This window comes from Triplophysa dalaica, chromosome 6, assembly GCF_015846415.1.
Source record: "Triplophysa dalaica isolate WHDGS20190420 chromosome 6, ASM1584641v1, whole genome shotgun sequence".
Lineage (NCBI taxonomy): Eukaryota > Metazoa > Chordata > Actinopteri > Cypriniformes > Nemacheilidae > Triplophysa > Triplophysa dalaica.
The window spans coordinates 53434-170000 of NC_079547.1; the positions used below are offsets into that span (position 1 = coordinate 53434).

A 116567-nucleotide genomic window follows, 5' to 3' on the forward strand; every position below is an offset into this window, starting at 1 on the left:
GTGTACACTTTCTTCTGCACTAAGCTCCTGTCGCCAAGTCTAATTGCTTGTGTGTGTAAACATACTCGACAATAAAAGCTCCTGATAAAGATAAAGCACATGTACCGCTTATCCATTCAGCGCCATTTACTTAAGTAACGACCCAATGGCTAATTAAGACAGTTGTGAATTCGGCCATTAAGAGGCTGTGACGGCTGTCAATCAAACTTTAGGTAGAACACTTCCCTTTGTCTTGTACCAATTTGCCAGCAAAGTGAATGCCAATTTAATGGTGAAACAAAATATAAATAAAAAACAACTTCTCTAAAACAATTATGATTGCTTACAATATAAAGTAGATTTGAAGGAAAGAGCTACTTGATTAAGATCCTTTCTGACAATACAGTGTTGTTTTGGTTTTATATGAATGGCATTAGCCTTTTTATGTGATATAATATTTTATTTTTGCCTTATTTATGCCGGAATGATAAGGTGGAATGGACTAAATATCAAATTATTTTTTCAAGCTAAAGGTAAAAAATAACAAAAAAATGTTTTCACAGCGTTAGATAGACATTTTTTTACAGTTTTGTCGTGTTTCCAAACATTTGGTTTGGCAAAGATCACCGAATCAAACCATCACACATGCACTGTTTCTTTATTTATATTGAGAAAAAAATGTGCTTTCCATAATGTAAATAGGTTAAATGTTAAATTTACGCTGGTAAAGGGTCACATTTCTAGAATGTTTTTTTCAGCATGTTGTTGCTCCTCCTCGGCGTCAAAAGTATTGCGTCCTTGTGCTTGATGTGTACACTGAGCCAATCATAATCAAAGGATCATTAGACACAATATAACATCTTAACTCTCACAGTTAAAACATGTGGCACCGTATTTAAAGTGTTTGTAGATGATTCCTGAAATGCATTCCCTCGTGAGATGTTTGTGGTCTGTGGGTTCCGTGACAGAAGACTAAACCTCCAGAAATGGATTACTACTTCAGCTTCACCTCTCCAGAGGACATTCTCCAGGAATCTCTGCCAAGACGGGCGTCCTCTGGAAAGGTATGTAAAGGACTTCCTGGACATTTTCCATTGTGTGAGTTGGAATAACCGTGCTATCGATACACACTTACTGATGGGATTGGATGATGTTGAGTTTAATAGCCTCATCCTGGAAATGAATGGCTCTCGCTTCAGCGTGAGCAAGGCCATTCCGGATGCGACTGATCATCATCGTATCCTATCAGGAAGCCTGTTGTTTCAATTCAATTCAATTCAAAAAATGTTGTAAGCCCCAATTTACCCCAACACCATGGCAAAGTCCTCCACAAAGCTTGCCGCTGTAATAAACGGCGTGGACGCAGAGGCTCACCAGGGCCAGCACTCCGCGGCTCTCCCTGACCGGAACACCGCGGCTCCCCTGAACCGTCGCCCAAGCAGGCATCAAGAAGCTTTCCCGGAACTGACGCCTCTATGCGAATCTCCCACATCTGAACTCCCCAAGCTGCATCAGGCATTGCTGCAGTTCGATCCACTATATCAGGGTAAGTCAACTGGTGGCCCGACAATCATCTTTACCTTTCCCACCTTAACATTTCAAATAAGTGAAGAAGCTTTAAGAAAGGTGTGCTTAAAAGCAGCCCTAACACATGGGGTTTCTGCCAATCTCATATTAATCTTGAGTACCTATAGAGTAGTATTTCATACGTCGTATCTTTGAAGAGTATTTAGTTTGATCACATTTATAAAAGATAGATACAGCTGTACGATTTTTTCCGAAATCATATGGCGCGTGCAGGGGGGTGAGTGATAGGCTGAACTGAAGCACATTGTCATCAAAACACAGACATCAGTTTCACTCATCGCATGCTGTTCATGTCCGGCATATTTTAGCGCTGGGACGGCTCCATATATCAGTATCAAACCATCTCTAAATCCAGCATTTTATCCACCGTTTATATAACATTCATCATCCAAATGCAGTGAACAAACAAACACCTGAACTTCAGGATGCTCGTATGCTCTCTCTCTATCCTCTCTCTCTCTCTCTCTCTCTCTCTCTCTCTCTCTCCTGCACACAAGTGAAAGTGACGTCTGCCTGCTCTGGGAGTGCCGCATGCTTTTCCGGGAGAATTGTCCAATAAGGGACTAAGAACAATTGTTAGAAAACAGGTTAATATTTTCGAATAAAAAAATCCGAAACCTGTATTATTGCAGGGGGAGTGTATCTAGCACAGAAATACTACATCATACGGCCAACTCATTTTTTTACAAGTTGACCATGTTAAGCATGAGAAGACAGCACTGTAACAAATCTCAATAAAAGGGAAGGAAGGAGCCACAGACCTGTCTGTGGTCTGTGGGTTCCATGACATAAACCTGGATGAGATGGAAACTAGTAGCCGGAAAGCTTGAAAAATCTTAGCTTTGGGACCTGATGGCCTGTCAGTATAGCATGGGTTTCGCAAAAAAAAAAATTCTCAAGGGTGGATCAGTACCAGCTGTTCATGATCAAGCTTCATCGCCGGAATAAGTAAGTATAACACATCGTTTTTAAATTTCCTTTCTTAAATAATGTGTTTATCACGTTAACGGCTGTTATTAGGCAGGAGCTTCAACGTGTCCGCGCACGTGTGCAGCTTAAAGTGAACATTGGTTGTAATATTTCTGTACCCATGCTTTACATTTTTAACAAAAACTTGCCTGTGAGTAAACAGTAATTAGCGGACCCATTGCAGTTCCACCGAGGACCCCCGGTTGAAGACCCATGCATGTTGACAAAATGTCTATAGCTATCCTACTTTTAAGTGGCTTTGAATCAACTGCCAAATAAATAAATGTAAATGTTGTGCATTTTTTAACAGCACTTTAGATAGAAATAGGCCCATGTATTTACATATTTGTTGAGAGCTAGGCAGAGCATAGAAAAGAAGAAATATATCACAGAAAACAGGTAATAATTTCTGTGATACCCGTTTAAACTGGAGTTCCTATAACATGTCTTGTCAAACAGGTTGCGGCCAGGGTGAGAGGGCTCTGTAATGATGTTACCTGCCCTTTTCTTCATTCATCTTGACTCCGGTTGTCAACTTCAATTCCTGGAGGGCCACAGCTCTGCTGAGTTTTGCTCCAACCCTAATCAAGGTCTTCAGGATCACTAGAAACTTCAAGGCCGGTGTTGTTGGATCTAAACTCTCTGCTGGACACCGGAGCTTGACACCACAGTTTCCTGTAGCTCAGTGGTTAGAGGGTGGCGCAAGCAACGGCATAGGTTATGGGTTGGATCCTAGTGATTGCACATACTCAGATACAAATGTATAGTATCAATGCAATGTAAGTCACGTCTGCCAGATGCATAAATTTGGCCGACTGTGGTCTGGACATTGCTGGTGCATGTCTGAAAGCCGGGGTTACCAAAGCTGTTCTGTCTGAGCCTTATACTCAGTGGGGTTAGAGCGTGCCGCTAGCAATGCCAAGGTCATGGGTTTGATCCCAGGGATTACAAATGTACAGTATAATGGAATGTCATATTTATATATTTTAAACATGATATTAATTTGTCACACAGTATCATTAACAGAGTGCATGCTGTCATGTTATTACCTTATTACTAAAAACATGTATCATACAGTAGAGGTGCACAATCTGGGGTCTGTAGAGTTCAAATCCAGCTCTTATCACACACACTTGTCTGTTCTTTTTCAACTAACCTAAAGTCCTTTATTAGATGCATCAGATGCGCTCGATTGCAAGACTGGGCACCAATGTTATAAACAAAATAAAACGTCAGACTTGCTTTGGTTGTTACACGACTTACAAGACCAATACACTGCACTAAAGAAATAAAAACATGTATCTATCCTACCCTGCACTAACCCTAATACTTGAAAACAAAATGTGTTAACAAATATATGTACCCTAACCCTAATCTAGCCTAACATTAACAAGTTTTAAATTAATAAAACAAGATTTTGTCACTTTTACGGATTAGAAAATTTAATGGCTTGAATATTTGAAATGGTTTACTCTCATTTTAATGATGAATGACAGTTCATTGGACCAGTTTGTTTCTGCGCATGCGCTCTGCATCCCTCATCCCGGTGACGTCGCATAGATTCATTCCGTTAAAATCATGTTTATCTCCTACAGATGAGCACAAATCCGCGTGATCACAACAACGAGACCGCCATCAGACTCACAGAAATCAGACATCTGACACATTCACGTTTATAATGGAATTAAAGAAGGTGGTCTGTGAGAGCGAGCGGACGATGAAAAGCTATGGCGCGCTGCGCGAGACCAAGAGGAACGCCGACAAAGGTGATCGATCTCACATTCCTCTCTTATCAGACACGATATTACTGTTAGATCAGATATTGTTTCAAACTTATTTTCGGACATATTGTAAGCGTTGTTATCAGATTTGACATCAGATATGATTTTATTAATAGACGGCCTTCATACGGTTCAGTGTAAAAGAGTTTGCATGTAACCAATGAGAGCACAGAGCTGAACGTGTCGTTTGAGCTCAAAAACTGCTGACAACCTCTTCACTAAAGTTGTCATTTCCATGATATCTCACGACACGACAGAGCGTCGCGGTTGGGTTTGGTTGAACATTGTGTTTTCATGGGTTGGACATCTGATGGAACACACACACACGCGGAGAAAATACACGTTAGATAAAAGCGTCTCGTGCTCATGCTAAATGCATAAATAATGCAAAATGTGTAATTTTTTAATATGTTAAGTGTGCTAATGCTGCCCAGAATGGATCTCATTGAGACATTGGAAGTAATTAAAAACTTATGAATTAAAAGAAATAACAAGCTTCAGTAATTTATAGGCTAAGACATAATACGGTATCATCAGGGATGGATTTCTGACCGGGCCAATGGGGCCAGTGCCCAGGGACCCATGAGCCAGAGGGGGGCCTGGGCTTCAAGGTTGTGCCATCCAGTTAGGTACAGAAAACCAGACAACAATGAAAATATACCTTTATTTATGTTTAATATATGGGTTCAACAAATCATGCCAACATATGTTTTTATGGTACTTTAACTTATTAAATTAAATGTAACTTATGAAAAATTAAATTAATAATTAAATTACAGCACATTTAAATTGTGTTTTCTGAATGTTTTGCTTGGAAATTTGATGTTTACAGACATGTGTCAAAATCCTTTTTTATTTATGTGATGCAATAAATACGGGCATATTTGACAGTTAATTAAAGATATGTGTTTCATACCCCTTCATTTGGTCCATTGTTGATTTTTCGTTGTGTAGATAATATTAGCCTTCTATAAACCCTGTAAGATTATTTTTAGCGTAGTAACGCAGGCATTTGACGCAGAGCAAGAATGATTTTAATATTCATTATCATCTTAACTTTCACTTTCTATAACTGTGAATGCGAAGCTAAGGGAAAGACCAGAAAAATTGTGGGTGGGGGGCCCTTGGAGGTATCCGGCCCCGGGGCCCTTTGAAGTCATAATCCGTCCCTGGGTATCATATATTGACATGTTCTAGATTCATTGATCATTTTTGAACCAGAACCTTGTGCTTAAATCGAGAAAAGGACTAAACACACTATATCATCTCTATTTGTCATGCTTATTCAATAAATGTTAGACTCCGTCATATATGAAATACTGTAATTCCGGCACATGACAGATTAAGTCAAATCATTTTAAACAAATGCAATTCCAAAAATTAGAATATCATGAACATGTTCTTTTTCTTGTGTACTTTAATTTAAATAAACAAACTTGCTTATATTTTAGATTCCTTACGCACAAAGTGAAATATGTCAAGAGTTTTTGCTTGTAAAAAGAAAATTGGTTCTAGGAATGTAACAGTTGTAACCCATTTCCTCAAAACGTCAGATTTTTTGAGCTGTAAATCGTAGGCCATCAGAATTAAAACAAAAAACCCTGTCACTTTGTGCGTAATGAATCTAGAATATAAGAAAGTTTACTTTTTGAAATTCAATAAAAAGAAATTGTTCCCGATATTCTAGCTTGGCAGCTACCACATCATTTATTTATTTGGATAATAACTTGTGTTAAGGTTGTATGTAATAAATCTGTTTAGCTGCTATTTTTCTTTTTTGTTAGTTTGTTTGTTAGGTTTTAGTTCAGATAAAAATGATTGGCTGGTGTTCACAGTTACTGTGATGACCGGTGTGAAATGTATTGTGAGGAAAACAGCATTGACATTTATTGAGCAACTTCACAAGCATAATACGCTCACTCGCCTTCTGTTTGTCCCCAAGGCCAGATGGACGTGTCCATGGCAGAGAGCTCCTTGTCTCCTGATGAGATTGAGGCAGAAATGGCTCGGATTCAGCGCCTTAGGGAGGTGCTGGTGAGACGGGAATCTGAACTGCGCTTCATGTGAGTAACTGCATGTGCTCAGTGATTCAAGCAGGACATACATCAGCGGATGACTCATCCTCAGCAAACTGATGTCACTTCCTTCTTTTCTATTGACAATGTCTGTGTGTTCCTTTTATTTGAGAGGTTCCAACTCAGTAACCCAGCAAATTTGTCAGAAAAATCTCACTGGATTAGTGCAATCAATGGCAAAATAAATGTTTGGAAATATAAACTGATATTCACCACTGACACACTACAGCAAAAGATGGAAATAACTGACAATTGTTTAGCTGGTAAAAATACACGTGTTGGGACCACTTTGGCCACCACTGTCTATCACATTGCACACATGCACATAGCATCTGGAGACTGTACATTTTAAGACACAATTGGTTAAACCTGTAAATAGCGCTTCTGTACACTCTTTTCAAAAATGATGTTGTCTTTTGTCTATATTTTTTCACTTTTTGAATATAGTGCATTGTTGTTTTTATTTCATTCTAATTTTACGTGCGTTAACATACTTTAACTCCTTATGATTCTGATTTGGATAGCTCAAATGTTGTTCAATAATTCTTATAGTTCTAATCATTCTTAAAATTTATTCAGTTAAATATCATTTGTAATTGTTGTGCCAGGTTAGCCACAGGACATACACTCCTGCAAACAAACTGACATTGAAATATTGACTATATGACTATTATTAAAAATCAATCAGTATCAGTACAGTATATCATGATTATTGACAATACACCCCTAACAGAGCCTTTTTGTGCTGCTGATGCAAAGCTCGGACTGTTCAACTATTCAAGCTCAATTTAGTTTATGTCTCTGCTTGATGTGTTTTTTTCTATGGGTGTCAAGCGATTAATCGTGATTAATCGCATCCAGAATAAAAGTTTATGTTTACGTAATATATGTCAGTGTACTGTGCATATTTATTTTGTATTTATGAACACATACACATAAATGCATATATTTAAGAAAATTAATAAATGTTGAATGTAGAATTAAAATGATTAGTAAATATAAATAAATATATTTCAATATTTCCTAAATATATATACAAGTATGTGTATGTTTTTGTGTTTATAAATACAAAATTAATATGAACAGTACACAGACATAAATAAGGTAAACACAAAATTTTATTCTGGATGCGATTAATCGTTTGACAGCCCTAGTGTTTTCATTTCACATTTTAATGACACGTTTGCACATTCCTATTATAAAAAAAAAATGCTCTTATAAGACTTGGGAGAACGTTACAGTGTTTTTATACATGTGATTTTAAGATATCTTTTATTTTTCATGAACCTTTAACTGAGCTGATGTTTTTCATTTTTGCTTCAGGATGGATGATATTCAGCTCTGTAGAGAGATTATGAGTCTGAAACAAGAGCTGAGAACGATTGTTACAATGTCAGGTGAGCACACGCACATTCATACGGTTTGAGGAATAAACTGTTGTAAATTATTTGAACGGTGTGTCTGTTTCCATCACACAGACGCAGAGAAGACAAAGAAATATCGTCAGAGAGAAGAGAAATTAATCCAAGAGATTCATCAACTGGTGCAGAAGAGAGATTTTCTGGTGGATGACGCAGAGGTCGAGCGACTGAGGTCAGATGCTTTTACACACAAATCACAACTTTCCAGTCACGTGTCTGTCATTGGAGGCAGTTGTGAGTCGGTCACATCTGCGGTTGTTCATCTCGCTTTTCAGGAGTGACTTTTCTTGATTTAACGAACAGGGTCGACCTGACTATCTTTTCTGTGAGAGCATCAATGTGTTGCTGGAAAAATAAAATCTGCTCAGTCACAGTGGTGTTAGACTGAGAACCCTAACTTCGTACTTCGCGTACACAATATCTTCAATTATCTAGGTCTCTTTAAAACATTTTCATGCGTCTGTTTCTCTGACAGGGAGCAAGAGGAAGACAAAGAGATGACAGAGTTTCTGCGACAGAAGCTCAGTGTTATACAGAGTAAGACTTCTCGCAGTCACACACAGAAATATTTCTCAGGATCAAACCTCAGTCACGGTCTCTCTTTCCACAACAGGAGCTCCCAGAAAGACAGACCCTCCACCCTACAAACCTTCCATCACCAAGACCAGCGTGGCCATCATTAAAGACTGCTGTGGAGCTACTCTGTGTGCCATCATGTGATGATGTGAGACCAGCCGAAGTATCACAGCACTTATTCTTAAGATTTCACAAGTAATATTAAATGATTTTTTTTCTTCATTGGCTTAATTTACTGCATCACCAAAGCCACTCAGGTTAATCTAGCACCAACTCCATCACAAACTATCTAGAGGGATCCGGAGGAACAGCAGAGGATTATGGGTAATTTCCTGTTATAATAGTGTAGGGTAGTAGAGATGTTCCGATACACTTTTTCCCTTCCCTATACCTGTCGGCCGATACGGAGCAATGATCCGATCTCTGGGTGTGTATCTGTATACAGCTCATCTATTACCAGCCCTGGGTGAATTGATAAGAATGATTTTATGGTGTTCTTCAGACTCATCCCTTAATAAAACATGAACAAAGACAAACAGTGAACTAGAGTATTTAGATTGATTTCTCTTGAGTTTTCATTTCTTCTGCGTTGCTCTAAACATTGTATTATTGCTCCTGTATGACATATCGCTTATTGAACTCTCTGTAAGTGGACTTGGATAAAGGCGTCTGCTAAATTACTAAATGTAAACAGTGGTTGTTTGTGACGACAGTGTTTGCATTCAGAGCAGCGAAGAAGAATTGATTTCCCATTGGCAGCGTTAAGCAAATCTAGCGGGCATAACTGGATGGTGTTTAAGAAAATGGTATGGGACCGGTACATGGATTCAAGTACTCGCCGATACTAAAATTTGATGTGGTTTCGGTGGCATTTCTGTTACTAGTATCCGAAACGGAACAACCCTACAGGGTAGAAATAGTATAGTAAAAGTACCCCTTGTAAAACCATAACTAGTAGTTAAACATAGTTTAACCTGTAGAGTTACTTAATGTAAACAGCTGGAAAATGATTCAGGATTTTTCTCTTTTGCTCACATCCATCATGATTTTGCCTTTGAAATAGGAGGTCCAGGAATATGTATTCAGGTCAATTATGATTTCATACTGATTTAGTTTACATTCAGACACAGAATACAAACATATGAAGTCTATGATTGTCTCTAGCCTTCAATTTCCTGCATCCATATGTCTTAGACCAGTGGTTACCAAATGGAGGTACGGAGAAAATGAAATTTAGGAATAAATAATGAAAATCAATAAATTATGATAATAGTATTGTTATATAAAATAAGGACTACACAAATATGCATAAAAAATGTATTCATAAATGTAAACGCATTTCAATTTATAAGAGTTATTTTCTGAGACCCTGACTCAGGAGCAGTGTCTGAGCACAAAATAATGTAAGTTAGGAGAGGTTGGGTTAAATGTAAAAAAATTATCAAAATTAACTTTTCCTGAACTGAAAAACACTGATTTACCTTCAAATGTTATGCCTCTTAAGAGATTTGCATAATTGCGCAAAGCTACGTACAGAAATGTTTATGAGCAATAAACCTGCTTGTAGGCATCAGATATAAAAACTGTGTGACTGTCATTTCACTGTATTTAAATGCAAAATGTTGCGGTTTGGTCAAGGGGTACTTGGCTTGAAAAATCCTAAAAAGGGGTACTTAGGCAAAAAATGTTTGAGAACCACTGTCTTAGACCAATTATCAAAATGAGACCGTCATCTGAAACCACGCCCAACCCAACCCTCTCCATTGACTTCTATTGCGGGAAGCTGCCTCCTTATCATTTCTGACTTTTAACAAAAAAACAGAACGATGTTTAAAAACTGCCATGCGACAATGTGAACTGTAAATAAGCTCAAAAAAACAAAACTACTTTTATATAAACTGTCGACCCAAAAAAACAAGCGTTTAGGGACTCAAAAGTGGAGCGCAACGTGTCATATTGTCATTTTTTACTAGAATGATGGTGACAAGCTGTTAGCTACATTAGCACTCACAAACATAACATTACTGCATGGCTTTCTGCTTTATCCACATTCCAACAAGTGGCATACTGTCAAAATGCTACATCTCATAGTTTAGCTTACATTAATATAACACATAAAATTGACATTTGGATATTTGACTTACAGTACGTTACGTGTGCTGTAAACACTTTATCAAAGTTATCGTTAGGCATTCTGAGTGTGTCATGAACCCACAGTTCACTCGTTCTACCTGCTGCTGCTGAACACTTTAAGAGCTGTGTCCACCGAGGCGCATTTACGCGGGTTAAAACGGCAGGAGCTCGGCTGAAAACACCCGCTGCAGGCACAGCGTTCTGCTCAAAGCGGAGCATTTTTTAACTCTGGGCGATCGGTTGAACGAAAAGCACCAGCGCTGAGCGGAAAAAAAACGTCAACTGGTCGATTCTTTTAATAACACGCCGACCGCAGGGGTAAGCGCCTCGGTGGACACACGGCGTTATTGCCTGCGTCCACTTTTGTCTCCGCGGTTACAGTAGCAAATAAAAACTTGGTTCGTTTTTTTTATTTTGTTTTGCTGTACATCTTGTCACACAGCAGCTTTTAGACATCGTTCTGTCTTTTGTTGTAAGTCAGAAATGACTAGGAGGCACCTTCTCACAATAGAAAGTCAAAGGATTGTCCCCCTATGTGTGCGTGGCCAAAAAGTAATCATTACACATATATTGATTGAATTCATCATGTGTCTGATAAAGGATCCACCCGTATTAAAGAGCATATAAAGCAGGACACCAGATGATGCTCGTGATATTTATTACATATAACAGAAATCATTTGGTCATTCCACAAACATAAAAGTCCTAAAAGGATTATATAGTGGAGACTAAAACCATAAACCAAGACCTCCATGGTCTTGATCGCTTGACTTCATTTCATTTTCACATAAATGGAAATTCAACCAAAGTGTAAATCAGGTTTCATCTGAACTCATTGGGGTCGTGTAAGGGCCGCTTAAGAGAATTACAGACACAAAGACTGTAAAACTGTTGATAAATGGAGAAACAAAACACACACAAGAACAAAAATGGCTAGATGCACAGATCTAGTGACACACATCACATTTCTGCCGTGGTTTCAACACCTGATGAATGTTCTGTAAACAAATCTAACATCCGTCCAACACCACGAGAGGTAAGAGTTATGCAAACATGCATAGAAAAACAACACTTCATCGTCTAAAGACAAACTTCCTTCACCCGAGTTAATTGGTACCATACAAAAACTTTTAAACTGAAAGGTTATCATCTGGAGCCAATAAAACCCTCAACCTCTTCAACAGCACTTGCTCAGAATGATGTGACCAACTCTTTTGCGTTCAGACGTTTGTTTCTCTAAGCGTTTGCTCATGACGTATGCAGTTCTTTGGGTCCAAACGCACATTTAACGCTGACGTCTCTCAGTCGCGCCGCCAAGACTAATACAAGCTATTGTAAAGCTTGGCTCAGGTAAACAGAACCTCAGAGAGTCACCACGGGTCTAACATGATCGGCAGTTTGTAGACATCAAGAACAACGATCAAAAAAAAAGAGACAAACTCAAGGTTAGAGAGAAAAACCTTGGAAGAGGGGCAGCTCGGCTGAATCCATACCATACTTCCAGATAACACAAAAAAGAATAAACGCACGCTTGTCAAACATGGGTTTATGCACAACCTGCATAGAACTGTTAACGCAACTTCTGGCACTGAGAAACATCTGGAAAACTTGCTGCCGAAGTCACTCTTCAGACTGCTGGACTTCTCAAAAGGTTTTAACTGCGTGTGGACGATACCCCGCAAAAAAGAACTCAACCTTTCAGACTTTAAGTGTGGACATCCTCTAATATCCAGCCCAGACCTTTTAAATGAAACATTCCTGTTTGAGATTCAAAAAACATGATTCAGAACTTAATGGATTTCAGACCGCTTCCAGTGAACAGAGGAACTATCACGTATGATCAGATTAAAAAAGCCTCCTGTTCAGAGTAAAAAAAAAACAAGAACATGCGAGACCCGATCATCTAAAGACGCCTACAAACATCAGACCTGAAGACCACCTTCATCAACATAACGCCCATGTGCCGCACGCAACAAATAATGTCTCCGTAAAACAGAGAAGCTCAAGGGTGATGAAGAAACCTCAAACATCAGGAGGAGCAGCCATGAGTTTCCAGAGAGAACATAATTCCAGCTAACTCAAAGTCTGACAACAGAACATTTACTCATGAAAACTCTTTTAACCCTCTTCTTTAACACACGAGTACAGCTCGAGGGACAGCAGTGCCATGTTAATCACTGCACACTTTTTCTCATGTATGTGGCGGCGTGCAGAAGCTTTAGACTGGCCGGGCGGCTGTGAATGAGAAATTAGCTGCCAGTTTGACTTTGTTGCGTGCCGCTCTGCGACCGGGACTGTCCGTGGACGATGTTTGGGACTCCGGCAGTTCATAATGATCTCTGATCGACTGCGGCTGACGATCGTAAACCGGCTCTTGTTCGGAGTGACTGTGTAAATGGGTCTCAAAGAGGATGAGATCCACAAGCTGCAACTGCACCAGGTCGGGGCGCAGCTGAGGAGACGGAAGACATGACGGAACAGGACCGCACAACAGATCCACAGGAGAAGTGGGACCCAAACACAGTAGCTCCATTTCACCTAGAACAGAGAGGGACAATTTTGGATTAGCACACTCAACACAGTGCAAACGTTTAACGTGTGAAAAAAGAAGAGTCGTACTGGTGGTCGGACTGTCGGCAGCTCGGTTCTTCTCCTCAGGAGAGGGATTCTTCTCTCCAGTAAGCACAGGACTACCACGAGCTTAAGGACAAAACACAAGATCATTGCCAAAACACAACATGCAGACATCTTAGCGTGTCTAATAATGAGCAAACAATACACAATTCTGACACAAGCCAGACACAGAATACACGGCTCTGTTACCTTTCATGTCATTCTTCAGAACGATGATCTTTTTATGCCCGTGACCTTTGATCCAGATCACCTGTGCAAAACAAATACAAAAGAAATCTGGTGAGGCGACAGCAGCGGAGTAAGGTGACGGGATGGAGAGTAGTGGTTGTGTACCTGCGGTATGGCAGCCAGCAGTTCGTCTAGAGTCTTGTAGCCGTAGGTCTGAGGATTGAACTCTCTGCCGGTGTATTTACAGAACGCCCCCCAGAACTCAGACAGGAAGATCTGATTATAATGGTAAGTGTGCAGCAGCTCACGAACGCTACGGGCAAATTGATAAAGTCTGGTCAACCTCACACGCTCTCCGCCGTCACCGTCCTCATCCTCAGACAGCTGGAGGGGAGGAGACACAGACATGAGGAGGTGACAACATCAGCACAGAGAGCGCACGCATGCCCACGCACCCTAACCTCATACCTGCAGCAGGTAAGGAAGACTCTTCAGCAGCTCGCTAAGGGAGATGAAGCCATACTCGCAGGGGTTTAGCGGAGCATCGTAAATGAGCTCGTACCTCTTGCTCAGCTCCTCTACCCCGAGATAATCGCGTTCCTCAGGAAGTGACATCATCAGTGCCAGCAGCTGCGACGTCAAGGCACGCAGTGACTTCCTGTTAATCAGCTGAACCTCTTTCCCGTGGTGATCATCTGCTAGCTAAACAGAGAGAGAGTGTCACAACCTTCAAGAGTCTCTTCCACTTACATGAAGACCCATGAAGTTTACACTACCTTCACCACATGGCAGAGTTTGTTGAGCAGTTCAGGCAGAGTGCTGGCATCATAGTCCTGCAGGCGGAGAGCGTATCCAAACGTCTTACTGTACTCACTCAGCAGCTGACTGACAGGTAGTGCCGAGTCTCTCTGAGCTCGAAGTAACTTCACCAGCTGAGCGGCTAACGCTTTGACACGCTCCATCTCTGTCAGGGTCAGCAGCCTCTCCTCCCCGCACTCCAACACCTGAGACACAAAGCACACAAGAGACTGAAGACTTTGGCGCCTCGAGCATCTCGGCCGTGTGGCAGTAAGCATGATGTGCTCACCGTCAGAACATCTGGAATTGCCTCGAAGAGCTCCATGAGTTTGGTGAAGCCGTAGTAGGACAGCTTGCACTGACGACCGAAGTGGTGGTGATAGGTGGGGATGAATTTGCTGAAGGCCATGCGGAAGTGAGGCTGATGTCTCAGAAGATCTACCACCTCCTTTCCGAACTGCCGCGTACGTTCCACTTCTTCTGCCGTGCGCTCTGGAGAAAAGAGAGCGGACAACACGATCACTAGACTGCGTCAGGAAGGTGTGGGGATCACCTGGAAGCGGTAGGGTTCCTCACCTCTCTTGGGTACAGAGATGAGCGTGTCGGACTCCTGCGGAGAGATGGTGATGGTGGTGTCTGGGATCTCGGCCAGCAGGTCCATCAGATCGCACATGCCGTAATCCACCACCTGCCAGTTCCTGGAGAAACACCTGACACAGACACATAGATGAGAACGAGGAGGAGGTGGAGCTGTGGCGGACAGAGAAGACAGCCAGATTCTCACCAATGATAGGCCTGAGAGAAGTCGCTGATCAGCACCTGCTTACTGGCCTGAAACTTCAACAACTTCAGCAGATCCTGAGTTAAGCGTTTGACCTGAGCACGATGTGTCAACGTCAACAAGCGTTTGGAGCCCAAACCCAGGATCTACACACACAAACACACACAGCATCAGACAAACGGCTAACAGAGCATCACTCATGATTGGTTATCCATCTTAAAACAAGTTTGGCCTACAAAACAGCAAAGAATGGGTTCTGACTTTCTGCATTTAATGCATCTGAGCACTGGGGCTAACATCACTAACATTGGGCTGGCAGTGAAAAGTGTGAGATGAGATTGAAGTGACCTGCAGCACGTGAGGAACGGCCTCAAGCAGCTCTAGAAGTTTTGCGTAACCATAGTCGGACACTCGACACTGCTTGGCAAAATGATGATGATACACTGGAATGAACTTAGTGATGGGCATCAAACAGGCCGGCTGATTCTTCATCAGATCCACCATCTCTCTACTGAACTGAATCAGCTGAGGATTCCCAACCGGACTCTTACTGCGCTGCTGTAGCCATGGATCTACACACACACACACACATTACTGTCATCTTCACAACATATGGGTTAGCATTAAAACACAACTACAGGCAGTAAAGTTTATTCACCATAGCACAGTCAGTCATTCAACACCGGAAAATGACACAGACTCCATGACATGCGCAGGTCATCATCATTAAGCAGGTGAGGTGACACACAAACACACACACACACACACACCTGCATTGGGTGGGGGGGGTTTGTTATGAATCCATTTGATGATTTTAAAGCCGTTCTGAGCCGTTACTATGGTGACTCCAGGGATGCATGTGATGAGATGCTCCAATGGGACACTGCCATCCACCTTCCCCTCCTCCACAACAGTCAGAGGACTGAACTCTGCTGCATAGCATTCTGGGAAACTGAGTCCACAGAGACAAACAGTCAGAGAGCCTGTGTGTTTGTCTGTTCTATTAACCTCACAGTGTGTGAACCAAATCTCCTTTCAAAAATAGTAATAGCATTTTTGACAAAGACATTTTCTTTTTCCGTCATGAAGAAAACAGCTTCTAAATCAAAGTTCATGATGTTTATATGAAAAGGTAAAAAACACTGTAATGCTTGTGTGACGGTTGGGTGTGTATGTGTGTGCTACCTGAGCAGTGGTATAGTCCCCTCATGAGTCTGCAGTAAAGTGTGCACATGAGCAGCCAGAACTTTCAGAGACAACTGAACAAACGGGATGTTGTAGGAGTCAGGATCAAAGTCAGATTCACTGAAAGTAGAGGAACATTACAGAGGATCAGAAACACAAAGAGAGAGAAAGAGAGATTAAATGATCTTTCTCTTTGTTCCTTTTAAAGTCTCAACCATCATCTCTAACCTCTAGTTTATCATGTCAGGACTTCTTAGATTTGACCATATATAGTAGAGTCATACACGTTTGTTTATTAGTCTCTATTTCTTTCTGTTTGTACAATTATTTGCACTGTTTGTATGCTGCCCAGCTGCAAATGCTTTGGCAATACAATGTAGCATTTTTGTCATGCCAATAAAGCACACTTACATGAATTACATGCATCAAGCAAATAATTCCTGTATTTGGAAGGAAACAGGATGGACTAACTTACAGAAATCATTTCACATGCAACACGGGCTAGCAAATCATAAGAGAGATAGATCATATACATACTGATGTCACAGCAGATCTGAAAAGTGATCATTAAGAAACAGGAGACCTGAAGTCCTGTTGAGTCCAGTGTTGTTTGCAGACGGGCTCGTGGTACTCCAGCTCCTCAAACTGAACCGGACTGGTGTTGTTGGATCCGTCGTGAGAGTGTGCCGATCCTAACGGACTCTGTCGAGCGTGCGTGCTGGACAGTAGACAGACGAGTCGCCCGCCAGCCTGCTCCCGCACGCACAACAGCTCCGGCAGACGGTATAAATCACTCACCGCCAGCTTACGACCAAACCTGCAACAAACACAAACGAGCACAACTTCAGCTTCTACACAAGTCTAAAGTTAGGGTTTGGATTTACACTTTAATAAAGTCAATCATCATTCATTCATCATCATCATCACACACACACACAACCCATAAGTGTGTGATACGGTGCGTGTGTGTGATACGTTGAGCGTGTGTGTGATACGTTGAGCGTGTGTGTGATACGTTGAGCGTGTGTGTGATACGTTGAGCGTGCGTGTGATACGTTGAGCGTGCGTGTGATACGTTGAGCGTGCGTGTGATACGTTGAGCGTGCGTGTGATACGTTGAGCGTGCGTGTGATACGTTGAGCGTGCGTGTGATACAGTGTGCATGCGTGCGTGTGATACAGTGTGCGTGCGTGCGTGTGATACAGTGTGCGTGCGTGCGTGTGATACAGTGTGCGTGCGTGCGTGTGATACAGTGTGCGTGCGTGCGTGTGATACAGTGTGCATGCGTGCGTGTGATACAGTGTGCGTGCGTGCGTGTGATACAGTGTGCGTGCGTGCGTGTGATACAGTGTGCGTGCGTGCGTGTGATACAGTGTGCGTGCGTGCGTGTGTGTGTGATACAGTGTGCGTGCGTGTGTGTGATATGATACAGTGTGCGTGCGTGTGTGTGATATGATACAGTGTGCGTGCGTGTGTGTAATATGATACAGTGTGCGTGCGTGTGTGTGATACAGTGCGCGTGCGTGTGTGTGATACAGTGCGCGTGCGTGTGTGTGATACAGTGTGTGGGTTAAAGTCTCACTTTCTCTCAAAGGTCTCAGTGAGTTTGTAGAGCGGGAGGCACTTGGCAGGTGCGTCCTGCAGGACACTGGTGATCTGCGAGCTAACACAAAAACAATATCAGACAAAAACAATCTATCTCACACACAGGAAGTAGATTGGTTTGATCATGTGATGACGGCAGCACAGATGCGGTACCTCAGGCAGGTGAGCGGTTTGTTATTGACTCCGGTGACGAGCGACACATGAATCCTCTTGCTACCAATTTTGTAGCGATGGAGAAGACTGACGGCGCCGATGGCCTGCTGCAGCGAACTCATGTGTACACACGCCTTCAGCTGATAGTCAGTGTGTGGACTGAGATCCACGCTCTTCACCTGCTCACACAAACATCATTTCACAGGTGTTTATTTGACCAGCTGGTGCTCACACCAGTCCACTTACTCTGCCATGTTTAGCGAAGGCGTCTCGCAGTATGTGCTGCAGGTCTTTGCGAGACATTCTGTAGTCCAGGTTGGTGACCTGCACATCGGCCCCATCAGAGAACGGCTCGGACGGGCCCTCGCCGCAGCTGCTAGAGGACGGACCACTGAGCGGAGACGAGCGATTGGACAGGCACGGGGAAACACTCCTGCAGAGATGAAGGGAGAATCCAATCAGATACAAGTGACAGAAAGAGAGAGAGAGAGACAATGGAGCGCTTGAATTATTGTGCCATGATCTCACCGAGACGACCACGAGCTCTGAGAGAGAAGCGCGGGACTGAAGCTACGGTGCAAACTGAGTTTACTGAACGCTGAAGGAGTGCTGACTTGAAACGACTGACCGGGAGAATCTCGCCTTAAACACACAAGGAAAAGAAAGACTTGAGATATATATATATATATATAATATATATAAAGAATAACCCTTTCTCTATCAAACAAGAAAATATGTACGGTTCAATCCTTGAAAGGGCTTTCAGTGAATGTTGGACACAATCTTAAAAGAGGTTGAACATTTACTCATTTGCAACACACTTTTATAAAAAGCGACTCACAGTGCATTACAAGGTATACATTTTTATCATGAAGTGTTCAAACCCATGACCTCTGACACTTCACCTTATGAACATTTGACTACACCATACCTCCGGGAGCGCTGAAGCAGGTCCGAGGGTTTGCCGGGCGCAGACGGAAGGCTGTGAGTCTGAGGCGAGGCGGACGCAGGTCGGACCACACCACACATCGCCTGCAAACGAACAAACAAAAACGCTAACGTCACGAGACACAGCTGGCCACGCCCCCACGGCTGACGGCCGATTCCCGCCGACACTTATTAAGTAGAGAGGGGTATGATTGGGGACAGATGAAGACAGAGGAGGAAGATACTCAGAAGAGTCACCTCCAAGCGCATGCCAGGCGTTACAAACAGCAGCTAGCGTCACGAGCAGCACAAGCCAGCAGCACACAGCGCTAAATGAGAACAGCGTGAGAATATGAAGCGTGCGATTGGAGGATGATGGGAGGAGGCGGGCAGAGGCAGGTACACAGCTGACCTGGGGGAGGGGTTTCATCACAGGGCTGCACGAGGAGGCGTGGCCTGCTTTCCCGGGGCTCGACAGGCGGTCCGGGACACGGCCCCCCTGCCGTGGTGCCCGGCGCTGCCGACGGGGCAACCGCGGCTTCTCCACAGGAAGGAAGACTGATGAGGAGGACGAGGCGATAGGGCGGCACACCTCCTCCCCGGGCCCGCCAGGGGAGAATGACACCGTGATGCGGTGGCCTAGGACGTCTTCGTTGTCCATGCGCTTGCGGGCACGCTCGGCAGCATCGGCGCTGGCAAACCGCAGCACGGCGCAGCCGCCGGACACGCCCAGCACTTTTCCGCCGCAGTTATTGGACAGCCGCTGCAGGCGGTTGGTGACAGCTTTGGCATCACGATGAGCGGGGAGGTGATGCACAAACAGAAGGCTGAAACTGGGCTGAGGAGCAGAGACACAAACAGCACTCTGGGATGTCTGATGGTGTCGTTGCAGTTCAAACGGAGGGGCTGACTGGTGCCCAAGAAGCTGCCGCGGCTTTTCACAGGAGGAGGCATTAAAAAGAAGCTCTTGGTGTTCAAAGGAACCCAACAAACGTGCTTAAGAATAAATAACAAACCCTGGGCTGACCTGAGATTTCACAACCAAGCCAGGCGGAAGGTCCGATACGAACTCCTCGAAGAGAACGCACAGGTGGGCGTGCTGCAGCAGAGCGGAGGAGGCCTGACTCTTGTGAACCAGAATCACCTGGAAGCCATGCCGATGCCGCAGGTCACTCAGCTCGCTGGCAAAGTTCACATCAGCTGCACACAAAAGCACACACACACGCTTCTTTCAAAGCTATTGGTGTTCGGTCGATCACTTCTCTCACAACATTTAAAAAACTACTTAAAACCCATCTCTTCTGTGAATACTTGACAAACAAATGAGAAAAAAAAAAACACACTAACCCTTTCTCTCAACAGGTAGTGGTCTAGCTTTTGTTGAAACCAGTAACTTTGTATTGGCACCTAATGTATTATGGCTCCTGTATGAACTATCGCTTATTGCTTCCTCACTCTTTGTAAGTCGCTTTGGATAAAAGCGTCTGCTAAATGTAAATGTACGTGTACGTGTGGGTTTGAGCTCATGCTCCTGTTCAGGGACGTGATGTTACAAAACTTAGAATACGCACAAGAGACAACGATGACGGTGGCGGGGGCCGTGTGTGTTTCGGCAAACCGCCGCAGACTCTGTCGCAGTTTGTCATCCGCTGCGTTTTTGGCCGTAGCGTTAATGTGAGCGACTGTCACCTGGAGGGAAAAAAAATAACCCACCGGAATGTTACAAACACAGCAGAATAAACAATAGTGATCGAGAAATATCGGCTGCTTGTTCACCTGGCAGTTGTTTAGCTCCTGGATGACGGCTTTGTTCTCTTTGTTGATGTCACATACACAGATGAACTCGGCCTCGCGATGCCCGTGAAAGAAACGCTCCCGTAGTCTCTGCACCACAGTCGCCGCAGACCGTCCGCTGGGAACCGCGCAGTTCTCGATGTCCCAGAAAACTCCAACTGGAGGAAGCGCTTCCTGACCGCAGCTCTCTGGGGCACCTACAGTTTCACATAAAGACAAGGTGAGTGCCTTGTGTAACAGAAGTGTGTTGATGGTGTGTGTGTCACTGACCATATTTCTGGGTGGGTTTGTTGAGGTGGGCACCCAGCGGGGCCTCAGGCGTTCCTGCTACGCCACAGCCGTTACACATTGGCACAGGAACGGGCGGTGGAATGTTCGGCCAAACCTTCCCAGACTCTATATTAACATTCTGAAAGTAGCAGAGATGTGTTAGATTTGACTCTGAAGCTTCACTAGAGACATCAAAGCTTTTACCACACTCAGACATCTCTTCCAGTTTAACGTGTGCTCGCAGGATTACGAGAGACCGTGACCGTCCGTGCTGCACCAACCTTTCTCCAGCAGTCGTGAAAACCCTGAGCACCCTTTGTACAAAGCAGAGCGCGTTCGACACCGGCATGGAACATGTGGTGTGTGGGTGGGTCACCGAGTGAAAATGGGTGCTGCTGCCCTCTGGGGTCACGGCAACAGCAACAGACGCCCGGAACTTTAGACAGGGAAGGACAGACGTGCAGCGGTCTCGGAGCTGCAGTGCAGCAGTGTACGTGGCAGCAGGGCACCGCAGAGGGCTGCTCGAAGCTCCCGGGCGTCTGCAGCAGAGTACCAGTGCCCTGCGGTGGAGCGAGAGACAAGGGGTGAGGGGCGGTGCGAGTGTTTGATTGTGAGTGAGAGAGATAGCGAGGAAACCCTCCACCCGTGCCGCTGCTGGAGTCCTGCTGCTGATGGACGGCGGCTTCACACCGGGAACACACGCTTACTTTGAGGCTGCCTGGCTGCAGATCTTGCAAAGGGCGGAGACATGGGTGGGGCAATGGGAGGGGCTGTGGTGGGGCAGTGCTGTGAAGAGGAGGGGGAGGAACATCCTTCAGCTCCAGGATCGGCTTATGAACCGCCATGAAATCTATCTGCAGAAACAATACACAAACCAGTGAACATCATGGCAACAAATCTGGATGTAAAAACCTCAGTAACTCATCTAACACATCAGTGTGAAACAAAACACGCCTGTGAGGTGTAAACCTGTTAATCTCTTCATTTACTTAACATTTTTAATGCAAAAGAGACGGTTAATACTGTCAAGCGATCCCAAAAACACGTCAACATCTGCTTGTCTGACATCACCACTTGCAGAAGAATAAACAAACATGATCTCAAACAATGTGTGTGTGTTAAACTAACCTATGATCTGTGTGTGTGTGTGTGTGTGTGTGTGTGTGTGTGTGTGTGTGTGTTAAACTAACCTCTGATCTGTGTGTGAGTGTGTGTGTGTTAAACTAACCTCTGGGGCCCGTTTCAATAAGGAAGTTCAACCAACACTGAGTTAAAATCTGAACCCTGAGTTGATTTACTCAGAGAATCGTTACTCTGAGTTTTCAGTTTCAGAACAGCTGATTTGAGTTAGTTTAATCAACCCTGAGTAAGTTCACTCTAGGTTACGCGCGTGCAGCATGGCGATGAAAAGCCATCATCAATTGAGTGAAGATAGCACGATTCACCATGGCAACGGCACGTGACAAAAAGCGCTCTGTTCATTTCTCGCCAATCAAATTGAAGGAACTGTTACAAGCGTATAGTGAATATGAGCAGATATTTAGAAAAAAGTGCAACACAGCCGCAGCAGCAAAAGAAAGAGAGTTGGCGTGGGAGAAAAGTGCTTCACGTGTTAATGCGCAAGTTTATATGTCAATCACTTTTATATTTATTTTGTTGAAACTGTGAAAATGTAAATTATATTTAACTCTCTTGCTCTCATGTAGGTGAAATCCTTCTGCAATAAAAAGATCTTGGCAGCAGCTGAATATGAAATATACGACGGCGTCGTAAAAAAAAAGATTTCGAGAATAAAGTCGAAATGTCAAAATCTGACATGAACTACGAATTAACTCACTGATTCAGATGACGTACTTAAACATAATTTAAACTCTTAAACTACAACTTTCACGAAAATAAAATACGTATTACGACGAGTTTATTCTCGTAACATTTCGACTTTAATCTCGTAACATTTCGACTTTAATCTCGTAATCTTGAATTTATGTTATTTTTAACGTGGCACTAAAGCGCCGTGGTAGAAATACAATAACATCATTCATTCAGGAAAGTTTAAAGAAATAAAATAGTCTTGCTAGTAGGATGACTGATTGGGAAATGTTAAATATACTTCTTAAACTGGCCTTAAAAGTTAAGATAAAACGTCCAAACGGGGCCTCAGAATTCTCTCCCGACATAAATATAATTCTCTGCGAATTAATGCAGCTTCCTCATCTATGGGTTCATGAATAAACGAACATGCTATTTTAAGTTCTGTGTGACTAAATAGAGCGCGATTAGGAACTCTAATCAATAAACATATGACGTATGTCATTTCAACCCGCTCGCGCTTCGAAAAGGGGGCGGAGATTGTAACAAACCCTGCGTTTGCGGAATAAAACCTGCTCCCGACCAGGTTAGGTTCACGGAGTAGGTTACTCTGGTTACTCACCCGGAGTATAAGATACCTCGATTTCTGAAATGGGCTTGACTTACTCCGCGGTCGCGGGTTTGACATTCCTCGCGTTCTGAAACCAAAAACCCTGAGTATTCCGTTTTCTGGGGTTGACTTACTCGGAGTTTGCACTTACCCTGCTTTCTGAAACGGGCCCCAGATCTGTGTGTGTGTGTGTGTGTGTGTTAAACTAACCTCTGATCTGTGTGTGTGTGTTAAACTAACCTCTGATCTGTGTGTGTGTGTGTGTGTTAAACTAACCTCTGATCTGTGTGTGTGTGTGTGTGTGTGTGTGTGTGTGTGTTAAACTAACCTCTGATCTGTGTGTGTGTGTTAAACTAACCTCTGATCTGTGTGTGAGTGTGTGTGTGTTAAACTAACCTCTGATCTGTGTGTGTGTGTGTGTGTGTGTGTGTGTGTGTTAAACTAACCTCTGATCTGTGTGTGTGTGTGTGTGTGTGTGTGTGTGTATGTGTGTGTTAAACTAACCTCTGATCTGTGTGTGAGTGTGTGTGTTATAAACGAACATCGGATCCGTTTCTTTTCACTTCCACTGTCAAAACGTGAGTGAAGCGGCTGAACGTGGATAAGGCGATTTAAAGGAACACAAACAAACACGAGCGGCCACCAATTACAGCTAATGACTTGCACGAGACTCTTATAAACGCGATTGTTTTGAATTCTGTGGTAACAAACACGAGCGAGTCGTCATCGGTCGTTATTAAGCGTAATTAATACATTCTGGGGGTTTATGAGTTTACTGAAAGATTATAAAGGAATTTAGCTCACCGTATCGAGCAGCCTTCGGCGCCTCCAGGCGTCTCCGTGGAAACGAGACTTCCGTGTGAGTGGTGGCGTAAAGCGTACGCGGGTGTCGTAAAGCTGATCGTTCCCGCTGACTGAAGGGTCCATGTTGATTTAATAACCAAAACACCGTTTTACATACTTGTATACAACCTAAACATGTCAATATCTCACCGTTGCTCAAGTAGATGAGTACTTTGGAAAATAATAATAAGGAAATATAGCCGTTGTTCTGTGTGTGTGAACTCGCCAACAACAAATAGAGAATCAGTTTTAATCGTGTTATTAATGACATCAGACTCAAACACTCATGATCTCGTTACAGTAGGCCTTTATAAATAAGAACAAAATACATTTATAAATAAAGTGAAGAACAAATAAAGGTTTATGTTTTTTTGTTTATTATGGGACGATGGAATGAATAAACATTCATGACCATATGATGTTAAATCACTGTAAAAACTCATTGCGATTGAATTAAATCTTTCTACGCTAAACACACTTCAAATGGTTAAATACAAATATATATATATATATATATATATATATGAAGGAAAGTAAGAGGCAGGATGATTTGATAAACATGTGTAAAGACAGGGGTTGAAGGTGAACACTTAATCTAATTCATGTTAAAGTGTCAGATTAACACATAATTCACCTGATGCTAAAGACCTCACCAGAAGACTTGTTTGGTTTCTTAAAGAACATCCATTCAGTGTGTTTACATGACAGTAATGACCATATTATTGACAAACAATAATAGTGTTCCATGTATTATCTGTGAACCGGTCACTGTTGAATGACTGAAACAAAACACGGGATGATGATGATGTGTTTGGATCAACCCATCATCATCTCACGTCACCATCCTCTGTACTACAACAACAGAAACATCATTCAGGATTATAAAAGGAAAGTAAATGAATACCAGGGAATGTAAGCATACACAGTCATATTTAGAATATACGTGGTCCTAATGAGTCACTGGACACTTGATGTTTCTACAACATACAGACTTTGTGAATGACAAGCCAAGCCATGGGCTGGTTGAGAACAGGACAGATGCTTTGGAGGTAGTACTTCATAACGGACTACAGCTACACATGTCAGTGGTGCAAGAGTTTATAACAATGTTTTACATTGACAGATCCTGATATCTACTGAGCAATCACATCATCAGACTAGGGAAAAAAGGAAACGTCAGCGCGTCCTCTAGAGTTTGACTTGTAGAGTAAGTGTCCACTGCAGTAAAGATTCACTCTTCCATCGACACACATGCACCCACAGACCCTTTGGATCGAGATGTTCTGGAAAAACGTCAAGCGACAGCATAGAAGCAGAAGTCGCCGTCATCAGAGGCAGGCTGCCCATTCATGCTCTTTCACCGTTATGAATCCTCTGATGGCGCTTCAGCTCCCCCGACCGGAAGAAATTCTTGCCGCACTGCGCGCAGTGGAACGGCCTCTCGCCCGTGTGGATGCTCTGGTGACCTTTCAGACGCTCCAGTCTGGAGAAGCTCTTGTCGCACTGGTTGCACTGGTACGGCTTTTCCCCCGTGTGGATTCTCCGGTGTTCTTTCAGGTGTCCAGACTCAGAGAAGCTCTTCCCGCACTGGAAGCACTGGTAGGGTCTCTCGCCCGTGTGGGTTCTGTAATGCCTCTTCAGGTCGCCGGATCGAAAGAAACTTTTCTCACACAGGGTGCAACGATGGGGTCTCTCTCCCGTGTGAATGCGCTGGTGGCCCCTCAAATGTCCGGAATCCGAGAAGGTTTTGCCACACTGGAGGCATTTGTACGGCCGCTCGCCACTGTGGATTCTCAGGTGGCGTTTGAGATCTCCAGACCTGTAGAAGCGCTTAGCGCACTGGGAACACTGGTAAGGCCTCTCGCCTGTGTGCATCCTCTCGTGCTGTTTCAGGTGGCTCGAATCTGAGAAATTCTTGCCGCACTGAAGACAGTGGTACGGACGCTCTCCCGTGTGAATTCTCTCGTGCCGCTTCAGGTCCCCTGACGTGGGGAAATTCTTCCCGCACTGGAAGCAAGGAAACGGCCTCTCACCGCTGTGTATTCTCTGATGTCTCTTGATATCGTTGATTCGGAAGTATTTGTCGCACTCCTGGCAGTGGTACGGTCTGTCTGCGGAGGGCCGGCTGTTAGGTTTGGGCGGATTGGTGATTTTAGGATTCACTCCACCGCAGCAGGCCGTCAGGCACTCTCCGGTCTGCTGCTGAAGATGCTGAGCTGAGAACGAAGAACAACAGCACACAGAATTAAAGGGCCATTCTGACATCTTTACACTGTTGAATGTGGTGGATTCTCATGTTTGACATGGGCAAAGTGTCAAAAAACAAGTTGGACGTATAACGTAGCAGTTCTATGCCAAATACACTGCCTCAGCTTTCAGAAAAAGGCTTTTTCAAACATGGCTCTTTGTTACGTAACAGGGGTCCTTGTACCTTTCATTGGCAATTTCCCCCAGAACAGCACACGTGCACACATCAAGCAGAATGACAGCGAGTTAAAGAGCACGCTCATCAATGTGCTTTGTTGGACTTACAGAAGTTCAGCTGTGCATGTGTGTTTGTCTGGTCACAGCATTTGGGTAATGAATGTTATATAAACAGTGGAGACACTATGGTGGTTTTTCTATTATAGTATTAAGTTTTCTTATATAAAATGATACATTTAGTTAGTTATAGCTTTCATGTATTCTTCTGAAATAACATTGGGCCTCATGTATAAGTATGAGCTCTTGAACACCTGCATGAACAACAAACATCTTATCTTAGCTGCACATACACCACACATCATTTTTAATAAGGAAGTTTGGTTTGTCGCATAGAGTCAAGGACGCTGGACTCTCTAAACAGTGAGCTCATTTTAACAAAGCTAATGTTATGAGTCTGAACACTTGAACATCTGCACACACACCAAATATCTTTTAACACCAAGACGAACTCCCCACACACTTTTGTAGAGAAGTTTAATTAAATCGCATACAACCAAGGACACTAGGTAGCTCATTATCGCTAAACAATGAGCTCATTTTTAATAAAAACAAGTGTAAATCATGTATCGTCTGAAACCCCCGGAAAAGTGTCAAGATAAAGGGGCACTTGTTTTTGGGAGGCTCACGCTACGTTTAAATCCTAATATGGTAGGCCGGAACTATGAGTGCAGAGGGACAGGCTAATGAAAAAGTGATGTCATATGAAACCTGATTGGAAGAAGACAATGTCATGCACACATGATTGGTTTAAACTGGGATAACAACTTGAAAACAATGTAGAAATGATGGAGTGAGATATGTATTCGTTGGATCACTTCAGATGAACTCTGAATATCCCACTTTGCTTGCCCGGGCAAATAGTTTAAAGTCTTGGCACCTGGAACCCTTATCTCTGAGATTTCTTTCTGCGATGGAAGGCCGATTCGCCACAACAACACCGCTGGATTTTATGATTAGATTGAAACTGATGCCAGCCATGAACTGCACGCGGCAAGTGAAAATCTGTTCAGTGTGCACTAGGTGCATAATTTTTTACAATATGAAGGTGAAGTTAATCAAAAGTTGTGCAGGGATAATGTAATGATGTGTTGTGTGCTTGTGCTTTAGTTCCCGCTGTACACCTCCCGGATATCGACTGTATTGGGAAAAAACGCACAGCTGTCTCTGTCTTTTATAAATGTGATCAAACTAAAGACATGAAATATGTAATATTACTCTAAGACTATTCTGGTACTCAAGATTAAGATCATTGGCATGTAGCCAGTTCTCCAATACAGATTTGTGCAAAATTGAAGCGATGATTTCTAAATGTGGATTAAAACAATATTGTGGAATGACTGCGTTTCCATTAAATGATGTTATGTGATTAAAGTGTATTTTGATTCTTCTCGTGATAAGTCATTCCTGTAGCTCATTAGTAAGAGCATTGGTTGTGGGTTCGAACCCAGGGGATTGTATAAATGTATAGGATATTGCAATGTAAGTCTCTTTGGATAAAAGCATCTGCCAAATGCATAAATGTAAATGTAAGTCATTCTGGCCGTACTTCTTCTTTGTACGTTTTCCAGCAGGTTGCAAACAAACTTCATTGCATACTGTAGTGCCACCTTCTGTGATGAAAGAGTGAAGAGTCTTTATTTCCTTATTTATGTTCATATGACATCACTGTTCCTAATAAATCTCCATACTGCACTCACTCATTTTCCTGCATTTGAGCATCATATACGATATTACATCATGTGAATTCCTTACATCATATCTTTCCAAATGTGCGTCCAAACATACCGCGTATGGTCATGTGACTTTTTATACGCCACGTGACTTGTAAATACGACAAAGTGTTTCCATTGCCGTCTTGATGCCTTTATCGTGTTGCCTGAAAAAAACACTTCATAGGAGCGTGAGAACTTTTTGCCATACATGAGAGTTTTAGCGATATTGACGTGTTTCCATTGGGAGTATTTTCAATGAGCCATTTCAATTTTGAAGGATATTGGAAACCTGGTTGTACCGTTCGTACAGTTAACACTGCCTTACATTAATGTACGTAACATGTCACAGCCAAGAGATGTCATTCACTTTCACAATATTTCTATAGGCATCCACAACAACAACAAGTTGTGTTGATTTGTGTTTAACTAATACTTACTTATAAACAGGGTAGTTCTTGTCCTTGATTTTGATTGGTTGTGCCGTGAAGAACTCCTATACTGCTTAGCTGTTATAGAATCATACTAGACTAGAGGCTTTTTGCTTTAAATACACTCACACACACGTCAACGGAAAGCAACGATATGTCAACTGCATCATCGTCTTTTACTCCCCCTCGTAGTTTTCCCAAATCCGTACGAAAGCTCTGGTAACATCTTACATTTTTCAGTCGCCGTCGACAAAAGAAAAAGATGAGTGTATAGATGTCAACGAAATCATTAACGTGTAAAGATACTAACCGAAGTGAAAGAAATCCTCCACGCTTTCGTCTTCCTCCTTCACTTTCACACCCGTCGGGCGGCCGTAGTGCTGAAACGGGCCTGTGGGAAGAAATTTTGCGCTAGAAGAGAGAGTCTGGGGCAGTTTCGGGTTTGACGACAGCGCCTGGGGCACTTTAGTGTTTGATGACAGAGCCTGGGGCAGTTTGTTCCCAAAATCCTAAAACAGAGTGAGAAGACGACAAAGTCCGCGGGGCGCGTCAGACAATATCGCACAACAAAGATCTGATCATTATCTTTACATTTAAACTGTGGATCTTCAGAGATGAAATCTATGTTTATGACAGTCAATACAATCCAGTCGGGCAGACGCGTGCGAGCACTGAACATAAGCAGCCGTTAAAGAGCCCGTTTTCTCCTTTAATGGGTTGAGTGAAGCGTTAACAGCGCTGAACACTCACCAGATCCATTCTAGACATCCATCTGTTCGGATTATTTTCCAAATTCATCGGAGAACCAGAACCATCGGAAATCTGATATTCACCGGAACTCCTTCCTGTTTTCCGCGAGCAGGACAAACACAAGCCAGCGACCCCTGCAGACCCGGAGGACACACACAGACAATACCATACAAGAACACACGCACAGTGTGATGTGATAATAACCCACAAGAAACAACTGGACAATTCATTATAAACACAGAGAAACCCAAGATTGTTATTTTTTAATAAATGTCCGGTAAAGTCTTCAGTCCTAAAACAATTGTGTCAGGTTTTCTTGCTTTTGCCAAGCGAGCTGTGTTCTCGGGACATCATTTTAATCAACCAATCAGATTTGAGTGAAACTTTACAGTTTGTTTGAAGTTTATGTTTACAGCCTGGGTTAAAGTTAGGTGCTTCACGCCAATGTTGTCATTCACCTATCATTTTAGAGATAATATATAGGGTTTGAGTACAGGCTTTCTCTATAAAGAAAATGTTAGCAAAATTAGTTCGAGCACTAGCACTGAAGACAAGAGAATAATAAATAAAACTTAAAGATGTGCATCTCACGAGCGCGTGAATCAATATGTCCATAGCGGCGTTCCGTACATGAACATCCACCGAACCGAATGAACAGAACTCAACGTCGGTACGTGAACATAAACCGGATTAACGGAGCCGAAATACAGCCGCTCGTGGTCTCCGTAATTCATCGCTGCGGGTGAGTCTGTGTCAAACGCACAAGCATTATTGCTGCTGTTGTTGTTATTATTATTATGGTATTAATATCAGTATAACGTGATCGGCCTTGTTGTCATGTTTGATCATTTGTTATGTTTTCCCTGTGCAGTATGTAAATGTGACGTTAGATTTCATGTGTTTAAAGTGTACGTTTGCACAGGACGGATGCTCGCGCTCCAGATGTGCGGCAGATCCGCCCTCGCGCAGCGCTCGAGACTCGAGTCAACATCACGAACCGGGCGACATTTTCTTTTCCTGTTCAATCTTCATTTTGCGATGGTTCCTCTGGTGTTAAAGCGTCGTGTTTCGATTGTGATGATTAATATTGATTCCGCGTGTTTCAGCGTTCAGATGTGATGATTGACAGGCTGTCAGTTACTTGACTCACGTCACATTAGACTACAGGATTAGGATTTATGTTGCTGTATTCTTTTTACACACTTTTATATTCCTGAATTTCAAGATTGTGATTTGCAGGTCTGAAACAGTCGTGGAAATGGATAAATTTTTTTTCAATTTTAACAAGCATGTGTCAATACATTTTCAAACCGTTTCACAAGACATCAAGAATGGCATTGGCCCTACTCTTCATTTACCTCCAAACAAAACACTTCATATATGTTTCAAAATAGCCTAACCTTATTCCACAACAACAACAACAATAACAACAACAGCTCTCATCGGAAAGGAAGCTCTGTCTCTCATAACACAACTAAAACCAGTAAAACCATTTTTGTCCTTGAAGGATCTTTTTTTATCTTTTGAAGTGGTTTCATATAAATCTGTATTCAATTTATGATAACAAAAACGTAACAAGAATCAGAGAGAAATGCTACACAACTATGGTTGTAATATGTTTCAAAAGGTCACGTAAACACGCTGTATTGTACTGTAGCATGTAGTTAAGTTGAAGAACACTCATCTCATCAGTTGTTTGTAATTGATGCAACTTTAGAATACTGCAGATTAGGTCTTTCTCAGACCAGCCATCATCCCTCTTGGTCTCCTTTTACTAAGCATGGTAAAACAAAGTCAACATGTAAAGTACAGATACTATATATAGAGGATTGAAATCGTGTTACTCTCAGACCCACGGAGAACACAAATAACATTAACACAGAATACAAATATACAGATAAATACAGATTATATATGTAAAATGTAACTTTCAAGCAGGGATATTTAAAATAAGACAGGTAGTGGAATAAACAACAGTGCAGATGTGAGGGAGTGCACAGAGTTTATCAGACAGTCTGTATACAGCACACCTCTACACTACAGTTCGGGGTTTTTCGTGTGGGTGTTATATTGTGACTTTTATTTGGACATTACACTGTTTCTGACAGGAGCTTTTCTGAAATGAAACAGTAAAATGCTTGTGAAATAAACAGTGGAGATGCAGTTCGTGTGCTATTTTCCCACAGAGAGCCAGACACACACGCCACTCATTCATTCAGACACGCACAGATTACATATGTAAACCGCAGTTGACGTTATTTGCAACACGTTTGAAATTTTGTTGTTTGTTTAGCGCTACATTTTGTTTTGTGAAATGCTAAATTTGCTATGTTTTGGACCTATTGAGGAGACGTAAACAACGCTGGTCCTGAGGTACTCCTCCCTTCGTTATTTCAACATGTGATTGAAGTATTGAGCGTATAAAAGCTATCAACTGTCATGGGGGACGATGAGTGAATGATCATTTCTAATAAAGATGCAGGAGCCCAGTGGCTGATGTAAAGTCAAGCTACTTTCATCATGACATTTGTTTTCACAGTGTGAGGGATGTCCACCCCAGAACCCCCGATAGGAGGGACTCCGTGTCCAGGACCCTCGCCTGGTCCGGGACCTTCTCCGGTGGCCGCTCTGGGTTCAGGGCTGTCTCCTGGATCTTCACACACTATGATGGGTCCCAGCCCCGGACCTCCGACTTCAACAGGACACACTTTTACTCAACAAGGGTCTGCGGTGTACAGCCAGGAGAACTTACACCAACTGCACAAGGTCAAAAGCTGATTCGCTTGTGAAACACAACTTCTACTACACACCCGTGCTTATATGTTCAGTTTTGAATGTACAGTTGAAAGAAAAAGTATGTGAACCCTTTGGGCCTCCTTGGATTTCTTCATAAATTGGTCATAAAATGTGTTCTGATCTTCATCTAAGTCACAACAATAGAGAAACACAGTCTGCTTAAACTAATACCGCACAAACATTATACATTTTCATGTTTTTATTGAACACAACATGTAAACATTCATAGTGCAGGGTGCAAAATGTATGTGAACCTTTGGGTTTAATAACTGGTTGACCCTCCTTTGGCAGCAATAACCTCAACCAAACGTTTCCTATAGTTGCAGATCAGACCTGCACAACGGTCAGGAGAAATTTTGGACCATTCCTCTTTTACAAAAGTGTTTCAGTTCAGCAATATTCTTGGGATGTCTCGTGTGAATCGCTCTCTTGAGGTCATGCCACATCATCTCAATCGGGTTGAGGTCAGGACTCTGACTGGGCCACTCCAGAAGGCGTATTTTCTTCTGTTGAAGCCATTCTGTTGTTGATTTACTTCTATGCTTTGGGTCGTTGTCCTGTTGCATCGTCCATCCTCTGTTAAGCTTCAGTTAGCGGACAGATGGTCCTAAGTTTTCCTGCAAAATGTCTTGATAAACTTTGGAATTCATTTTTCCATCGATGACAGTAATCCGTCCAGGGCCTGAGGCAGCAATGCAGCCCCAAACCATGATGCCCCCTCCACCATATTTCACAGTTGGGATGAGGTTTTGATGTTGGTGTGCTGTGCCTTTTGTTCTCCACACATAGCGTTGTGTGTTCTTTCCAAACAACTAAATTTTGGTTTCATCTGTCCACAGAATGTTTTGCTAGTAGTGCTGTGGAACATCCAGGTGCTCTTTTGCAAACTTCAAACGTGCTGCAATGTTTTTTTTGGACAGCAGTGGCTTCCTCCGTGGTGTCCTCCCATGAAGTCCATTCTTGTTTAATGTTTTCCTTATTGTAGATTTGTCAACAAAAATGTTAGCATGTGCCAGAGATTTCTGTAAGTGTTTAGCTAACACTCTAGGATTCTTCTTCACCTCATTGAGCATTCTGCGCTGTGCTCTTGCAGTCATCTTTACAGGACGACCACGCCTAGGGAGTGTAGCAACAGTGCTGAACTTTCTCCATTTGTAGACAATCTGTCTTACCGTGGACACATGGACATCAAGGCTTTTAGATATAGTTTTGTAGCCTTTTCCAGCTTTATGTAAGTCAACAATTCTTGATCGTAGGTCTTCTGAGAGCTCTTTTGTGTGAGGCATGGTTCACATCAGACAACGCTTCTTCAGAACAGCAAACTCAAAACTGGTGTGTGTTTTTTATTGGACAGGCCAGCTTTAATCAACACATCCAATCTCATCACATTGATTGGACCCCAGGTTGGCTGACTCCTGGCTCCAATTAGCTCTTGGAGAAGTTATTAGACTAGGGTTTCACATACTTTTTCCACACTGCACTATGAATGTATACATGTTGTGTTCAATAAAAACATGAAAACGTATAATGTTTGTGCGGTATTAGTTTAAGCAGACTGTGTTTCTCTATTGTTGTGACTTAGATGAAGATCAGAACACATTTTATGACCAATTTATGAAGAAATCCAAGTAAGCCCAAAGGGTTCACATACTTTTTCTTTCAACTGTAAGTCTTTTTGTTGGTTTTAAAGTCTGTGGAGGAGAATCTTCCAGAAGACGGTCGTTTCGCTCAGGTGAAGCTTGTTCCCATGAGGTCGGGACACAGTGGTCTGGGGGTGCGTCCGGGCAGCCCGATGGAGCAGCATTCTCAAGGTTCATTTGAAGACCTTTTTCATGAGAGTTGTTAACATGGGTCGTCCATTATTCCTTTATCTTTATGTCTTCTGTAAAGGACATTGGGAAAAGTTGAACCCCCAGAATGGGAGGCATGTCTTTCCACATTTGATATTAACTTTGTTTTCTGCTTAACTTTAAATGCGTGATGAAGATTTTTCGTGTAGAAACAGCACTCTATTCTAGACACATGAAAGTGAACAAGTTTCCAATTTGTCCTGCTTCACCCCCGCAGGTTACTCTTCCCCGCTGGGCTCTTCAGAACACGTGTCCAGCCCCGTGTCTGTCAGCGGTCCTCCGTCCGCTCCTCTCTTGTCCACCTCATTAGAGGGCGCAGACACCCAACCTTTACAGCTGAGCCGGCCGGGGACCCAAAGCAACGCCACCGGCTTGCCGGCCCCCCCGACACCCTTCAACCAGAGTCAGCTGCATCAGCTGCGGGCTCAGATCATGGCGTATAAGATGCTGGCTCGTGGGCAGCCGCTCCCGGAGCACCTGCAGATGGCGGTGCAGGGCAAGCGGCCCATGCCGGGCATGCAGCAGGGGCAGTCTTTGTCCTGTTTGCCACCTGCTGGCGGAGGCACTGCAGGATTCGGCCGAGGGCACGGTAAGACTCCAGATTTATGTAAGATTGTTAATGTATGCTTTCCTGTAGATCAGCAGTTAGATGATGGTACTAGCAATGCCAAGGTCATGGGTTCGGCTCAGGGATTGCAGATAGTCAGAAACAAATGAAAAATTACAATGCAATGTAAGTCGCTTTGGACAAAAGCATTTGCCAAATTCATAAATGTAAATGTGAATCATGCGCTGATGATGCTCAGGCTGAACTCCAACATCCTCTCTACTGTAGTCCACGGTGGTGATTTAAGTAAAGGATTTAGTTGCTGCCGGTTGTTCCGCAGGGATGATGGGTCCCAACATGCCTCCCCCCGGACCTTCTGGGGTCTCGTCTGGAGTTCAGGGCCTGAATCACAACGGACCCCCAAAACCATGGCCCGAGGGTGATGACACACACACAACTCTTTTGCTTTTGTTAATGAAATAAAACTGGTTTACCATCATCTGTTTTTTGTATGACAGGTCCTATTAATGCCGCCACCCCCTCAAATGCCCCTCAGAAACTGATGCCCCCGCAGCCCACTGGACGGCCCTCCCCCGCACCCCCTTCCGTGCCACCGGCCGCCTCCCCCGTCATGCCCCCTCAAACCCAGTCACCAGGGCACCTGTCCCACCCGTCTCAAGCCACGACCATCCTCCCCCTGCACCAGAAACAGAACCGCATTACACCCGTTCAGAAGCCTTGCGGTCTGGACCCGGTGGAAATACTTCAGGAGAGAGAGTACAGGTGAGGACTCTTAAACAATAGAAGCTTTAAATCATGGTTTAATCAATCTTCGCTTGTCCTGTGAAAAAACAAAACCAAAACCTGATATTGATCAGTTCTTTAGACAACAATATCCATCAGAATACTTTTGACAGGAAGTGATCATTTGTTTGATGAGTGATGAATGATTCCTGCATTGATCCTCAAATCTCAATACAAAAGGTGCTTTTGATAAAGACATTTACTCTGCTGGTGTTTGTGTACATGGAAAATGTTGTTGAAAATGAAGCCTGTTTTGTGCCAAACAAACTTCACAACAGCTTTACGTCTCATGAGGAACATCACTCCCATTTTTCATTTCTAAGAGTAGATGATGAATTCCCCGTCATCTGTAGTATAACGCTGGTCAGAATACAGCCACTGAAGCAGCATTTCATAGAGAGTCCTAGCCTGTTTACCTTTCAATGTTTCATCCAAACCATGTGTTGTTTTTAATAGGGGAAGAAAGAAGAGAATATTATCCTAGAGTAAATATTCAGATGAATGACACGGTGATGTTCCGCAGGCTTGAAGCTCGAATCGCCCACCGCATTCAGGAGCTGGAGAATCTGCCCGGCTCTCTTGCTGGAGATTTACGCACCAAAGCGACGATTGAGTTAAAAGCTCTGCGACTGCTCAACTTCCAGAGACAGGTGACAGATGGAGAGCCAATGAGAGGCTTGTCTTTTAGTTCAATAACCCATGTCACCCTCTTGAAACATCTGAAATGTTTGGTTCACAGCTGAGGCAGGAGGTGGTGGTGTGCATGAGGCGAGATACAGCCTTAGAAACCTCACTGGATGCTAAAGCCTACAAGCGCAGTAAGAGACAGTCGCTGCGAGAAGCCCGGATCACTGAGAAACTGGAGAAACAGCAGAAGATTGAGCAGGAGCGGAAGCGCAGACAGAAACATCAGGCACGACCATGTTTACACTGGCAATACAGATCTCAGACTGATATCTTAGCCAGAAGTGAAATAAAGAGAAATGGTGTCCCATCCAGAATAGGGCTGAGACAGATATTGAAATGCTTTTATATTCTATTTCTGGGACCAAACCCAGCTTCAGGCATGTGCTGAACACTAGAGACCAACGGCATGTGATGCTAACTGACGTAGCAGTGAGCAGGAGAGCGGCCCTGATGACTGATGAATGGACGTCTAGAGCCGGAGTTCCCAAACGGTGTCTCGTGACTCACTTATTAGACATTTAACCGCCAATCAATTTTGTGTGAGCTACCCACTCGAGTCTTGACCCTCAGCTCTAGAGGTCCATGCATCACATGTCAGAGGTAAGCCATGGTTTTACAGAACATGGCAAGTTGTATTTTTATTTTTTGCTAAAAAGTTGTGAAATATGTATATAGTTTCAGAACCCTTGTATCGTGACCCGTGTCGTATCGAGGACCTTGCCAACACACAGCCTTAATCCAAATTTCAACTGTCTGGGGAACATTTCCCATAATTCTTTTTGCTCTGGTGCAGGAATATCTCAACAGCATCCTGCAACATGCCAAGGACTTCAAGGAATATCATCGCTCCATCACCGCCAAGATCCAGAAGCTGACCAAAGCCGTGGCCACGTACCACGCCAACACCGAGAGAGAGCAGAAGAAGGAGAATGAGAGGATTGAGAAAGAGAGAATGAGAAGACTCATGGTAAAAACACACACACACACACACACAAACACGCATGTGCAGAGTTGAGTGATTTGCATCACTGTCATAGGCTGAAGATGAAGAGGGTTACCGGAAGCTCATCGATCAGAAGAAGGACAAGCGTCTGGCATATCTCCTCCAGCAGACGGATGAATATGTGGCTAACCTGACGGAGCTTGTGCGCGCTCACAAAGCCGTTCAGGCTCTGAAGGAGAAGAAGAAGAAGAAAAAGAAAAAGTTGGAGAGCTCTGAGGGACAGACGGGTGCTCTGGGACCCGATGGAGAGGTTGGTGAGCTTTGTGTGGTGTGAAGACATAAACATGTACTGAAGTGTGTGATGATGAGGTCACGTGACATCAATAACCTTTTCATTGGACACACTTGACAATATTCAAGGTCTCCATGTAAAATAACAACCAATGAATAGGTCCACTGCCACTGACAAGTAAACCCATCTAATCAAAATAGAAGTTAATAAGAAACTCCTGTGGTGATGATGATGTCATGGTGATGATGGTGCTGGTGATGTCACGGTGATGATGATGATGATTGAAGCCTCTAGATGAAACGAGTCAGATGAGTGATCTTCCAGTGAAGGTGATTCATGTGGACAGCGGGAAGATTCTCACCGGAGTGGACGCTCCTAAAGCCGGACAGCTGGACACGTGGTTAGAGATGAATCCTGGGTAAGACCCAACACTAGTCTGATATTTGACACGATGGATGGATGGATGGATGGATGGATGGATGGATGGATTGATCGTTGTTTCTCTGTCTCAGTTATGAAGTTGCTCCACGATCAGACAGTGAAGATTCTGGATCAGAGGAGGATGAGGTAACAAAAACAAACTGGTGTTCGATTAAGGAATGTTCAATTGGCCTGATGAACATACTAATGAAATAAACGTCATCATATAAACAGCGTCAGAAAAGCAGAAGCGCTCCCGGTTTGAATGAGGTTTTATTAAACAGGAGGAGGAAGAGGAACCTCAAGCGCTGATGCCCTCTCAGAGTCAAAGTACAGAAGAGAAGAAGAAGATTCCAGATCCAGACAGTGAAGATGTGTCCGAGGTGGACGTTCGGCACATCATCGAGTGAGAACAACAACACCATCACCTCTGCTCTTCTTAGACACACAATCACGTCTGTCTGTGTGTGTGTGTATTAATCCTGATTGTGTGTTGTGCAGACATGCCAAGCAGGATGTTGATGATGAGTACGGCAGCGCTGCGTTTGCTCGGGGCTTACAGTCGTATTACGCTGTGGCTCATGCGGTCACTGAGAGAGTCGACAAACAATCGTCTCTCTTGATCAATGGTCAACTCAAACAATACCAGGTCAACCTGTCTCGCTAACTCACACACACAGATAATGAATGATGGGATTGGTGCTGATGGGATGTGTTGTGTTACAGATCAAAGGTTTGGAGTGGCTGGTGTCTCTCTATAATAATAATCTCAACGGGATTCTGGCTGATGAGATGGGTTTGGGGAAGACGATACAAACCATTGCTCTCATCACGTACCTGATGGAGAACAAGCGTCTGAACGGGGCGTATCTCATCATCGTGCCGCTCTCGTCAGTGTTGATCCGTGGGTTTCACATCATCTTCTGTCTCTGTGTGTGTCTCATGTCATCTCTCTCTTTTCCAACAGGACTCTGTCAAACTGGGTCTATGAGTTTGATAAATGGGCGCCTTCTGTTGTGAAAGTCTCGTACAAGGCAAGTGAAACTTTTTAAGTTAAAGTTGTAAGTAAACTTGTAAATGAAGTGCTGATATAACCTGATAATAGAGCATTTTTGCAAGTGACTAAACATTTAACAACCCTACTGTGTGTGTGTTCTCTTGTGTACACAAGTGACTTCTGCTTTTGTTCGCACCCGTCTCATCCCATCACGTTTTCTCACTTTTTTCACAATGCGGTATATACAGTACAGTACAAACTATATACAGCACCGTAAACACATATACAGCACCGTAGTCACAGTATACAGCACAGTACACGCTATATACAATACACACCATATACAGTACACACTGTGTACAGTACACTATATGCAGCACAGTACACACTATGTACAGTACACTCATATACAGCACAGTACACAATGTATACAGCACAGTACACACTATATACAGCACAGTACACACTGTATACAGCACAGTACACGCTATATACAGTACACATTATATACAGTACATACTGTATTCAGCATAATACACTATATACAGTACACACTATATACAGCACAGTACACACAGTATACAGCACAGTACACTATATACAGTACACACATATACAGCACAGTATACACTGTATACAGCACAGTACACACTGTATACAGCACAGTACACACTATATACAGTACACACTATATACAGCACAGTACACACTATATACAGTACACACTATATACAGCACAGTACACACTATATAGTACACACTATATACAGCACAGTACACACTATATACAGTACACACTGTATACAGCACAGTACACACTATATACAGTACACACTATATACAGCACAGTACACACTGTATACAGCACAGTACACACTATATACAGTACACACTGTATACAGCACAGTACACACTATATACAGTACACACTATATAAAGCACAGTACACACTATATACAGTACAGTACACACTATACACAGCACAGTACACAATGTATACAGCACACTAGACACTATATACAGTACAGTACACACTATACACAGCACAGTACACACTGTATACACCACAGTACACACTGTATACAGCACAGTACACACTATATAAAGCACAGTACACACTATATACAGTACAGTACACACTACATACAGTACAGTACACACTATATACAGCACTGTACACACTATAAACAGAAAAGCTATAGAATTGATTCATTCAGTTCAGTTTGATTCAATATATTTATTTTTTCAGTTGGGTTTAGTGAAATGATTTATCTACTTTGTTTAGTTCTAGTGAATTGATTTGTGTAGGTTAGTTTGTGTGTGTGTGTGTGTATGCGTGATGAGTGTGTGTGTGTGTGTGTATGTATGTGTGTCACCTTTACGTTCTGATGTGTATGACCATGTTGATATGAAGAAGAGGTGGATTGATGTTGTGAAGAGCCGAGGATCACACCTAACACCCGACTCTGCAGTGAACACCGGATAGTTTTACTAACGTTCTTTTAACACACAACTGGGATTCACTGATAATCCGCTGTTACTGGTGAATGGAGGCGGAGAGCATAGAATTCTTTTGGCGTTTTTTTTTATTTGGCTGCAATGTTGATGACACATTCTTTTGTTTGGTGTGATAAACTATGTCAGAACATGATTTAATGTTGCTTTACACAGACTTTAATAGTGAAAAACTGATGTGAGATGGTCACTGTAACTGATTCTTCAGGTGTGATGTGATTTGTGTTCAGGGGTCTCCTGCAGCTAGAAGAGCTTTCGTGCCACAGCTGCGCAGCGGCAAGTTCAACGTTCTGCTCACCACGTATGAATACATCATTAAAGACAAACAGATTCTGGCAAAGGTACGTCAGACAACAGCGTGTGTTTCATGCGTGTGTGTCAGAGACGCTGATTAGCTGGTGTGGTGCCGTACAGATTCGCTGGAAGTACATGATAGTGGATGAAGGTCATCGTATGAAGAATCATCACTGTAAACTGACGCAGGTGTTGAACACACATTATTTGGCTCCACGTCGCGTGCTGCTCACAGGGACGCCGCTGCAGAATAAACTGCCCGAACTCTGGGCTCTTCTCAACTTCCTGCTGCCCACAATCTTCAAGAGCTGCAGCACGTTTGAACAGTGGTTCAACGCTCCCTTCGCCATGACCGGAGAGAAGGTCAGAACCTGTCCTGAGGGGGGAGGGAGGGGTTGACATGACAGGACGCCAGTGATGGGCTTCTGTCGTCTCTTAGGTGGATCTGAATGAGGAAGAGACCATCCTGATCATTCGGCGTCTGCATAAGGTGCTCCGCCCCTTCCTGTTACGCCGACTGAAGAAAGAGGTGGAGGCACAACTGCCAGAGAAGGTGTGTGTGTTTGTGTGTGTGTATGTATGTGTGAGAGTCCTGATAAACTCTACAGTTAGACCAAATGTCTCCACAAATGTCATATTTTTGTTTCTCACGATGAAAAAGCTTATAAATCAAAGCAGATTTTGTTCTTGGGGGTCAGTTCCCAGTGAGTATTTGAAGTCTCTCCCATGTACTTCCTTTGACTTGATATTTATCTTAATAATAATACCAAAAGAGAGCATAATCTCATTGAGCTCCAAAACAGCACGTTTACAGCCTGGTAAAAAAAAATGATGGTTTTGATATCTAATTTTACCCTTCATGACAACTGTGAGGAGGGTGATTTTTTTTATAACTTAATTTTATATTAAGCCTTAAAATTCAGCAAATTAGGTGCGTGGCTAATTGAGTGACAAGGGGCTTCAGCAAACCAGGCGCCTCAGCTCTAACCACGTCCTGCCACCTTCTGATCTGTGAGAGAGTGACGCTCAGCGTGGAGACTAGAGAGACACGGAACTCTACAATTAATTAAGCTGCTTTGAATAGTCAGATAATAAAAAGGAATGAGGAAAATCGCTTAGTGACAGCCAGTGTTGATATTGTGGAGGGCCGTCACAAATAAATCAGTGTATAGGAAACACTGTGTTTTAACAGTTAGGGAGCTGAGACGACGGACAGGGGAGCTAAAGCCTACCTAAAAAAGGTCTAGAACCACCCCTGAATCAAAGTACGTCAAAATGAGTTTGATTCCCGTCTTTGCCAAACCCGCTCCCCCATCTCCTCTCGATGCTTCCCGCCACTAAAACACAATCGAAAAAATAAAAACTTTTGTGTGATTCTTTGAATTGTTGTGTGGAGTAGGGGTTACATGTTACAAGAGACAGTTTGTGCCGTGTATAACAGCTGTGTCAGCATGGGCCCAAAGACATTTTGGTTAGGGTCATAGAAGATTCGAAATTGTCCCTCCCTCAACTTGTGTATAAGAAATGTAGATTGACTGTATAGGTACTTTATAGATATATATAAGACTTTTAGATTGACTGTATAGACATATATATAATACCTATAGATTGACTGTATAGATACTGTATAGACATATATAAGACCTATAGATTGACTGTATAGATACTGTATAGACATATATAAGACCTTTAGATTGACTGTATAGACATATATAAGACCTTATGATTGACTGTATAGATATATAAGACCTTTAGATTGACTGTATAGACATATATAAGACCTTATGATTGACTGTATAGATATATAAGACCTTTAGATTGACTGTATAGATACTGTATAGACATATATAAGACCTTTAGATTGACTGTATAGATACTGTATAGACATATATAAGACCTTATGCTTGACTCTATAGACGTATATAAGACCTTTAGATTGACTGTATAGATACTGTATAGACGTGTATATAAGACCTATAGATTGACTGTATAGATACTGTATAGACATATATAAGACCTTTAGATTGACACTATAGATACTGTATAGACATATAAGACCTTTAGATTGACTGTATATATATACTGTATAGACGTATATAAAACCTTTAGATTGACTGTATAGATACTGTTTTTACATTTAAGACCTTTAGATTGACTGTATAGATACTGTATAGACATATAAGACCTTTAGATCAACTGTATAGATACTGTATAGACATATAAGACCTTTAGATCAACTGTATAGATACTGTATAGACATTTAAGACCTTTAGATTGACTGTATAGATACTGTATAGTTATATAATACCTATAGATTGACTGTATATAGACTGTATAGACGTATATAAGACCTTTTGATTGACTGTATAGATAATGTATAGACATATATAAGACCTTATGATTGACTGTATAGACGTATATAAGACCTTTATATTGACTGTATAGATACTGTATAGACGTGTATATAAGACCTATAGATTGACTGTATAGATACTGTATAGACATATATAAGACCTTTAGATTGACACTATAGATACTGTATAGACATATAAGACCTTTAGATTGACTGTATAGATACTGTTTTTACATTTAAGACCTTTAGATTGACTGTATAGATACTGTATAGACATATAAGACCTTTAGATCAACTGTATAGATACTGTATAGACATTTAAGACCTTTAGATTGACTGTATAGATACTGTATAGTTATATAATACCTATAGATTGACTGTATATAGACTGTATAGACGTATATAAGACCTTTTGATTGACTGTATAGATAATGTATAGACGTATATAAGACCTTTAGATTGTCTGTATAGATACTGTATAGTTCTATAAGACCTATAGATTTACTGAAAAGATACTGTATAGACGTATAAGACCGTTTGAGATATATGTTATAGATCTATAGTTTGAGATAGACCGTTATAGATAATGTATAGGCGTATATATGACCTTTAGAATGTCTGTATAGATACCATATAGGCGTATATAAAACCTTTAGATTGACTGTTTCTCGCCATCAATATTGCCTATGATGCTGGAATGTTGACAAAAATGAAGGAATAAATCAATTGCTTAAGAGTTGTTGTAGCAGAGTAGAGACCGTGGTTCGAGTCCGGTGAGTAATTGTGAATTAGCGCCAGCTGTGCGCACACCGGGCTCGAATCTCGTAGGAGATAGGGAGCATATTAAAGGAATGAGCGACCGGACCATCGAAGAGAGAGGACCGGGCCCGAACTTGTTTTACGTTGGTATTGGTATTTGTATTTATGTTTATGTTTATGTTTTGTTCGCCGGCGGTCGTCCGTGAGGGGCCGCCGGCTGTTTTTATTTCTGTTATTAAATGTTTAAATGTTTGCCGGTTCCCGACTCCTTCCTTCCTTTTATTGAATCTTATTACATTGGTGCCGAAACCCGGGAGGAAGGAGAGACATGCTGTCGGAGAGTCCTCGCCGCCGAGTGGCCTCGCGGTGCCGGAGAGTTCGGGCAGCGCGGACGAAGGGCCAGTGACTGCCCAAAGCGGTGGCCCTGGGGAAACGGAAGTGCACAGTGCGGCCACCGTCAATGCTTCGGTGGAACGGCGACCTTTGCTGCCGCGCCCCTGGGTCGAGGTGGGGTGGCTTTCGTCCAAGCGGGAGAGTTGCCGCCGTCCGCCAGAGGCCGGAGCCTGTGTCCGTCCGCCCGAGGGGGAGGAGCAGGGGACGGGGAACCCGCCCCGACTCCCAGATAAAGAAGGAGCCACCGCCGGCCGCCAGGGGGAACCGGACTATAAATTTTTTTTCCTCTCTCCCCTCTCTCTTTCCGGTCGCTCAGAGGGCTCCCCTCTCCGTTGTCTCGTCTCGTCGCTGCATACCCCCCAGCCCCCCCTCCCCCCCAAGGGAGGGAGCTTGCACAGTCGCGGGGGTACCCCCCGGCCTGTGAGGGGTGATGGGGGTATATTAGATTTTTTTAGATTAGATTCAACTTTATTGTCATTACACATATACAAGTACAGTGTTATGAAATGTAGTTTAGGTCTAACCAGAAGTGCAATTAGCAAGTGCAGGATATACAGTGTGAATAAATACAGAATACAATATTAGGAAAATACTATACAATGGGCATGTACTATGAAAATGTGACAATCGGTATGTACTATGAACAATATAGACAGAAGGCTATATACTGTGAACATTAATGTACAGGTGGTTATGAACAGATAACAATATAGACTATACAATAGTGCAAGTGACTTGAGTGTGCATTAGTTACAGACATTAGCTATTAAAGTTACAGTGCAGTCAAGGTACAGATAACAATATAGACTATACAATAGTGCAAGTGACTTGAGTGTGCATTAGTTACAGACATTAGCTATTAAAGTTACAGTGCAGTCAAGGAACAGATAACAATATAGACTATACAATAGTGCAAGTGACTTGAGTGTGCATTAGTTACAGACATTAGCTATTAAAGTTACAGTGCAGTCAAGGTACATGAGTTATTGAAGTTATAGTGCAATACATGAGTAGATGCAGTTATACATTTACAGTGCAGTAGATGAGTTAGTGCAGTTATTGAAGTTACAGTGCAGTAGATGCGTTAATGCGGTTAATAAGGTCACAGTGCAGTAGATGAGTTAATGCAGTTATTGAAGTTATAGTGCAATAGATGAGTAGATGCAGTTAGTTATGCAATAGATGAGTTACAGTGCAGTAGAGAAGTTGGTGCAGTTATTGAAGTTACAGTGCAGTAGATGAGGTAATGCAGTTATGAAAGTTACAGTGCAGTAGATGAGGTAATGCAGTTATGAAAGTTACAGTGCACTAGATGAGGTAAACTAGTTATGAGAGTAGTCCATTAGTGCAAATGAGCATTCAGTGTAGTATTCCTGGTGGGCAAGTGAGCAGTATAGAGTGCAAATGATGCTGTGTGTATAAACAGTCCGAAAGAGCAGATACATGAAGTACTGGTGTGTACAGTTCGGTCATGAATGGCAGCCCTGTAGTGCAATGTAAACAATGTAATAGCAGCATTAAAGTTAAAGTTATGAGGGGTAGTGGAATCAGCGGGGAGCAGAGTTCAATAATGAAACAGCTCTGGGAAAAAAGCTGTTTCCTAGTCTGCTGGTTCTTGTCCGGAGGCACCTGAAGCGCCTGCCGGAAGGCAGGAGAGTAAACAGTCTATGAGCGGGGTGAGAGGAGTCCTTGAGAATGCTGCGAGCTCGACGCAGACAGCGTTTCTTTTGGATGTCCTCAATGGAAGAGAGTGTAGTCCCTGTGATGCGCTGGGCTGTTTTCACCACCCGCTACAGTGCCTTGCGCTCAGCAACAGAACAGTTCCCGTACCAGACTGTGACACAGTTGGTCAGGATGCTCTCTATCGTGCAGCGATAGAAGTTCACCAGGATAGTTGAAGACAGTTGGTTCTTCTTCAGTGTCCTCAGAAAGAAGAGGCGCTGGTGAGCCTTCTTGACCAGGCATGAGGTGTTGGTGGTCCAGGACAGGTCCTCCGAAATATGGGTCCCCAGGAACTTAAAACTGGAAACACGTTCAACAGCCATCCCGTTAATGTGGATGGGGTCGTGTGTGCCTCCTTTCGCCTTCCTGAAGTCCACTATGATCTCCTTTGTCTTGGAGGTGTTAAGGAGCAGGTTGTTTTTAGAGCACCATGTGGCCAGGTGCCGTACTTCCTCCCTGTAAGCAGTCTCATCGTTGTTGCTGATGAGACCAATCACTGTTGTATCGTCTGCGAACTTGATGAAGGAGTTAGATCCATTCACAGGTCTGCAGTCGAGTGTGAAAAGGGAGTATAGAAAGGGGCTCAGTACGCAGCCCTGTGGTACACCAGTGTTGAGGGTGATGGTGGTGGAGCAGATGTGGCCTAACCTAACAAGGTGAGGCCTGTTCGTCAGGAAGTCCATAATCCAGTTGCAGGTTGAATTGTTAATGCCTAGGTTTCCAAGTTTGCTGATTAGCTTGGAAGGGATGACGGTATTGAATGCAGAGCTGAAGTCTACAAACAGCATGCGTGCATAAGTGTCCTTATTATCCAGATGTGTGAGCACGGAGTGCAGCGCCATGGACACCGCATCATCTGTGCTCCTGTTGCTACGGTAGGCAAATTGGTATGGGTCCAGTGTGGATGGTAAAGAGTCTTTTAGTTGTGACAGGACCAGCCGCTCAAAGCACTTCATAACAATGGGTGTGAGTGCTACAGGGCGGTAGTCGTTCAGGCATGTCGGGCTGGAATGTTTTGGAATGGGCACAATGGAGGTGGATTTGAAACATGCTGGAACCACTGCTTGGGCGAGGGACAGGTTGAAGATATCCGTGAAGACCCCAGCGAGCTGCTCCGCACATGCCCTGAGTACGCGACCAGGGATGCCATCAGGACCAGCAGCCTTGCGTGCGTTTATCTGGCTTAGTGCAGTATAAACGTCTGTGGAGTTTAGTGTGAAGATTGGGAGGCCAATAGAAGGTGTGAGCCTGGTGGCGGGTTCATTATTGTCTCTCTCGAAGCGTGCATAAAAGTCATTAAGCTCGTTCAGAAAGGCAGCATCTGTGGCTATGGGGATGGAGTGGTTGGGTTTGTAGTCACTAATGGCCTGGATGCCCTGCCACATGCGTCGAGGGTCAGAATTGGTAAAATGCTCCTCTAACTTCAACTTGTAGCAGTGCTTGGCCTTTTTGATGCCCCTCTTCAGATTTGCCCTGGAAGTACTATAGGCCTGTGCATCACCTGATCTGAAGGCGGTGTTGCGTGCTTTCAACAGGAGGCGCACTTCCTTGTTCATCCATGGCTTCTGATTCGGGTATATGGTGATCTGCTTTTGATCTGTGACACTATCAATGGTGGTATTGATTTAGTCCAATACAGAGGAGGTGTAGGTGTCTATGTCCGTGTGAGAGCCACTGGTGGCCTGAGAAGCAAACATACTCCAGTCTGTGTGTAGAAACCTTTCCTGGAGTGTTAAGTCTGCCCCCGCAGGCCACACCTTGATGGTCTTCACTGATGGCTTCACACGATTAATGAGAGGTGAATACTTGGGGGTGAGGAACAAAGAAAGGTGATCAGATTGACCCAGGTGGGGGAGGGGGGTCGCGGTGTAAGCTTCAGCCATGTTTGTATAGACATGATCTAAAGTTTTGTTTCCTCTTGTGTGGCAGGAAACATGCTGGTGAAATTTAGGGAGCACTGTCTTTAAGTTAGAGTGATTAAAATCTCCCGCAACAATAAATGCAGCCTCCGGGTGAGCAGTCTGTTGTTTACTGATGGCTGCATGAAGTTCTTTCATAGCAAGCTTGGCATCCGGTGGAATATAAGCTGCCGTTATAATGGTTGAAGTGAATTCCCGTGGCAGATAAAACGGTCTACATTTAACCATGAGAAACTCAAGGTTAGCCGAGCAGTGTCTCCCGACAATAACAGAGTTTGTGCACCAAGCTTTATTGACATAAATGCACAATCCACCTCCTCTTGTCTTACCGGATTCCTCTGCCGTTCTATCCGCCCGGTGTGTGTTGTAGCCCGCTAACTCAATAGCGTTCTCCGGTATGCCGCTGTGTAGCCATGTTTCCGTGAAGATTATGACATTGCAGTTCAAAAGTCTTTTATTGTTGATGATGCGAAGTCGAATCTCATCCATTTTGTTCACTAATGATCGTACATTAGCAAGGAAAATGCTGGGTAAAGAGAGCCGGTGTGGTGTTAGCTTTAGCCTAGCTCTTAGCCCTCCGCGTTTTCCCCGCCTTTGTTTACGATCTCGACGCCGCCGGCGAGCACTTCCGCCCGGCCGTGTGGGGTGCGCAGCGTCGGGTGTTTTAGCGATCTCAGGAACGAGTTGAATGTTGCTGATATAACTTCCGGGAATGCGCAAACCAATATCCAAAAGCTTATGCCGGGTGTACGATGTGAATGCACAACTGTTCTGAACGAACAGGCCCGAGATGAGCAAGAAAAACACTATATAATTGCTAAAACTGGAGAGACGCTGAGCCTCGCGATGTTCACGCGCCGCCATCCTACGCCATATAGTAGAGTAGGCGGGGCGAGACCGTGGTTCGAGTCCGGTGAGTAATTGTGAATGAGCGCCAGCTGTGAGCACATCGGGCTCGAATCACGTAGTAGATATATAAAAGGAACGAGCGACCGGACCGTCGAAGAGAGAGGACCGGGCCCGAACTTGTGTTATGGTTATGGTTGTATTTATGTTTATGTTTTGTTCGCCGGCGGTCGTCCGCGAGGGGCCGCCGGCTGTTATATTACTTTATTAAATATTTAAAATGTCTTCCGGTTCCCGACTCCTTCCTTCCCTTTTATGGAGATATATTACAGTTGTATTGTGTTATGTTGTGTTGTTGTCACACAGGTGGAGTATGTAATTAAGAGTGACATGTCGGCTCTGCAGAGGGTTTTATATCGACACATGCAGGCTAAAGGAGTTCTGCTCACTGATGGATCTGAGAAAGACAAGAAGGTGATAAAGAATCTGTCACATCCCAACAACACACAATAGATGCACTGTGTGTGTTTATTAACTGTGTGTGTGTGTGTGTGTGTGCGTGTTTGTGCTTATTAACTGAGTGTGTGTGTGTTTCAGGGTAAGGGCGGCACTAAGACTTTGATGAACACCATTATGCAGTTGAGGAAGATTTGTAATCATCCCTACATGTTTCAGCAGATCGAGGTTTGTGTGTGTGTGTGTGTGTTTCTCATGTTGTTCATGTGTTCACTTCTGAGGTTTGTGAGCGTGTTTTCACAGGAATCTTTCTCTGAGCACTTGGGATTTTCAGGCGGTATAGTTCAAGGGTGAGCATCAATCACCTCACATGAGACACGGGTGTTTCACCTTAAAGTGACCTTCAGTTGACCTCTCACCCGCAGGCTTGACTTATATCGAGCGTCAGGAAAGTTTGAGGTGCTGGATCGGATTTTACCCAAACTACGAGCGTCTAACCACAAAGTTCTGCTCTTCTGTCAAATGACATCTTTGATGACCATCATGGAAGATTATTTTGCTTATCGCGGTTTCAAATATCTGCGTCTAGACGGTGAGTTTGTTGTCTTGTTACTTGAATGTGTAGCGTCCGTCACTTATCGGAGTGAAAGTGCTTCTTCACTGCAGATGTGAACCAATTCTCCTCCAATCACACGACGGCACATGAATCAAATGTTAAGCCTCGAAATCTTGAAATAACATGGTCCTCGAGCTGTTTTGTGAAGCATCACCGGCCAACGGCAGCCTTCATACGTGTTTATTTACATGAGAGCAATGATTAGACTCTGGTCAGACCCAGCGTGGGTTAGGTCTTTTGTCTTTACACAGAATGACTTTTAACTAGTAGAGACCTTTAGAAAGAGCAGCTGGCCAAAGTTCTAGAAGATCCTCTGTGTGCGTGGAGACGTATCAGACCAACACTGTCATGGAGTCTGGAGAAAAGTCAACTTTAGAATTGATAGTCAGTGTGTGTGTTTCAGGCACAACTAAAGCAGAGGATCGTGGGATGCTGCTAAAGACCTTTAATGATCCGGCCTCTCAGTATTTTATCTTCCTGTTGAGCACTAGAGCAGGCGGGCTGGGTCTGAATCTGCAGAGCGCCGATACCGTCATCATATTCGACAGCGACTGGAATCCTCACCAGGTCACGATCCTGTTGGTGTCTGCATCTGGAGAAGTGTTCAGACGTCTGTGTGTGTGTGTCTGCTGAGCGTTCTGGTGTTGTGTGTGCAGGACCTGCAGGCTCAGGACCGAGCGCACCGGATCGGACAGCAGAACGAGGTGCGAGTTCTTCGTCTTTGCACCGTCAACAGCGTGGAAGAGAAGATACTGGCAGCTGCTAAATATAAGCTGAATGTAGATCAGAAGGTGATCCAGGCTGGCATGTTTGACCAGAAATCTTCAAGTCATGAACGCAGAGCCTTCTTACAAGCCATCCTGGAGCACGAGGAGCAAGATGAGGTGAGCATCTGGGTTAGTTGATATTCCTGTTTCAGAGCAACAAAATTCTTTGGCAGAACAATCTTATTTGTATTAATGTAACAATTTTAACAACCTTGCTACACGTCTGAAACATGTGTTTAAAGCTGAAAAATGTATTTAAAGATATTTTCCAGGCTCTCCTGTGACACTTGTAAAGTTTATATACTAAGTGCAGATGTTGTGAAGGTTTAGAAGACTACAGACTCACTCTCTCTCTCTCTCTTTCTCTCTCTCTCTGTCTCTCTCTGTCTCTCTCTGTCTCTCTCTCTTTCAAGTTCAAGTTTATTATTTGTCACATACACAATCATACAGGGTATAATCAGCAGTGAAATGGAGGTCAGGACAGGTCCGCTCAATGGACAGTGCAAATAAAGGATAATACATAACACAGGAGCATATATTTAAATATAGGTAGGAATAAGATTAAAAAAAAGTAAAAACAATAAAATAAGGAGTAAAATGTGCAATAAACTAGAACAGTCTACTGTAGATTTAATAAATATCAATATAAACAGGGATGTGCAAGAGAAATGTGCAAACAGGTTGTACTGGGTATGTACACATAGCAGCAATGCGAAAGATGGATAATGATGGGTGTTACAGTTAATTAAATGAGTCCTGATGATGTTATGAGACTGAGTTTAGGAGCCTGATGGCCTGAGGATAGAAGCTCCTCCTCAGTCTCTCAGTTTTTGCCATCACGCTTCTGAAGCCCTTGCCCGATGGCAATTTGATGAAGAGACGGTTACCGGGGTGATTTGAGTCCTTGATTATTTTTACAGCTCTGCTTCTGCAGCGTTTGAGGTAGATGTCCTGCAGAGAGGGGAGGGCAGACCCAGAAATGTGCTCAGCTAGGCGCACGACTCTCTGCAGAGCTTTGCAGTCCTGATTTGAGGCATTACTGTACCACACTGAGATGCACTGAGTCAATACACTTTCTATGGCCCCTGAATAGAAGGTTTTCAGGATTGCTGGAAACACCCTGAATTTCCTCAGCTGTCGCAAATGATACAGTCTTTGCCTGGCTTTCTTAACCTGTGTTGAAATGTGTGCAGTCCAAGTCAGGTCCTCGGAGATGTTTGCACCGAGGTACTTGAAGCTGCTCACCCTCTCCACAGGGGTCCCGCTGATCTCTCTCTCTCTCTCTCTCTCTGTCTCTCTCTTTCTCTCTCGCTCTCTTTCTCTCTCTGTCTCTCTCTCTCTCTCTGTCTCTCTCTGTCTCTCTCTCTCTCTCTCTCTCTCTCTCTCTGTCTCTCTCTCTCTGTCTCTCTCTCTCTGTCTCTCTCTCTCTGTCCTCTCTGTCTCTCTCTCTCTCTCTCTCTCTCTCTCTCTCTCTCTGTCTCTCTCTCTCTGTCTCTCTCTCTCTGTCTCTCTCTCTCTGTCTCTCTCTCTCTCTCTCTCTCTCTCTCTTTCTCTCTCTCTCTCTCTCTATCTCTCTCTCTTTCTGTCTCGCTCTCTGTCTCTCTCTCTCTGTCTCTCTCTGTCTCTCTCAAGATTCAAGATTCAAGATTCAAAGGAGCTTTATTGGCATGATAAAAGAAAATTTACATTGCCAAAGCACAAGATTAAATATAAACATGCAGAAATACAGATTAAGATCAAAAATAAGATAGAATAAAATTAAAAGTCTATAAGTAAAAATCTATATATATACATCTCAATATAAACAGAAAAACAGTTTTAATTAAAGTTCTCAATAAGGGTGATAGTGTCAGTTTGTGTGTGTTGTTCTGTCAGTGTTGTGTTGTGTTGTGTTGTGCTGGTTGTTCTTTGGTCGTGGCAGGACTTGACATATCTTGCAGCCAGGTTTGAGCTTCTTGACTTTTCTCCCAGTATGTATGAGATCTTGTCCTTTTGTTGAAACTGGTCAAAGTCTTTGTGTAAGTTTGTAAACTGGGGGAAGAATGTTTCTCTGATGTGTGTGTAGTTGGGACAGGAGAGGAGAAAGTGCAGCTCTGTTTCCACTTGATTGTGTGTGCAGTGTGGACACAGTCGCTCTTCTCTCGGTGTCCATGTGTGTCTGTGTCTGCCCGTCTCTACAGTGAGCTGGTGATCACTGAGTCTGTACATGCTCAACACTTTTCTTAGTTTAGGGTCTGATACGCTTGTGAGCTATTCTGACACTTTATATTCTCTCTTTAGTGACAGATAGCATTCCAGTTTACTTTGCTGAGCTGTTGCTTCTGTCCAGTGTTTGACATATTTCTCTTTTTGTCTTTTGATCACTTGGTTTAGTCTGGCTGGGGTTTGGGGTTGACTTGGGCATGTTTGGGGTTGTAGAGTTAGTTGTGAGATCAGTTGGATGAAGGGGTTTCTCTCTGGGCTCAGCTCTTGATGGCTTAAGGCTTTGTGATGGAGTGTGTCTGTGTCGCTGTTCTTAAGGTGTGTGTAGAATTTTAAAGCTCTTTTTTGTATTTTAATGATTAGAGGATACAGTATCTCTCTCTGTCTATCTCTCACACACGTTCTGTATCTTGTTTTGATGTCCGTGTTACACATCTTTTGCCTCTGTTGTTCTTTAATTGAAGGAGGAGGACGAGGTGCCGGATGACGAAACAGTGAACCAGATGATCGCTCGCAGTGAAGAGGAGTTCGATCAGTTCATGGTTTCTTTTCACCTCTTTTTCACTTTCATCACTGTTCCGTTGTAAATCCAAACTCCATTAAGAAACGTTCTCTCTTTCACGCTCTCTCTGCACAGCGCATGGACTTGGATCGCCGCCGCGAGGACGCCCGTAACCCCAAACGGAAACCTCGTTTGATGGAGGAAGACGAGCTGCCCACATGGATCATGAAGGACGACGCGGAGGTGGAAAGGCTCACCTGTGAGGAAGAGGAGGGGAAGATGTTCGGCCGTGGCTCCCGACAGAGAAAAGAGGTCGATTACAGCGACTCGCTCACAGAGAAACAGTGGCTGAAGGTTAGACGAGCATCAGGTCCGTTAACACTTTCCCGTCTGCCGGCGTCTGGCTTTCTCATTGTGTCCTCCCTCATCTCTCAGGCCATCGAGGACGGGACCCTGGAGGAAATCGAAGAAGAGGTGCGACACAAGAAGACGGCTCGGAAGAGGAGACGCGATCGAGACACGGACGCCGTTCCTTCCACCTCTGGAGCTCGCGGAGGCAGAGAGAGAGACGACGACAGCAAAAGGCAAAAGAAACGAGGTCGTCCGCCAGCAGAGAAACTTTTGCCGAACCCGCCGTCACTTATCAAGAAGATGAAAAAGATTGTGGATGCCGTCATTAAATATAAGGAAAAGTGAGTGATGAATGAATGAATAACAGTGGAAGTGTTTTATGTGAAGGCCTGGGAGCTGTAGGATGTTAAAGGTTATTTATTGTCTGATGTCACACTGATGTTGCTGTTGGAACTGGACATGACGCTGCTGGTCTGGCATGTGTGTGATTCATCATTGCTTATAATACTTATAAGAAGAAGAATAACACTTTGCTTCTAGACTTTACAAATGACAAAATGTTGGTAATAATGAAAATGATCATACAGGTCCTGACATCATCTTCATGATGTTCTTCTGTGACAGTAACGGGCGTCAGTTAAGTGAGGTCTTCATTCAGCTGCCGTCACGGAAGGAGCTTCCAGAATACTACGAGCTCATCCGCAAACCCGTTGACTTCAGGAAGATCAAAGTGTGTCAGCCAACACACACACATGATATTCTATGTCCTTAAACCATCACAACCCCAAACAAACGCTCGGTGTTGTCTGTCTGTTGTGTATGTGCAGGAGCGCATCCGCAGTCACCGATACCGCAGCCTGAACGACCTGGAGAGAGACGTCATGCTGTTGTGTCAAAACGCACAAACCTTTAACCTGGAGGGTTCACTGGTTAGATACACAACACACAAACAACTATGTCTAGACAAACCCAAATGTTTTACTACAGGAAAGCGGTTTACATTTGTTGGGGGAATACAGATCAAACAAAAACACACATCCCAACACATATTACAGAACAACAAATGTTTGCCGTGACTCTCATGTGATCTGTGCGTGTGCGTGTTAGATCTACGAGGACTCCATCGTGCTGCAGTCGGTTTTTACCAGCTTGTGTCAGAAGATCGAGAGAGAAGAAGAGAGTGATGGAGAGGAAAGTGAGGAAGATGATGAAGATGGAGGTTCAGATTCCGAGAGTCAGTGTTATTCTTTAATGCCGCTGTATCACTCTCACACTGGTTGTGTGATCACGAGTGTGTTTCTTTAATCTGTGTGTGTGTGTGTGTCTGTGCCCGTGCAGCTCGGTCAGTGAAGGTGAAGATTAAACTGAGCCGTAAGGACAGAAGTGCAGAGCGTGGCAGAGGACGCAGAAGAATGGCCAGAACTCGAGCCAAACCCGTCGTCAGTGATGATGATACAGACGAGGAACAGGAGGAGGTGACAAACACGCACAGACACACACACACACACAGTCTGTATTAGGCTGATTGTTGCTCATGTGTTTTTGGGTTCATTCAGGATCGGTCCAACAGCGCCAGTGAAGATGAACAGGGATGAAGATGTTAACACCCAAACAAGACCAGTATCATGTTAAGCCAAATATATTCTCTCATCCACATCCTCATCATCTAACCCTTTCTGAAAAGAAAGAAAGAATCTTTCTGATGTTAGTTTTCATAGTGATGCTGAGAGAAACTGCATTAGGACGTAAGTTTTTGTGACGCTGAATATTAGACTATAACGTTTCAGAAGTACATTTGTAATCATGTGTTAACTTGTTGTGTAGACGTGCTCGAATTGTGTGTTAGTAACTGATGCACGTGTGTTGACCAAGTTTGTTTAGCTTTGACAGCTGTAGATGTGTTATTTATGTTGCTGCTTCTCAATCTTTAGGGATGTTTAATGTGTGTGTATCGCTGGTGTGCTGAACGCCGACCTTCTCACTGAAGTGAAATTCATGTTCTGGCTGTTGTATAATCAATAAGGGCATGTGCTGTTGTGTCATGTGGGTTTGTATATTTTCTCTTCGATTGTTTTCATTCATTCATCAGATACCATAATAAATAATAAAGTGTTAAGTCTCTTTGTTTTGTTGTTTTTATGAAATAATTTTATGCAAACTGCAGCGGAGACAAAGATTGTCCGGGCAGCATGAATTAATGTGTATTGCAGTGATTTCACCGCCAGGTGTCGCTCGACACGCCTGGAAAAAATTCAATTCAAGTTTATTTATAAAGCACTTTTCACAATGTGTATTGTTTCAAAGCAGCTTTACAGGGGCAAACAGGAAAAACAGAAAAGTTAAAACACAGCACAGTGCATGGTATTTATACAACGAGTAAGTTCATTCTAATAAATAATATCTAATTTCTAATTAAATAAATAAATGAATGAATGCAGTCTCCCGGTGAGCAGGCCAACACTGCCCTGCTGTGGCGAGGAACCCAAACTCCAATGATTGATTAATGGAGAAAAACCTCGGGAGAAACCAGGCTCAACCGGGAGGGCCAGATCCCCTCTGACGTGTCATAGCTGCACTCAGACTGCTGACGTGTGGTTTAGGTTTAGCGTCCACTCACTCATCCACTCACTCAGTCACTCACTCACTCACTCACTCACTCACTCACTCACTCACTCACTCACTCACCCACTCACTCATCCACTCACCCACTCACTCACTCACCCACTCACTCATCCACTCACTCATTCACCTACTCACCCACTCACTCATCCACTCACCCACTCACTCACCAAATCATCCACCCAATCATTAAGCCACTCACCCACTCACTCACTCACTCACTCACTCACTCACCAAATCATCCACTCACTCACCCACTCACTCACTCACTCACTCACTCACTCACTCACCAAATCATCCACTCACTTACACACTCATTCACCAAATCATTCAGCCACTCACCCACTCACTCATCCACTCACCCACTCACTCACCCAATCATCCACTCACTCACCCACTCATCCACTCACTTACCCACTCACTCACTCATTCACCCACTCACTCATCCACTCACTCACTCACTCACTCATTCACCCACTCAGTCACTCACTCACTCACCCACTCACTCACTCACTCATCCACTCACTCAGTCACTCACTCACCCACTCACCCACTCACTCACCCACTCACTCATCCACTCACTCATTCACCCACTCACTCACTCACTCACTCACCCACTCACTCATCCACTCACTCAGTCACTCACTCACCCACTCACTCACCCACTCACTCATCCACTCACTCATCACTCACTCACTCACTCATCCACTCACCCACTCACTCACTCACTCACCCACTCACTCATCCACTCACCCACTCACTCACTCACTCACTCACTCACCCACTCACTCATCCACTCACTCACTCATTCACCTACTCACCCACTCACTCATCCACGCACCCACTCACTCACCAAATCATCCACCCAATCATTAAGCCACTCACTCACTCACTCACTCACCAAATCATCCACTCACTCACCCACTCACTTACTCACTCACTCACTCACCAAATCATCCACTCACTTACACACTCATTCACCAAATCATTCAGCCACTCACCCACTCACTCATCCACTCACCCACTCACTCACCCAATCATCCACTCACTCACCCACTCATCCACTCACTTACCCACTCACTCACTCATTCATCCACTCACTCACTCACTCACTCACTCACTCACTCAGTCACTCACTCATTCACCCACTCAGTCACTCACTCACTCACTCACCCACTCACTCACTCACTCATCCACTCACTCAGTCACTCACTCACCCACTCACCCACTCACTCACCAAATCATCCACCCAATCATTCAGCCACTCACTCACTCACTCACTCACTCACCAAATCATCCACTCACTCACCCACTCACTCATCCACTCACTTACCCACTCACTCACCAAATCATCCACTCACTCATCCACTCACTCAGTCACTCACTCATTCACTTAGTCACTCACTCACTCACTCACTCAGTCACTCACTCATTCACCCACTCAGTCACTCACTCACCCACTCACTCATCCACTCAGTCACTCACTCACCCACTCACTCACTCATCCACTCACTCAGTCACTCACTCATTCACTCAGTCACTCACTCACTCACTCACTCACTCACTCAGTCAGTCACTCACTCACTCATTCACCCACTCACTCACTCACCCACTCACTCATCCACTCACTCAGTCACTCACTCATTCACTCAGTCACTCACTCACTCAGTCACTCACTCACTCAGTCACTCACTCATTCACCCACTCACTCACTCACCCACTCACTCATCCACTCACTCAGTCACTCACTCACCCACTCACTCATCCACTCACTCACCCACTCACTCAGTCACTCACTCACCCACTCACTCATCCACTCACTCATCCACTCACTCATCCACTCACTCACCCACTCACTCATCCACTCACTCACCCACTCAGTCACTCACTCACTCACTCACCCACTCACTCATCCACTCACTCAGTCACTCACTCACCCACTCACTCACTCATCCACTCACCCACTCACTCAGTCACTCACTCACCCACTCACTCACCCACTCACTCATCCACTCACTCACCCACTCACTCAGTCACTCACTCACCCACTCACTCATCCACTCACCCACTCACTCACTCACTCACTCACTCACCCACTCACTCATCCACTCACTCACTCACTCACTCACCCACTCACTCATCCACTCACTCAGTCACTCACTCACCCACTCACCCACTCACCCACTCACTCACCCACTCACTCACTCACCCACTCACTCATCCACTCACTCATCCACTCACTCAGTCACTCACTCACCCACTCACTCATCCACTCACCCACTCACTCACTCACTCACCCACTCACTCATCCACTCACTCAGTCACTCACTCACCCACTCACTCATCCACTCACTCAGTCACTCACTCACCCACTCATCCACTCACCCCCTCACTCACCAAATCATCCACCCAATCATTAAGCCACTCACCCACTCACTCACTCACTCACTCACTCACTCACTCACTCACCCACTCCCTCACTCACTCACTCACTCACTCACTCACCCACCCACTCTACCACTCACTCACCCACCCACTCTACCACTCACTCACCCACTCACTCACTCACTCACTCACTCACTCACCCACTAACTCAACCACCCACTCAATCACTCACTCTCCCACCCACTCACTCACTCATCCACTCACCCACTTACTCACCAAATCATCCACCCAATCATTAAGCCACTCACCCACTCACTCACTCACTCACCCACTCCCTCACTCACTCACTCACTCCCTCCCTCCCTCACTCACTCACTCACTCACTCACTCACCCACCCACTCTACCACTCACTCACCCACCCACTCTACCACTCACTCTACCACCCACTCACCCACCCACTAACTCAACCACCCACTCAATCACTCACTCACCCACTCACTCACTCACTCACTCACCCACTCACTCACTCACTCACCCACCCACTCTACCACTCACTCACCCACTCACTCGTTCACCCACTCTACCACTCACTCACCCACCCACTCTACCACTCACTCACTCACTCACCCACTAACTCAACCACCCACTCAATCACTCACCCACTCACCCACTCACTCACTCACTCACTCCCTCACCCACTCACTCACCCACTCCCTCACTCACTCACTCACTCACTCCCTCACCCACTCACTCACCCACTCCCTCACTCACTCACTCACTCCCTCACTCACTCACTCACTCACTCACCCACCCACTCTACCACTCACTCACCCACCCACTCTACCACTCACTCACCCACTCACTCACTCACCCACTAACTCAACCACCCACTCAATCACTCACTCACCCACTCACTCACTCACTCACCCACTCCCTCACTCACTCACTCACTCACTCACCCACCCACTCTACCACTCACTCGTTCACCCACTCTACCACTCACTCACTCACCCACTCACTCACCCACCCTCCCCTGTTGGATCTGTTACAGCGTGAGGTCTCGCCTTTTTGAGGGGGGGCGTACTGTAACAGTTCAACGCCTGCACATCCTCATCACCGGACTACACTTCCCATAACCCCTAGCACCCTCCTCACCTGATCCTCATCACTGAACATTAGTTGTTAATCCCCATCACCTGTGCATCACTCATTATCTGTTGTATTTGAGTTCTCCCCTTCCTAGTGTTCTTTGTCCAGTATTGTAAATGTATGTTTGTGGTTTGGTGCTTACACATGTTTATATGTGGATTAAAAGATAGATACTTTGATTACATTCTTGTTGTGAGTATTCCCTGCACATCCGTGACACTTATGATTCTTCTGGTGCTTGAAGGGATTTTACATAAATGTAACAAATTATAAATGATTATAACTAATTCACAGGATCTGAGTGTCATCCAAACACCTTTATTCAATGAGCTCACTCTATTGAAGAACTCTTTAGCATGTCTGGCATGCGGTTCATGGTGAAGATGACGTCAGAGGAAGTCTGAAGGGGCGAGGTTTCGTTCATGTCACCCAACAGATATTTCAACATTCCACTCCTACCGTACAAACACCAGTGTGTCTGTCAGATCAGAAACCCCAAATCTGAGGGTCTCTTTACTTAAACTTATGACCCTTTTTTAATGTTTGATGTTTTTTTCCACCAGGCTGAGAGCTTGTGCAATATATTTCAGTCGCATGAACACCTTCAGTTTATTTAATCCTGTCCATCATAAATCTGTTAATGTTTAGCAGGAGACTTCACCTCAGCTGACATTATTTTACTGCTTCTACAAACAAAATGCAAATCATTTTCCACCGAGCTCCCTGCACACAAAACAAAGCTTCCTATGATCTGTTATATATTTGATATTATATGAATGAAGACAAACGTGCGGGGAGACTGTTTATACCACAAATATATTACAGGGATCTGTTTATCCTCAGGTTAGAATGATTCGGCTAATACAAACTCAAGATGTTCATTTCTGGGAAATATTATTGTTTTGAGTTTGACATTTTTGACGGTATGATCAAAAGTTATTTGTGTTTTTAAAGACAATCAAGATTCACTCACTCACTCTGTCCTTCTCTCTCTCTCTCTCTCTCTGTCTCTCTCTCTCTCTCTCTGTCTATCTCTCTCACTCTCTCTGTCTCTCTCTCTCTCTCTCTCTCTCTCTCCGCCCCGCCCCGTTTGTAAACCTACAACATCGATAAGAAAATTAAACAGCGGTCAGTGGTGAGTCGCCGAGGCCCCGCCCATCACGTGGTGACGCAGTTCATTTCCAATATCACACCACTCTCGAAGCCACGCCCCTGAGGACTTCATTGAAATGGATCGGGTTTTTCCAGGCAGAGCAGAATTTCTTCCTGTCACTGTGGTCTCGACGTCATTCAATAGTGAGATTTAAAACTGCTTGTGAAAGATCGGACCTGCAGCTCAGATGATTCGGATCGGACTTCAGATCAGTCTTATCTCTTCAGTTCTTCTGCTTCACTGTCTTCCCAGGACCAGTAAGTCTCGATATATTCTTGATATATTATATTATCATATTGAGCTCAGCGACAGGTGTCAGTTTTGCACATCTGATATGTGTTATATGTGTGATAAATCTGATCACTCTGCTGGGTGCTTTTCTTTTATTCTCATTTGTCTTCTGAACAAGCGGCATCTTAAACCGATGCGTTTCCAGCGCGCTGTGGTCACTGGTTGGTTTGACGCTTTGACCAGCGCTGCTGGCGCTGATTGGTTTGACGCATGTGACGCTAAGATGATGCGCTCAAGATGATCCGGTTTGTGCAGTTATTGTGTTGCGTTAACTTCAGTTCAGCAGTTTTACCGGAAATGGTTTATCCAGTTTTTGCAATGATTTATTCCTGACACACAAGTCCACTACAGATTTACATCTAAACCAACCATCACTTCTACACAGGGGTGTGTTTAGTATTTTGGGGGCCCTAACCAAAGTCAAGACCTTAGGGCCCTCCACACATGGCCTTACATTTTTGTTTGAATTGCAGAGTAGTATTGAGTACATGGGATTAAACATACAAGTATAAACTGTATTTATTTTACATCGAACACTACAGTTTGTTATAAGATTAAACCTTCTCGGTGTTGGGATGAAAAAGTGTCCATTGTTTTATTCTGAATAATACAGAATGCTTTTAGCCACGGTATAAGAAAGTAAAAGGTGCAAGATTCTTCTTTTCATAACGTTGCTTTGCTATATTCTTAAAATTAGAATTAGATTTCTTTTCTTTTGCTTTCTTTTGTTTTTGAGCACCAGTGATACGTGCGCATCGTATTGCGTATATCTGAGTGTTTAAATCAAGCCTCAATGATTTCACTGCTTGCAGTCACTAAGGACCTCCCTAGCTTGTGGGGCCTTACGCACTTGCATGGTTTGTGTAGCGGTTAACAACGCTACTGCAACTACACAACCATTACATATACATCGAGCATAACATCTACACAACCATTACATCTGCACAACATTCATGTCTACACAGAGCATCACGTCTACACAGATAGAGCACAGTGGTTGAATTATGTCATATGGGTGTCCCCATCATGACAAATCTTAAATTATATTTTAAAATAGATTTTAATATAAAATATGTCAAATAATTCTAATTATCGGAATATAGTATATTTACACTGTTGGCAGAGGCTGTTGACGCAAACTCCATCTTACACTATCTGATTGGAATAGAGAAGAATGCCCCGATTAAATATGTGTTCTGAGTTTGTCACACCCTAATACTGGATGAATACAGTAAAACGAAAGAGGGAGAGACAGAAAATTACACGGAAAAATGAGTATAGAACTCTACGTTTCGGAATTCAAGTGGAATTTCTTAGAATTTATGTTATTGCCAGAACTTTAGAGAGGTGCTAAACAAGCAGTAAACAATATAAAGCACTTACATTTGTAAAAATGAAAGTCACCCAAAACAAGACATAATAGAATTTTAATGATAATATCATTCACAATATCTAACAGTAGAGAGAGAGACCTGTGTTTGTGTAGTGAAAAAAAACATTTAAACTCCGCCCTATGTGTCTTTACTGTATTATGCAGATGTTGCCATAGAGACCAGTGAGTTGCTGGTGGTGTGACTATAAACTCCACCTCTAACATTGTCTTAAAGAGACAGTACACAAACATTATCAAAATTACCACAAAAATCAATTTAAGCTCTCTCTCTCTCTCTCTCTCTCTCTCTCTCTCTCTGTCTCTCTCTCTCTCTGTCTCTGTCTCTCTCTGTCTCTCTCACTCTCTCTGTCTCTCTCTCTGTCTCTCTCTGTCTCTCTCTCTCTCTCTGTCTCTCTCTCTCTCTCTGTCTCTCTCTCTCTCTAATGGTTACTGTTTAGGAGTACCTGGTGCCAAGAATCCTTTATGAGAAGAATTTATGGTTAAATTATTCCACACATAATTTTGGCTCGTGCATATTTAATGCAGGTGTAAGTGTGTGTGCATGCACGTGTGTAGTGCCGGTGTAATCGTGTCGTGTGTTGTGTCATCAGGTGCGGCGGCGGTGTGCAGCCAGGAGCAGTTCAGGTGTGGAAATGGGAAGTGCATCACCAGCCGTTGGGTTTGTGACGACACAGATGACTGTGGTGACGGATCCGATGAACTTGTGTCTTCCTGCAGTGAGTCCCAAACCTTCATTCAGTCCGTGCTGTGATTCCCCATCTCGTGTGCTTACACTGTGACTCTGTGTGATTGACAGAAGAGAAGAGGTGTGTGATGGGTCAGTTCAGCTGCGGCGGGCGGCTCAATCAGTGCGTGTCCTCCAGGTGGCACTGTGACGGTAAAGCCGACTGCGAGAATGGAGCGGACGAGCAGGGCTGCGGTAAAAACCCCACACAGAAAAAAAGTGAAATGTGGATTTGTGGATGTCATATTTCATAGCTGGCAGGTTTGTGTGACGAAGTTTGATCCGGGTGTGGTTTCAGTGTTAAAGAACTGCACGGACGGAGAGTTTCGCTGTACAAGCGGTCAGTGCGTGTCGCTGTCGTTCGTGTGCGACGAGGATTCCGACTGTGACGACGGCAGCGACGAAGCTTCCTGTTCTGCCCCCACCTGTAGCCCCGCCTCCTTTCAGTGCAATAACTCTGTGTGCGTGCCTCGTCTTTGGGCCTGTGACGGGGAGCCCGACTGCGCGGACAGCTCGGATGAGTGGCCGCAGAACTGCGCTTCTGGGACGGGGCAGCGCACGCACGTTCCCTGCAGGACTCACGAGTTTCAGTGCAGCAGCGGTGAGTGCGTTCACGGCAGCTGGAGGTGCGACGGAGGCTTTGACTGCAGCGATCGTTCAGACGAGGACAACTGCAGTGAGTGTGAACGCATCACAAACATTTCACTCTGCTGCTTTAAAACATACATTAGTGATCTCAGAGAACACACACACACCTGAACCGCAGTAACTGAACTCTCTGTATGTCGCTTTGGATAAAAACATCTGCTAAATGTCATCGTTCTAACCCCAAGCGCCCTTCAGATCTCGCAGCAGACAAGAAGCTTGATCAAATCCAGAAAAAAAGTTTGAGTTGTGAATGAAGGTTTGTTTGTTTGTTGTAGCCACGTCCACCTGCCAGCCGGATGAGTTCACCTGCGCAGACGGCAGCTGTGTTCCAGGACATCGTCAGTGTGACGGGAATGATGACTGTCAGGATGGTAGTGATGAGATGGAGTGCGGCAGAGGTGAGCTCATCTCTTTCCTTTGGTTTACACATCAAAGCTGCTCTTCTGTAATTCTCTCTCCGTCTGTCTGCAGTGAACGCCTGCGACGGCTCGAGCATGTTCAAGTGTCGCAGCGGCGAGTGCATCAGTCTGGATAAAGTGTGTGACAGTCAGGGGGATTGTAGCGATTTGTCAGATGAGCCTGTCAGAGACTGCAGTGAGTTTGTGTGCAGTAAATTGTGTTTCTCAACATATTCTTTTGTGTTCTTAATCCGTTGAACTCAAGTGTGTAGAGTGACACGATAAATGCTGAATCATGAGCTGGCACCTAACTGTGTGTGTGTGTGTGTGTGTGTATGTATGTGTAGACACTAACGAGTGTCTAAAGAACAACGGTGGCTGCTCTCACAGGTGTAATGATCTGAAGTTGGGCTCTGAGTGTTTGTGTCCTGATGGTCATCGCCTCATCAATCACACACACTGTGAAGGTGAGAATCCTTCAGCCCGTCTGCTCTTCATCTTCCTCTTTATTCTCCGCTCATTGACGTCTCCTCTCTGTCTCTCTTCAGATGTGGACGAGTGCGCAGACGCAGACACCTGCAGTCAGATCTGCATTAATCTGATTGGAAGCTTTAAATGTGAATGTAACGCCGGATATGAAGTGGATCACATGACCAGAGACTGTAAAGCAGTTACAGGTACTCAAAGATTCATCAAGATGTTCATGGTGATAAGTGTACTGTAAGTCGCTTTGGACAAAAGCGTCTGCCAAATGACTAAAAAAGAAAAAAAAATGTGCTGCGAACGACTTAATTCTGCTGGACGCATGAGATCATTATTATCATCAGTATATTGTTGTTAAATGTCAGGAACATGACATTAGTATTTTGGGGCCCTAACCAAAGTCAAGACCTTAGGGCCCTCCACACATGGCCTTACATTTTTGTTTGAATTGCAGAGTAGTATTGAGTACATGGGATTAAACATACAAGTATAAACTTTATTTATTTTACATCGATGAATGAGATCAGACCGTACCAGACTCTATATGTACTTGTGTCCTCAGCATCAGCAGCATTTCTGCTCTTCAGCACTCGTCATGAGGTGAGGAAGATGATGTTGGGCAGCAGGGAGTACACATCACTCGTCCGTGAGCAGAAAAATGTTGTGGCTTTAGATTTGGACATCCCTAATGAGAGGATCTTCTGGTCTGATGTGAGCCAGAAAAAAATCTACAGGTGAGAGATGACGCTTCACACCTCTCCAGAAGTATTTCCTGCACTGACTCTGGAATACTTGATTGTGATTGGCCGGGAACAGCGCTCTCTGGAGTGTGTGTGTTTGTGTAACGCAAGAGATCTTGTGTATTTTATTTGTACAGTCACAGTTTGTTCAGTATCATTTATGACGAGTGTTGACATGAGAGATAGGAATAAAGCTCCTTCCTCCTGTCAGTCATGTTTGAGATCGGTTCTTCCTCTTTGACAATTTCTCGTCGTAATCATATGTGTTTGTTGCAGCGCACTGGCTGGTGACCCCGCCCACCACACCACTGTGATTGACAGCCAAATCTCCGCCCCTGAGGGCCTGGCTGTGGATTGGATCCATGGAAACATCTACTGGACTGACAGCCAGTTAGGAACCATCTCCGTGGCAACCACAGACGGGCTAAAACGCAAGACTCTCATCAGAGACGGATTACAGCATCCTCGCGCCATTGTGGTGGACCCTCATGGAAAGTGAGTCATGAACTGTCAATCAAAAAACTGAATCGTGTACAGTTGTTCTTCACTGTGGAGTTCTCTGAGCTATGAAGACAGAATGAAAGCTCACACACGTGTGTGTTGTGTTGTGTAGTTTTATGTTCTGGACGGATTGGGGCGATTCGGCTCGGATCGAGAGGTGCGGTCTGAACGGTGCGGATCGGACGCCTCTGGTCACAGACAACATCGCGTGGCCCAATGGGATCACACTGGGTGAGACAGATGTCTGCTGACGCTGAGTGTGATGATCGCCCTGATGTTGTGTTGTGTACTCATATGTGTTTGTGTGTGTGTGTGTGTTCAGATATGCTGAATCAGCGTCTGTACTGGGTGGACTCAAAGATGCACACACTGTCCAGCATCAGTGTGACCGGAGGACAACGACACACAATCATCTATGATGAACACAAGCTTCTGCATCCACTCTCACTGACTGTGTTTGAGGTGTGTGTTTGTGTGTTTAAGGTATGTGTGTGTGTGATGTCACAGATCTGATTGTGTGTGTTTGTGTGATGATCAGGAGAAGGTCTTCTGGACAGACGAGTCTAATAACGGCATTTGGAGCGCAAACCGAGAGACGGGCCAAGACATCACAGCTGTAGCTCAACATCTGCAGTCACCTGGAGATATTGTGATGTATCACAGCCTCAAACAACCCACAGGTGAGACATCACACACACACAACAGCATCACACAGTAAAAAGGCTGCGAGGTCTGTGACTCGTCAGCTTTCAGAAAAATTCCCCGCTTCGGGTCCAAAATGGGTGATTATTTTGGTTCGTCTAGATACGACGAGTTTTTCCTAATGCAGGGGGAGGGGGTCTGTGAGGTCAGTCTGTGGACGGGGTTACACTAAATGAAATCATTTATATTTACTACTGTCAGACTGCCCGCTCCAGTCTGAAGTACACAAGTTACTGACCGGTAAACATGCTTTCATTCAGAAATGTACTCCGGTGCGGCAAGTTCAGTGCGAGGTCTTTTCTTCTGCTCTGACCCTTTATAGTGCTCCACACACACACACACACACACATTTGAATATTTTATTTAAATCTGTTTAAAGGGACAAAAATATTATAGATACAGATAAATGCATATCCAATAAATCATGGACCAGTGGTATACAACAAATGTACACAATATGAAATATACAACTCAGTTGTTAGGAATATTAATTACAGCGTCTCCGCCATATACCTCAGCTGCCTATAATCTCAGACAGAGCACAGTACTTTGCTAAGCGCTTGGCCCTCTTTTTACACATCCCAAGTTGTTGAAATCTTCTTACAGAAGAAAGACAGATTTTACATTTACATTTAGTCATTTGGCAGACGCTTTTATCCAAAGCGACTTACAGTGCACTTATTACAAGGACAATCCCCCTGGAGCAACATGGAGTAAAGTGTCTTGCTCAAGGACACACTGGTGGTGGCTGCTGGGATCGAACCAGCAACCTTTGATTTACCAGTTCAGTGGTTTAACCCACTAGACCACCATCTCCCAAACTAGACTAGCCATTATATTTGATTAATATTTTGACTATATACTTAATTAGTTTGTTTTAATTACACATTATAATGAAGAACTCATCATTGTAACACACACTGTGAATTAGTTGCATCATAAATATGTAGATTTGCTCGCAGGTGATTTGTTCAGTTTGGGTGTGAGATCTCTAATCCGCTCCGGATCATGTTAGTGACTGTGGTGATGAACAAAGATGACAGCCGAGTTACTTTCATGGTACCTAAGACCCAGGGTTGGCACAAACTAATCCTAAACTTACATGGCTAGCCACTTAAACCGGCTTCATGGTCCAGGCCCCAGGGCACGTTAACACACATCAACCAGCGCAATAAATAAATAAATACAAAGATGTATTGTGATCATTCCAGTCCGGTGAATGTCAACAAAATCAAACCTCAGGAGTGACAAAATCATCCAATAGACAGACCGCTAGACAAGACGCATGAAAACCTGTTATACTGACCTGTTTCTCCAGATTTTATTGTATGGAGATTAATGTATATTTAAAAAGACTGTTTTCAAATTTGGGAGAAATATTGTCAGTAGTTGAAGATGAAACAAAAATGCCAATTTTACCCAAACACGCATAAATAGTCCATTTGGTCTCTTGACTTGATCAGCGGCTGTAGATATATATTAGCACTGGAATGGTCTGACATCTTTCTCACCTTTTTCACCCTGATGAGTTTGGATCCCAGCTTGTGTAATTGAAGGTCGTGTGTGTGTGTCACAGGGCAGAACTGGTGCAGAGTGGCGGAGCTTGACAATGGTGGCTGTGACTTTCTGTGTCTGCCGGCACCGGCGATTAACAAACGTTCACCCAAATACACGTGTGCGTGTTCTGATCACATGACCCTGGCGGCAGACATGAGGACGTGCGTCTCAGGTGAGCTCTGATGTTCCTGTAGATTTAAGCCACACTGTTTTCTTTACAATGCTCACCAGCGTTTGTTTTTCTGTAGTTTCACCTGCAGCCAAAGCTACAACGCTGTTACCCACGACAACCAGAACTCCATACAGAACCATGACATCATCACACCATCAGAAGGACCCGAGTGAAGACACCACTCAGACGAAAGGTGACGCATGATGTCATTATTGTCTTTACTCTTCAAAAGCTTCTGAAACAAACAAAACTTCTGATGTGTGCGAGACTTTTGCAGCAAAATGTTGAATGTTTCTTCATTTATGTGTTGCTTTGAAACAAATCTTATTGTAGGAATGTCAAGGCTGAACTCTGTCAATGGAACATTAAACACAAAGAGAAAATCCAGCACACTATCAATGCTTGCAGAAGATTTAAAAATGATGATGAGAGTGAAGGTCATGAGGTCGAAGAGTTGTAACATTTAATCAAATAATATCTTATTTTTTTATCTTTTGCAAGCATTGATAATGTGCAGGATTATTCTGTTTAATGTTCTCACCTGTTGGTCTTTTTTTCCTGTCAACCATCTATTGACTGCAGGTGTGTGATGATGATTGTTAGTTGTCATGGGAGCCACATCAATGTTTAGAAGAGTTTCATAGGTTCTGTACGTCACACACTGAATGTTTGTTGGATTTTTTAGAGATTAATAAAGCACAAGAGCCGATCTCCAGCCCTTCCCATCATCCCACAGTCCTGTACATCACACTTCCAATAGGTCAGTCCTCACAGTCACATGACACACACACACACATGACCCTCACTGAGCAAACCTGCTGCTTAATAAAGCATCTGTCTGTCCTGCAGTCGCCTTGTGTCTGATGGTGTTTGGTGGTGTGTTGCTATGGAGACACTGGCATCTGAAAAACACCAACACAATTCACTTCACCAACCCAGTGTATCAGAAGACAACAGACGACACCGTCCACATCTTCAGAAGCCCAAGTCTGGACGGCTACACACATCCATCGGTACAACACACCCACTGAAATATCCTAATACACACACTCACGACGCACAAACGCACACAAACACTCACTCTACACACTCACTCACTCACAAACACTCAGTACACAATCACAACAAACTCTTGCAACACACACTCACTACACACACTCTCTCAGACAAATACACGCATACAAATACAAACCTACTCACACACTTTTCAGACACACATATACTCACTCATTAACACTAATTACTGGCAATACAATGTGTGTAAATATGTTGCTGTTTAAATTATGGGAGGGAAGTGTCAACACATAATTTCACAATTGAAAATTATAATTCATTCTTAAGACGACTTAATTGACTTTGAAATGAGATTCTATATGCTTTTAATTTAAAGTGAATAATAAGATAAATGTGTGTGTGTGTGGTCAGTGTCAGATGGTGGCTTTGGATGAAGAAACGGCCTGATGCTTCTACAGTGACGTCCAGAAATGTGTGCCTGAGGTCAATAGAAACGCTGCTCTGAAAGGAACTGAAGAAGACTTGTGTGTGTGTGTGTGTGTCTTATAAATAACCTTTTATTGGAGATACTTGAACATCTGAGAGACTGAAGAGATTCACAGCATCTTGAACACTTGAAATGACCCTTAAGATGCTTTGAAACACATGAAACACTCATCAGCCGACTCACTCATGCTTTAATGCACTCAAGAACAATGCAGTTTTATATACAACTTCTTTCTTACAGGGTGATATTTAACATTCATTGATGAAGGATATTAACCCTTTACTCGCATATTTAACCTAATGTTTGTAAATATTGATTATATTTATGTGGAGGCAGATAGCCGTCTCTCTTCTTGCACTATATTTGTCCGCCTTCACTTGTTATAAGTGCGCAGGGCTTCATAATAACGATGAGATTGTATTCAGAGGAAACTGCGAGAGTTCTTTCTGTTTGCTGTTTATTCCGTCACTCGTGTGAATGTCGTGGGTTTAATATCATCACTGATTGAAGTTTCTCTGTCGTGTCTGTGAGATCCGAGCGTGTCATATATCTCAGAATTCTTACCCGATGCCTTGAAGAGTTCTCAGGTGTTCGTCACCATTTGCTTGTTATTGTCAGACATGCAGTTACAATGTTACTGGAAGAGTTCCTTTAGATTTGTTGTTATCACATGTTAAATGAAGAATCTTGTGTGTAAATATTTTCATGTCACTCTTTTAAATCCAAGACTTGTAACTTGTACAAAGAAAAGGACTTTTATTTATTCTGTATTATTTTATTTTTGATATCTTTGTGGTGAACATGTACGTAATGATTTTGTGAAATGGAAAACCATGCTGAAATGTGACTGCACTCCAGAAAGACATTCATCTCAATGTTTGAAGAATAAAACCCATGTGTGAAGCTTTAGATCAGGTTTGTGCCTCATGGGTTGAAGTTGTGACTGATTGAATGAAGTTTGGCTCTGTCATCACTGCTGAAGGATGTGTCGGGTCACTTGTGTTTTGAATGTTGATGAAGGGTTTCTCTCTGCACTGATGCTTTTATGAACTGAATATTTAGACTCGACAACGACAACATATTTATGTAATAAAAGTTGTGAAATCAGAAATCGCTTGGTGTTGTTGTTGTAATGTTATGTCCGATGAGTTTTAATTAATCTTTCTTCTGTGTTTGCTCCTTTCATTCTGAAGCAAAACTGTCGCTCATGCTAAAGAGATTTCTCCGTAAATTGCTCAAATGTGAACTTAACTGTAACCTTTGTTGATCTTAAAACTATAGACTCATAATTAAACAAAAAACAATTCTGTTATACAATGCTGGAACATCAATACTTTTAGTTTATTGGTCTTATTTTTTTGACATTTTAATGTATAAAATGTATGATACAGTTCTATATTTCATATAATGCCACAAAATCAGTGGCCCCCGAGGATCCATCTTTACATTCCCCAGTTTGAGAAGAACTGTTGTGCACCACCCGTGACAGAAGTGTGTCTGTGTGTTTTTAATGTGTTATGATCAATAATATAGAATTTACGTAAATACAACACTTCAGAACATTCATATCTTCATGATCTCATTCATGGGTCAGTTCAAAATGTTAGGCCGGCTCCAGAGATGAGACGGAAGGAGGACCAAGTGATTTTCCATGTCTACAGAGGGGGTGGGGGGGTGGGTGGGATAACTATATATGAAGAGATTGGTTCCAAAATGAGAACTCTGTTTAAAAAAATATTCAAAAATCATGTTTAATTAGTTTTTTGTTGTGTTAGTTGGCTGTATTATTTTAGTCAATAGGGCTTAATCAAAACAAACCAACTTCAGTTTGATATTAATTAGAAAAAAATAAAAACGGAATGAATGAGCCAAGAAGAATGTTTAGAAAAAAAATCTGGAGCCGACTTGAATATCGCATTCATTTTGTGATTGGCTGTTATGTGGTGTGGGGGGCAGGGTGGGCAAAGCCCACCGTGGAGCCATCATCAGTGACACAGGAGGAGGGTGTGGTCTGTGTGTCGTCATGACTGTGAGATATTTCTGGGTGTTTTGTCAATAAGATTTCACTGTAGGCTCATTAAATGTTTAGTGAATGTTTGTGGTTGCTATTGGACACTGTCACCGAAAGAAGATGTTCTGCTCTCGTTATTGAATCCCATCAGATCAGATTACCCCCCCCTGGCCATTTGAACATAACCAACATTATGAACGTGTTTTCTTTACAGACATTTTCTTATCAAAGCAATAAAAAATACATTACGTGCAAATATAAAAACAAAGTTAATCGTGCAGGGTTAATCTAAAGATTGATATTTGATGTTTATCCACATTTGCAATTCTACAATATGGTTTAGGATTCAATGTCTGCATTTCTTTCTTTCCGCTCATGCTTCACTAACTAATGTGTAGACTGCGCGTGCTTTGTTCTCTGCTGCCCTCTCGCGCTGCTCACCTGCAGAAAGTCACGTGATCTCTGTCAATGGTTCACCTGGCGCTCAGTGACGTCATCGCGCAGCGTGCAGGAAACGGAACTGTGGAGTCCGCGATGAGTTTATTTCTCGGTTAATCAACTGCTTCAAACTATTAGGTCCGTTTAAATAAGCACTTTACCGCTTTTAAACACTTTTTATCCAAGAGATTCTCATAGACATTACAGTACAACATGTCTGCGTCAGCTGTGTTCGTGCTGGATCTCAAAGGAAAGGTAAAAATGAGTCAATGTTGTTTTTCACTTTAACGATAAATTCACTAATACGGTTTCTGTCTAATCCAAAACTACTAGAGCAGTGTCATTTGCTTTTTATTTGTAACAGATCGTGACGTCATCGTTCGATCGTATTAGTGCTTTCGAAACAACGATCGTGGCGTAATGACGTCAGAGATGTGACCTCATTCTCAGTCTTTGCTGTTCATGTTCAGGGGCCAGTTGCATAACCATAGCAGCTAAATGAAGATTGTGTCTTAACGACTAGTCTCACTGACCAGCAATTAGCTAGGACTTAGATTTCAATTATTTATGTCACTGACTCGGAGACGTTAAGGCCAGTCTTGAAGAAAGAATAGATGACTAACTTGCAGTTCATGCAGCCGGCCCCAGATGAACCGATGAAAAGTCTTGTGTTCGTGTCTTATTCTCTGTAAATCCGTCAGGTGCTGATTTGCCGCAACTACAAAGGTGATGTGGACATGTCGGAGATTGACCACTTTTTCACCCTCATAATGCAACAGGAAGAGGAGGGGCTTACCTGCCCTGTTATGTCACGTGGCAACGTCCACTTCCTGTGGATCAAGCATAACAATCTGTACCGTATCCTTAACGACACAGAGTCTGCCAATGAATGTTTGCTTTAGCAGCCGTTGTGATGTACTGATGGCAGTCGTGTCATTTTAACAGAGAATACGTGTGTTCTGTACAAATACTGCATAATAAATCCTGTAGACTGTTGAAATATGTTGAAATCTGAATTATACTGATACTATAGACTGATCTGAGACATGTGAGGTGAACGTTAAACTTAACTCAAGCATCAGTGGTGGCCATCACAAACAAGAACTCTAACGCTTCTCTGGTTTACGCCTTCCTGTACAAACTTGTAGAGGTGAGTTGACTGAGGTCGCCACTGAAATCTGTTGGGTTAGGAATGCAAAGTACGCCAGCTTCACTTCATTTTCAAGCTGACACACTGATGACAGGCAATGAGGACGAGGGGCAAATCAAGAAGGAAACTATGACATCACGTCATACTATGTACAATGCACAAGCTAGTGCTTTGAAGTGTGTGTGTGTGTGTGTACCTGCGGTATGGAGACGTTTTTCTGTCCCCATGAGGAAACAAGCTTATAAATCATACAGAAAGAACTTTTTTGTGAGGTTTAGGGGTAAAGAATATGGTATACAGTTTGTATTTTATAAAAACCATTGTGTCTATGGAATGTCCCCATAAAATTTGGAAACCCAACGTGTTTGTGCATGTTTAGGTCTTCACTGAGTATTTTAAGGAGTTGGAGGAGGAGAGTATTCAGGATAATTTTGTTGTGGTGTACGAGCTGCTGGATGAACTCATGGACTTTGGATTCCCGCAGACGACGGACAGCAAGATTCTTCAGGAGTAAGACCTCGTGTTTTTCTCCTTCATGTTTACCAAAGCTCTCCCTCGCCTCTGATGATGATGATGATGGAGGTGATGTTTTGTGTTGTTGTCAGATACATCACACAGGAGGGCAATAAGCTTGAGGTGGCCAAGACCAAAGTACCCACCACGGTGACCAACGCCGTGTCCTGGAGGTCCGAGGGCGTCAAATACAAGAAGAATGAAGTCTTTATAGACGTCATTGAGTCCATTAATGTTCTGGTGAGTGTGAGACACATGAGCGTTGTGTGTCTCCTGTAGCTCATGCGTGTGTAAGTGTGTGTTTGTGTGTGTGTGCAGGTGAACGCTAACGGCAGTGTGATGAGCAGTGATATCGTGGGCAGTGTCAAACTGAAGACGATGTTGTCAGGAATGCCTGAGCTCAGGTTGGGTCTCAACGACCGCGCGCTCTTCGCTCTCACCGGCCGTAAGAATCCACTCCTTCACACAGTATAAACTCTTTTATCTCATGGCTTTTGTAGCGATCAGATGTTATGTGATGTGCTTTGTGTTCTTCGGTGTGTCACAGGAGACAAAGGGAAAAGTGTCACCATGGAGGACGTGAAGTTTCATCAGTGCGTCCGTCTGTCCCGCTTCGAGAGCGACAGAACCATTTCCTTCATTCCACCTGACGGAGAATCGGAGCTCATGTCTTACCGTATCAACACACATGTAAGCCCATCATCACTTTAAACATTTATCGGATGTTTTCTCATAAAGAAAGATTAAATGCGGTAGAATGGAGAAAAAATTTCTCCTAAACCGGCCACTACATACACGACAAAGAAATGTACCTGAAAATGTCATGAATTGTGTTTAGAGAGATTTGCTGATGTTAGGTCACAGGTGCTGGATGAGTTCAGTGAGACACTTTATACATCATTATTTCAGACTGAACAGATGACATCAGTTGTGTGTTTGTGTGCAGGTAAAGCCGCTCATCTGGATTGAGTCTGTCATAGAGAAGTTCTCACACAGTCGGGTGGAGATCATGGTGAAGGTTTGTAAAAACACTGTCATCGCGGACTTTAGTTCAGTTTGTGTAGATTGATCTTTAATGTTTGAAACTCTCTGTTTTAGGCTAAAGGCCAGTTTAAAAAACAATCTGTAGCAAATAATGTTGAGGTTTGTGTTCCGGTGCCAAGTGATGCAGATTCTCCCAAGTTCAAAACCAGCACGGGCCACGCCAAATACGTTCCTGAGAAGAACCTCGTGGTGTGGAGCATCAAATCCTTCCCGGTGAGCAACACAATATGTGTGTCAGATGATTTTGAAGTGATTTCAGACAGAATGCAGAACGATATCTTACAGCTTTCTCAAGAGTCCATTGACGCAAAGCAACTGTAAAAACCACTGTCATGAAGTAAATGTAAACATATAGTAATAATAACAAGACACGTGTTTGTAAAGTACTGTACATTGCACTGTTACATGTATGTGTCTTCATGTGCAGGGTGGTAAGGAGTTTCTGATGCGAGCCCATTTCGGCCTGCCGAGTGTAGAGAATGCTGAAGCAGAAGGAAAGCCTCCAATCACCGTCAAATTTGAGATCCCATATTTCACAGTGTCAGGCATACAGGTGTGTGAGAGCGCATGTGCATTTTGTGTTTCACTGCCAGAGTTCTCGATCAGATAACGACAGATTGTATATTTCTCCCGTGAAAGGTTCGATACATGAAGATTATTGAGAAGAGCGGTTATCAGGCACTGCCGTGGGTTCGCTATATCACACAGAGTGGAGGTGAGCAGACATGTTAAAACCATCAAACCTGTCATGATGTCTGCTTTACTTATGTATGACAACATGTTATTATTTGATTTTCTCTTTTCAGATTATCAGCTGAGGACAAACATCTGATGTGAGATCAGTGCTTTGGTGTTCACACCATTATGGGAAGGAGATTTTTTTGTTTTTAAGAAATATGTGCTAGTAATATAATTTATTCTGCATGTCAACAGCGTTTCCTTTATTTTTGCTGTATAAATATTGTTGCTTGATGCTAAATGAAATCATTTCAGGCCCAATGAGTTTTCTCATTTCTGTATTCCTTAACATTTCAATAAACGACACGTATTTGTGTATTTTGTCCCTGACGTTATTGTGATATATATATACACTTGATGGTGTGTAACTGGGGTTTGTTGTGTAGTGTCGCGCGGAATCACCCGCTCTTTTAGTCTGTGGACACAGAAGCTGAATGAACTCAACAGTTTACAAATAAACCTGCTCAAATCGCCCGCCTTCTGTGCTCTGCGTTCTCATTGGTCAGTGGTAGCAGTTACTACGGCGACACTGTAGCAACCCCTATCAGCACTCCGCCCTTTTAGCCAATTATGGCAGCCGTGCGGGCGTGTGTGAGCTGTGATTGGTGGACAGTCGCTCGTCATGCAACGCAGTTGTCGATCAAGCGCGCAATGCGAAGGCGCTCACGGAACGTATGTGAACACATGATTGTTTTGACGTGTTTTTATAAAACAGATAAACAACCAACGGTCACTTCTCCGTAAATAACGACTGAGAGACACGCGGTAAGTACACGACTGCCTCTAAATGGGTCTTAAGGTTGTTATTTGTATGAAATCAGATAATGTTCCGCAATAAATGTAACGTTAACACCCGCGATCGATGGGTGTTTCAGGTGATGGTTCTGGACGGGTTCGGTTGCGGGAAGAGTCTGAGCGCGGCGGCAGCCCGGGGGAATGTGGTGGCGGTCCGGCGGATTTTGCAGGATCACCGGGTCGAACCGGACACCCTGAACGAGTTTGGGAAAACAGCACTGCAGGTAAAAATGTGTAACTTTGACTTTGCTGTGTTTCGCTTTCACTAATAACGTTACCGGCTTGAGTTGAGGGAACGGACCGGTTCTGTGTGAGGGCTACCTGTGGTCCTGGTAAACCCTAGTGTCTGGTCCCCATAAAGATACTAAAACCAGTAATGTTTTAGCTTGTGGCAACATTTTTGGTCCTCATGAGCCAAAAGCTTCTAAGATAAAGTAAAAGTTTTGTGTAATGCGGGTTACAGGATACAACATACATTTTGTACAGTATAGAAATGTCTACTGAAAGTCCCCATAAAACAGAGAAACACAAAGTGTGTGTGTGTGTGCGCACACTCCCATGGCCTTAGCTTCCTTGTTAAAGCACCTGACTTGTCAGAACACTGTGTCAGTTTGGGTTAGTACGCATGTCATTGCGGTCGGTTAGGTTGTTCCATCACAGTGAGGCATCAAATCACTTACAAAAACTTTCTCATTGGGTTCCTCTCTGGTGGAATGATCTGTCAGCTTCCACCTGAACTGCAGCGTATTTCACAACTTAAAAAAAACAGCTCAAAACACACCTGTTCTGGATCTATTTGACTAACCAATAACTGACAGTCTTGTGTCTGAAAAAAGTATATATATATATATATCTTGATGTTGATTCTCTCCTTTGCATACTGCAGCTTTAATCCTCTAGTAGCATGGCCTTGTAAACTAACGCTACTGTTTAACGTGTTGACAAAATGTTTATATGCTCTCCTTCTTGTAAGTGGCTTTGGATAAAAGTGTCTGCCAAATGAATAAATGTAAACGTAATTCTTAGCACTCACATACACACAAACAGTCAGAATTGGTGTTATTTGGTGTCTGGCAGGTAATGATGATGGGCTGCACCAGTGTGGCACGCGTGCTACTGGAACGCGGCGCTGATCCAAACGTGCAAGATCGCTGTGGGGTGACTCCCGCTCACGATGCTGCCCGCACAGGTTTCTTGGATACGCTACGAGCTCTTGTGGAGCACGGCGCCTCCGTCAACATCCCCGACCACAGCGGATCCATTCCCGTGCACATCGCCATCCGTGAGGGCCACTGGAATGTGGTGGAGTACCTGGCGCCCCTATCAAACCTGAGTCATCGGGACAGCCGAGGGGCTAATGCACTGGACGTGGCCCGCGCCGCACGCGCTCCAGAGATGGTGGAGTTTTTAGAGCCTATGATGAATTAACGGACTCTAAATGGTTCAGGGAGCCCTCAAGGCTCAGGCATAGATTTGTTTGTTACATATGTTTAATAGTTGTTTGCTTGAATATAACATTAGCTAGAATATGTAGCAACAGTTTGCACAGAGCAAATCCCTGCACTGGATCGTCATGTTGGGCTTTGCCAGGCACAAATGTAAATAGCTCTTTTTAGTATTTAAAACACATTTCTGTGCAGAAACTTTAACTGTTATCTTTTTATATCAAATGAAATGATTTGTGGCCAACCTTTGGGCGTCATGCACTGATAAACATGTATAATACTTGCTGTGTGTGTGTGTGTGTTTGGAGTAATGTGGTGTGCTTGTTTGAAGTGTTTTGTTGTTGATTAACATCTGTAAATAACATTTTATGAATTTTATTTGGCTTATTTATTTAAGTGTGTATAGAAACATATGTTTACTGTGGAATTTCACATTTTATTTATTATAGTGTTTAATGAACTACGGAATTGTTAGATGTTTTATCTGTAATGTCATGTTCCCAGCAGATGGCTCCCTCGTGAAGAACATGAGAGAAATAAACATCATCTTGTGAAAAAAAAGCTGTTTGGTCATTTGGCACATTTTTATTTTAGATTAAGTTTGTTAATACAGACACAACTTAGATGTGTTTGAATGCACACTGGAGACATTCTGTTGTTAGTGTAAACAATGCATTTATCATTCATTAACAGTACATGCTGAATTATTTGTGTGTTTCAGTAAATAACTGTGTTTGGTATAGTGCGTATGTGCTCAAGGTGACCCTGAACAAACACAGGAATGTGAGTGACTGTACAAGGCAACATTGTGCTATAACAGAGCTTCGCTTTGAGCAGGAACTCTGTTTTCTGGGGCTTTGGTATAGAGGCACAATGCTTGTTTTGTTTATTCAGACTCGCTGCCAAAATCTCAAGATACCGTAACATCCAGCAGTGATTCAAGATCTCACCGTATCTGTCGTGTTATATTGAGGCCTTCAGAACATTTCAACCATGAGTGCGTGTTTAGCCTTTAACCAGATGAAAGCTGAATCACAACAGACCTGTCACACATATCACAGCAGTCTCCATACTGACATACAGACATAAACACTTGTCATTGAATTGAACCTGAACCCTTTTATGCACCTGCTCACATCATCAATGAAAGGAACTCTTTAGTTCTGGTGGGTTTGTGTGCTGTAGTTGATCTGGTGATAAATACATATTGAATCTCAGATTGCAGCAGCACAAGAACTGCAGAAATGTTCAACACATGAAGATGTTCAGTTACCGAACGTAGATTAATGAATCTCTCTAAAAATTAAATCTGACAACATTTGTCCCTCGCAATTACACACCGTTTACTCGATGACACGGTTTCAAGAGTTTATTGTCATGATGCAAGCACAAAGAACGTGTACTCTATTATACTGTACTCTTTATATAGTAAGAAAGAACAACAAACACGAATAAAGTCAGGTGATGTGCAGATATTTCAGTATACACAACAGCTGACCTGCAGAGGGAGACAGCGTGACTTTATCTCCACAAACACCTGTGGAAATTTCCACCTGCTGATCCACGTCAGAGTCCCTCCCCTCAGTGAAGATCATCAGAACCTTTACTGCTTTCAACAACAAACTGTTACAAAATATGTTCAAACACAGACACCACGAGAAGATAAATCTCGTGTTGAAACGAGAGGAATCTGTAACTCAACGTGACCTGATGTCTTCAGTAAAAACACCTTTCTTATTAGAGACTGTTATTATACACTAAAGTCATAATAACAGTATGAAACACTTTATTCACCATTACATCTTAATCACGATGAACAGTTTTAAAGTTTTTCGGTTTCATGTCGAACAGTGTCTTCTTCATTTGTACTCTGTATATATATATATATATAATTATATTTGCATTGCTCGCTGCTTCTCATTACTCATAACTTCACAATTTTCACACATTTGTATTCTCTTGTTATGTGGTGACGTGTGGAATACCGTTTCCGGGTGCAATCCTTATGTAGCACATTCATACAGCTTAAACTGTTTATGAGCACTGTTTACTCAAATTGCATATTTAAGCGAAATGAATGAACTCAAACGTATACACAACAGTCCCAGGCTCACGGAATATCGGACATCAATGTTTGAATCAGTGATGTATATTAAATCCCTGCTGGCCATGGGGGATTTCGTTATGAAGATAAAGGTTAGGATCGCGGTTTACCGTCTGTTTTACAGCTCGCCATAAGCGTATTTGAGCATTTTTTGTTGTGTGACTTTAGCAGCATCTTATTGAGGGTTTGGACCCGGAAACAGTATATGACCTTCAATATATGGTGCTGCGTGACGTCAGGTTCATCAAGCCCAAGTGCAATTCTGGTTAGATGACAGCTGCATTTCATTGGACCTGTAATCTGCACAAGGACAATATCTATAATAAAAGTAAGATTTATATTGAGCTATTAATTAACAAGGGTTGTTCTGCTGAATTTGTGACTGTAAAATGTTTAGTTTTTTGCACATTTTCATTGATGTACAGCAATAAATACATATCAGAACACTCAGCAGTTGTTTTGTTTTGGTTTCACACTGTCGAGACAAATCAAGTCAGTTTTATTGAAATATCACTGTCCTTTCCAACATCCAAGAACTATGGTGTGCAAAAATTAACTTTTACACAAGACGTTCAAAAACACTGTTTTTATTGTGCATTCAAGTTAATATCGATGAAACTCCAGTTGGGTTCTTTTGATTAAGTGATAATATAAAATACAACTAACCAACACAATAAACACATGAAGGGAAGATTCTGAGTGCCAATTCTTTTCTGACATCGATCTGGTCAATCCAGTCAGCCCAGTAAAACTTCAGTACACCCACTCTTTTATGATTTACACACGGTAATGAAGTTGACTGGCATGTACATCAGTCGCTCATCTAGAGAAGCTTTGAGTTATTTCTTAGACATCCATTTATAAATAAGCGTTTTTCATTTGTCTAACTTTAGGTGCGACGCACAAGAATTGAGATTATGGACTTTTCATTTTGTCTTTCACATCGGGAGGCAGCAGGTCGATCAGACTGTCCTCCACAATCAGAGCAGTGAGTTTCAGTGAGACACAGTCAGCGATCTCAGCAGGCAAAGACTCCATCCTGTTGCCCTTCAGCTCCAACCTCACCAGCTGAGCGAGATTCCCCACCCGCGGAGACAGGACAGAGATGCTGTTATTCCCCAGCGCTAGAACCTTCAGCCTCTTACAGGAGAAGAGCTCATCCGGGAGAAACTCGAGGGAGTTAAAGGCGATGGACAGATGCTGCAGAGACTGCAGGACGCTGATCTCCGACGGCAGGGACGTCAGCTGGTTGTGTGAGAGGTCCAGATGTCGGAGTCTGGTGCAATAGCAGAGGCGAGGGGGAAGTCGGCGGATCTTATTCCAGCTGAAATCCAGCATCTCCAGCGTGACTAGTTTGCTGATGTGCTCGGGGATGTAAGAAATGTGGTTGTGCCAGAGTCTGAGAGCGGTCAGACGGCGACAGTGCTGCAGACTCAGGATTTCCTCTACTGTGGCAAGGCTGTTTTCTCTAAGGTCCAGTTCTTGGAGGTGAGCAAGGCTGAACACTGCGCTGGGGATTCGCTCCAGCATACAGTTGGTCAGCTCCAGATCAGCGAGGTTAACCAACTTCTTTAGACTACTGACAACCTGAAGCTTGGTTCCCTCATTCCTGACACACAGCCGCAAAAGCTGGCTAGAAACATCTACCACACTGGGAGGAATCTTGCTCAGACGACTACGGAACGTCAGCGCGCGGAGATTTTTGAGCTCGCGCAAAGTGTCCAACGTTGGAGCGCGAGAGAGCTCGCTGTTTAAGGGGCCACTCAAGTGAAGCTCTTCCAGGTTCTGTAGAGTGTACATCCACAAAGGCACTTGGTCTTGACTATCAAAGGTTAGGCGCAGCACTTTCAGGTTCTCGCGCAGGTGGTTGAGGGCGGCTGGCTGGAGTTTTGTGGCGGTGTGGATACACGACAGCTCCTGTAGGCCTGTAAGCTGTGTCACGTTGTCTGGGATGGTGACGTTGCCAATCAGCTCCAGTGTAAGCGCTTCTACTTCCGCAAGTTCAAAGACGGTGTCTGGTAATCCAGGCAGCATAAACACGTGGAGTTCCAATCGCTCGCTTGCGTTACGTGACAAACGAGTGCGGAGTTTCTCCGTCGTCCACTCGTGGTTCAGGTTTACCTGCCTCAGCCGGCTCTCGCTCACCTCAGAGAGGAAGGCTGAGAAGCGTTTGGAGTAAAGGGCATCATACTGATCGCTGAGGTGAAGAAGAAACGCAAAATCGTTTTTAACATCTGGGATGTCATTGATTCCCGACTCCAAGCGAACCGCCTCGAACGAGTATTCTTTCAATGGCCGATGAAACAGCCAATAAAGCGAGTAGATACACAATGTTCCATACACCCCCACGAGGCATATATAGGTGTACGCTAACTTAGAGAACAGATGTGCTTTATTGTAGATGCAGCAGAAAGACTGGAAGCCCGTCAGATCCCGAGGAACCGAGCAGATCACAATGACCTGGATGTTGGAAACCAGCATCACACTATAAACAATGATGAGAACAAATTTGAAGACTTTCAGCACGGTCTGTAGCACGTACATGACGTAAAGAAGATCCGCCTCCTCCACGTGCGTTCGAAACTTCTTAACCTTTTCGAACAGGGCCTTGGCCTGCTCGCCCTCCTTTTTATCCAACATTGACCCGGCCGGCTTCAGTTCGGCTGTTTTCTGATCTGACTTGACAGAAGATTGGATCAGAGCAACCGCATCGTCGTCTGCCGCACATTTGGTCATGGTGTTCTTTCTCCACGTCACTATTCTCTCTTCCTGTCTTTCTTCAGAGACTTCACTGATGGCCCTCGTGGTCCACGGCGAGTCGAAGCATTTGCCCAGTATGTTTACGAACAGCTCAATCTTGGATGATGTCCCTGGGAACTTGAACCAGAAACTGCTGGCCACCATGAAGATCACGCTGTGGATCACCACCAGGTAAGGGAAGTACTTGCCATACCAGTGAACGAAACGCTCGTAACAGAAGTGATTGACGAACTCGTACTGATGGATGTCCAGGCCGTTCTTTCTGCCGAACACCTCAAGGACGTTTGGGCTCAGAGTTTGGGTGATGGTGAAATCCCACACACTCTCATTGTCCTTTTGCTCTCGTAGGTTACTGCAGTCCATGTCTCCTCTGGAAAGATCTGTGACTCGGTCAGGCAGGCAGGAAATCTTTTCCTGTGTCAGCTGAGGAGATATGAACATCGAGTTTCATCACTGGACATTATAACAACAACTCCTAAACATCTGCATGTGTCTGATAGCGACAGATTGGTGCACAAGGACTCTACAGAAGCCTATTGAAAACAACACAGATGAGCTTGTCCATGTCAACAAGATTTTAAAGATAGATTCAAGATTTTATTTGTCACATACACAGTTATTTAGAGGATATACAACCAGCAGTGAAATGTAGGTGAGGTCAGCTACAAATACAGTGGCGTTATTGTAAAAAAATGCAAACACAAAAGAAGAACATAAAAGTATAAAGATAAAGGTACTGTATATATAGTCTATGATAGAAGTCAACTATAAATATTTGCAAGATTATGTGCAAACAGATAGTTACTCAAGGTGGTGGATTAGTAGCAGCAAAACAGATCAGTCAGTGCTGTGTGCAAGCAGAAATGTCCCTATATTGGATGTTGAATGTTCTTAAGAGAGCAACGAGTGAGGTCAAAGGATGTTAGGACACTGAGTTTAGGAGCAAGAAATAAATCTGCTCATAAATCTCTGTTTTGGCCATCAGGCTACAGAAGCGCTTACCAGATGGCAGCGGGGTAAAAAGACAGTTACCAGGGTGGTTGATGTGATATAATATGCACACACACTTAGATAAACCTATAAAATGCTGAAACTAAAGCAGTACAATGAGTTACTAATATTCTCATGAACTCAAAAGTAGAACAATGTTGTAAAGCTCAAAACAACATGAAAAATCTTCATTTTTTATCCACTTTATTGTCTCCAAACGCTATGCACATTTTGTATGGAAATATAGCTGGATTTTCTGCATCTATGGTTTAAAATATAAAACATGTCCCCAGAGTCCCCCAGTGAATCTCGGCCATATTCACCAGTGATTTTATGGAACTACAATCAGAAAGCCTGGTTCACCTGAGAAAACAAATGACAGGTGAAGGGAACTTATGTCTATTTGAGTCAGGCCGGATGATGTACCTGAACGGTACAGCCTAACACTCCGATCATGAGCATCGCGATGGCCAAATACTCAGACAGGACGTCCCACCAGGGCTTCAGGACTCTGAACTGTGGGTTCTGATCTGATGTGATGCTGCGGAACTCATTCACAGGAATCATCTTCACTCCTGATCCACACAGAAATAAAAGACGAGTTGTTGAAGGAATCAATGAAACACTGGAGCAGTGAGACAGACACTAAAGCAATTAAATCAAGTCGCACATCAATGTGAGCACTTTAATGGTCTTACTAATAATCACTTTCTAATAGTTTTAATATAATAGCTAAAGCCTGCTAAAAATGTATACAAAAAATGAAAGGATAGTCAGTGTTCGCGTTCAGTTCTTATAACGCTTCTTGTAAATGTATATTCACTGACACAACTGATATTTATACCCGAAACTGAACATGTGACACAATGAGGAGGATTCCGTTTGACGAGCTCAAATTTACCTGAAGAGACAATAATCCGTGTTGAGTAGTCCTGTCAGAAGTCATATAGAGATTAAAATGAAATGATATACGCACGTGCGCTGGCGGGTCGATGAGCGTCAGTTCTGTTGATTTGACGTCTTTAACACACACGTGTCAATGTGAATGAAGAGTTTGTCCTCACCTGAGTGAATATAATTCAGTGTTTCTGCTGAACTTTAACTTCAGACTGTGAGGGCGGCCGAACAAGCGCCTCCCATAGTACAACTTTCAGCATGAGAACAAAATGAGTCAGACATGAGACAGTCTGTCAACAGCAAACATTAAACTGTAGCCGCCACATAAACATCATTAACCAACCCGACAACAAATTCATATTCGACGTTGATTTTCCACATTTAAAGTCTGATGTGAAATGTGCAGCGCGCGCGCGAAAACTGCTCGTTAAGAACGAATACAGTGTGTGTGTGTGTGTGTGTGTGTGTACACGCATGGTTACGATGAAGTGGTTTTACTATGAAGCTTTATAAACTTGTTGTAAAGAGGAACTGCTGCGCAATGAACACTTTGTCAATATAAATACGTGTATAAATCAGTAATAATAAGTCAGTATAAACGTCACAAATTGTTTGTGAAGTTTGGATTTGGCGCCACCGCGCGACTCCTTCTGAAGACACACGTGAACTATTTAAACATATGCTTTAATATATAATGTTTGTACATGTTGTTCATTGGGGTACAATTGAAAATGTACACTTATAGTACAATATATAACTAATCTTTTCAAACTAAATTAAACAGTTTAGTATGAAGAGGTGCGACCAATGATCACAAGCAAGGGGGGAAAATGTCAAATAAATACAGGAAAATGATGCACAAGACTTCCCTCAATACCAATGTAGAAACTCCCTGGGACAAAGCAGCTTGAATTGGTTGTAGAAATACATTATTTTCAGGCTGTAAAAATCATTGTTGCCTTAAATTAGTAAATTTGTTTCATTTGTAGTCTTGAATCCACTAAAACTGTTGCGTGTAAATGTTCTTGTGGGCTCCAAAGCTCTGAGGTTGATCTTAAATCTGTGCACAACTTACACAAGCTCTTCGCCATCAGTCTGAGAAGTCATCTACATCTTGACATTAACAAAGCAAATACAAAATCATTTGGGGCTTTAGGCAAACGTCTTCTTGGTCACAGGGAGAAAGACGATTCTGAAGTCAAAACTTTATTCATTGAGAGATTTAATACGGTCGTGTTGATTCTGGTATACTGGCATACTGTGCTCGGGCGTCAGATCACTCGTGTGTAGATCATGGCACTTTATGAAATTTGTGGGCTCTGCTCTCAAGTCCTCCACGGGGTGAAGTGCAGGTGCTCAACACCACAGGGCAAACTCACAAGACATTAGAGATGTGAATATAAGTACAGAGAAGATCTGAGGAGATGTCATGAGTGTGTGAGTGAAGAACACGTCTGTTGTGCGCTAATGACATTGGCTGAGAGAGAGACAGACAGGCACTAGTGTTTCTGACACTGGCTGAGGTCTTTTTGGCACGGCTCCATAGTAACAGCCACCCCGACCCCGCTCCTACCAGACGTCATTTTGGTGACCTCTGTCCATGTGTCCGTTTCTGGGTCAAAACACTCCACACTGTCCAGAAAAGTGTTGCCGTCATAACCACCTACAGACAGACAGACAGACAGACAGACAGACAGACAGAATGAACAAGAGTCTCTTGCAGTTATTATTCAGTGATTTAACCCTTTAAAACCAGATGTGTCGTCACAAACATGTTTTAGAAAGCTGTATTTCTTTAATCTTTTCTCTTCAACATTTTGAGCTGTCGATTTGCTTCAGGAAAAAACATGCGCACATATGTTAATGTAGATTTCTTCTTCTGCGCTGAACCTATGCAGAGACACGTACTCTAGGCCGTAGCCTGACGCGCACCTCTCCAAATACGTAATGTTATCCGACGCAGACTGCAAGTGCTCCCTTCAGGAAAAAAACTCTGTAATAGCATCAGATTTAATTTGTTCAGAAATTCATATACTGTATGTAAATAAATGACGTGTTCTTCTGTATGTTACAACTCAAGCAAAAGTGATTGTTTACTTGCGGCTATCACTGCTAAACGCTACAGACAGCTTACACGACCAACCGCTTCGTCTTCGGCTCTTCTCTTGGTTACACAATCAACACGCCTATGGACACTGGCACCTAGTGGCCTATTGCCTGTAGACGCGGACAACAACACACAATTATAAACAAAAAAACGGGCCGTTGCCTACAGCGTAGGTCAGACGCAGGAGTAAAAATCCCCTTTAGATTGGTTTTAACTTTTGTTTCAAGTTTTAAAGGGTTAAGTGATCATTAGATTCAAGACTATTCCTGAGAGGTGTTTGTTGTGTTTGCATGCGAGTTTGTACCGAGCACATAGATGCGCTGGTTGTGTGCGGTCACACCAAGAGCGCTGCGTCTGTGTCTCATGGATGCTGTGAAACTCCAACTGTCCGTTTCCACATCATATCGCTCCACTGTGTTCAGCTGATTCGTCCCGTCGTACCCGCCCATCACGTATATGTAGTTCCCCAGGGCGCACACACCTGAACACAAACACATCACATGACTCACCGCAGCTGAATGTCGCAGGTTTTAGTGTAAATGGATAAAAGAACAGATTTTTTTGTTCAGTAACTTCCTGCTGTAAAATAAAAGAGAGAGTGAGAGTGGCTATGGGTAAATGATCAACATCTGCTCACTGCTTCACTCCTCTAACAGAAATAAAGGAATTTACCCACTTACTCTTAAAGCAATTATGGCACATGTCAGTAACTTTAGCTCATACCGGTTATTGCACGTTAAAGTCATGGGCTGCGTCTGTAATCTCCTACTTCCATACTATATAGTAGGCCAAACTGAGCAGTATGTGTGAAACCTCAGTGTGCAAAAAACAGTAAGAGAGAAATACCCAGATGGTCTGTGTATCGGATGGACACTTTTCTATCCCGTGATGCCACGGGAGCTGAGCAACGTTCACATGTCAAAAGTCAATCAAATAAATATAGCAGTATAGCATATGGGTCAATGACAAATAAGAAAATGTCAGGTGGTGCGACCATATATTAATTTAAAATAATATATATTTAATGTATTTAGCACTGAGTATTTTTCCCCTCATATATAAGAAATTTAACATAAAATCATGCCAAAATATTTTATTAAGAATTTTATTGAGAAAATTAACATTTATTTCTCAGTTTTGTTCTCTGTTTGTATGTTCGGACGGTCGCACCACCTGACATTTTTGGTCTTTCAAACACCAAAACTCAAAAAATCTATTGAATTTCAATAAAATGAAAAGGGTTTCTTATAAAGGACATATTGTAGATCCATTTGATATATGACATGTATTTATTCAAATTCTTTTTAGGAAAATAATGAATTTGGACACAAAACACGTCATTGACCCACATATATATAAAATATATATTAAGGCGGACGTGCATTTTAATGTAAGTGCCAAGAAATACATTTCTCGTGTCTAAATTGGTTGTGCTTAATACGTCATAGGTCAAAGAGCATACGGGTCACATGTCCATAAAACATGTATTCAAACTACACTCACTGATACTATATAGAACGTAATGTTTAAACGGCCAATAGGGGGGAACCGATTCACATTCAGGACGTACTGTCACAGTATACCGTTTAAGACGCAGCCATGGTGTTCTGCCATATTTGATTCGATTAGAGCGGTTTATTTCAGCTTTGTCACAAGTGTTAGCTTTAGCGTTCTCTTTCCTGATCTAAACCCTATAGAACATGAGTGGAGAGAACTGAATAGGAGAAGCACCAACATGAAGCTGTACATCTGAAGGGTAAGCGGTGATTCTCAAAACTCATCACTTATTACTCAGAGCTGTTATCTTGGCGAAACAAAAGGATTAGATAATGGTCATTTCAAAAAAAGATCAAAGGGGTTAATGATGTAGATTTGTTTTCAGCCTTCCTTGAGCCATTTTACCCAAGAATGTGAATCAATTTGAGCACAACCGTACACATCATAATATATAAATATGGGATCACATGACGGTGAGTTAATTTATTTCTATGAAGTCTGAGACATAAGAAGCCTCTGACCTGCTCCGCTGCGGACCGTGTTCATGGACGCTACGCTTCTCCATTCGTCTCTATCAGGATTGTAGCATTCGGCCGAGCTCAGCCGGTGAGTCCCATCGAAACCTCCCACTGCATATAGCAGACGATTAATGACGGCCACGCCCACTCCGATGCGCCGCGTCAACATGGCAGCCACAAGCTGCCAGGAATCTCTCTCTGGGTCATACCTGAAACACAAGAAAGAAACGTTACATTCTGAACGACATGTACACATACGAGCAAACAACAAGCTCAGTCTTTAATCTGTGGGACGTGACACACACAGGGAAGTGATGTCAGTTTCTACTAATAGCAGGTTTCTGTTCCTCCTGGAACACAATAACACTTTGACTGACAGAATGTTTCCTCGGTGATGTTATTTGAGATAAGACGCTGTTACTGTCACTCAATCGTACAAAGAAAGTGACCTCCACTCACCTCTCCATGCTGTTATGATGGACACATCCGTGTGACCCGCCCGCAGCGTAGATCATGCCGTCGATGATGCCCACGCCGATGCGGTTGCGTGGGACACTCATGGGAGCGCAGGGCAGCCAGCAGTTGTTCATGGGATTGTAACAGTCCAGCGTGTTGGAGTCCATGTTCCCGTCCGGAGCGTTATTACGTCCGCCCACGGCATACAGCAGACCGCTGATGACACACGCCGACAGACCGCTACGAGGCATCTGCAGATCCGCCAGCCGCAGCCAAGCGCCCGTGCAGGGGTTAAACGCCTCCAGGTAGCTAAGTGACTGACGGAAATAGCCGCCGGCCGTGTAGATGAGCTGCGGCACTTTGGGTGTTCGGCACGGAATGACTTTGGTGGGTTTGTGCAGTGTGAGGTCCTGGAAGATCTGCGACAGGTAGTCTTTACTCTGAGCGTCCCACTCAAAATGTTCCAGCTGGCGCTGCAGGAAATGAGGTGTGAGTGAGTGGCAGCGGACGGCCTGCAGCAAAGCCTGAACATACGGCCGGCGGTTCTCGCGGTCGTACTGAACCCACGCCACGCACGCGTGAAACACCTCAGACTCACAACGCACATTCAGCTCGTCACGGCTGATCAACGTCACCAGCTGACAGTGAGTCAGGTTGAAGAACTCCTCTTGTGTGGCCACCTGACAGACAGACAGACAGACAGATGTCATCATTGATCCTCCTGTATGTGTGTGGACTTTGTTTTTATATGATAGTGGAGACCTTAACCTGAATGCACACCAACTCATTGGGACTCGTGTCACTGTGGGGACCAAAATTGAGGTCCTCATGGGCACAAAAGATTATAAATTGTACAGAACGATCATTTTTGAAAAAAAAATCTACAATCTTTAGGTTTAGGGGACAAAATATACAATTTTGTACAGTATACAACTCATTACACCTATGGACTGTCCCCACGGAGATAATAAAACATACGTGTGTGTGTGTGTTTGTGTGTTGCTCACATGACTGAAGTTCATGTAGATGTATTCTCTGGCCTTCTGATGGAGCTCTGTGCAGCCGATCTGTTCAGCGAAGCTGGCGATGCCGATGGCGTTACTCGGGTCGAGCTGCTGTACGAGGAAATCGCAGCAGGCTTTGACCACACTGTCGATCTGATACATGACGGCACCGTTCATGACGTGAATCACACACTTCTCTCCAACCGAGATGCTCGCCGTGTACGCAAACTCGATAAGCCGTCCCATCACCTGAAAACAGTGATCACGTTCATGAACACTAGTGATGTGACACATTTTTTATGGGTTTTGATGCAAAGCACATGATGTACAATAAATGTTCATTTAGATTGACTGATTATCAGCAAAAAATTCTCTTTCAGTCCTCTGACGGACAGAACATGAACTTGATGTTGACACTCTGGACAGAAGTCAAGGTAAGATTTTGACAGGCAGTGTGCATGAAGAGTTACCTTTGGGTGAATCCCCTCAATAGGTACCACCTCAGTGCCGCACTCCTTCAAGCCGTTGGTGAACATGGCACGAAACACCGGCGATGACGAGGCCAACACAACCTTATGCGCTACAAAGTCAACAGCCTCCAGATCGTTGTATTTCACCCTCAGCGTGACGTCGCACAGCTGCCGCTCCAAGCGGAGTTCGTTCATGATGTTGAAGGCGGCCGCCGTGTGGCTCTCCAGGGTGTAGCTGAACACACGGTGCCCGTTTCGTGCCGACGGAGTGACCTCCGCCTTGCATTCTGTCATACCGGACGCTGCATACATCCTCACCGGCTGTGGTCCAGCGTGCTCATCCTCGCTCGCCAGCGCAAGCAAACGACAGAGGGAAGATGACCTAGAGTTGAACACAGTCTTAGGTGTGGACCGTCAGCCCTAGAGAGACGTGCGGGTCAGACAGGTGACGCTCACAGGGGACAGCTCACGGTCATGCTGACAGCAGACGACAATCACAGTGTCCTGTAGCTTTGGCTCCATGACGTTACTCCCATGATAATTCTTTGACTTGATAGGAGAAGTTGTTTCAGTGGTTCACTGTCTCCAGAGGTTATGAGAACGACATGCAGCAGACATCAAGAACGAATCCAACCAGTCTTTGCTGACATATTTACACCTTCTGCTCAAGAGAATGAAAACCATCTAGAACGTGTGATGTTTTAACTCAGAAATCTTCCTGGACTACGTCACATTCAACTACGAAGAAATGCACATCCAAAACATGTCACCCGTGTGATGTGACTTACATCCGTGTGTGAATGATTGACAGATGTTAGACTGCAGCATGACCAGTGAGACCCAGTGGCAGTCTTTTGACTTCAATGTTCCTCTGTGTCCTGACAAATAAACACAATTCAAGAAGATGTGAACATCTGGACAGATATAGAACAACACAAACTTGTTTCTTCTCATGAAGGAAAATAAAAAACAGCTGATTCTGCATGAATGTCAATTATACACACAGAAGTGATACATGTGAAGATTATTGTGTGTTAAGGTCTGTTATTACTTGTCTTCAGAACACAGCAAAAAATGAAATTGAGTCCTAAATCACACTTTTCAAAACCTGTACAACATCTACAACCACACACATAACGTTACACAACTGCCTGAACTCTGAAGTCTTTACTAATCATTTGTCATACGTTGTCTTAAGAGTCGTTAATACAAATAATATCTAAAAGTTTAAAATACTATGAAAATGCATGAATTCAGTCGTAAACACCAAGAGGCCTGAGATCCCCGGACTGGAGTTTGGACTGTCCCCGGCCTGCTGCAGCTCTACGCCGGTCACACCGCAACACGAGCGACCGAAGCGTTTACAACGTTTATTTCTCTTCAGACCGAAGCGACAGTGATCAAAAAAATGATCAAAACTTTCAAACACACTAGATAACATATGACTTTATATACATATAGTATAATTTAATGAAAACTACAAGACAATGCTTCTTGTTTTGACCCAGGTACTCAGATCACCCATTACTGCTTAAAAGATTCATTAAGTTTATAATGATCTGGTGGACATATGTAAAGAACAAATATATAATCTTCACTCATTTTAGCATACACATATAACTATAACCACTTTAACATGTTAAAAAACACATCAAGTGTCACGTATAATTAATGACATAATACATATTTATAATAAAAGCCACTTACAGGTCACCGGCGGTTGTTAGAGCGAGAACGCGCGCGTGTGTAGTTCTCTTTGTTTGTGTGTGTGTGTGTGTGTGTGTGTGTGTGTGTGTGTGTGTGTAAAAGCAGACACTCAGCGTGACTAAGCACAGTGGAGACTTGCGCGCCCCGGACCTCCAAGCACGCGCACGCGAACACACCACAGCAGATGACACGTCAATCAATAAATGATATAATGTGAAAAAATCAGACGTAGCGCGCTGAAGATGTTGCGTATGCATGACGTCACGCCACTCGTATAAAACATGTCGTCAAATTTTGCATAATATACAATTCATTATAATGTACGACATCTTTATGTTTATTTTTATAACAATCATTACAGAATGCGAACACAAGATGTCGCTACAGACATTAAAACGCTGCATGTCCGTCAGTAACAGAACGACAGCTCGCGGATCACGTGACCCGCCGCTATCGTTCAAATATTCGAAGGGCTTTGAGTTTTATTCTTATTACGTCACAACACACCTGTTTCTGTAAAATGAGTTAGAAAGTGTGCTGTGAAAACAATGAAGTTGCTTCTTTTCAATTAGTTTTTTATGTTTGCTGTAAACAGACATCTGGAGATTGAAGCCAACGTCTGTTTTCAATAATAAACGCTTGTTTTATCACATCTTCATAAACTGTGTGATTATTCCACTATTCGTGATTTAAGTGTTGAGGTTAATCCACTGTGAGCTGGACTGGAGATGTGTTGAGATATTTATGCAAGAGGGCGATCTGAAGTAAGTTACAGTCACATTATGATCTTATCAGTTTTCTGTTATTTCAGCTTCAGTTCTGACACATGTGTTTGTGTGTGTGCGTGTGTGTGTGTGTGTGTGTGTTTGTGTGTGTGCGTGTGTGTGTGCGTGTGTGTGTGTGTGTGTGTGTGTGTGAGAGAGAGACAAAGAGAGACAGATGCACGCGTGTCCGTCTTCTATTCATGTGTTTGTGAGTGCAGCTTGTGGTTAGATGTGTACGTCTCTGTGTGTTGTGCATCTGTGTGTGTTTACGGTAATACAGGGGGTGCTGAGCTGATTTGTGTTTCCATGTTAGTGTGCAAGTGGAGCAGAACCCTCTGCAGACGCCACAGATCTCTGCCCACACCCAACCTACATATAACACCGACACCATGTGTCATCCACTGTGGTTTTCACAAAACTTCTCACAATGCTGGACCACTTTTACACAACTAGGCCTATATGAACACATAAATGATCAACAAACAATGATCGCTCTATTACAACATAAAAACTACAATTTGTTGAGAAGGATTCCAGTCCTTCTTACAATATTTGAAAATAAAAACATACCTTAATTAAATGATGTACTTTAATTGAATAATTTACAAATTGAGACAACCCAGAATAGAATTTATTTCAGTTTAGTCTCATTGCATAGAGAAAAAAGTGTAATACTACCATCTATCTTACGTAAGACCACATGCCCTCCAGTACTTCTATTAACATTATATATGATTATTGTTTTTTATTATGATGTGTGTAAAGCCTGCGATGGGTTGGCACTCCATCCAGGGTGTATCCTGCCTTGATGCCCGATGACTCCTGAGATAGGCACAGGCTCCCCGTGACCCGAGGTAGTTCGGATAAGCGGTAGAAAATGGAATGGAATGGAATGTATGTAAAGCTGCTGTGCAACAATTAATGTTGTGAAATGTGCAATATAAACACAATTAAATTGAATAGAAAAGACACATCAACTGCGCACGTATTTTCTGATAAAGTTGAGCGCAGTGATTTTTATTGTTGTTTGTGAACATGACTGTCAGAAACAGCTTGTTTGTGTGGTGTGTGAAGGATACACATGATCTAAGTTATTTAAAAATATATTTAATATAAAAGCAAATACCATAATTTTATTAAACCTCAAGCATTAGAAATGTTACTCATATGCAAACACAAAGTGCAAAATGTTCTTGTTTTACTGTAAATAAGCATTGACATTCAGTCTTGTTTCTTGCTGCAAAGTGAAACATTTCTAGTGGTTTTCTTTTTGCACTTTTATATATTTTACAGTCACGACACACATCAGAGAACCGGCCCGTCTGATCTACTGATGCCAGCTGCACTGATGAGATCACTGCAGCTTCAAACTGACAATGTCTGATGAGCTGATAGTGTGTGTGTGCGTGTGTGTGTGTGTCAGTGTGTGTGTCCGTCCGTCAGTGTGTGTGTCCGTCTGTGTGTGTGTGGTTAATTATAATATATTCACAATTCAGCACTTAAACACCACTGAGTGTGTTTATAACAACATGACACAGATAAACACATTCAAACGTCAACACTTTCTGTCTGCTGCAGAACATAAAGGAGGTATTTCAGATATTATTTTATATATTTCTCAAAATATCTTCTTATGTGTTCCACTTAAGAAAGAGTCCAGCCAAATGAGGGGAAATAAATGAATACGGAATCTTGGGCATTTAAATCTTCAGTCCCAATTGTGACATGACAAGGTGTCTCTCGGTCTTCCCCCAGATGATGTGTTCTTATGTTAGGTGTGAGAAGAGATTCTCCTTCATGACAGTCACGTGTGAAAGGAACGTTCAGGACACGACTGACACTCTGAGCTTTGGGTAGATGGATTTAATGTGAACGGTGGTGGCGTTGCCCGATGAAATGGATGTCTCCATCCCGCGGGGGTTGGCTTCCGTCTTGGTGAAGCTGCACTGTGGGAAGGCGGCGGCGATCTTCCTCATGCGGCCCTCTCTGGTAATCAGACAGCGCTGGAAGAGCAGCTTCACTATGGCCCTCCGCATGTCTCTGCTGGTCAGCGTGTAAATCATGGGGTTAATCAGCGAATTAATCATGGCCACACCCAGGAAGTAATTGGCCTTGAAGAGAATTGGACACGACCTGACGGGACACACGAAGTCCAGCAGCAGGAGCACAAACAGAGGCATCCAGCACAGTATGAAGACGCCCACCACGACAGTGACCGTCTTCAACAACACCATGTACTTCTGCGAGCGCCGCGAGAAGCCTTTGGACCGGCTGCGGGCCGGATTCTGCGTGTTGGACTTCACGAAGTGAAAGATCCGTCCATAAAGAAGGACGATGGCCAACAGAACCGTCATGAAGACGAACACGCAGAAGAAGATGTAGCTTTTGGCGTAGAGCGGTAGCACGGTGGAGCACCAGTTTAAGTGACTCAGACAGTTCCAGCCCAGGACGGGCAGGACGCCCAGCAACAGCGACAGAACCCAGCTTGCCGCGATCAGAGACAACATGCGGTTGCGTTTGGCACGCCGGTGAGTCTTCATGTTGACCATGGTGGCGTAGCGCTCAACGGCGATGGCCAGCAGGCTGATGACGGACGCCGCCAGCGTGACGAACACGCCCCCCTCCCGCAGGAACCAGAGCAATGGCGTCAGCGTCAGCGTGTTCTGGCCCGACAGCACAATGTTCATCATGTAGGTGAATCCGGCCAGCAGGTCTGACAGCGTCAGGTTCCCCAGCAGATAGTACATGGGCATGTGGAACTTCTTGTTTCTCCAGATGGCCATGAGAACGACGCAGTTCTCCACCACGATGAGGAGGCAGATGAAGAGAAACATAATGTCTTCTGGCTTGAGTCTGTCTGTGTATCGGTCCCTATCCAGTTTGCCAGTGTAATTATAGTGAAGCTGGAGAACTGTGTTCCTCTGGTAGGACGCCGCTGTGCTGGAGTTGGAAGCCTCAAATGCCACCATGATTCTCTCCTCGTTGATGACTTTTCTTGACGCTATGATCTCAGGCACGTCATAGTTCAGGACGGTTGGGAACGTGAGGGAAGCTGCTCATGTCTTGTAGATATCAGAGGACACTAGAGCAGAAGCTTCCAGGTGGCGATGCGTTTGAGCAAAGCTGCTTCGTCTGTCACCATCCGTCGAGTCTTAAAACCCTAAAAAAAAACATCATCATAGAAACATCATCATGGGTTTCTAAATAAAGCGAGTGGAACATCATCTGGTTTCCTGATTTCAATTGCATGGTCCGACAACCTTTTCACTTTTCACTAACAGTAAAACATCTTAATGACCGGTGGTCTGCTTCACCTTCGTGATGTTCAGTAAAATGAAACAGATCATTCCTGTGTTTTCAGAATGCCGCTCTGAAAACCTTTGGCTATATCGTCTTACATGTCACTCAAGTTCACCAAAACAGAAGAGTCTTTTCTTAAAGTGCTGTTATCAAATGAAAAGATCCTCCACTGCCCTTGATTTTTATTGTGTTTTTATGTGTGAAATACTGCAAAGAGAAACCATTTGAATGTCTTACCATCTGCAGATCTGCTGTAGCGTCAGTGGAAGAACTGAACCCGACTCAACATGAAACTACCACAGAGCTGCTGGAAAAAAACTCACTTTACACGCACACACGCCCTTTCTCTATCTCTCTCTCTCTCTCTCTCTCTCTCTCTGTGGCTCTGATAGGTGAGTGAGTTTTGTGTTGTTTTAGAGAATGTGTTTAGATGATGTGTGGACTCAAGCTGTGACGTGCTCCAGCAGTGTTGGGCCTCAGGGAGTCCTGGAACTGTTCACACACCTGTGCATCTCATGAGAAACACTTCTGATGTGTCTGTTGGTGACACTATGTCATGAACGTGCCAGCAAGATTATCACAGATATCAGACGTGAGAGAGCGCAGATCCTTCAACTGACTGTTTGATTGTCAAATAAACATGAAATACATGTTTGTTTTATGGATGAAGTTACAGTTCAAACACTTCACCTTACACTTTTGTCACATCGCTTACACACAATTTTTGAAACTATGGCTCCATTTCTAAAACCCCACACAATACCACCAAACTGCAGAATGTCACACCATCTTGGAAAAGCAAACATGTCATTAAAAACAATTTTAACTCTTCTAAAAAATATATTTTTGCGTAGTAACTCATACATACATAATATAATGAGCCCCATACACACCAAACTACACAGAGATGTGAACAATGAACACTTCTCTCTTGTCTCGTTTTCCAGTGTGCTTTGAAGTGCAAATGAGTTTGTCATATCACTTGCCCTTCAATAACACAAACACACTGTATATGTGCACAGATCTTCACTATAAACAGAAATGCAGGGAGTTTCCATGTTGTATTCTGAAAACATTGTATTTTCATTGAGTTTGACTGAGAGATCAACTGTAACAGATACATTTGAAGATTCTGTAAGCAAATATGTTTGTTGCTGTAGTGAAACAAATCTGGTGCATGCTGTCTTCATCCTCATCTCCATCTTTGGATCACTTTCTACATGTACTGTAGAGTAAGTAAACAAAAAGTTGGAAGTGTTTTCACACACCTCTGTAAATGATTGTAGTTCTTTAAAGTCAGTTTTTTCATTTACATTCACATTTAGTCATTTAGTAGAGGCTTTTATCCAAATCGACTCACAGAGAGTTCAGGGAGCAATGAAGTGATATGTCACACAGGAGCAATAATACTATAGGTGCTCGTACAAAGTTACTAGTTTCAACAAAAGCCAGAACAATACCTGTTGAGAGAGAGAGAGAGAGAGAGAGAGAGAGAGGGGGATAGTGTTTTTTGTCATTTGTCAAGTATTGACAGAAGAGATGAGTTTAAAGTCGTTTTTTAAATATTGTGAGACATGTGGTTGACCGGACTGAAACACATGTGCTGTTAGTTTTAAATGTTATGTCTGATGTACAGACCTGTGTTTAGAGTTTTGCCAAAGATTGTTTTACAGTAGCAAACTGAGTTTAAAGCATGTCATGTGTTTTCGGTTTTGCAGACTTGATCTGAAGATTTGGTGAACGGGTGAATGGTTTCACTGAGTTAGCCTCAAGTTTCACTTTTAGTGTCTAAACAATAAAAAAAACTGTAATAATGAGAAACAGTAAAACCAGTTTTCATGATATGGACAGTAAAAGTACTGCACAGATGAAATGATGGTCTACTGATGAAACTCAACATTGTGTTTACGGCACAAATGAACAAACAAAGACATTAAACAGAGAGTTGCTTTGGATGGAAGTCAAAAGCTTGAATGTAAATAATGTTTTCTTGTGAAAATGGATTTCTAAATTAGACAGAAGACAAATTTTCTGTGGAAATTAGGACTGTTTACAGAGAGCACATCTGACAAACTGAGAAACATTAAGTCAGACAATGTCATTCATGTAAATATATCTGACATATGTTAGTCATTCCACTTAGACGACCCTTATGAATACAAATATGACTTATCTTACATTTAGCCTCATATGATCTGAGTAATGTCCTTTTGGTTTGTTTTGTTTTTGTCTTTATCAAAACTATACTCATCTGGTTTCTACTGCTGCTCACTGAAATGACTCGACACACAGAGGTTTTCAGTGAATATATGAAACTATTTTATTAAACACTTATTATGTGTCATAGTCATTATAAACTTTCAAAGTAAACACATCTGATGGGACCTGTGGAAGTTTCACTGTCAGCGCTGCTTCAATTTCATTTTTAGTATGTAAGTGAGTGTGTGTCAATGCTTCTGTGTGTTGTGTTTCTAAAGCTCATGTGTGTCTGCATGAAGAATGATATCTCTCTCTCTCTCTCTCTCTCTCTCTCTCTGTCTCTCTCTCTCTCTCTCTCTCTCTGTCTTTTGTCTGTTTGGGTTGTTTTGTGGTTCTTGAGACTAAACAAACCTTCTGTCCTCTCTGTATGAAAACAACAGAACATAACATGATCTTTAGGAATGGGTTTTGAGGTTCATATCTTCTGTGACCAGCAGCGATGAATTCATGAAATGTGTTAATGTTCATTGTAAAGTGCACAACACTTTTATGTCCAGTGACTGTGCAGAAAGGTGCAGAAGGTTTTAATGTGCTGCTGTTTTTAAAGATGAACAGCAGAATGATGAAATGAATGTGTTGTTACTGTGAGGGAAATGCAAGCAGATAAAGAAGTTAGGGCAGGACAGATTTGTTCTGATATTGAGTGTGGGAGGTAACTATCCTTTTATAAGTCATAAAGTAAAGTTATAAAGATGTGGTTTCTGAACTTATATTTTGATAGTTTAGCAAGTTGGCAACGTGTTGTTCCAGATAAAACTCTGAGCTTGAGGCATACTTTTTTTCAAAGTTGTATATTTCTATGTAAGCATTATTTTTGATATGTTTGCTACAAATATAAACACAACTTGACTTTAAATTCTTAAGGAGATTTAATATAAAACCTACTTTTGATACTTAGGTACAATATTCTTCTGTTTCTTTAAGACTTTTACTCAAGTCATTTTCTGGTAAGATATTTGCACTTTTAACCAAGCAATGCTTTTATGTACTTTACAGTTTTTTACAGACGCTAGGACACATTTCTCAATACTTAGGTCACTTTGCAAAACTCTTCCCACAGTTCTCCTAACCAACTTTCAGCTTGGCAAAGCAGTTCCTTTCACATTCAAAATGCTCTACAACTACCAAAACACTTTATTCAGGCCTCAAATCAACTCGTTCTTCCAGAACACTAGCAAAGGTTAACAGCCGACAAACACACTTTCTCACCCACAAAACAATGACCTAAAAAACACTAACAACATGTAGCATTATACAATGTTTTCTTGTGTATAACAAGGCCACACCTCTGGTTATATTTCACTGCAATATATGTTACTGGAATGAATCAGACATGATGCAGAATTCGTCAATATTTTATGTCGTTTATTATTTTTTTTGTTTTTGCACTGAGTAATTCCAAAATACAAGAATTTGTATGCACACCATCCACTGATACAGATACAATAGTAATGCTAATCTACTCGGTCTTCTCCATTTGGCCACAGGTTCTCATCCACATCACATCTTATGTCATCTAGGGCAATACACCTTCTGTAATGTGCAACTCAGTCAAATGCCCTTGCAGAATACAAGTTACCTGTTGGTTTGCCGGAGAACTCTAACAATAGATGTCACTGTAGAGCGTTGCAGATTTGGCTGCACTCTCTTACCAGCTTCTCTCATTGAGAGACCATGATTTACTACATGATCAATTACAGTAGCTCTGATCTCATCTGAGACTACAGCTCTTGATCTTCCTCTTATTCTTCTTCCACCATGCATGCGTATTCTTCGCCCCCTCCCAGCCACTCTTCTTCCTCTTTCAGACACTTCTCTATTTCTGGCTGAGTCCATGTTTACATCACAATACAAAACTATTCAGCAGTTGTCTCCTTTTGTAATGAAATTGAAAGAGTAACACGTGTGTAGATGTTCATCTACAATGAGAATCAGCTGTGGCTGGTCTTATTGTCCAATTGTTTTTATAGCATTTAATTTAAAGATTTAAAATATATTTCATTAAAATATTACTGTAGAAATGTAGCAAATTGTTGTCTTATTCAGTTTTGTATTATGTTATTGTTTTGAACATAAGTTTAACAGTTTTTAAAACAGTATGTAAACATGTGTAAATTGGCGTGTACGTACAAAAAGTTTTGGCAGTTGTTGTGTCTGAACGAGAAAAGAATTCATGACATTTGAGAGATGTAGTCATTGAATGCATTTTGTGCCAAAGCAATGATAATTGATCCTCAGTTTAGCCCACATAGACTTCTGTTGTGCTCACTGTGTGAAGAGTTTTGCAAAAGTCACCTAAGTATTGAGAAATGAGTCCTAGTGTCTGTAAAAAACTGTAAACATCACTGTTTATTCTCCTTCAAATCTTTTCATTCCACAAGATCAACATCAGAGGTCTGGATCATGTGGATCTGCTGGATTGTTTAGGTTGGTAACTGATGTTGAACTTTTGGTGATAACGATAAGCTGTAGAAAAAACATAAGTGAGTGCGTGTGAGTTTGTGTTGCCTTAAACAGGAAAGCGTCACTATATTTCATCTCATAGAGTGACAGTCTGTAATTGTGACACACACAGATACGGCGAGTCTCTCTCACCGCACACGGACCGTTAAACTGCTCCTCACGGACCCTGATAACACACTCACAGAGCAGCCGTTTCCCTGTGTGTGTGTCATGATGTGTGTGCGTTTGTGTCATGATGTGTGTCCGTGTGTGTCATGATGTGTGTGCGTGTGTCTGCCATGATGTGTGTGTATGTGTCATGATGTGTGTGTGTTTGTGTGTAATGATGTGTGTGTGTGTGTGTGTAATGGTGTGTTTGTGTGTAATGATGTGCGTGTGTGTGTGTGGGTTGTTCTTTTGTATAATTTGTGGATGATTTGTGTGTTAGCTGTGTGTCTCACACAATTTCCCAAATATCCTCTTCTCGGGTCAAAATGATGCTCTCTCCTCAAAACCACTCTAACTTGCTGAAATAGCAAACTTTTCTCGCAGACACAGAAGTACTCAAAATCACCTACACGCAACAATCTGAGACACTGGTGAGCAGGGGCGCGGCCAGGAATTTTGGGCCCCATGACAAAAAATATAATTGTGCCCCCTCTGTGCAGCTGTTGACACCACATCTCTGAGACATAACTGTCCCATCAAAAGCTTAACATAACTCTTATTAAAGGCTTGTAACTTTCTTGCTTCTTGTAGTTCAATATTCGATGCAAGATTAAAAACAACCATAAAAATGTGCTGCAATGTGAAATAAAAAATATTTTACAGTCTCAATGTATTTGTATTGTAAAATTTGACAAAATGGAAAATTCTTCTAACAAAATTATTATTAATAATTATTATTATAGTTTTAATGAAAGATCTAAAAAAAGAAAAACGAACAAACTTAAAAATTACCATCATCCTCTCAAAACCATGAATTTTTTTACTTGGCTGAACATATATGCCAACAAGAAAATAAAGTGGACATGTAAAATGGAATTTCCACACCAGGGTTATTATAGTGCTTAACGTTTCCCTGCACTGATTAAATGGTGATTAAAAGTAGGCTAACACTAGTCTGTTGTTAGCTAGCTTATTTCACTATGAACATTGAGCCAACAGGTTAATATCACTCATAGACTATAGGTCAGTGGTTCTCAACTCTGGCCCGCGAGATCCATTTTCCTGCAGAGTTTATCCCCAACTCTGATATAAAACACCTGAATAAACTAATCTATCATATTATGACATTACAGTTTTTGCCCATTGCTTACACACTAAAACCAAATGCTTACAACAAAGCCTCAAAACTCTAACTTCTTGTAGCATAACTTAAACACAGTGTAACCATAGCTTAAACACATTGTCAACTTTATACTTTGTTTGCAATTCTTTAACACACTTACATGCGGAACACTTCACACGTTTTCTTAGATTAGACACTTTGTTCAAAAACGAAATTAACTGTTTTCATTGGGAAAACACTCTGTTCAAAATGCACAACTCCTCTAGTAATCGTAGGCACTTACATACACATCTGAAAGCACTTGCACAGAAAACAGAACACCAATCAGTCTGAGCCTTAGCTCTACAAATAGGCCTCAGATAAGCCATTTTGAGATCTTTGTAATCATGGAGGCAATGAGAGTCCGAGTAAGAGGAGGACAAAGACAGAGGGTAGTTGGACGTGGACGTGGACGTGGACGTGGACAGTGAAAGAGAAAGAGAAAGAGAAAGAGAAAGAGAAGAGAAGAGAAAGAGAAAGAGAAAGAGAAAGAGGAGGACCAGTCCGGAGACGTGTATCAGATGACATCAGGGCTACTTTGGTGGACCATGTGATAAATCATGGCCTGTCCATGAGGGAGGCTGGGCAAAGAGTCCACCCTAACCTCAGTCGCTATACCGTAGCATCGGTAATAAGAACATTCCGACTGGAGAACAGGTATATCCTCAAGTTTCCACCTACTGTATGTATAGCATGATGATTTGAATTACAGGATAACTGTACTTTTCAAAAATAGGTACTGATGTGAAGTGTATACATATAAAGGAATACCATTGTGATGTTACAGTGGTATTCACAGTTTGAAAGTACACTTTGTGAAAAAGAACCTATCTAATGACATCTTGTGGTGGCATTATCTACAGAATGGTTGGACGACCTCCTCAAGGTGGAAGGGCACGGCTCTTCACTGAACAACAAGAGCTTGCAATCATTGAAATTGTGCGAGAAAATAATGCAATACGACTTTGTGAGTTGCAACAATGCATAATTGCAAATAGAGAAGTATTTAACAATATCAACAGGTCAGCATTTCTACACTAAGTCGCATCCTACAGAAACATAACTTCAGAATGAAGCAGCTGTACAGAGTCCCATTTGAGAGAAACAGTGACAGGGTCAAGGATCTTCGTCGTGATTATGTGCAGGTGTTTCACTTTACTTTACATACTATATATTGTGATGTGGGAATAAGGGTTTATGTTGCCACCTGACCTGCCTATAGCTTGTAGTTTTTGTCTATACTGACCCAATCCACCCCCTACATACCCGGCCTGTGACAATATAGACATTGTAGTTACTGTATGTGTTTTCAGTAACACTATTCAATCTTTTTCTGTTACAGACAATTATGGATTTTGATGCCGCTGAACTGGTACATGAGTTCATCTACGTGGATGAGGCAGGCTTCAATCTGGCCTAAACCAGGCGTCGGGGCCGTAACGTAATTGAACAAAGGGCAATTGTAAATGTCCCTGGGCAGCATGGGGGAAATATCACTTTGTGTGCCGCAATAAGTGTCCAAGGAGTCTTGCATCATCATGCCACTGCGTGTCCAGACTCTTGTCAGTGCGTGTCCAGATTCGTGTCAGTGCGTGTCCAGACTCTTGTCAGTGCGTGTCCAGACTCGTGTCAGTGCGTGTCCAGACTCGTGTCAGTGCGTGTCCAGACTCGTGTCCAGACTCGTGTCCAGACTCGTGTCCAGACTCGTGTCCAGACTCGTGTCCAGACTCGTGTCCAGACTCGTGTCCAGACTCGTGTCCAGACTCGTGTCCAGACTCGTGTCCAGACTCGTGTCAGAAACAAACCTTTTTTGTTTTAAAAACACATTTTTTACATGTTCCAATACATATCATGTACTTTTCCTATAGTGCCTTATTATATGTACATTTTATTTATTCATGTATAGGACACTACCTCTACTTACAACATTATCCATTTGCACAAGTGTACATACATTCTGTTAATATGTCAATTCATACTATATACTGCCCTGTACAATGTCTCTTATGTGTTATTAAGCTCCATTTTCTGAACAATAGTCTTTTATTTTATGTATGCATGTTTTAGAATCTTTTAGACCGTAAACCTTATTATATTGTATTGTTGTTGTGTTGAATGTTTGTACAAGAAGCTTCCAAAACCGAAGAAAATTCCTTTTGTGTGCAAGTGCAAGCAATAAAGCTCTTCTGATTCTGATTCTAAAGAATCCATTTACATCGCTGACTGACACACATCTCAGATCTTCCAACACTCACTCACACACACTCTTGCACAACACACACATTTCTGTCAGTTAATGTGGAATGACACTCTCTGACAGTGATGAGGTTGTAATGAACTGATGGACATTCATGATGTGATGTGAGTGGTCATATGTCAGTGTGAAATGAAAGAGATCTTCCACTCTTGAGTGTTTGTGAATGTTAGTGATTTAATCCTCAGTCTCAATCCAGTCATCTGTGTGTAATGTTGTCTCTGTTCAGATACCCTACAGCACAAAACAACATTAGATGTGTGTGTGTGTAATTTACATTTAGTCATTTAATGGATGCTTTTATCCAAAGCGACTTACAAAGAGTTTAGGGAGCAATAAGCTATATGTCATACAGGAGAAATAACACAGTAAGTGCTCATACAAAGTTACTGGTTTCAACAAAAGCCAGAACAATATCTGTTGAGAGAAAAGTTAGACTTTTTTTGTCTGTCAAGATTTCTAGTGTAATATTGAGTAAACTCGTCGTGTTATATATGTGTTGTTCTCTTACGGATGTATTTATTTTCAGTTATTTGTGTTGTTTGTCGCTCTCTACTGGACGATCCTGATACTATTTGGCTCAAAAGGATCATCAAAATAAAGATTTTGATCGACAAGATTAGATTAAAGGTTATTTCTTCCTATTAGTTTTCTTTAGTTTGCTGTTATGCAGCTGAAATGATCTACATATAGAATACATTCAAGATTCTACAACTAACTGTAACATGATAGAGTTGAGCATCTTTTGCCAAAGGCTATTTATAAAGCTATTTAAATATCTTATTTTAAATAATAAGATAAAAAGCACAGTAGCCTAAGGTTAATAATTCTCAACAGAATATCGAATGAGAAACTTTAAATATATTAGGCCTATGGATCCCACAAAACTTTAAACCACTGCTTAACAAGTGTGAATTTTCAAGTTTCTTATGACAATAATTAATTGTTCAAGATTACTTACTGAGATTGTGAATTGTTCAAATCAACTGAAGAATTTAAAAGCTATTCTGATTTCGTTCAGATTTCTTCTTTTATATTTTTTTTACTATCGCTATAGAACACATTTCTCCATACTTTGGTGACTTTTGTAAAACTCATAATAAGCTACATGGAGCACAACAGTAGTGCTAAACTGGATAATTTATCATTGCTTTGGCAAAACATGCATTCATTGACACTTCTTTCAAATTCCATGAATTATTTTCTCATTTATACACAACAATTGACAAAACTCTGTGTACCTAGACTCATTTGCACAAGTTTACATACTCTTCTAAATTATAAACTTGCGTTAACTGTAAAACAATAACATAATGCAAAACTAAATAAGACAGCAATTTTCTGCATTTCAGTAATATTTGATTGGATGGCATGTTTTCAAATTCTTTCCTATCTTCTAGAATCTAGACAGATATAGATAAATAGATAGAAACACAAAAAGAAAACATTGCTTATGTAAACTGAGGTACAAAACCTTCCACAATACTAAAACGAATGAGTAATATCTGATTAAAAACATCAAATACACATAAATAACACATAAGTCTTACTGTAGTCTTTCAATTTCATTACCATCTCTACAAAAGGTGAAGCGCAGGAATAATGTTGTAGTGAATTTGTATGTAAATATGGACTTTAAATACTGCCGTGAATTATAAACAATCGCGTCATATCTGTTTTTTAAGACGTTTTACAAAAGAAAATGCTTTACAACCCTATCTACCAAAGTGTGTTTTAGGTCTGTGTTGTGTTCCTCAAGTGACAACGTGTGTTTGTTAGTTGACAACCTTTGCTAGTGTTATGGAAAAATGACTCGATTTGGGAGATGATTGAAGTGTTTTGGTAGTTTTAGTGCATTTTGAATGTGAAGTGAACTTATGTGACAAGTCGAAAGTTTGTTTGGAGAACTGTGTGAAGAGTTTTGAAAAAATGATCTTAGTACTGATAATTTTTTCCTGGCGATTATAAAAACTATAAATAAAGGTCTTGCCCGGTCCAATATGGCGACCCACAGACGTTCGGTTATGTATTCTTACGGTCTGTACTATTGGCCAATACCGGTCACGTGATGACAACAGTGTCATGGCGGCGTCCTCAGCGGTGCGGGCGAGCGTGACTTTCACTCAGCGGTTCGTGCGAGTTTTTCCGGACTGCAGCATCTGTCCGCTTCACCGTCTCAACCTGTGCACCGGATCCGCGGGAGCGAGCTTTTCCGCACCGAGCGTCAGTGCTTCCGGTACAGAGAACACGCGAAACATTAACAATCGTGTGTGTGTGTGATGTAGAGTCAGGGCGTGTTCTTAAGATTCTCTTTGACTGCAGTGTTGTATAATCCAAGAGTCAAGAAGTCATTCATCTGTGAGGTTTCAGAGTGTTATTGTGTTTGATCATTTCTTGACGACATTAATCGATGGTGTTTGTTTGTGTCAGGTGACTGTCAGAAGGAGGACACGCAAGAACAAGTGTAAGTTTTCATTACAAGTGTTTACAATGTTGGTCTCCATTTGAGTTCGGTCTCCGTTCAAGTCTGAAATGAATGTCACGTGTGTAACATGTTTAATTCTCATGTCTGTCAGTGTTCATGTTGTATTCATCGACCGGTCTGGACGGAGGAAGTCAGTCAAGGCGAAAGTTGGAGATAATGCTCTTTATCTGGCACATAAACATGGAATTGATCTCGAGGGTGAGTTTTCTCATTCACACCTTTATCTGTGTTGTGGTTTTAAACTCCTTAAACCCCTTTTTTTGTTTTTCAGGGGCGTGTGAAGCATCTTTAGCGTGCTCGACGTGTCACGTGTATGTGAAGAGTGAATTCTGCGATAAACTTCCAGCACCCGAGGAAAGGTAAAGATGAGTGTGTGTTACGTTGATATAAGACACGTGTGGTTTACGTTGAGCATCATGTGATGTCTTGTGTGCTGCAGAGAGGATGATATGCTGGATATGGCCCCCATGCTGCAAGAGAATTCTCGTCTGGGATGTCAGATCATTCTCACTCCTGAGCTGGACGGCATCGAGCTCACTCTGCCCAAAGTCACTCGCAACTTTTACGTGGATGGTCACGTTCCCAAACCTCACTGACGCGAATGAACGAAGAAATCCTGCAGGATGCCGAGCACTGTGGGACACCTGCCAAACAATTACAATCAAACATTGACTCAGTGACAATCTTTATCCTCCCACTTCAGTGCTCAGCGACACACAGTGTTTTACTGGTGTGGGCTGTTTGTGTGTTTGTGAGGGTTTATGCCGATGCTTCTAGAACACACGATCCTCACAGGTTCAGAGGATCTGAAGTCATAAATATAGTTTTAACAGAAGCGCTTCAGAGTTATTTTCTCTTAAACATCATAAGTCAAGTCTCTGTAGCAGCTCACGGTGACATTATTTTCATGACAATGACTCCAATTCCCACTGCTGTGATTGAAAATAAAAACTCATTGTCCTATAGTTTGTCTTTGCTAATTTTCTGGAGATTCTCATTACAGTTATATTTTATTTGATCAACGTAAACGTTTTGAAATCTAGGTATTCGTGTGGGATAGCAATGAAAACGGGGCTTCATTATCATGAAAATGATGTAAAAACATCTGTTGTCCTACAAATGGCATCATCTCCTTTGTTCCATATTCTTTAGTTTGAAATAAGATGATGATGACGCTGATGTTGTGTGAGATTTACTCAAAACATTAACATTACAGACTCATATCTGTGTTCTCTGAATTACCTGTGATCTAGAACAGTGATTTTCAATCCTGAGCCTGGGGACCCACCACTCTACACATTTTGTATATCTCTTTTAAATGACACAGTTAGTTCAATTCATGGATGTCTCACTTAATGAGCTGATGATTTGAGTCAGGTGTGTTAGATAAGGGAGACATTCAAAATGTGCAGAGTGGTGGATCCCCAGGCTCAGGATTAAAAACCACTGATCTAGAACATACATGTGAAATGTTTAGCTCTCACACAACTTCTGTCTTTAACGCTCCTGTTACTGTAAATAACTATAAGGGTTTATACATATAAAGCTTGTAGAAACACATGCATTTGTTTGTTCAGTAATAAAAGTCCTGTGCATTATTCTTGATCATTGACTTGTACAGTAAGCAGTGCATGTTCAATGCTTTTGTTTGAGCTTTTATTCATTATTCAACATTAAACATCAATGGACATCATGAACTCTGCTCTGTTCACTCATATACACTACATATTATAAATAAAGAATCACAGCAATTGAGTTCTTGAGGTAATTTTGCCTGGCAAACGGATTTTTATAAACAAAAAGACCCTTCCACTCATATGAGAGTAACAGCACGCTGAAGAGAAACACTGGAGCCTGTAGTTCAGGTGAGACTCGCGACACCTGCGTGTGACGTCACGTGACATTCAGTGTCCTGAGGCGACAAGAAATGGTGTCAAGTTTGTTTATAAAACTTCTGTGAAAGTTTATCGCGTCTCATTGTGTTGTGGTGAGTTTATATTCACGTGTTTAGTTTTATCACTGTGTGTGTAGGTGTGTGTGTGTGTGTGTGTGTGTGTGTGAGTGTGTGAGAGAGTGCGCGTGCAGGCGGCGGGAAGTTCCAGTGATACATTGTAGCGACAGTGAGAGGAAATTCTTTCATCTGTTACACTGTGAGTCAATATCATTAAACACACGACTTAATGTCTCTGAAATATTATCCTACGAAATGATCTGCTGTCGAGTTTATTATCGATGTTTACATGAACAGCTGTGAAGCGAAACATTTACTCTTATCATGTTTAAGGAATGTATGTAACACATAATAAATGTTGCATCAGATGGCTAATTGACATCCAGTGGACCATAATACTCTAGTATGCGTCCAGTACACTGATGTTTAATATATTCATGTTTACAAGATCTTTTGCTGAGCTCGTGAATCTTTCCTTTTTGATAGTAAAAGATGAGCTCGAATGCACAGGACCTTACAGAAGACATACAGCATCAGCAGGTCACGTCCACAATCCTCTACCTGCTTCTGGAGGCCACCAAACTCACTCCACATGCAGGTGACGAGAGCTCATCGTCCTCAACGGCACCCAGAGAGACGTCCCGCCACAGCCACGTCCATGAAGACTCTTCATCAGACTTCACAGGCTCTTTCTCGCTGGTGCGTGAGTCTGATAGCAGCAGTGCATGGGAGGTGATGCGTCTGATAAATCAGCAGTGTGAGTGGTTACTGCGCTCTGGAGATGAAGAGCGGACTCAAGCCCACGCCGCAGAGACTCTGCTAAACCCGTGCGGTGACCCCAGCGCCCAGAGTCCCTCATCTGCGGCCGTCCACAGCGTTCAGCCCACACACGTGAGCGGGGAAGAAGAAATAAAAGAAGCCGACGGCCTGGCTGAGCTTATGATGAAGAGCAATACAGAAGAGAACATCTGTCTGAGTGAAAACGCATCCACGCTGCATGACGTGTCCAGAGATGAGTCGCATGACAGTGAATGTGTTGCCCTGTACGCCGGCTCTGAGCGCACTGACCCCGAGATCTGCCCCGTGGATTTCATCTCCTGTCTGGTGTCTGAGCGAGACGCTGATGACCTGTGGCTTCCTATCAATGCTTATGAGAGGACGCAGGCTCACAGGGAACCAGCGGACATCAATAATAACCAATTGGAGAGCCTGCAGAAAGACATCCAGGAGTCAGGCAGGCACACGCAGAGGAAGCAGCCTCATCCCGCCCGGAGCCCCGATCCTCAGGACCCTGATGTGCAGGGGGTCACGTTCAGCATTCACCCAGAGGTGGACACCAGCACGGACCGGTGCAAGCTGGTTATCACCTCCAACTACAGGTGAGGTCATGTCTCTTCAGTATTATCATCATAGCACATCATCAGAATGTTCAGTTTATCGTCAGAGAAAGAAACGGTTTGGGCGTGAAGCTGATATTTTTTGCGGGTGTGGTTGACATGATGTTTTTGTCTTCAGTGAGGAGATGAGACGCCTGAGAAGACCCAGGAGCGGCCGCTGTAGATCTCTCCAAACCTCACAGAGGAGCAGCAGCTCAGAGGAGGAGAGCGACTCCTGCAGGGTGTCCCGTCAGTATCAGACACATCCAGCAGAGGACTCTGTCCTCACACACATCAGTTAAACATGGCTGATACTGCTCACAGTGATGGGGTCAAACCTCACATCCTTCAGTGTTTATATGAATGATGAAACATTTTAAATATCCCTTAGACTTCCCACAGGAGTCTGTACATCTCTTTACAGCACCACACGAGTTAACAACACGCATGATCATCAGAGAATCTTGTGTAGCTGTAACATGTTTGTTTGTTTGTTCATCAGGAGGTAAAATCTGTGCGTCCTGTCTCACGAGAAAAACTCCGCTCTGGAGAGACGCTGAAGACGGGACTCCTCTCTGTAACGCCTGCGGGATCAGGTGCGGAATACTGCAAAATACACATCACACATGTCTCAAGGTGACATTTCATCCTTTCTCATGTTCTGTGATTTCTATTTGACTGTTTCTACTGTCAATTCAATTCACGATTATTTATGTGCATTGTTCCAAAGCAACTTTAACAGAAAGGTCAAACACAGCACAGTGCATGGTGTTTATAGAACACGATAAAGTGTCTTCCTTCTGTCTAGCTGCTTCGTGACTTAATCACGCTTTAGAAATACGTTAGAATTTTAAATTGAATCAGGCCTGTTGTAGTTCTTCCACACCAGCGGTCGTGCTCATGAAGAGCCTCTGTCCTGATGGTTTTGTTTCTAACACACCTGTCTGCTGAAGATATCTGAGCACCTCTCCATGCACCTCTGTGTGTTTTTTGCAGGTATAAGAAGTATCGTGTGCGATGTCACCATTGCTGGAATATTCCAAAGAAAGACGCCAAGAGCAACTCAAAGTGTTTGAAATGTGGTGATGTTCTCCGGCTGAACTCACAGCAGAAATGCGGCGGCTGGTAGGACATGTGCTCTCACTGTTTGTGGTCATGTGGTGCTTCATCTCATCTGACGGACGGTTAGTACAGTGATGTGTCAGAATCTGAAACTGACAGCGCACACAAATGTGTGTCATTCTCCGGATGAACTGGTGTCAATTTTGCTCTTTGACAGATTGTGACTGTTTGTGACGTTGTCCTTTTATATGACCCGTGTTTGTTTGTTTCATTTGAAGTGTTATTTATGTAGATTTATTTCTACAGTCATATAAATATATTTTCTCTGGCTGTCTCACATCTGAGTGTTTTGTGCTCAGATGAAATCTTCTGTTGTTGTTGTTGTAGAATGTTGTTTACAGCCCTGATATCAAATGCTTTGAAATGTAGTTTGTTGGTGTCTTGTCAATCAATATCAGCTTTTCCAGAAACATTATTAAAGTGATGCTTCAGCCGTGATGTGACATTCATTGATGCTGTGATGCACAGAGAAGAACTAAACGTTCTGCGGTCTTAGTGAGGCAATAGATGAATAAAGTTGAATGATGTACAGTGTGTTTAAAACAGAGAGAGCTTTGAATATGTGACAAATATTTCATAAAGATTGAGATGATTAGATACTGATCTGATCGGAGTTGGTCTAGTCTTTTATTGTTTCATTGACAGGATACACATGGCCTTCAGATGCCTTCATGACATGTTTGTTCTCCTGGAAATTGAACGTTCTTTGACGCCTGTGAGAAGATGAAACTGATGTTTACACACAGCAGTGCAGGGTGTGTGTGTGTGTGTGTGAAAGGAGTGTGTTCTATAGAAGCACAACTAAAGCTTATTTAACAAAACAAAGTCTGAAGTGTCATTGTCAAATCAGAGTTTGATCTTGAGGTCACATGATCCTGAGCTGGTGTGTGTGCGCATACGTGCGTGTGTGTGTCCTCTAGTGAACCTATAGAAAGATAAAGACACAAATCACACAGACTAATGTTTGTACAGTGTTTATTTCTTCTGAAGCTGTGTGTTCTGTGTTAAATGCGGGCTGTAAAGGCATTGGAGGATCTGGCTCTTGGTCTCGTCTCATCGGACCTTTACTCTCAATCACAGACCGCCGGCCCCTCTACTTTGGATAAAGACAGAAGTCCTGAATAACGCTTCGTGTGCTCACACCTGTGACTGTGGCAGATATATCCTGTTTAGAGAATGACGACGGTCTCACCAAGACACCAAACCCCTCCAATGCGCCCCTCATTGCCCCCAACATTTACCCCATGCCCCCCCAGTGCTGAAACAGGAAGTGTGGACAGGAAACAGCTGTTCCTGACATCCTCCCTCTGCTGCTCCAGGTGCATCCTGGGTACAGAGCACATTGCAGCACACACACACAGTCTTCATACAGTGTTGGCTCTTTTGGTTTTATTTCATGTTTTGTTCTTGAATGATTGACAGCAGCGCTCTAAAGGAGCGGTATGAAGCGGTTTGTTTGGGCTGAAGGGTTAGTAACGTGTGTTTTACACAAGAGCAGCCATGCATGAAGATTCAATTTAGTCATACACGCAGGTGTGAGCGAGCGAGCGTGATGATATCTGTGAGCTTCAGCAGAATGTCCCTCAACACACTTTCATTCTTCAGAAGTCCAGAATAATTCTGTGTGTTTCTCAGATTTGTGTGACGGTTCATTGCTTCACTGTTAGGTGGTTATTAAAGTGTTGTGGGTCACACCATACTGACACACAGTTGTGTTATTATTATATTATGTCATTTGTAATATTTTGCTGTTTTGCACCTGTGAAGCACTTGGAGTTACATTTGATGTGTGTAAAGTGCTTCATAAATAAATGTTTATTAAATGAGGTGAGCGAGTGTAATGTAGTGCTCTTCTGGATGCTTGGAATGTCTGTGTGGTTGTGATGTGGTTATTATAGGATTTTTGAATTAATAACACATGTTGGTCCGAGGTTCATGTGATCCAGTCCAGGTGTATTCAGGTCACTCTTAAAAGGCCCATTAGATGAAAGTTTAAGTGCTATAATCGGTGCATTGCACAACTCCGAAAACGTGAAAAAGAAGAACCCAGTAACTTTGTTTTGATGAGCCTTTTTCTGCAAGTATGTGAGTAATCCTGCCGATCAGATTTTGTTCCCCTTGTGACATTTGAAGGGGTTTTCATTATAATATAATCTGCATGTTTACACCCACTGCGTGTTTACCAACCCTGGTCATCAGGGCACACATCCCAGAATGTTTTAACCGTCTCCATAATTAACACACCAACAAGCTGATGAGTTAAAACTAAAAGATTCTGGGAAGTGTTACCTGGGACCAAAATTGGGAGACGCTTCATGAGCTTTGTGTCATAGGTCAAGAGGGGTGGGGTGCACAGTGACTCATTAGCATTTAAAGAGACATACACCAAAACGGGTTGCTGTGAGTATAGTTGTTTGACAAGGTAAAAAGGGTGTCGATTACACAACCACTGAGTGTTTTCAAGCAATATATGTTACAGACTAGGGCTGGGCGATATATCGTACGATTCTTATGCAGTTTCTTAATAACTTACGGTTAAATGCCGCCACATCAGAAAGCCAGAGGGCGCTCTTGCGCAGACATTCAGAATATGGGAAACAGAAGAAGAACAATTCATTGCAGGAAATGCCAGTGGTCATATTTTATTGCTGTTCTTCAAACCTTTTCAGGTTTTTTCATGATATAAAGTTGATTTATAGTGATGATGTTTGACGAGTGTTATAAACGACTCAATCTCGTAATGATTTTAGATCGAGCAGCACCTCCTCCTGATCAAACAGCCATAGTACACGGAGGAGCTGTGCATAAATATCGAATCAATTTCAGAATCAATTTAGAAATGTATAATTAGAGTGAACCGCGATATATATCGCCCAGCCCTATTACAGACATTTCATGAAGACCCTCATAAATCATGCTGACTTGTTAAAAATGTTCATCCGATGAGCCCTTTAAAAGCACATGAAGCCTCTAAATCCCTTTTTGGTATAAATAAGATTTTTTTGTCAGTCTACATTAACTTCAGCGATCATAGATCATTTCATGATTCATGATCATTTCAGAGCGAGCAGCGTGTGGTATTTAGTGGGTTATTTGAACATCAGGTAAAGCGTTCACTCATCATCACAATCTCATCTTTGACAGAGGGGCTTTAAGAGAATGTAGCATCTGAACTCTTCTAATGGAGATGGAGTCTATGAGGGTCACTTTCTGATACTTGAGAAGGTTCTGTAGTCACGGCACATCATTAACATATCATTCAACAAATAATGTCCACTGTGCAGTAGCTGTGGGTTGTCCTCACACTTATTGCTTGAAACCAGTGGATCTCAAACTGGGCTACTTGAAGAGACCCCTGGTGCTATGACACCACAGTAGATGAACAACTCTTTATATTCATGTTTTAATACAATTTTAAAAGTTGAATACATGATTGATAAATACTGAATTCATCTCATATAGCCTATGTGGAATTTTATGCAAAGCATAATGTACAGGCATCCGGTTGTTATGGCAGAAATAATCCCATCAGTGTGATGAGGTGAAGCGGAGGGTCTTGTGTCACACTGAAGGGGTTTATTTGGCAATAACAGCCGGCTGCTTGTACATATTCCTGCTTACTTTTACCAAATGCAGACCTTCCACGAGGAAGAGCCGTTTACTTTTGGTTTTAAGGTAAGAAACGACGTTGTTACGTCACAAACATTCAATTTGGTTGGATCATTTGTAAATATAATGTCATATATGTTTTTAAAATACATATTTATTTTTCATTTGTCAAGAAAACCTGTCAAAATGATTTGCTGCATCCGGGTTACCGTGTGTTATTAGTTTACATTCACATTTAGTCGTTTAGTAGAGGCTTTTATCCAAAGCAACTTACAGAGAGTTCAGGGGGCAATGAAGTGATATGTCACACAGGAGTAATAATACTATAGGTGCTCGTACAAAGTTTCAACAAAAGCCAGAACAATACCTGTTGATGTTTTTTGGTCATTTTTCTGTCAAGTATTGACAGAAGAGATGAGTTTGAAGTAGTTTTTTTAATGTTTTGAGAGATGTGGTTGACCGGACCGAGTTAGGAAGAATGTTCCACCAGGAAGGAGTTGTGAAGGAGGTTAGGGGAGCAGGAAAGCGGGAAAGAGATGAACTGCCCTAAAGGAGAGCAGTGCAGTAATCCAACCTTGAGATGACCAGGTCTTGGACAGTAGTGGTACCGCATGCTCAGTGAGATAGGGTCTAACCTTTCAAATGTTGAATAATGCATATCGGCATGACCGCTTTGTCTTTGCAGTATGTTCATTGAAGGACAGCTGTTCATCAAATATGACTCCGAGGTTCCTGGCTGTTTTGGAAGGAGTGATTGTAGTATTGCCAAGATGGATGTTGAGATCGTGTTGCACCGTAGGGTGTGCCGGAAACACGATTAGTTTTGTCTTGGCAGGGTTCAGCTGGAGGTGATGATCTTTCATCCAAGCTGAGATGTCCTAGAGATATTCTGTGATGCGAGTTGCTACAGTGGTATTGTCTTGGTGGAACGAGATGTAAATCTGGGTGTCGTCAGCATAACAGTGATACAAGAAGACGTGTGCCCGTATGATGGGTCCCAAGGATGCCATGTAGATGGAAAAAAGCAGCGGTCCAAGCACCGATCCCTGAGGGACCCCAGTGATCATGTGGTGACGCACACAAACACACACATGTTGAATATTAAATCTTT

General features: G+C 42.8%; 12 protein-coding genes across 26 annotated transcripts; 7 read left to right on the forward strand and 5 right to left on the reverse strand.

Moving 5' to 3' along the window:
• The first annotated feature begins 4065 nt into the window (after positions 1-4065).
• Positions 4066-8931, forward strand: bmerb1 (bMERB domain containing 1). The gene is made up of 6 exons (XM_056750670.1): positions 4066-4301; positions 6259-6379; positions 7715-7788; positions 7870-7984; positions 8288-8349; positions 8426-8931. The coding sequence occupies exons 1-6, from the start codon at positions 4214-4216 to the stop codon at positions 8530-8532; spliced, it is 567 nt and encodes a 188-aa protein (XP_056606648.1). The 5' UTR covers positions 4066-4213; the 3' UTR covers positions 8533-8931.
• A 2231-nt stretch (positions 8932-11162) lies between these two features.
• LOC130425199 (meiosis regulator and mRNA stability factor 1) lies at positions 11163-24216 on the reverse strand. 7 transcript variants are annotated; one of them, XM_056751345.1, is made up of 26 exons: positions 24060-24216; positions 21544-21686; positions 21118-21396; positions 20837-20975; positions 20549-20763; positions 20344-20461; positions 19800-19972; positions 19185-19706; positions 18777-18877; positions 18374-18487; positions 18092-18278; positions 17846-18024; positions 17670-17750; positions 16671-16904; positions 16088-16207; positions 15673-15854; positions 15251-15474; positions 14906-15048; positions 14698-14831; positions 14411-14613; positions 14100-14327; positions 13792-14025; positions 13489-13707; positions 13345-13405; positions 13141-13221; positions 11163-13059 (listed from the first exon to the last, which is right to left on the reverse strand). In XM_056751345.1, the coding sequence occupies exons 2-26, from the start codon at positions 21679-21681 to the stop codon at positions 12740-12742; spliced, it is 4629 nt and encodes a 1542-aa protein (XP_056607323.1). In that variant the 5' UTR covers positions 21682-21686; positions 24060-24216; the 3' UTR covers positions 11163-12739. The 7 variants fall into 7 exon arrangements, with proteins under 7 accessions (XP_056607323.1, XP_056607321.1, XP_056607324.1 ...); XM_056751343.1 differs by having other exon boundaries at positions 21118-21686; XM_056751346.1 differs by having other exon boundaries at positions 21118-21690; positions 24060-24205.
• A 238-nt stretch (positions 24217-24454) lies between these two features.
• On the reverse strand, positions 24455-29664 carry LOC130425209 (zinc finger protein 239). The gene is made up of 3 exons (XM_056751367.1): positions 29473-29664; positions 29033-29231; positions 24455-26314 (listed from the first exon to the last, which is right to left on the reverse strand). The coding sequence occupies exons 1-3, from the start codon at positions 29518-29520 to the stop codon at positions 25446-25448; spliced, it is 1116 nt and encodes a 371-aa protein (XP_056607345.1). The 5' UTR covers positions 29521-29664; the 3' UTR covers positions 24455-25445.
• A 170-nt stretch (positions 29665-29834) lies between these two features.
• On the forward strand, positions 29835-55619 carry LOC130425200 (transcription activator BRG1). 7 transcript variants are annotated; one of them, XR_008907042.1, is made up of 33 exons: positions 29835-30214; positions 32012-32238; positions 33959-34079; positions 34336-34707; positions 35006-35104; positions 35184-35448; positions 35993-36119; positions 36209-36382; positions 36950-37123; positions 37194-37409; positions 37679-37809; positions 37904-37958; positions 38096-38217; positions 38313-38460; positions 38538-38701; positions 38779-38845; positions 40554-40664; positions 40738-40980; positions 41057-41170; positions 48976-49083; positions 49207-49293; positions 49369-49415; positions 49491-49657; positions 50085-50248; positions 50338-50565; positions 53115-53192; positions 53288-53844; positions 54128-54233; positions 54331-54432; positions 54611-54737; positions 54842-54978; positions 55060-55248; positions 55435-55619. XR_008907042.1 is itself a non-coding variant. In XM_056751352.1 (33 exons), exons 2-33 carry the CDS (start codon positions 32020-32022, stop codon positions 55096-55098), a joined length of 4788 nt encoding a protein of 1595 aa, XP_056607330.1. In that variant the 5' UTR covers positions 29835-30214; positions 32012-32019; the 3' UTR covers positions 55099-55619. The 7 variants fall into 7 exon arrangements, 6 of the variants coding, with proteins under 6 accessions (XP_056607330.1, XP_056607329.1, XP_056607331.1 ...); XM_056751352.1 differs by having other exon boundaries at positions 53288-53506; positions 53588-53844; positions 55060-55619; XM_056751351.1 differs by having other exon boundaries at positions 55060-55619.
• A 5270-nt stretch (positions 55620-60889) lies between these two features.
• ldlrb (low density lipoprotein receptor b) lies at positions 60890-71031 on the forward strand. The gene is made up of 18 exons (XM_056751357.1): positions 60890-61067; positions 63085-63210; positions 63291-63413; positions 63517-63894; positions 64142-64264; positions 64338-64460; positions 64612-64731; positions 64813-64941; positions 65310-65481; positions 65764-65982; positions 66101-66219; positions 66311-66450; positions 66527-66668; positions 68267-68419; positions 68496-68612; positions 69105-69179; positions 69269-69432; positions 69845-71031. The coding sequence occupies exons 1-18, from the start codon at positions 60998-61000 to the stop codon at positions 69878-69880; spliced, it is 2529 nt and encodes an 842-aa protein (XP_056607335.1). The 5' UTR covers positions 60890-60997; the 3' UTR covers positions 69881-71031.
• Positions 71032-72426: 1395 nt separating this feature from the next.
• ap1m2 (adaptor related protein complex 1 subunit mu 2) lies at positions 72427-76132 on the forward strand. The gene is made up of 12 exons (XM_056751365.1): positions 72427-72624; positions 73071-73227; positions 73452-73519; positions 73899-74029; positions 74125-74272; positions 74351-74477; positions 74580-74722; positions 74979-75050; positions 75131-75289; positions 75504-75629; positions 75716-75791; positions 75883-76132. The coding sequence occupies exons 1-12, from the start codon at positions 72583-72585 to the stop codon at positions 75906-75908; spliced, it is 1275 nt and encodes a 424-aa protein (XP_056607343.1). The 5' UTR covers positions 72427-72582; the 3' UTR covers positions 75909-76132.
• Positions 76133-76427: 295 nt separating this feature from the next.
• cdkn2d (cyclin-dependent kinase inhibitor 2D (p19, inhibits CDK4)) lies at positions 76428-78614 on the forward strand. Its single transcript, XM_056751371.1, has 3 exons — positions 76428-76579; positions 76690-76833; positions 77687-78614. Exons 2-3 carry the CDS (start codon positions 76693-76695, stop codon positions 78035-78037), a joined length of 492 nt encoding a protein of 163 aa, XP_056607349.1. The 5' UTR covers positions 76428-76579; positions 76690-76692; the 3' UTR covers positions 78038-78614.
• A 2152-nt stretch (positions 78615-80766) lies between these two features.
• On the reverse strand, positions 80767-85341 carry si:zfos-323e3.4 (volume-regulated anion channel subunit LRRC8C). Of its 2 annotated transcripts, none has more exons than XM_056751359.1 (3): positions 84885-85341; positions 84335-84483; positions 80767-83341 (listed from the first exon to the last, which is right to left on the reverse strand). In XM_056751359.1, exons 2-3 carry the CDS (start codon positions 84473-84475, stop codon positions 81074-81076), a joined length of 2409 nt encoding a protein of 802 aa, XP_056607337.1. In that variant the 5' UTR covers positions 84476-84483; positions 84885-85341; the 3' UTR covers positions 80767-81073. The 2 variants fall into 2 exon arrangements, with proteins under 2 accessions (XP_056607337.1, XP_056607336.1); XM_056751358.1 differs by having other exon boundaries at positions 84810-85341.
• Positions 85342-85470: 129 nt separating this feature from the next.
• On the reverse strand, positions 85471-92708 carry keap1b (kelch-like ECH-associated protein 1b). Of its 2 annotated transcripts, XM_056751363.1 has the most exons (8): positions 92565-92708; positions 91646-91735; positions 90858-91518; positions 90391-90636; positions 89387-90063; positions 88931-89136; positions 87217-87393; positions 85471-86468 (listed from the first exon to the last, which is right to left on the reverse strand). In XM_056751363.1, the coding sequence occupies exons 3-8, from the start codon at positions 91167-91169 to the stop codon at positions 86305-86307; spliced, it is 1782 nt and encodes a 593-aa protein (XP_056607341.1). In that variant the 5' UTR covers positions 91170-91518; positions 91646-91735; positions 92565-92708; the 3' UTR covers positions 85471-86304. The 2 variants fall into 2 exon arrangements, with proteins under 2 accessions (XP_056607341.1, XP_056607340.1); XM_056751362.1 differs by having other exon boundaries at positions 90858-91735.
• Positions 92709-94419: 1711 nt separating this feature from the next.
• s1pr5b (sphingosine-1-phosphate receptor 5b) lies at positions 94420-96922 on the reverse strand. The gene is made up of 2 exons (XM_056751366.1): positions 96866-96922; positions 94420-96488 (listed from the first exon to the last, which is right to left on the reverse strand). The coding sequence occupies exon 2, from the start codon at positions 96295-96297 to the stop codon at positions 95152-95154; it is 1146 nt and encodes a 381-aa protein (XP_056607344.1). The 5' UTR covers positions 96298-96488; positions 96866-96922; the 3' UTR covers positions 94420-95151.
• A 10067-nt stretch (positions 96923-106989) lies between these two features.
• On the forward strand, positions 106990-109095 carry fdx2 (ferredoxin 2). Its single transcript, XM_056751370.1, has 5 exons — positions 106990-107149; positions 107344-107377; positions 107490-107596; positions 107670-107757; positions 107838-109095. The coding sequence occupies exons 1-5, from the start codon at positions 106996-106998 to the stop codon at positions 107992-107994; spliced, it is 540 nt and encodes a 179-aa protein (XP_056607348.1). The 5' UTR covers positions 106990-106995; the 3' UTR covers positions 107995-109095.
• A 168-nt stretch (positions 109096-109263) lies between these two features.
• Positions 109264-112091, forward strand: zglp1 (zinc finger GATA like protein 1). The gene is made up of 5 exons (XM_056750054.1): positions 109264-109385; positions 109836-110728; positions 110865-110974; positions 111228-111321; positions 111722-112091. The coding sequence occupies exons 2-5, from the start codon at positions 109842-109844 to the stop codon at positions 111852-111854; spliced, it is 1224 nt and encodes a 407-aa protein (XP_056606032.1). The 5' UTR covers positions 109264-109385; positions 109836-109841; the 3' UTR covers positions 111855-112091.
• The last annotated feature ends 4476 nt before the right edge of the window (positions 112092-116567 follow it).

Bases quoted from the DNA above. Each gene is read 5' to 3' on its own strand.
- zglp1 (XM_056750054.1), top strand. From the start codon at position 109,842: ATGAGCTCGAATGCACAGGACCTTACAGAAGACATACAGCATCAGCAG. The intron at 110,729-110,864 runs GTGAGGTCATGT...TTTTGTCTTCAG, and splicing joins GTTATCACCTCCAACTACAG to TGAGGAGATGAGACGCCTGA. The intron at 111,322-111,721 runs GTGCGGAATACT...TGTTTTTTGCAG, and splicing joins TGTAACGCCTGCGGGATCAG to GTATAAGAAGTATCGTGTGC.
- s1pr5b (XM_056751366.1), bottom strand. From the start codon at position 96,297: ATGGTGGCATTTGAGGCTTCCAACTCCAGCACAGCGGCGTCCTACCAG.
- LOC130425209 (XM_056751367.1), bottom strand. From the start codon at position 29,520: ATGAATTTGGAAAATAATCCGAACAGATGGATGTCTAGAATGGATCTG. The intron at 29,232-29,472 runs GTGAGTGTTCAG...ACTCTGTTTTAG, and splicing joins GGATGTCTAGAATGGATCTG to GATTTTGGGAACAAACTGCC. The intron at 26,315-29,032 runs GTTAGTATCTTT...CTTCGTTCTCAG, and splicing joins GGAGGATTTCTTTCACTTCG to CTCAGCATCTTCAGCAGCAG.
- ap1m2 (XM_056751365.1), top strand. From the start codon at position 72,583: ATGTCTGCGTCAGCTGTGTTCGTGCTGGATCTCAAAGGAAAG. The intron at 72,625-73,070 runs GTAAAAATGAGT...TAAATCCGTCAG, and splicing joins TGCTGGATCTCAAAGGAAAG to GTGCTGATTTGCCGCAACTA. The intron at 75,290-75,503 runs GTGAGCAACACA...CTTCATGTGCAG, and splicing joins GGAGCATCAAATCCTTCCCG to GGTGGTAAGGAGTTTCTGAT.
- keap1b (XM_056751363.1), bottom strand. From the start codon at position 91,169: ATGTATGCAGCGTCCGGTATGACAGAATGCAAGGCGGAGGTCACTCCG. The intron at 90,064-90,390 runs GTGAGCAACACA...TCTGTCTGTCAG, and splicing joins TCTACATGAACTTCAGTCAT to GTGGCCACACAAGAGGAGTT. The intron at 86,469-87,216 runs GTACAAACTCGC...GTCTGTCTGTAG, and splicing joins CCAGCGCATCTATGTGCTCG to GTGGTTATGACGGCAACACT.
- LOC130425200 (XM_056751351.1), top strand. From the start codon at position 32,020: ATGTCCACCCCAGAACCCCCGATAGGAGGGACTCCGTGTCCAGGACCC. The intron at 38,218-38,312 runs GTGAGAACAACA...TGTGTTGTGCAG, and splicing joins GACGTTCGGCACATCATCGA to ACATGCCAAGCAGGATGTTG. The intron at 53,193-53,287 runs GTTTCTTTTCAC...CTCTCTGCACAG, and splicing joins AGGAGTTCGATCAGTTCATG to CGCATGGACTTGGATCGCCG.
- si:zfos-323e3.4 (XM_056751359.1), bottom strand. From the start codon at position 84,475: ATGATTCCTGTGAATGAGTTCCGCAGCATCACATCAGATCAGAACCCA. The intron at 83,342-84,334 runs GTACATCATCCG...ATATCTCCTCAG, and splicing joins TGTTAGGCTGTACCGTTCAG to CTGACACAGGAAAAGATTTC.
- LOC130425199 (XM_056751346.1), bottom strand. From the start codon at position 24,182: ATGGACCCTTCAGTCAGCGGGAACGATCAGCTTTACGACACCCGCGTA. The intron at 19,973-20,343 runs GTGCGTATTCTA...TTTTGTGTGCAG, and splicing joins CACCGTCATCGTTGTCTCTT to CTGATGTGAACTTTGCCAGC. The intron at 19,707-19,799 runs GTCAGCCCAGGG...TCCTGTGAAAAG, and splicing joins GCTTGGTTGTGAAATCTCAG to CCGCGGCAGCTTCTTGGGCA.
- ldlrb (XM_056751357.1), top strand. From the start codon at position 60,998: ATGATTCGGATCGGACTTCAGATCAGTCTTATCTCTTCAGTTCTTCTG. The intron at 64,265-64,337 runs GTGAGCTCATCT...GTCTGTCTGCAG, and splicing joins TGAGATGGAGTGCGGCAGAG to TGAACGCCTGCGACGGCTCG. The intron at 66,220-66,310 runs GTGAGACAGATG...GTGTGTGTTCAG, and splicing joins GCCCAATGGGATCACACTGG to ATATGCTGAATCAGCGTCTG.
- fdx2 (XM_056751370.1), top strand. From the start codon at position 106,996: ATGGCGGCGTCCTCAGCGGTGCGGGCGAGCGTGACTTTCACTCAGCGG. The intron at 107,378-107,489 runs GTAAGTTTTCAT...CATGTCTGTCAG, and splicing joins GAGGACACGCAAGAACAAGT to TGTTCATGTTGTATTCATCG. The intron at 107,758-107,837 runs GTAAAGATGAGT...TGTGTGCTGCAG, and splicing joins CTTCCAGCACCCGAGGAAAG to AGAGGATGATATGCTGGATA.
- cdkn2d (XM_056751371.1), top strand. From the start codon at position 76,693: ATGGTTCTGGACGGGTTCGGTTGCGGGAAGAGTCTGAGCGCGGCGGCA. The intron at 76,834-77,686 runs GTAAAAATGTGT...GGTGTCTGGCAG, and splicing joins TTGGGAAAACAGCACTGCAG to GTAATGATGATGGGCTGCAC.
- bmerb1 (XM_056750670.1), top strand. From the start codon at position 4,214: ATGGAATTAAAGAAGGTGGTCTGTGAGAGCGAGCGGACGATGAAAAGC. The intron at 4,302-6,258 runs GTGATCGATCTC...TTTGTCCCCAAG, and splicing joins CAAGAGGAACGCCGACAAAG to GCCAGATGGACGTGTCCATG. The intron at 7,789-7,869 runs GTGAGCACACGC...TCCATCACACAG, and splicing joins AACGATTGTTACAATGTCAG to ACGCAGAGAAGACAAAGAAA.